This window comes from Neoarius graeffei, chromosome 10 (assembly GCF_027579695.1).
Source record: "Neoarius graeffei isolate fNeoGra1 chromosome 10, fNeoGra1.pri, whole genome shotgun sequence".
Taxonomy (NCBI): Eukaryota; Metazoa; Chordata; class Actinopteri; order Siluriformes; family Ariidae; genus Neoarius; species Neoarius graeffei.
Window position 1 is genome coordinate 21197555 of NC_083578.1, and position 111501 is coordinate 21309055.

Genomic DNA, 111501 nt, shown 5'->3' on the forward strand with positions numbered 1-111501 from the left:
TGACCATCACACCCATTTGTGGTTCTTCCCCAAAATGTTGCCACAATTGTATAGGAGGTCAAGGCTTTTTTATTGTCATTTCAACCACATACAGTTGGTACAGTACACAGTTAAAATGAAACAACATTTCTCCAGGACCGTGGTGCTACATTAAACGTCACAGAACTACAAATCTACATATAACACCATAAAGTGCAAGAGTGCAGCGAGTGCAAGCATTGCAGACAATAAACTACACAAACAACATAAAGTGCAGACAACAAGAACAGTGCAAAATGACAACTAGCACAAACAGTCCAGTGCCAACTACTTTTAATATGCGTGAAGTTGAGTGTGCGTATGAGGTAGTATATGTCAAAAAGAAATAAATTGATGTAAACATTGTGTGTGTGATAGGCATTGTAAAAAGTGATAGTGCATTATTGTTCACTGTGCCAAGACTGCAGTGGGAGTGGTGTGTTCAGCAGTCTGGATGGAACTGATACGTCACTTTAACGACCAGGACAGGGACCAAGACAGACTGACAATTTAATGCGCAGGAATATAAATCCTATATTTTATCATTTATTTAATCCTATATAAAATTATGGAACATATAATTTTTGAAATGAGTGCTAGCAAATAGTGCTAGTGAATCATACTGTTTTGATTAGAAAAATCTGTAGTTTTAATATATCATTTTAATATTCCTTAAGAAATGGTTTAAGTCGTACCTCTCTAATCAAAGAGTAACTGTCCTTGGCGTGACATCTTCTGAGAAAATCATAACCTCTGGAATCCCTCAGGGCTTGATTCTTGGACTAATTCTGTTTTTGTTGTATGTAAACGATTTACCTGACATTGCAAGTAACTCGAAGTGCACCGCATTTGCTGATGATACCATGGTCTTCGGATGTATCAATTCCATCATGTCACTTTATACTGTAGCATTTCAATTTCCCCTCACTGAAACCAAAGGGGGTGCTCCGGTTTCCCCCACAGTCCAAAGACATGCAGGTTAGGTTAACTGGTGACTCTAAATTGACCGTAGGTGTGAATGTGAGTGTGAATGGTTGTCTGTGTCTATGTGTCAGCCCTGTGATGACCTGGCGACTTGTCCAGGGTGTACCCCGCCTTTCGCCCGTAGTCAGCTGGGATAGGCTCCAGCTTGCCTGCGACCCTGTAGAAGGATAAAGCGGCTAGAGATAATGAGATGAGATGAGATGAGATGAAACCAAAGGGCCCAAACAAGTTCCAGCATGACAATGCCCCTGTGCACAAAGCAAGCTCCAAGAAGACATGGTTTTCCCAGATTGGAGTGAAAGAATTTGAATGGCCTGCACAGAACCCTGACCTCAACCCCACTGAACACCTTTGGGTTAAACTGGAACGTCAACTTCATCCCAGACCTCCTCACTCAACATCAGTGTCTGATTTCAGAAATGCTCTTGTGGCTGAGTGAGCAAATCCCCACAGCCACACTCCAAAATCTATTGGAAAGCCTTCGCAGGAGAATGGAGGTTATTATAACAGAAAAGGGACTAATTCTGGAATGGGATATTCAGAAAGCACATCCGGACAGGCGTCCACAAACTTTCAGTTGGTCATGTGACTCCATTATTTCAATAGAGTGCATGTATGCAGTTTGAAATTGACTGACAGACTCTGTCAGCATGTTACCAATGATTGAAATAAGACACTTAAAATTCAGTGTATTATACTGTCAACCAGAAAAACCAATCCTGTTGAAGCATCTTATCACTTGAACGGTAAGGTCTTAGAAAACACACCAGCAGAAAAATATCTTGGTGTCTTGATAAGCAGCAATCTGACATGGGCCAAACATGTATTAGACTGTTGCGCTAAGGCTAACAGATTACTTGGCTTTGCACAAGAGAATTAAAAAGTCATCGTGTACGTCAGACCATCTACCTAATTATAGTACGTCCTGCTTTTGGATACACCACACAGATTTGGTGTCCTCAGTCAACTGAGTTGAACATATTCAGAGACGTGGAATGAAATTTATCCTCAAGCTTCCCTTCATCTGCTAAGAAAACCTATAAGGACAGGCTGATTGCTGCTGAAATTGCTTCTATTACCTATTGGCACAAGTATTTGGACCTGGTCTTTTTCTTCAAGGCTGTAAATGGACTTGCTATTTTATCTGACAAAGTTTTAGCAACAATTAATGTACCTGTTAGAGTAACCAGATCAAGCAACACTGATATAAAAAAATTATCGACCTCATAGATACTGACTTTTCAACGATCTTTTTTCATCAGAACAATTAGAATATGGAATGTGTTTCCTGTAAATCTGAAACAGTCTGTCTTATCTCACTTTAAACCAGTATAAGAGCTTGCTCCATGAATATTACACCACTGCTTTACTGATTAATTATGATGGGGACAATCCCCGTACATGGAAAATTATTTGCTTCAAATGTAATAATAGCCGTAGTCTGGCAAATGCAGTCAGCTGCTGCAGTTAATGCAAAACTCTGTGCTACTTTGCTTATGTTTGATATTATTTTGTATTTGTTGTTCGTTTTATTTTGGGCCCACAGTAATCACACAGTAATCGCACAGTAATCACACAGTAATCACACAGTAATCACATGTTATGCTGTTGTGGAGTACCTGCCTATGATTTTTGATGGGCAAAGTTAAAGAAAGTAAAAATAAAAACTAAAATAAATGCCACAGTAATTATTATTATTATTATTATTATTATTATTATTATTATTATAGAGTACTACTACTGCAATAAGCAATTATAAAGAGGACAAAAATAAGCACTTCACCAGTCATCTTAAATGAAATGTTTAGAGGTTCAGTCTGAACACTGAAATTTAAATAATTCAGTGTATTTTTAAAATTATTATTTTAAAAAAGTTATTTACAATTACCGTAATACCATGTTACTCCACGACAAATTGAAGTTCAGCCACTTTCCGGTTTGGACAAGACTTGTCTTTTTTGTTTTAAATAACACTTTATTGAAAAAGTACAAAACCAATATGGCAACATCATCATGTCTTCGTCCTATTAATTATAGGGAAGAACAGAGAAATTATCAAAGGGAACAATCTGATAAAAATCTAGTGTAAACAACTTATAATACAAAATTGAAAATAAATTATCTAGGAAATGCTGTAGTTAAAGACGTCCATGGATAGAAAAAAAAGGAAAAACAAGTAAACAAGCAAGAAAACTAATAAAAAAAAAACATACATAGGCGGGGAAACAGTTTTATCTCAGTTATCTAATTCAGTGGGAAAATGTTTTAAAATATCACACAGTCTTTCTGCTTTTGCTCCTTTTACAGATTTTAAGGATCTTAAGTGTAATTTAAATTCATTCAAGAAAGAAACAAATTTGGGGGATGATTTTTAGGATTCTGTTCTTGTGTATAAAAGACATAGATTTACATTACTAGAGAGTTCATCGTTTTTGTTTTGCAAGATCATACCAAACGTTATATTGTCTGTCGAAAGTGAATCTGGAAATGATGAGACTTTTTGCTTTATCCATTTGTGAATGTCAAGCTAAAATTACACGACATGACAAAAATACATGGTCTGTAGTTTCAATATCATTTTCACAAAATGAGCATAAATTATCATCAATGTAAAAACATAGTCCAAGTAATTCTTTAGAAGGATAAATGTCATTCAGAATTTTAAAGTGTGTTTCCTTTGTTTGGGGGGGGGGGGGGGGGGAGGGTATCGGGAATGTTAGATACATACAATAGTTCTTAGTCTATCGGTTGAATTTTTATCAAACTTTATGTAAGATATCATTTTTGTTCTGTCCTCCAGTGAATAGTTTCTCAGTTAGACAGTTTCTAATAAATACTTATTACATTACTTGTCCAAGATTAAAATTCCCTGACTTGATAGAGGGGCCATTTATGGCTGTATATGTTGATGTACTATTATATTTTTCATTAGAAACACAAATTCTTGGGATTTCGCTTTATGTAATTTAACAAAGTCTAATTTGGAAGTGTTGAAACTGTATTTAGTGCAGAATTGTTCATACTCTAATAAATTCAGACGTGGACAATAACAAAGTACATTTACTTGAGTATTGTACTTAAGTACACTTTTTGAGTATCTGTACTTTACTTTTTGGGGGGGAACTTATGACTTTAACTTCACTACATTTGAAAGACAAATATCATACTTTTCACTCCACTACATTTCTCTCAAGATCCTCTACTCGTTACTATGAAGAAGCTTTGAAAGTGGATATTTTTTTTCTTTTCTTTTCTAAAACATGATTGTTTTTTTCACAGGTGACACTGAGACAGTCTATCAGTAATCACTAGGGTCACGTCACGTCCATAGACTATAAAATCAAGTTCAATGATTTCTCAGCAGCATTATTTGAACATGATCAGTTGATGGCAGAACGGAAAGAGGCGGTTCTTCTGGAGAACGCACGCACCCATGGCTCATGAACCCATGTTTCAGTTTTCTGAAAGGAATAAAGATTCATTTTATTCAACAAACGAACCACATTACAGCCTATAAAAACTCACCATCTGACCTGCGGAAGCATATTGAGGGATGTAAATGTTTTATCCCAAGAGAAAGCTTGCACCGAAGTTGTCTGTGCTTTTAGAGCTAGTGATAACGTTACAATAGCTGTGCAGTCTGGTTAGTCAAATGACTTTCTATGGATTTGCCTGCCAAGTTGCCGCAGCCTTGTCCACGGCTAATGTTAACACATAGCTAGTTAACTTGGACACTGTTAGTTAGCATGTAAAAACAGAGTTACGCTAACATGAATAACGTTAACTTATCTGAAGTCCTTTCAGAAATATGCTTTAGCATAATCTTGCCAAAGACCGTGAGTTGGCCTAGTGTTTAGCATGTCCGCTTCTCGATCGCGAGTTCTACTTACGGTTGGGTTATACCAAAGACCATCATAAAAGTGGTACCTACTGCCGTCTGACAAGACACGCTGCAATACAGATGCAAATGGGGAGTCAAACTCTCATTGTTACCAGAGGATTAGCCTTCCACTGTAACCCTAGCTATGTAATAGGCGAAAGGCCAAGGGCTACAGAAACGGAGATCGGCGCCACCCTATGCGCCACATAGCGTGGGAAGGACTTTGACTGATTTGATAATCTTGCCAAATAAACAATGTAGAAATCTTTCTTTTCTAGTAGCATTAGCTACCCGATATGATTTTGAGTTTGAAAAGAGTTTGCTAGCATGTCAGGTGGAGCGTCACTGACTGGCTAGTTTAACGTTAAACCACCATGATGGCACAGCATGCGTTCATTTTGTGAATTCACATTTCTGTCTTTGGTAACAGCATTAGGTTTTGTACGCGTTGTGGCAATAATACAACAATGCGTTGACAGAAAATGTACTTTTAATACTTAAGTATTTTTAAAAGCAAGTACTTCAGTACTTTAACTTAAGTAAAAAAATTGACTGGACAACTTTCACTTGTAACATTTGACCAGTGGGATCTGTACTTTGACTTAAGTAATGAAGTTGGGTACTTTGTCCACCTCTGCACCCCCCCCCCCCCCACCCAGAGAGGAGTTGTACAGTCTGATGGCGTGAGGGACAAAGGAGTTTTTGAGCCTGTTCATCCTGCACTTGGGAATGAGCATTCTGTCACTGAACAGGCTCCTCTGGCTGCTGATGACGGTGTGCAGAGGGTGACTAGCATCGTCCATGATGTTCAGTAGTTTGTCCATAGTCCTCTTCTCTGCCACCGTCACCAGAGAGTCCAGCTTCATGCCAACCACAGAGCCGGCCTCCCTGATCAGTTTGTCCAGCCTGGATGTGTCCTTCTTGGATGTGTTCCTCCCCAGCACACCACGGTGTAAAACAGGACACTGGCAACCACAAACTGATAGAACATCCACAGGAGTTTCCTGCAGATGTTAAAGGACCGCAGCCTCCTCAGGAAGTACAGCCTGCTCTGGACCTTCCTGTACAGGTGGTTGGTGTTGCAAGTCCAGTCCAGCTTGCTGTCCAGCCACAGCCCGAGGTACTTGTAGGAATCCACAGCCTCCACCTCGACTCCCTCGATCAGTACTGGTCGTGACCTCGGTCTGGACCTCCCAAAGTCAATGACCAGCTCCTTGGTCTTCGAGGTGTTGAGCTGCAGATGATTCCTATTGCACCAAATGGCAAAGTCCCTCACCAGGCTCCTATACTCCTCCTCTCTGTCGTCCCTGATACACCCCACTAATGGCTGTGTCATCGGTGAACTTCTGAATGTGACACATCCCCAAGTTGTAGCAGAAGTCCACGGTGTGCAGGGTGAAGAGAAGAGGGGCCAGCAACCACTGTCCATACTGTATATACAGAAGCCCTAAACTGATAGATAGATAGATAGATAGATAGATAGATAGATAGATAGATAGATAGATAGATAGATAGATAGATAGATAGATAGATGCAAAAGTTTGGGTACCCTTCCTGAAAATGTCTGTTACTGTGAATAGTTAAGTGAGCAGAAGATGAACTGATCACCAAAAGGCATAAAGGTAAAGATGACACATTTCTTTTCAGCGTTTTCTGCAATATTTGTGTATTATTTTTGTTTTGTACAATTGGAGAGTGACAAAAGAAAAGGAACAACATGCGAAAGTTTGGGCACCCCAATACATTTGAGTTCTCAGGTAACTTTTACCAAGGTTCCAGACCTTAATTGGCTTATTGAGCTGTGGCTTGTTCAAATTCTCCGTTAGGAAAGGTCAGATGATGCAGATTCCAAAGCTGTATAAATTCTCTGGCTCCTCAAACTTGTCCCTAAAATCAACAGCCATGGGCTCCTCTAAGCAACTCTCTCGCATTCTGAATAATAAAATAATTGATGCTCACAAAGCAGGAGAAGGCTACAAGAATGGAGCAAAGTGTTTTCAGGTAGCCGTTTCCTCAGATCAAAATGTTATTAAGAAATGGCAGTTAACAGAAACAGTGGAGATCAAGGTGAGGCCTGGAAGATGAAGAAAACTTTCTAAAAGAACTGCTTGTTGGATTGCTAGAAAGACAAATAAAAACCCCTGTTTGACTGCAAAAGACCTTGAGAAAGATTTAGCAGACCCTGGAGTGGTGGTGCACTGTTCTACTATGCAGCGACACCTGAACAAATATGACCTTCATGGAAGAGTCATCAGAAGAAAACCTTTCCTGCATCCTAGCCACAAAATTCAGCGTCTGAAGTTTGCAAATGAACATCTAAATAAGCCTGATGCATTTTGGAAACAAGTCCTGTGGACTGATGAAATCAAAATAGAACTTTTTGGCCACAATGTGCAAAGGTATGTTTGGAGAAAAAAGGGTGCCAAATTCCAGGAAAAGAACACTTCTCCAACTCTGAAGCATGGGTGTGGATCGATCATGCTTTGGGGTTGTGTTGCAGCCAGTGGCACAGGTCACATTTCATTGGTCGAGGGAAGCATGGATTCGAATAAATACCAGCAAACTCTGGAAGCAAACATCACACCATCTGTAAAAAAATTGAAGTTAAAAAGAGGATGGGTCCTACAATAAGACGATGATCCAAAACACACCTCAAAATCTACAATGGAATACCTCAAGAGGCACAAGCTGAAGGTTTTGCCCTGGCCCTCACAGTCCCCTGACCTAAACATCATTGAAAATCTGTGGATAGATCTCAAAAGAGCAGTGCATGCAAGACAGCCCAGGAAACTTGTAGAACTGGAAGCCTTTTGCCAGGACGAATGTGTGAAAATCCCCCAGGTAAGAACTGAAAGATTATTAGCTGGCTACAAAAAGTGTTTACAAGCTGTGATACTTGCCAAAGGAGGTGTTAAGGCCAATTTATGCTGACAACCCAGTCCTCGCAGATGGCGTCTGCGTAGCCCCCCCCCCTTCACAGACGCTCTGCGTGCACCTCCCAAAAATTATGACCACCGCAGAAGCCTCGCAGATAGTGTCGCAGACAAGAGGGCTCTGATTGGTCCACTCTACATCCGCTGTACATGCACTTCCGCTTCCCTACTTTCCCGGTTTGTTTTGTTTTCACGACTGCCATTTTTAAAAACACGAGTGAAGATGGAGCAGCACGAAGAGCGGTTGATCGAGGAAGTGAGGAAGTACGGACATCTATACGACTCCAGTTCTAGTCATTATAAGTAACCGGAGGATAAACACTCCACTAACCACACCCACCAACTACTCCTAGCGACTTCGCGCCCCCTTGCGTTGTGGCGGTGAATAACATCACGCACGCCTATTACTCCCCGCTCAACGATAAATTACAACTGTCTGTGAAAAGCTATCTGCGAAAGCCTTGTCGCAAGAGCATGCAGAGGCCCTTACTAGGTACTAACCATGCAGGGTGCCCAAACTTTTGCTTCGGGCCCTTTTCCTTTTTTGTCATTTAGAAAATGTAAAATATCTCATTATCTCTAGCCACTTTATCCTGTTCTGCAGTGTCCCCCCGTGGACTGTGGGGGGGAAACCGGAGCACCCGGAGGAATCCCACATGGACACCATGCAAACTCCACACAGAAAGGCCTTCGTCGGCCATGGGGCTCGAACCCGGACCTTCTTGCTGTGAGGCGACAGCGCTAACCACTACACCACCACCAGTGTAATGGTGTTGCCAAGCCAAGGTGTAATGAGGTCACCAAGTCGCCAGGTCATCACAGGGCTGACACATACTGTAGACACAGACAACCATTCACACCTACGGTCAATTTAGAGTCACCAGTTAACCTAACCTGCATGTCTTTGGACTGTGGGGGAAACCGGAGCACCCGGAGGAAACCCATGCGGACATGTGGAGAACATGCAAACTCCGCACAGAAAGGCCCTCGCCGGCCACAGGGCTCGAACCCGGACCTTCTTGCTGTGAGGCGACAGTGCTAACCACTACACCACCACCAATGTAAAAGATGAAAATTAAAAAAATTTTTTTTTGCTTAAAATATTCAGGGAATGAGTCATTTCATGGGGCGGCATGGTGGTGTAGTGGTTAGCGCTGTCGCCTCACAGCAAGAAGGTCCTGGGTTCGAGCCCCGGGGCCGGCGAGGGCCTTTCTGTGCGGAGTTTGTATGTTCTCCCTGTGTCCGCGTGGGTTTCCTCCGGGTGCTCCGGTTTCCCCCACAGTCCAAAGACATGCAGGTTAGGTTAACTGGTGACTCTAAATTGAGCGTAGGTGTGAATGTGAGTGTGAATGGTTGTCTGTGTCTATGTGTCAGCCCTGTGATGACCTGGCGACTTGTCCAGGGTGTACCCCGCCTTTCACCCGTAGTCAGCTGGGATAGGCTCCAGCTTGCCTGCGACCCTGTAGAACAGGATAAAGCGGCTAGAGATAATGAGATGAGTCATTTCAACTTGCTTAACTGTTCACAGTAACAGGAATTTCGACCAGGGGTGCACAAACTTTTGCATACCACTGTAGATAGATCTCGAATGTAAGTCTGAAGGAACTGAGGTCAGAGGTCACGTGACTGTGTTGTTAATTCCTAGTGCACACTGCCCTCCACAGTCCTGAGCTACAGTGCGCCAGCATCCAAACACGGAAGTCATTTTTATTTTGATATTATTTTTTTTAAATATTAATAAAAAATAAAACCGACTTGAGAGATCTTTTTTACATCATCTCTGCGCTATTTTAATCCACCAAACAGGAAGTGTGATTTCGCGAACCGGTCCGCCCGGAAGTGAGGATGGCCCTGGATGTCCGTTCCTGTTTTCGTGAGCGCCTGTGCTTTGTGTTGTTCACAGGCTATGGAGACTGAAATTATCCGGAAAATCGCTTAAAGAACCAGCAGGTCACAGATGAGAGAGACTTTTTAAAGGGTATCTCTGTAAGTATCTCACTGAAGAATGGCTGACAGACAGACCGACATCCAAGCAATCATTTCACATTTTCTTTTTAATTAGGGCCGAGCAGATCTTAATGTAGCTAACGTCCTGTACACCAGTCATTCATAAATTCACAAGCAGATCATTCGGTCAATCTGTTAAGAAAAAAAAAAGATTTTAGATCCGTGATCTTGGTTGAAACTTGATTAGCTCTGTTTAACAATAGCACCCTGGTTTATTTACAGCCTAACCTTACCGAGCTAGATAGCTGACATTAGCTAGCTTGTTTAAATGGATATTGTGACTAGACTAGACTAGTCAGGTGAATGTCACGATTACAGATAAATAGTGATTATATATTTATTATACCAACATGTTATAGACGGCAGGACTAGCATTTTTTTTCTTTGTGTTTGTATTCACAACTTAACTTGCCATGTTATAGCAAGTTTGCTATCGATAGCATCTTAATGCTAGTTCTAGTAACCTCTGTTTAACTAGTGTGTTTTACATTTGCCTTTTTTTCTCTAACAACGGTTTTAAGAAAAAAAATAATTCATTAAAAAAAAAAAACCTCAACACACATTAGTGCTTTTGTAGACAGTTACACCCTTTCGCCACTTTGTTTAGTTAGCTTACCCGGCTAGCCAGTGTTGCTTGCCTAGTCATTGCCTGTATAGCTAGCTAACATTATCTAGTTTCCCAGCATTTAAATGTGATTTAGCAAAACTACTACTTGTCAAACATGAGTGGTTTTACTAGCTGTTATTGAACATGCTCGACAGATAATGGTAGGATTATATTATATTACGTTATTATATATTATAATGTATTGAATGTAGGTTGGACAGCTAAGCTTTAACTAACCTTATGGTACAGTATATAGCTAGTTTAACCCAAATAATAGCTTGTCCATATTATGTACTTTTTCTGTAGGTTATTTAATTAACCGTACACATTAGTTCTGAATAGTTAGATATTACTTGGTATACTGTTTACCTAAATTACATAAATGAATAATTAAATGTATTTTTTTCGCAGTCCAAATCCTGCACTCTGATTGGCTGGTTAGGGACCTCTGGTGACTCGCTTGTTCACAACAACAACAAACATAGTAGCATTTTTTTGTCTATATATATATATATATATTAGTGCTGTCAAGCGATTAAAATATTTAATCGCGATTAATGTCGCGACAGTCATAGTTAACTCGCGATTAATCGCAATTTAATCGCACATTTTTGTCACATAAAAAACCATTGTAATTCTCTTATCAGCATGAAAAAAATGAATGGGCTTGCTTTGTACCAATGTTTTTGTTTTTTTTTATTGCAAAGCATAACACGTCTTGACACAGCTACTGCAAAGTGAAACCTAAGCCGAACACCGGAGCGGGGCTAGCAAGAGAACCATAAGTGAAATGATCTACTGTTTGAGTTAGTCTCTAATCAGAGAGACAGGTTACACAGTGACTGTAGGCTTGACATGTTTGATTATAATATAAAGTCCACTATTATATTAAGTTTAAGTTGTTCGTTGATAAATATTGCATTGAATCTGATCTTTACTGTTTCAGCTCACTTAACACATTTTGTACTTTTACACTTTCTGCCTGTTGATGCGTCGCGCTGTCCAATCAGAGGCAGCCAAATTTGCATATTACAGGAAGGATTTCTGGGATAGCATTGAGTTTACAGTTCAGAGGGATCTGGCTTCTTTAGACGCTGTCTTCTTAAAACTGAATAAATATTTAAAAAGAGCCAAATGAGCCAGTCTTTTGAACGGCTCTTTTCAAAGAACAGATCACAAAGATGCGGATCCCATCAAAGAGCCATAAATCCCATCTCTACTAGCGCGCCCTGCCCGCGCTGGTTCTTGGGGGGGGCGTGACATTACAGTCTAGCTGCTATCGTTTTTCTAAGCAAAGTCTCTGTTCCAAGTTCCTGGCAGTTTCAAAAGCTTATGAAAAACCTACATCATGTCACAGAGCGTTAATCTCGCGATAAAAAAATTATCGCCATTAAAATTGAGTCAAGTTAACGCGTTAATAACGCGACATTTTTGACAGCACTAATATATATATATATATATATATATATATATATATATATATATATATATATATATATATATATAATTATTTTATATATATATATATATATATATATATATATATATATATATATATATATAAAAAATAATTATATATATATATATATATATATATATATATATATATATATAAAAAATAATTTTATAAGATTATCAAAAATCTTTGCCAGCATTTCTCAGGAGAATAGCATTAATTTTATAGCATGGATAGCGATAACGACAGTGTTCACAGCGATAGCGAGTTTTACTACCCTGAGGAAGAAGAAATAAAAGAAAGCATTTCAGGAGAAAGCTAAAAACCTCTAACTTGCTAACGCCGAGCAAAAACATGACTGAATCCTGAAAGACTCAATTTTGTTTAAAATAGGGACTACATAGACGGCAAAATGTAGGGTTTTTTTTTTTTTTTCCTGCCATGGAAGTGCACTTGTATACCGATTAGGAAGCAATTTGCATTACAACCGTGAATGAGGATTCAAAATGGCAGCTCGGCTCGGTTTTCCCTTTCGGCCGCTCTCGTTTTCTGTTAGAATTTGGTAAAGAAAAAAATAAATATATTATTTATCAGCTTAAGGTTGGTCCGTATAGTGAAATACTGTGACCTCGGCCTTGAATACTGACCTCGGCCCAGAGGGCCTCGCTCAGTACTTTCAAGACCTCGGTCACGGTATTTCACCATACGGACCTCCCAGCTGGTAAATAACATATGTATTACTATGAAAGTTAGCCTGGCAAGCCAGACTAAATGTGAATATTTAGTCTGGTCTCGATCCGTAGACATTTCCGAAGCAGGTAGGAGGAACAAACCGCTGTCTTTCAAACTGTCTCTGTGCGTATAGGCCAACGCTCTGACCAATCAGCGCAACAGTGACTGTGACGTAGTCAGAGCGACAGAAAGCAGTGGGGGAGACCTTGAAATAAATAATTTTTCAAAATGTGTATTAATTAATAAACAGGTTCTAGATATTAAGAAGTTTGGAGATAATGACCACAAGTTTGGAGTCTGTACCACATACACTTTTTTTTTTTTTTTTTTTCCAAGTGTTTTTCACGGGTTTGCTTAAACTGTTTCTGAGAGTTTTTATTTAGTGGTGTTTGGTGAAATAATTTCCCTTAAATTTAAAATAACGGGAAAATAAGAAACAATCAAAAAGTAATGTTTCAAAGCTGTTTATTAATTCTTCATACTGCACAAACTAGCCCCATCCTTTTGGCTACGAGCGGAGCCAGCTGGTAGATCAGACTTTTGCCATAGCCGGTCGGCAAAACAGCGAAAACGTCCTTCTTGAAAAGGAATGAGCGGAGAGCCTCTTCCTGCTCATGTTTCAACGAAAACTCCAAGTCTAATTCTTCTAAAACTGATTCCAAAGCGGAGTCAAACGCGCGCTGTTCACTAGCCGTAGCCATCTTTCCTGTTGTGCTTTCTCCAGCATCGCGCAGCTTTGTCGTCACTCCTGCAAAAACCCGCCCAAAGAATTCAAACGAAAACCTTGCGTTGTGATTGGCGGGCACGATTTGATGCCCGGGGTGTTTGTTTATATGGTGCGAGGCTAGACCCACTCGCTAGGCAAAAAATATTTTTGGCCGCTAGGCGGCTGGGTCTAGTTTACTAGGCTATATGAAAGTAGCAGGTGTGTAATTTGCTGTTCGAGCAATTAAACCAGTCTGACTAGCTTGCTAAATGTAACTGCTGAGGTAAAATAACATTAATGGTTCATTTCAAGTAACAGCATCCTTTCAGGCTAAAATACATATATTATGTATGGAATACTGCTTATAAATAAAATTGTTTTTCTGATACCATGTCCATACAGTAAATATAGCATCTGTTATCAATAATACTCGCCTCATCTCTTGCAAGCATCACCAAGCTGTGAGCAGCATCAGGGCTTGGTGTATTTTGGTTATCAGTTTTGTTTGCTCTGTTTTTTTTGTTCAAAATACAGTGCTGTAAACTATATCTATTTTCAAAATTAGTAAGAAAGCAAGCACTTGTTTCATGAATTGTCTTCGAAGCATTATTTAGTGCTAGTGAGCACATTTTGTTTCACAAGTGTAGTGTAAAGACACTAAAATAAAATTTCAAAAATGAAAGTGAATAGCAGAAGTTTGACCAATTATACTTTTAACTTTGTTTTCACAGAGCTGATTTATTCCCACATGGGACTTTTGTAACTGCAAACCGAGCAGATCGCTCGAAAGAGTCCAACATTGCCTTCTCGAGTTTTTGTTGAATGGCTTGGTGTAAATATCTGCCAGAAAAACTTACAAAACCATTCAGAAGGACCAAACCAAAGCTGTGATCATCAAAAGGTACATTTTCTTAAAATAAACACCACTTACTTGATATCGAATCGGTAGCCTTGGCGAACCACAAGGTGAATTTTTAATTTCTCTTTTTATCTGCCGGTTATCTTCTGATACTACGAGGTTTCTCTTATTTCGTTTCCGGTTCTGATTGGTTCTGAAGTTTATCAAGAAGTCAAACGGGTAATCGAATTTGATCAGGTTATGAAATTTCGCTATTGTTGCACTCATTCTTCCAGCACGACAGAGATGGATAAAGTACCCGACTTCATTACTTAAGTCAAAGTACAGATCCCACTGGTCAAATGTTACTTCGATACAAGTGAAAGTTGTCCAGTCAAATTTTTACTTAAGTTAAAGTACTTGCTTTTAAAAATGCTTACGTATTAAAAGTACATTTTCTGTCAGTGCATTGTTGTATTATTGCCACAACGCTTACAAAACCTAATGCCTCTGAAGCAACTGACTGGATTTACAAAACGAATGCATGCTGTGCCATCATATTGGTTTAACGTTAAGCTAGCTAGTCAGTGAAGCTCCACCTGACATGCTAGCAAACACTTTTTTCAAACTCAAAATCGTATTGTGTAGCTAATGCTACTAGAAAAGAAAGATTTCTACATTCTATTTATTTGGCAAGATTATGCTAAAACATATTTCTGAAAGGACTTCAGATAAGTTGACGTTATTCATGTTAGCGTAACTCTGTCTTTACATGCTAACTAACAGTGTCCAAGTTAACTAGCTATGTGTTAACGTTAGCCGTAGACAAGGCTGCGGCAACTTGGCGGGCAAATCCATAGAAAGTCATTTGACTAACCAGACTGCATAGCTATTGTAGCGTTATCGCTAGCTCTAAAAGCACTTTGTTGCAAGCTTTCTCTTGGAATAAAACGTTTACATCCCTCAATATGCTTCCGCAGGTTGGACGGTGGGTTTTTATAGGCTGTGATGTGGTTAGTTTTTGGCAAACATTTTAAAATGAAATGAATCTTTAATCCTTTCAGAAAACTGAAACACGGGTTTTCGGTATGGCCATGGATGCGTTCAGTCCCCAGAAGAACCGCCTCCTTCCATTCTGCCATCAACTGATCTTGTTCAAATAATGCTACTGGGAAATCATTGAACTTGATTTTATCCAGTCTATGGATGTGACGCGACGTACGTGATTACTGATCGGCTGTCTCAGGATCACCTGGGGAAAAAAACAATCATGTTTTAGAAAAGAAAAAAACCCTCCACTTTCAAAGCTGCTTTATGGTAACGAGTAACGAGGACCTTGATAGAAATGTAGTGGAGTGAAAAGTACGATATTTGTCTTTCAAATGTAGTGAAGTTAAAGTCATAAGTTTCCAAAACAAATAATAAAGTACTGATACTCAAAAAGGTGTACTTAAGTACAGTACTCAAGTAAATGTACTTCGTTACTGTCCACTTCTGCAACACGATGGCATAGTGGCTTTGCCACTTGTTCTTGTGTACCTTTTGATAATGCGAGATCAGTTGTTCGTATCGTGAGATCACAAGTCGCTGTTCTGGTGATTGCAATGCGCATGCGCAGTGCGCTATTGTTACACTCCTTCTTATATTCTTACAACACAGTGACATAGTGGCTGAGGCAGTAGCCACAGAAATGAAGTCACATAATATATCATGATGGTGAGACGTGTGTCATAATTGTGAGGTGCTATGTCATAATTATAACTCATTACATCATACTAATAACATACTGTTTCATAAAATTAGATTTTCTCATTATGAGAGAGTACTTTTTAACTGAGTGGGAGGGCCAGATGGGAAAATATTTGGCTCGAGGTCATGCTCGGTCCGTACAAATGACCAAGAGCCAAATATTTTCCCGCCCAGCCCGACCTAACTCAGTCAATGAGCATTTTATCATATGACCTTTTTCATTGCCATACACAGTGGAAAACTTCAGGATTTCCCTGTCTTTTTAAAAATCTTTGTTTTTCAGGATGTTTACCTTACTGTTGTTGTTGTCAAAGTAGCATTGAATACTTTGCGAAAAGGAAGACAAAGTGTCAGGTTCGTAGTCTAAATTTCCTTTACTCTTCGCTTGTAAAAAGAAACTCCATAGCAAGCTGTCCAGCTCCTTCGAGAGGATGACTTGTGTCTCTTTCCTCCTTAAAGGAGAACTGAAGGCAAGTTTTTTTTTTTATGATCAAAATTCTATTTATCTCATTTTATAAAATGTAGGAATGCATTTTTGATAGCTATTTTGTTGCCGCTATAGCAAGTTATGAGTGTTTGAAATATGCTCTGTAATATATCAGTCCATATGTCAAAGCCATGGCCGTAAACAAGATTCGTTGAGACCTGTGCGAGACATCATAGGACGGAAGTAAAACGTACAGCGGAAATCAAAGTGACCAACATCTGCCGACGCTGTCAAAAGACACGCGCGCCCTCTTTCGAATGCTGACGTAATCAAGCCAGAAGTTTTCTGTGTCCGAAATCGCTCCCTACTCACTATAGATAGTTTTCACTGACGTCACGGCATTCCGGGGAACGCCCTCCAGCCGCCATCTTGTGGGTCAAACATCGCCATAACCGGCTACGTTATCTCGGAGGAATTTATGAAGTTATATAGTCAGTTTTCTAAAATAAAGATCAATGTCGGCAAAATCAAGCAAACAGAAGTATATAGATACATTAGACGACATCTCACGACAACGGTATGCAGCCAAACTGGCCTTGATTGGGGGAATTGACCCCTACGAAGTGGACAAAGATGCATTTTCAAGTGACTATGCAGGGCTGCCAAAGCCTGAAACTGACTTCATCAAACTTTAAAGGCTGTCTGATATATACAACTTTATATATTCACAGCGCGCCTTTTGGCAGATGCCGCCTTTTTCACGGCTGAATCGCGCAGATCCGATTTTTTTTTGGGGGGGGGGCGTTGGAGTATCTGATTATAATTTCAAAGTAAATTCTGTATTAAAATTACTAAATAAGCAAATCCGTTACAGTCCATGAAACAGGAAGTATAAGGATGAGGAAAAAACAGTTTAAATCGGAAAGCTGCGCACATATGCGCAGTCCTGCACACCGCTCGGGCTGCACAAATGTGCGCAGCTTTCCGATTTAAACTATTTTTTTCTCATCCTTATACTTCCTGTTTCATGGACTGTAACGGATTTGCTTATTTAGTAATTTTAATACAGAATTTACTTTGAAATTATAATCAGACACTCCAACGCCCCCCCCCCCCCCCCCAAAAAAAATCGGATCTGTGCAATTCAGCCGTGAAAAAGGCGGCATCCGCCAAAAGGCGCGCTGTAGACCTAAAATGTTTTTCAAAAATGACCCTTGCGTGAGTGAAGTGACAAGTTTCAAATAGAAACGTGACAAACAAGCGATATTAAGTGTACATTACAATGTAAACGTACACTCAGCGGTTCCAGTTAGGCATTCTCCAGAGACTGTTCACATGATGTTTTGGTTTCCAGAAACAAACTTAAACACAATTGATTGTTTATTTAAACAACTTACCACTTCTAAAATGATCGGAGCAGACTTTGCTGTGTTTGGAAGGCTGATAATCCTTGTGGTTGATTCTCGCAAACCATAGATTTCTCCTTTGTATGCTGAGTTTGTTTGCTCGCCTTCGTGCTCCTGTACAGTGGGAATTTCATAAAAGCTCTGCTTGACGTCATCATCTGACCTATTACGACAGCCGTGAATACAACAGGTGTGCACTATTGCCAGCTTTAAATAGCCTGTTTGGGTTCTTTTGAAGACTTTGTACTCGTGCGTTACAATGTGTGCTCAGGAATATATAATATGCCAATACGAGTCACGATATAAGGTTAATAAAACCAAAAAGGTAACTGAATAACATGTTAATTAAGAAATAAAGCAAGTTTAAAAATGACTTCAGTTTCCCCTTTAACTTCAGTAAGAAATCTTTTGAAAATGTTCATATTGTATTTAGTAGTTGTTTTTTGTTTTGTTTTTTTTTTAACCGTGTTTTTTCTTTTTATTGTCCTTGTATAAACAAGTGAATTTCTTCACTTGAAAGTACCTCTTTTTTCATTTTCTTTGACAATTTAAACTTGTTCAATTAGGTCTATATCTGATAAATCGTCTGGATCATAAAATTCGCTTTCGCTGTACTCAGTTGTGTCGCTCATTTTTCAAAGTAACAATTCAGAGCAAAATGAAAACGGCGGAAGCGAGGGAAACGGGTCCAGGGCTGCATACGGCTTTTTTAGGACCAGATTCAAAAATCTGTAGGTATCTGCCCAGTCACGTGACTTTTCCCAATGGTTTTATTAAGAGCACATGTGGGGGTCCATACGGGTCGTATGATAAGTCATTATTATGAGAACCTAAGTCCTAATTGAGCTACTGAATCTTAAGTCATTATTAGCTACTCATTAACTGAGTGCGAGGTCTTTACTGGAAAATATCAGACCGAGGTCTTGACAGTACGGACCGAGCCGTAGGCAAGACCTCGGTCTGATATTTTCCCGTAAAGACCGCGCAAGCGAGGTCAATAAGGAGTTTATTATATGGCTTTTTTTTTTTTTATTTCTAAGATTAAAATAGACTGCCATTCTAATAAGGCCTGGCGCTGTTTTCAGTCATGTCATATTTGTCTTTAATTAAGTTGTAATTAAATAATATTGGCTGGCATTGAGTGGTATATCAGGTATATTCCATTCAGCTAGCATGATGTTGAACGAGTCGAAGACATACTGTCAAACCAAATGAATGAAACCTGCTAGAAGGGAATAGAACGTGTTTTTGTTCCATCAGAAAAGTGTCCTGTATGTATAATGAGAGTCATAATTGCGTTAGTAAGTCATTACGAGATGGGATTTCATTATTATGAGATCCTAAGTCATTATTATGAGGTTGAAAATAATTTTGAAACCTTGTTGGTTTTTTCTGTGGTGGTGGAAACAGGCTTCCATAATTGTGTATGGTTTTGTTGTCGTTGCTCGTATCCTGATTTGTAACTGTAGCCTGGACGCAACACACACAGGTAGTTTTGTTTCAGTCACCACGTGAAGCTCAGTTGTGAAAATCAGGGTCAACCTTAACGTTTCAAATGATTCCGTTGTTTGTAAAACAATGGCATTTGATGTAATCATTTACAACGTGTTCGTTCCTGAACGTTCCCCGTGTGTGTGATGTATTTAAGTGGATGCCTTGACTGATCAGGTTGTTTTCGAGTAACTGCGCCTTCAGTGCTATTTCACAGAGCTGTGGTCCTTAAAGCAGATACGCAGAACCTTTTATTTTTAAATTTCTGAGTGGATAGTATCTCCACCCATGACTCTTGTATGCTGCATAAATGGGAATTTAAAAAAATATTTTTGAGAGTTAAAATCGACCGCAAAGTTTGCATTCGAGCTGCCCCGCTGAGCCAGCCAGCCCTGAGTGCGTGATGTCACAGCGGTAACCGGTTTTAAGGCAGCTATAGACCAAAGCCATATAAATAAAAATTTATGGTGAAAGTAAGAAATACTGTTACCGACTTGCTCAACTAAGACTGATTTGACTTCATTGATTGTGGGTTGACTCTCATTAAAACAGGATAGGCGTTATAACTTAGGCAGCATACATGTACATGCATGCATTTTCACTGATAAAACACAAAAGGCTAATGAAAATAATCAGATGAACTGAGACAATCACATTCTGAAGCAAATTAAATCTTGTACCACTAACTTAAACACACAATACAAGTTACATGTATTAATCTAAATGCAAGTAAACGACAAGTGGTGGCGTTTTTGTTGTGACGTAACCAAATGAGTCAGAGCTTACACGTCTGTGTTCTCGCTTCTTGAAGGCCGATCTTGTGGCTGATTTGTTTTGAAACACTCTGACTTTCAGGTCTTCATTCATTCACTTCTTCTTCCATGTAAGGGCAAGATACTGCTTCTGAGGCGAGCATATCCAGCGGAGAAATCAGACGGTTGTGTCCACTCATTCTCCATTTTCTCCATACTGAGTGCTCCGCCATTACTGCTCGGCTCAGGCAATTACTAAAACCCAGGACGGGACATCACCGGTTTTTAGCAACAACCACAGTGAGGTCACTGCCTGAGCGATAATGTGTCCTGTCCCATCCTGGGTTTTAGCAACAACCCTCAGCTCACACTCTGGGAGAACTGGTGCAACTGAACTTTCCTTTTCTTGTAGTTTTATTTAATTGTTGGTACTGCACCCTCTTTCAGTACGGGCTTATAGCCAACGCTCCTCAACAGATCAGAGGTCTCATACGAGTCTTCAGTAAAATGGGCAGAGCAGAAGAGAGACCACTTCATAGGCGCCCAATGTGCCCGTGAACTTCTCGCAAAACGCGTCCAAATCTTTGCAGTTTGAACATTCTTGCGCCATGAATGCAACGTAAATCCACCTTCTGTCGTGTTGCTGCACCAGCCAACAACACATCTACATGGCATGGTGATAAATTAGCTCAAAATGGAAGCTTGAAGTTGCAGTTAGCTCTGTGTTTTAGTATAGCGGAAATGGCGATGAGACCAATAGCCTTCCTGCGGTGACTTCACAGATGTCAAGGTCATTTACTCAGACCGCAACCTGTATGAATCATTTTAATCGTAAAAATTACTAGATTAGATTTATTGTTAACGCTTAACTATTCCTGTGCCATTCTTGAGGTCTCAAGGCATTTATAAACAAAACGTGAGGCCATGGCTCTGCGTATATGCTTTCAGTCCAGTCCACATATTTTCAATAGGGTTGGGGTCAGGCCTTGTTTTGAGCTTAATGTTAGCCTGCTTTAACCATTCCACAACCAGATTTGATGTGTGTTTGGAGTCATTGTTCTGTCAGTTGTCTCGAAGTTTCTGAAGGCTTGTGGTTATGCTGAAGATTTCTGAGGTAGACCACCTCCTTTATGATTCCATCCACTTTGTGCAATGCACTGGCTGCAAAACAGCCCCAGTGCATGATGCTACCACCACCGTGCTTAACAGTTAGTATAACGTTCCTCTTTACTTCTGGTCATTGTGGCCAAGCAACTCCATATTTTTCTCATCTGACCATAAAACTTTCTTCCAGAAGGCTTTTTCTTTGCCCATGTTGTCAAAGTTTGTGGCTGCAAACTTTAGTCGAGCTTGAAGGTGTCGATTTTGGAGCAGGGGCTTCTTTCTTGGATGGCAGCCTCTTAATCAATCGCAATATACACTACCGTTCAAAAGTTTGGGGTCACTTTGAAATGTCCTTATTTTTGAAAGAAAAGCACTGTTCTTTTCAATGAAGATCACTTTAAACTAATCAGAAATACACTCTATACATTGCTAATGTGCTAAATGACTATTCTAGCTGCAAATGTGTGGTTTTTGGTGCAATATCTCCATAAGTGTATAGAGGCCCATTTCCAGCAACTATCACTCCAGTGTTCTAATGGTGCAATGTGTTTGCTCATTGCCTCAGAAGGCTAATGGATGATAGAAAACCCTTGTACAATCATGTTAGCACAGCTGAAAACAGTTTAGCTCTTTAGAGAAGCTATAAAACTGACCTTCCTTTGAGCAGATTTAGGTGGGGTTTACATTCGACCGTATCAGCGGATCATCAGATTAACGTTTTTAAAACGATTAGTGTGCACACAGCAACACCAATACACGATTCGCGTGCACACAGCAACGCCAATACACGGATACGCTCGGCTCCGCAGGCATCCTGCGCTCCAAATCACTCCGCCCTGAACAGCGAGTGCCCTCTGGAGGGTGCGCACTCCGGCCCTGCGCAGCTCAGAGCGCGCGAGTGAAGCGCACGAGCAGTGATTCGGGACTGAGCCGCTGTGTGTGTGATCCCAGCGCATATCACTTACCACTTGCAAGTGGAAGGATGGCAAGCCTAAAGACAATCATAACTACACAATGGGCAGTATTTGCATCAGTATTTGCAGTATTTTCATACTTTTATACTCTTTAATGAAAGGTGATACAAGGCGGAAGTCCGCGCCGTTTTTCAGCAGTTGCGTCACATGACCAACGCCAGCGAATCAGGAAGGTGGATGTCACAGTGACGTTGTCCAATGACGACGCCAGCTAGAGCTCAGCACAGCGTATCCGCGTATCTCAATGTTTACACAGCACCGGACCAGACACGATCTAGATTGAATACGTGGACCCTGGCGGATTCCTGTTTCCCGGCGTTTCCAGGCGGTTTAATGTAAACGGACAGTGCATCCGCGAAGAAAACAAGACAGATACGGTCTAATGTAAACTTGGCCTGAGTTTCTGGAGCATCACATCTGTGGGGTCGATTAAATGCTCAAAATGGCCAGAAAAATGTCTTGACTATATTTTATATTCATTTTACAACTTATGGCGGTAAATAAAAGTGTGATTTTCATGGAAAACACAAAATTGTCTGGGTGACCCCAAACTTTTGAACGGTAGCGTAAAACTCACTTGACTGTAGATAGTGTTACAGAAGCTTCCAGTTCATGGCAGGCCTGTGCCTTGGTGGTTCCTGGATTGTTCCTGACCATCCAAACTAGTTTCCTCTCAGATGAGGGTGATGGGTCTTATTCCAGCAAAGTGGCTCCGCTTCCCAATAGCTTGTACTTGCATGCAGTTGTTTGAACTCGTGATCTTACAAACCGCACTTGTTTAGAAATGGCTACAAAAGACATTCCTGACTTGTGTAAATCTATGACCATCTTGGACTGAGCTGTCCAGATCACTGTCGTTTTGCATCATCTGTTCATTAGACATACATGTATGTGTAAACGATCATGGTTTCAGACTGGTAACAGTACATCCCGAGTTAATTATTTAGGTTTTCATAGTTGAAAAAGCAACTGACTGACTGGTTATTTGAAATGACCGATTGTCTCAATATCAGTAACAAGGTTAACGTGAATCTAAGAGCTTTTTGAATAAAATTATGAAGTGTAACCCGTTTCAAATGCACATCTGGATGAGTGGAAATTTCAGGAATGAAAAGGCTCGAACAAATTAATGATGGCACACATTTGTTCTTAAAGTTAAATCTGAGCTGATTTATAATGGGGGGAGTCCTTTAATCGCCTGGAACGGGGTCCTGGTTGCAACTGGTGGTCATGGTGTTTTCTAGGAGAAACAGCTTCTTTCCCATAACATTCAAGCATTCTAGTTCTAAGAAAAAAATAACCTTTCACAAGCACTAGATTAAAAAAGGTAGATTAATGTAGCCAAATGAAGGGCTGCACAGTATATAATTTGTTAATCATATTTAAATAATATTGGTTGGCGTTGAGTGGTATATCAGATATATTCCATTCAGCTAGCATGATATTGAACACATCTTGAATGGAATATATCTGAGATGTAGCGAAAAAAAGCCAGCCAATGTTATTCTTATTATACATACACATTCCTTTTGGGTGTTCAATGTGTCTTTCTCTTTCAAAATTCTCTCAAAGTCTTCCCTATTTAATGAAGCAAACCTGGTGGCCATGTTTGTTTGTTTATAAACTGTCACAGTCACTCACTAGTGCAGACGTTTTACATCTCCGACGTGTCTCTTTTCCAGTTTTTCGATGTCCGTTGATATGTTTTTCTCTTGTAAATGTGCATGAAGAATATATAATGAAGTTTTGGTAGCCTTTCAGGTGTTCAGCATGTCTTTAGTTTCAGGTTATTTATTTAATGTTTAATTCGAGCACTGAATTAGATCCATCTTCTCGCACGCTCCCCCCCCCCCCGGCCGACAAAGAAATGATTGTGCGCATGCGCAGCAGAGAAGTTTTGTCATTGGATCTTCGCATGAGCTCCGATGTGTGACGTCGTGTTGTCTTGACAACGCGCAATATTATAACAATATTGCACGCTCATTCTAATACATGGAGGATAAGCGATATGATAACAACCATTGCATGCCATCACTAAACCCACTAGAAGGGAATAGAATACATGTTTTTATTCCATTGAAAAAATGTCCTGTACATGTAATATTACAATATATTGCCTTTGAAGTATTCCTATAGCAGCCTGCGATATACAGATGCATCCTGACTTATATTTGTGTAAAACATTGTGCTGTGCACAAGCTGCCAAACTGTGTGGTGTTAAAAAGCTACAGCGCTGCTGTGTTCTCAAATCTGACTGGTCAGGTGGTGTTGATTAATATTCTATAACAGCAGCCCTGACAGTAGAGTGCCAGCTACAATACAACTCGCATGTTTCTACTCACCTGCTCATTCTCATTCTGGATTTGTGGAGACAGTCTCCAGTGTCGGAGGTTTGTAAACGTCAGTAAGGGAAAGTGTTGAGAACAGAGCGCTTTGCAGTTTCTCAGGAACGTGACAAACTGTTCTTGCAGGAGTTATAATCGCTATAACGTAACTGAGACCGAGAGATCGCTTTCTTTGTGAATATTCCTGATATTAAAAAGACCGACAGATGGGTAATATGGCATGTTGTTCATTTAGTCAATAAAAATTGCAATCACTGGCAAATTGCTGTGGATTCTTCTTGAAAGGATTCTTCAGGTGACATATACAGCGACTGTATACCCTTGTGTATTATTTATGGCAGTGTTTAAGTGGTAGCCTGGCAAGCCAGACTAAATGTGAATATTTAGTCTGGTCTCGATCCGTAGACATTTCTGAAGGGTGGGGGTGGAACAAACCGCTGTCTTTCAAACTGTCTCTGTGCGTATAGGCCAACGCTCTGACCAATCAGCGCAACAGTGACTGTGACGTAGTCAGAGTGACAGAAAGCAGTGGGGGAGGCCTTGAAATAAATAATTTTTCAAAATGCGTATTAATTAATAAACAGGTTCTAGATATTAAGAAGTTTGGAGATAATGACCACAAGTTTGGAGTCTGTACCACATACACTCATTTTTTTCAAGTGTTTTTCAAGGGTTTGCTTAAACTGTTTTTGAGAGTTTTTATTTAGTGGTGTTTGGTGAAATAATTTCCCTTAAATTTAAAATAACGGGAAAATAAGAAACAATCAAAAAGTAATGTTTCAAAGCTGTTTATTCATTCTTCGTACTGCACAAACTAGCCCCATCCTTTTGGCTACGAGCGGAGCCAGCTGGTAGATCAGACTTTTGCCATAGCCGGTCGGCAAAACAGCGAAAACGTCCTTCTTGAAAAGGAATGAGCGGAGAGCCTCTTCCTGCTCATGTTTCAACGAAAACTCCAAGTCTAATTCTTCTAAAACTGATTCCAAAGCAGAGTCAAATGCGCGCTGTTCACTAGCCGTAGCCATCTTTGCTGTTGCGCTTTCTCCAGCGTCGCGCAGCTTTGTCGTCACTCCTGCAAAAGCCCGCTCAAACAATCCAAACAAAAACCTTGCGTTGTGATTGGCGGGCACGATTTGATGCCCGGGGTGTTTTTGTTTATATGGTGCGAGGCTAGACCCACTCGCTAGGCAAAAATATTTTTGGCCGCTAGGCGGGTGGGTCTAGTTTACTAGGCTATTTAAGTGGTTAAAACTCTATTTTATTGTAGCATATTGTTCTGCACGTTGTTCTCATTGGTCCCTTACCTCTCTGCAGGTTGCCAGATCTTGAGGAGGCTTGTGTGCCGGTTAATGTATAGAGTAAAAAGGGTGAAACTTGAAGACCAAAACGAAGGAAGTTGGAAAAGGTATTATTTATTTATTTATTTATTTTAAGTTACAGGAATTTTTAAACTGTCATTTTTGGAAACTTGAATCAATCGTTTTTTTTTTTTGTTTTTTTTTTTTCCCCCCCCTTCTTGGGTTCAGTTTTGCAGCTGTCAAGATGACTGCAGTAGACGACCTTTCAGACAACACAGAAGTGGTAGAGATGGAAGATGTACCCTCACAGTTTTTTGTGGAAAAGCACTCGTGGGATGGCCTGCGCGAAATCATTCATGGAAGTCGGAAATACTCTGGAATGATCATTAACAAGGCGCCCCACGACTTCCAGTTTGTACAGAAAAACGACGAGCTGAGCCCTCATTCTCATCGGCTGTACTACCTTGGTAATATTTGTCTCAAAATTGGGGGGGATGCTAAAGGTATCTGTCATTAATGTCAGCTTGCAGAGAGAGTTAGCATTATTCAAATCGCAGCATGCTAACAGGCCCTGTCGGAGTTATTATTCAGTGATGACTGGGGTCCTTAACATTTATTGCCTGGTTAAAAATCTTTTTTTTTTTTTTTTTTTTTTTTTTTTAAATATATTAATGCTGTAAAAATGTGAACTAATATCACTGACTGTCTAATATCATTCGACTCTTTTGGTTTAGGTATGCCCTATGGGAGCAGGGAAAACTCATTACTGTACTCTGAAATTCCAAAGAAGATCAGAAAAGAAGCCCTTCTGGTTTTATCCTGGAAACAGATGTTAGATCATTTTCAGGTAATTTACTTCCTTAAAGCTGCTCGAATCGACTTTTAAACAACACTTTGGCCTAATTGGATGTACTCGCTGAACTACTAAGATGTACAGTGTCTTGCAAAAGTATTCATCCCCCTTGGTGTTTGTCCTGTTTTGTCACATTACAAGCTGGAATTAAAATGGATTTTTTGGAGGGTTAGCACTATTTGATTTACACAACATGACTACCACTTTAAAGGTGCATTTTTATTTTTTTATTGTGACGCAAACAATTTAAAATGAAAAAACAGAAATCCGGAGTGTGCATAGGTATTCACCCCCTTTCGTATGAAACCCCTAAATAAGAGCTGGTCCAACCAATTCACTTCATAAGTCACATAATTAGTTGATTAAGATTCACCTGTGTGCAATCAAAGTGTCACATGATCTGTCACATGATGTCTGTATAAATCAACCTGTTCTGGAAGGACCCTGACTCTGCAACATGACTAAGCAAGCAACATGAAAACCAAGGAGCCTCCAAACAGGTCAGAGACAAAGCTGTGGAGAAGTATAGATCAGGGTTGGGTTATAAAAAAAATATCCCAAACTTTGAATATTCTACAGAGCACCATTAAATCCTTTATAGCAAAATGGAAAGAACATGGCACCACTGCAAACCTGACAAGAGAAGGCCAACCACCAAAACTCACAGACCGGGCAAGGAGGGCATTAATCAGAGATGCAACAAAGACACCAAAGATAACACTGAAGGAGCTGCAGATCCACAGCGGAGATGGGAGTATCTGTCCATGGGACCACTTTAAACCATACACGCCACAGAGCGGGGCTTTATGGAAGAGTGGCCAGAAAAAAGCCATTGCTTAAAGAAAAAAATAAGAAAACATGTTTGGAGTTTGCCCAAAAGCATGTAGCAGACTCCCCAAACACATGGAAGAAGATTCTCTGGTCAAATGAGACTCAAGTTGATCTTTTTGGCTATCATGGGAAATACCATGTGTGGCGCAAGCCCAACACCCTGAGAACACTGTTCATACAGTGAAGCATGGTGGTGGCAGCATCATGCTGTGAGGATGTTTTTCATCTGCAGGGACAGGAAAGCTGCTCAGGACTGAAGGAAAGATGGATGGCAATTAATACAGGGCAATTCTGGAGGAAAACCTGTTTGAGAGCAATTCCAGCGTTATGGATGTGACACTTGAACTCAAAATGGCAACAAATGACCCAGTGCATGTTTTATTGTCTCCCAGTATTTAAACAGGTGTTGCATATTTTAAGGCTGTACCATACTGGAGAAGTGATAGAACAAGAACAATTCCCATAGTACATCTAGGGCATGCCAGAAAACGCCAATAAAAGATGCGTTATGGATGTGACAGAAAAAGTATCACTTTTCTTGGGTTACTGTACATTTTTATCAAACTCTGTGAAATTGTAAACCTAATGTCGAAATGGAGATATCCATTTGATAGAGGGGTCCAAGGTGAATATTAAAAAATCTTTGTTTAAAATGTTTTGTATTTCATGCAGAGTTTCGGAAGGAAAAGTCAGCGTTATGGATGTGACGAAATTCTGTTATGGATGTGACGCGTCTGAAATAGACATGGCGTATGTTTAGAAAATCAGCAATTTAACCACCATAACCCTTTGAAAAACTCTCTAAATATCAGCTAAAACTATCAAAGTTCTTAAATAATATTTAGGATGGCTATTGTTTTGCTGTTTTGTGGATTTTAGCATACATTTCTGTGGCTTGTGGCAATAATATAGAATTGTACATGATCAAAGTTGATTTTAGCTTGGGGTTTACATTATAAGAAAGAAAGACTGACAGTGACATATTAGGTTGGTTACAAATTGGTTCAACTTATTCACATCTGTAAAATACAGGCCGAGGTGATATCTCTGAGTGGTTTTGATGTATTACATGTTGCTTTATTTTTGCATGGTGAGGTTGACATTTACATGGAATTGCCCTTGAGTCAGCCAGAGGTTTAAGCCAGTATCTCACTGGGCTGCGACAGCCTGCGACTAGTTGCAGACACAACAATTGCGATAAAATATGCGAATTAGTGACAATTTTCACTTGGAATCACACTGAATTGATATTCGCATATTTTACCACAATTGTTGTCTCCAACTAGTCGCAGGCTGTCGCAGCCCAGTGACATACTGGCTCGCACTTCCTGCCTCACAGAAACTGATTTGAGAAGGGTTCGTGACGGCTTTGTGACACCAACGACACATTTGCGGCTATTTTGAGAGAAATTTTGTCGCACAAATTTTTTGAACGTGCGACTCATGCGAGGAAATTGAGAAGCCCCGCGAATGTTTCTAGATACTTTTGAAACACGCTCGTGAATGACGTTTGCAATTTGTCGCAAGCTGTCGCAGCCCAGTGAGATACTACCCTTATGTTCCAGCAGGGCAATGATCCTAAAAATACTGCTAAAGCTACAATGGAGTGGTTTAAAGGGAAACATTTCAAATGTCTTGGAATGGCCTTGTCAAAGCCCAGATCTCAGTGCAATCGAGAATCTGTGGCATAACTTGAAGATTGCTGTACACCAACACAACCCATCTAACTTGAAGGAGTTGGAGCAGTTTTGCTTTGAGGAATGGGCAAAAATCCCAGTGGCTAGATGTGCTAAGCTAATAGAGACATACCTCAAGAGACTTGCAGCTGTAATTGCGGCAAAAGGTGGCTCTATGAAGTATTGACTTTGGGGTTGTGAATACCTATGTACACTCGATTTCTGTTTTTTCATATTATTGTTTGTGTCACAATAAAAAAAAAAATGTGCACCTTTAAAGTGGTAGGCATGTTGTGTCAATCAAATGGTGCTAACCCTCCAAAAATCCATTTTAATTCCAGCTTGTAATGCAACAAAACAGGACGAACACCAAGGGGATGAATACTTTTGCAAGGCACTGTATGTGCAAGCAGTGCTAAGGGTCTTTGGCTGGCAGGCAGGCTGTTTAAAGACACCTGGATATTGATATCATCGCAGATTTCTCATCTCATCTCATCTCATCTCATTATCTCTAGCTGCTTTATCCTGTTCTACAGGGTCGCAGGCAAGCTGGAGCCTATCCCAGCTGACTACGGGCGAAAGGCGGGGTACACCCTGGACAAGTCGCCAGGTCATCACAGGGCTGACACATAGACACAGACAACCATTCACACTCGCATTCACACCTACGGTCAATTTAGAGTCACCAGTTAACCTAACCTGCATGTCTTTGGACTGTGGGGGAAACCGGAGCACCCGGAGGAAACCCACGCGGACACGGGGAGAACATGCAAACTCCACACGGAAAGGCCCTCGCCGGCCATGGGGCTCGAACCCGGACCTTCTTGCTGTGAGGCGACAGCGCTAACCACTACACCACCGTGCCGCCTCATCGCAAATTTTTATGGCATAATTTCATCAATTTAATCTTAACCAAAATGACTGCCCTTTCACACGGACAGGCGTAGACTACAGCATGCATATGGTCTTTAAAATTCAATCTGTGTTCAGCAGTAACAGTATGACGTGTGAACTGTTATACATCATTTATTATTAGAAGTGTAGCAGCATAGAATGAGTTATGACTGCGCTATAATGAGAGAATCACTGTTATTCATGTCACCGGTCAGTGGATTTAGTCTTATGACTGATCGGTGTAGTTTCTGTACAAAGTGTTAAATTAGGTTTTACAAAACACTCGGTTTTAAAACTTGTATACTTGTCTATATAAGCTTGCGCGCTCTACTTTTTGGATCGTCGCTGTAATCTGTGAATTTCCCTCCAGCAGTGAATATCTGCCTTTGCCATTCTGTGCTATTTTCTTCAGGCAACCCCTCAACATGGCGTGTACTCTCGGGAGGAGGAGCTCCTTCGTGAGCGGAAGCGTCTCGGCGTGTTTGGCATCACGTCCTACGACTACCACGCGCAAAGCGGCCTTTTCCTCTTCCAAGCTAGTAATAGCCTTTTCTATTGTCACGATGGTCGACATAATGGCTTCATTGTGAGTCAGCCTGATTTTCTTCTCTCCTATTTCGCAACACAATTAAAAAAAAAAAATCCTATAAACCATGTTAGGGTTGGTTTTGTTTTTTTTTTTCCCCCCCTACCATCTTAAAAATTGTGTCTTGTTCAGCAGGCAGCACCCATGAAGCCTGTCGAGATTAAGACCCAATGCTCAGGGATTCGCATGGACCCCAAGATCTGTCCCGGCGACCCCAGTTTCATCGCGTTCATCAACAACAACGACCTCTGGGTGACTAATATTGAAACCGGAGAGGAACGAAGGCTGAGCTTTTGTCATAAAGGCGAGTTGGATTTTGTGCACCTTTTATAGAATCCGGTAAAAGCGACAGGTCTGAGCACCATGTCCATGAATTTCCTAACGGAAAGAGGTTTCGTGTTGTTTGAACTGAGCGCGCTCGTCTTCCTAGTTTATCCATAAGCTCTTCATGGTTTACATATCCATATAATAATAAAATACGTTCTCAAGAATTGCTCTGATGTTATTTCTTGCGTAGGCTTGAATAATGTAAAGGACGACCCAAAGTCAGCCGGCGTCGCCACCTTTGTGATTCAGGAGGAGTTTGATCGTTTTACTGGTTACTGGTGGTGTCCAGCCGTGTCTGAAGGTTTGCTCGATAATTCACTTTCACGAAAGTGCAGGCATGCTTTGTTTTTTCTTCAACAGGCAATTTTTTTAAACAGTGTGAATTAACTGTGTTTATTGACCGTAAAGGCTTTCAGGAAGACAAGTTGGTGTTCTTTCTTTCTCTCTCTGTACTCTGTTTAGATGCAGATGGGGGGAAGACTGTGCAGCTGCTATATGAGGAGGTGGATGAGTCTGAGGTAGAGATCATTCACGTACCTTCCCCGGCACTGGAGGAACGCAAAGCAGATGTGTATCGATACCCCCGCACTGGTAATTCTATCTTTCGTACACCAAACATGAGGGAGGAGTACAGACTGTTTCACATTAATCTAATGAACAACACTGATTGCATTACATTTAATGACGTTTAGCAGACGCTCTTATCCAGAGTGACCACAGCAGCCTGGGGAGCCGCTGGAGGTTAGGTGCCTTGCTCAAGGGCACTTCATCCATTCCTGCTGGTCCAGGGAATCGAACCAGCGACCTTTTGGTCTCAAATCTGCTTCTCTAACCATTAGGTCATGTATTGTGAAGCTATGACCTAATGGCACCTAATGTTAGGTGCAGTTTCTAATAATTTGGACAGTGCCACATTTATTTTCCACACGTAAATTTAAAAGAGAACTTGTCTGAGGTTTGATTGGCAAGCATCCACTTTGTAGCCGGTTCACATCCTACCAGATTTTTTATTTATTTATTTTTCCCCTCAGGGAGAAAAAAGTGCGCAATGATAAAATATTTCTCTAAATACCTGAGATGTGAGCCGAGGAACATCGTGCCCAAGCAGTAGATAACTCGAACAGCAACGGAATGTGCTGTACTCATAGCAGGTCTTTGAGCGCTAGTTTTATGATGATGTGTTTTTGATTATTCCAGGGACTCAGTTTTCCAGCACACTTTGCAAAATTTTAAGTCTACAGCGCTACTTGGGGATGAGGATTGGCACATTACGGCAGTTTTTTGTTTTGTTTTTTAATCAGTTTCTCTAATCCTTCTCTAAGTCTTTGTTTTCTAATCACTCATGCACCTGCATTTACTGCCCTGTTTGTACTGACTTGAATGTGTCGTATAATGGGGCACTGATTTCATGTTCTGTTCGAATTTTAGGGAGTAAAAACCCTCAAATCAGTTTGAAACTGGTCGAGATTCGAACTGATGCGAATGGCGAGGTAAGTGTCAAGTGCCCTTATTTGTTCCATAGGGTCTCGTTTATCCACACCTGGTTTGATGCTCTTTGACATGCTTCATATCCCATGGGTTTCCCCAAAGCATTTTAGCGTATCGGGCCTGATATGCTTGCTCTGCCTGCCGATACGCTTAGTCGCTTTAGTTAAAATCCGATACGCTTAGATTTATACCGATACGTTAAAATTTCCTACCCACAAGTAACTAGATACATAGGAGAGCAAATAACAGATCCATTTACATATTGATTGATATTTGTGTTAAACAAGCGGCCTTTTTTCCCAATGTTTGTGTTGATTCTGTCAAAGTAATATGTCCGCGTGGTCTGATGTAAACAAACTGTAATCTGTTGGCTACGTCAAGATCACGTGTTCAAACCGTCCAATAAAAATATCGAAAGAAACCGTCAAACATCCCGGAAGTTTCCGATTCATTATAAGCGATCTCATTGGCTGCCGATGTTGTCTCGCACCAGACGGACAAAGCGGAGTGATTTTAATAAGCTAGGAGAAGACTCGCTGGACAATCTGATCCACATCAGCATGGATGACCGCGAGATGGACTATGAGAGGGCTGCCCAACATTGGGCCAAGCAAAAGCCAAGGAGAATTAATCTGCTTTAAAGGAGCAGAAAACTTAATTAGTTTGGGTTTGCAGAAAGATTATGTACTTATAAACACTCTCTCACGAAGTGAAGTTGTCCAAATGTGTCAAATATAGCATAATTTCAAATAATAAGCATTTTTGGCAGTGTGATGTCACTGGGATCCATTTAAAGGGCCCATGGCATGGTGGTTTGTTGATGCTTTAAACGGGCTTGTGGAGGTTTCCGGATGTTATATCCGCAGCCTTTCTCGAAATGAACCCTCGGCACGTAAATATAGCCTCCTGGGAGAAAGCCCCATTTCAGCGCTTTTCCCAGTGCGTCGTTTTGCTAATGAGAAGCAGGAGGCGGGGAAGGGTAGAGGGTGGGGGCGGGTCTTATCATTAATATTCATGACATGTAAACGTGTTACCTCTGATTGGCTAACAGCACTGTGATGCTACCTCCAGTGGGTGAGAACAAGCGGATGTGGGTGTCTTACTATGGCGAGAAAGAAGGAACAAACCGCGAAGGGAAAAATACCGCACACTGACGTCATTAAGGTGCGACGCGAGGAAATAAAATAAATTCAACAAATGTTTGGGTTTTTACTGAACAAACAAATAAAATGAACGAGTGACTTAAAAAAAAGAATGTGGGTGTCTTTTGTAAAAACTGTTTTGATTGGCTATTATAACAGAGCATGCTGCATGCTTTTTGGTTTTGTAGCGCAGAGTACCTGGCTAACTGCAGGAAGCGGTTAGCTGCACAGCTAATGTAGCCATTGCAAGGCTAACGTGGCACTGATTTTAAAACACGGCAAAACGACTTAACAGTTATACACTTACTTGTTCGGTGTTTGTGGCTGATGCGGCAGGGATGCTTGGTACGGACCCAGGCTTCAGTGACAGTTGATGTGCAAAACCTGCCCTGTACTGTCCCAAGTTGTGGAAACATTCCTCAGGAAAATGCTTCCGACAAACATACACCGTCTTAGGTAGACTCGACGGCGTATTATTGAAGTAAATAAAATTAAGCCACTGCGTCTTCAGGGGCTCTCCCGTCGGCAGTAAAAACAGACTCCTTTCTGTGTTGTCACATCCATGTACAGCGCAATTTCCATGTTTGGTGGCAACTTTTGAGCTGGGCGGGGCAATCCATACAGTGGGTGGGAATCCAGAGTTGGGGGCGTGGGGATCATCTCCCTTGCTGACGTCGGCAAGGGAAGAGTTTATCAACGCGCTGTTTTGACGCACCATTCTCAAATGTTGGGCATAGTTTGGTTTACACATTATGAAATTTCTAGCCATTGGGGTGACCTTAAGAAGGTCAGAGGAACTCATTTTAACGTTAAAAAACCTCAGAAAGTGAAAATTTCATGCCATGGGACCTTTAACAAAAGGCGGCTCCGGATTATTCTGTTAAAGGCTCACAGTGACATCACACTGCCAAATCTGCTTATCGTTGTTATTCAAACTTATGCTACATTTGACACTTATTAACACAATCTCTTCATGAAATGTTTTTATAAATACATAATCTTTCTGCAAACTTAAATGTATGCATTAAGTTTTCTTTTCCTTTAAATATGTTTTAATCTGAATCTAGTCCATTTAATAAAGTGCCAAAATTTAAACTTTATAATATGCAGTTGCCTTACTTTTCTTTTCAGTGCATCTTAGTTATACATATATTATGGTAATTGCATCAGAAACCTAAATCATTACAGTTATAGTAATACAGCAACTTATTTTAAGGTGGCAGTTCTTAGGTTCAGATCCCTTTGTGATCAACAGGAGGTCATGATGATCGATTCTCTTCATTGGATTGCATAAGCTGGAGCAAACCGCTGTTCATATTTTCATGCACATTTTTGTTACAACACTACTTCGATCATAGATAATTAAGTGCAAGGGATCCCCGTAGATTTTCAAATCTATCGTATACCTCAGTAATCTATAACAAAACAGTTTAACTTGCATGTTGAACTTTAAGGTGAAATTTCAAATGTGTATACATTAATACTCTTTAGGTCAGAAATCATTGAAACACTGTTAAACTCTATCCTATAATCATGGATCTAAAACCTCTCGGAGACCCTGAAAATGCACCGGAGAGCATCTATTTTCAAAAAATTTTCCGGGGGGGCATGCCCCCGCACCCCCCTAGTTTCGCTTCGCCCCGTTGGCGCTCAATTGTCCTGTGTTTTATCATGCCAGAATTTAGGGCTTTAATTTTTTTCTGGGGAAAACACTGATATCCTCAACAGCAAACTACTATGAACAGGATACTGGGCGATTTAAAGGGAAGTTATTACCATGTATGGTAATTTAGGGGCGTGTGACAGTGCACGAGTGCAGCAAATTATAATGCGTAGGATTCATCATTTGTCCATCGTGTGTGTGTGTGCATGCGCATGCACGTGCAATAAATTTCCTTATCTGTACTGGCTGCTCTTTCACAAATTTAGAACATCATCTGTGTTCACTTTGACAAATGAAATCCCTGGTATTTGGATGAAGAAGCAGTTTGAAGAGAATTAAAACTGGATTAAACTGTCTTACATTTGTCCCGTTTTGTTTTTCTGTTCTTAGATTGTGAGCACACAAAACAAGGAGCTTGTTCTGCCTTTCAATACTCTCTTTCCTGGCGCCGAGTACATTGCGCGGGCCGGCTGGACAAGAGATGGCAAATAGTACGTTGCCAACACATTTTTCCACATACTAAAATTATCACATGGCCAGTATGGCGTTCTGTCGATTCTCTGTTTTGACATGTGAACTGAATAGTGGTTTGTGTCACGGCAGCGCGTGGGCAGTGTTGCTGGATCGCAGTCAGCAGAAGCTGCAGCTGGTTTTACTGCCTCCTGCTCTGTTTCTGTCTGTGAGCCCAGAGGAGCCACAGTGGGAAGAGCATGTAGCAGCCATGCCTGAAGGAGTACAGCCCTATATCGTTTACGAGGAGGTGACGGATATCTGGATCAATGTAAGCACAGTTGTGTTTTTATACGGTTTCTCAAAGTGTGTCGTTTGACGTGTGTTACTCACGGAGCTCTATGTAAAATCTGGAGAGCTCGGAGCCGATTCCCCATGAGTGAAGCCATCTGGCTGCCATATTACCACTCCCATCGTGTGTATTTGGCTTATGTGTTAAACTGTGGTATCTGATCAAATTTGCCCCAAGATAAGTATCTCCTAACTTTTATTTTCTCCCCCCATTACCTCCTCTTATTTTCTCAACTTTACCCACATTCCTTACATATCTTTATAGCGCTCCCCTTCACTCCTTATTGTTTTTTTTTCCTTTTCCAGTTCAGTCTCTGATCTTTTTTTTTAACTACTGTAATTACCGTATTTTCCGGACTATACGTCGCTCCGGAGTTTAAGTCGCATCAGCCAAAAAATGCATTATGAAGACGAAAAAACCATATACGTCGCACCGGACTACAAGTCGCACTTTTTTGAAGGGTTATTCTATCCATAGAATCTGCGATTCTATCTGATAAGCGGCGCGTGGTTCCTGCGCAACTGCATTGTTTATTTAATAAACAAACAGCTGAGCAGTAATAACGCGCCCTTTGCCCTGTAAGTAGCCTAGTCTGATTATTTTAAATATCTACTACTATCTTTAATACTATCACTATCATTATTACTAATAGCCTATATTATTCAGGGATGTGATTTGGGGCTGGTGAAATTATCTGAAAATTTTAGCCGGGGGTCTGGGGGCTACAGGCCCCCAGCTGGTCCAGGGCAGCGCCCTGGTGGGGGGACAAGGGGGGCAAAGCCCCCCGAAGCTCCTGGGTTCTGGGGTTTTCTGACTTAAAAATTGTACTAAAATGGCAAGCAAACGCACAAGAAAAAACTTGTCATGATTAACAAATTCAAGCCAATTGAATGGTCAACATGCAACTCTGAGCCCCTATAGTAAATTCAATGATTCTTAACTGACAAAAAGCCAAAACACGAAACCTAAAAATGTCATTCTAAATTAAATCATCTGCATTAGAATAAATAGAAAATTGTATAAGGAAAAACAAAATTTATACTTTCAATTACTGTAGAAGTTGAACATACCTAAATGTGCCTTTTCAAACACACATGATGCAACATAAGAATTCATCCACAAGTCTTCAGGAACTCTCAAAGAAAAAAGATGCTAGCATCCATGTCCAGTTCCAGCAGATCAGTCACTTTTTTTCTGCAGTTTCTACTCTAGCAATGTCGACTTCATATACATAACTCTATAGTGTTCACTCACCAAAGGATAATCATAACTCCACAGTGTTCACTCACTTAAGGATATTCAGAACTCCAGTGTTCACTCACTTAAGGATATTCAAAACTTATTGCGGTGTTCACTCACTTAAGGATAATCATAACTCCAGTGTTCAGAACGAAATCGCTGAACAAATGTCTCACAGTCTTATGTCCAACGTCTGTAGCAACCTCTTTCTCCAACCATTCCCAGCGGAACTTGTTTTTCACTATTCTGTCGATTTCTTTAACTCGATTTGCATCTTTACGCTCGATCACGGAGGCTGCCATCTTTCAACTCTTTGTTTGAAGCGAGCTTGTGTACAGCTATCTAACGAGCGCGTTCATTGGTTGTTACAGAGTGATGGGCCAATCACGTACCTCGTTTGAAACGAGGTACGTGATTGGCCTATCGCTCTGTAACAGATTGGGCGGTTGCCAGATTGGGCGATTTCCCACCTAATTGGGCGGTTTTAAGTGCATTTCGGCGAGTTTTGAACATATTTTGGGCTGGAAAACGTCAGCAGTATCTGGCAACACTGCTCGTTTCATCTCAATGACGGAAAAAAAATTTTTTTTTCAAGTTTTGAGATGAAAAAAGCGGAATTCCGCGAATTCGTGGAAAAAATCACATCCCTGATTATTATTATAACTAATATTAGTAGCCTATTACTGATGCATTCATCAGTTTGCTTTTAGAATATTTTTACCGGTAGGGCTTATTATCGCCCCATGGCTCTTTCATCTTTGTTATTAAAGCTGTAGTCATCATCGAGGAGTGTCATTCTTCATTTTTGTCGAATTTTATTTCATCAAATCAGAGGTCAAGTAGGCTATAGGTATATCATCTCCAAAGACAGGTACGGTAGTAAAAACAACAGTCTAGTGAAAAAAAACCAAAATGCTCAGAGAAAAAAACAGGCAGAAAGTGCGCCTGCCAGTTAACGTCATATCAGATAAAAACATTAAACGTTATTCAGGCCATTAACACCATAACATCAGAGACGAAGAATAAAGTTCATCTTGGAAGGAGAGTTATTTTTAAAAATGCAAAACAAAATTATTTATAATAGCCCAGAGAAAAACTGGCTGAATATGTACCGTAACATCAAGTTATTCATTAGCCTATAGGTCTAAAATCAGGGCTTAATTTGAGCCGGAACATGACGGAACAAGATCCGGAACCTCCGTCGTCGGATCCGGCAGCTATTTTCATTTCATTCGGTGTTCCGGCAGCTATTTAAATGGATCAGATCACCTCCGTGACCATCACAAAGGGAAAAAAATCAAACAAATTAAATAAGTAAATAAAAATTTGTTTAGTGTTCGGTTTTGATTTTAATATCATCTGTTGTTGATTTCTCTCCTATGACATCCACAAAATCTATGCAAAAGGGGAAGAGGGAGGGACATGGGGTGTATAATTCTGCTCAATAGAACACCGGGTTTTTTGTAGCCGTTAGCTTGCGCTGTGGAAAAAATGGCAAAAAAACAAGAAAGCTTACTAAAATTTTTAAAATGAATTCTCCAACTTGTTTTGTAAACCCTTTATTTCTTAACTATTACTTGAATTGATTGCACTTATGTTTGCTGGCACTGCTTTTAATGAGCAGGAGAAAAACAGGGAGGGCTTGGAAAATGACCGCAGGTCGGAATCGAACCCGGGTCCCCGGATTTATGGTATGGCGCCTTACCAACCTGAGCCACGAAGTCCTGCTGGCACTGCTTTTAAATCCCCTACTTAAGTCCTTAAAATGAGCCATTTAACTCATGTCTTGTGTGATCTGATTTCCAATGGTGAAATAAACTGGTTGTGATATGAGTACAGTCTGTTATTTTAGAAGATAAATTTAATATATAATTTAATATATAGCCTAATAAAAAATATTTTATAACATAATATCATGACACATTACTGTCTGTAACTGTTCGTCACTAAAGCGTTTTCTAAGATCATAATATCTGATATTATTATTAGGATGCAGTGCTGCAGCACTGCAACTATTGTTCTTCTACGTGTTTCTTCTTATTATTTTTCTTATATTTTTTCTTATTATTCCTACGCAAATTTCAATTTTGAATAACTCAATAACCGTACGTTGCACACAGACAAACAAAATATATCAAAACGTGTGGTTCGATCGGACTCGCTATGCTATTACTTTTTTCTACAGAATACGATTTTTTCGCGACTACGTCGCGAAAAAATCGCCCCAAAAAACCCCATTCATTTCTATGGAATTAATTGAAAAAAAAGCACTTTTTCAAACATCCGCTGCTCTGGCATGCTTTCACCTAGAGACGTGATTCAAACTCTAAAACGCATTCAACTTTTCTGCTAGGTTCTACACTTTCGGATCAGTCCCGGCTCAAACGCCATGTGGGTTCCGGGAGAAAATCCGGCTTTTGAATGGGTGTCTATTGCGTTACACACCAGTGAAGGTCGTTAACTTAGAGTGTAGACAGCTTGAAAAAAAAGCTCAAACTTTCTCGCTTAAACTGTGTTTTCAGCCACAAATTTCACTCTACAGACATGATTTTCTCAAAAGTAATAGGAAAACTTGTCCTGATTCACACAATGCGTCTACCTAAACGATAGGATTTACGGTTTTTGAATGAGAAGCCTCAAACTGAGAAGAGGGCAGACGAGAGGCTTCATTCACACCCATTATAAACAGGACAGAAAAGTCACTCAATTTTAAATCGCTCTAGTGTCCTTATTTTTAACACTACAGACAAAAAAATACATCATTATATTCAGGAGACCCTTCTAGCGCTCACTGTGAAAGAATTTTGTGAATTTCTTTTTTTTGTGGAAAAAAAAAAAACGGCCTCGGTCGGCATGACACTTCACCTTAGCCGCCCACTTTATTAGGAACACTTCTGTTCGTACATACAAACTACAAACACTCTTCTTAGAGTTTATTTTATTTTTAAAAGGGACAGTGCACAAATTAAACATTATCCTTGTGGTAAGGACAGATGTCTGTCCCAGGTTATAGCAGTACATGCTAATTTCCGCCTGTAGTCACGTTGTTTATGCTCTTGAATAGCTCTTCATGACGGCTGCTGTCTCAAGCACACACACAATCATTGCATTGAAACATCATTGCGGGTCACACATTCACGGCCAGCAAACATGCGTGACCGAATTGCTTCGCGCACTGCATCCTCTCACAATTTCCCCCGGGGAATTGTCCGGTCTAGTTATTATTATTATTTACACAATAAGCGCGTGTGCGTAAAGTTATAGTAAACCACCCCCCGCCTTTTTTTTTTTTTTTTGAGTCACCGGACCCACCCACCTCCTGCGTTCCGGGACCTCCCACTTCACAAATTAAGCACTGGCTAAAATCATTACATAACTTTATTTAAATAACTATAGGCCTATCATTAATAATAAAACACAGGTCAATCAAGTTTATCAAGCTGACGATTTCACTCCAAATCAGCAAATCCATTGAATTCCTCATCCTCGGTGTCGCTTCTGAACAACTCTGCCAACTCCACCGGCAGACGAAGCGCCGTTTCCTCTTCTTCTGCGTGGCTGTCGTCAGACTCGGCATCAGCTCCAGTTATTCCGCGGTGAAAAAAAAAAAACATATATACGTCGCACCGGAGTATAAGTCGCATGGCCAGCCGAACCATGAAAAAAAGTGCGACTTATAGTCCGAAAAATATGGTATTTTTACGGAGATTTTCAGTTTTTTTCTTATACAGTGTACCTTTTCATATATTTCTTTTTCATAAATAAATACTCGCAGGCGGAATGTCCGTCCACAACCTCTGACCTGCTGATTTGTACAGTTCACTGCTGAACATGTAGGCATTTTTCTTCTAATTTTTCTCATCACCTACGTAACTTGTCCAATTTTGCATAGCTTCCAGTCATCTAAACGACTGTTCCGCTCCGCGATGGGAGTGGTAAGATGGCGGGCAGCTGGCTTCACTCTGACGAGCCTATGATTTTATATCGAGCTCAGTGGTGTTACTGCACAACAGAGCTCAGCAGAGGTTTAAAGTTGTTCCTGGATGTGCTGGTAGCTTGATCATGATGTCCATTACTGATAAAGCAAGCCAGCACAGGCCTAAGAGATGGCACTTTTATATGACTTAAAACCACAGAACTAAGATTTCGCTCTAAAATAAGACAATCATTCAAACTGGTATTGGAATGAGCATTTCGGCTTTTTTCTTTTAAATTGTATTACTTACTTTGAGCAGTCATAACCAGCGTTCACCCAAGATTCACGCTTACTTCAAATGAAAATCTCAACTGGACCAACTGTCCTGCTCATCCCAAGACTCTTATTCACAACATCCTTTCAAGACACGTCGTACTTTTTGGTTTTACAGGATACAGTTATAGAAGAGTAATGATTTCTAATCCCGTGATCCAGCGTCCTCAAACGCCTTTCTCTCATGGTTTCTTGTTTATGACATCCCTAGGGGAATTGTTCAATAGTAAGCGAATATACCATGCACTGAGAGGCTCCAGTTGAAATTATGGATTCGCCAAGGTGACTGACATTTTGTGACGAGCGCAGCCTCGAAGAGAACAGTACTACGCCAGTCACCGAAGAGAATCCATAATTTCAACCAGAGCCTTTCAGTGCAGGGGATTTTTGATTTCTATCCCTCATCAAAAAATTACAAACTAAAAAGTGTTAAGATTTAACACCAGGCACGATCATGATGCGTAGATCTACAGACACAGAAATGCTCGTGGAGCCACGGCCGTGACTCGAGTCGGTTACTCAACCGTTATTTGTGCTATTTGAAAAAGAGATCAAGCAGTACATTTAAAAAAAAAAATTAATTACTGACTCTTAAAATCAGAAAGCTGTTAAAGCAATTGATTCGCGTGCTTATTAGCTCATCCAGCCGACAGGCGATGAGATTATGCCATCATGTGTTGTCCGGGGTCGTCCATATTTCACGAAAATCGCTGCTTCTCTCTCACCGATTTTTTTTTTTTTTTTTTTTTTTTGATTCTTTCTGGCATGAAGGTAGGGGAACCTAGGGTGTATATAATGGGGATGTTAACCGATGACCATTTGACCGGTGGTTGACCGAATCAGCGTCAACCGGTTAATTTTTTTTTTTTGGTTGTCGGTTAAAAAAAAAAATCAATCATTTTGAAGCTGCCGATTTTGGAGCAGAGGACTTGGAATTCTGTGTTTGTAAACGCTTGGGGCATGCCATGCAGTGTAAGGACGACAGCTGACGAATCAGAAACACCCATTCAGTCATGTCCCGCCCCAGTTGAACACAGCTGCCACTTGGCGAAAGAAAAAAAGTGTAGACACAGGCTTGTTAGCTCACAAATTACTATTCTTTTTTTTTTTTTTTTTTTTAATTATTATGAGAAGGCACATCGAGTTTAGTCCTGCCTTGGCCAGTGCATTCTGAAAGTATGTTTCGGTCTGTAGCCAACAATGCATGTTATTGCAGATCATATCTCTCCACACAAACTAAGACTACGTTCAGACTGCACCCTGAAACGACCCATATCCAATTTTTTTGCCCATATGCGACCTGTATCCGATTTTGTTATTGACAATCTGAACGACACAGATCCGATTTTTTTCACATGCGACCCAGGCGGCTTGGATATGTGGTCCTAATTCCGATGCATATCCGATATTTTCACATGCGACTGCAGTCTGACCGGACAGGTCACATTCATGCGACCTACACGTCATCAACAAGAGACAAATGTCACTATTCTGCGTTGACTAATCCCGCCTCTTTGGTGGAAAACAACAACATTTGTACAGTTTTCAGAATTTAAATAGACTTTTATAGAATTGATCAAGCTAATGGTGGATTTGGTAGGGACCTGGATGTTGATCTGTTAGTGTGATTAAATAAAACAGTTTCTATAACTGATTTATAACTTAAACCATCCTGTATTACAAGATTATAAGATTGTTCTGGAAATTTCCAGTAATTTGACACCTTCGGTCTCATTAGTCTGCTGCCCACATTAATCAGATTATTGTGTGAGTTCCGCCGCCGCCACAAAAACCACATCGCCAGGTCTCGCCTCATCTCCATCGCAAACTGCACTGGTGTTTATGCACCTTGAGCCAGCGCTGAGAGAAGTTGCAGAATTCAGCTGGCTATAAACAATCTAAATAAATATTTATAAAAATGTAGAAAAAGTTTATTAATATGACGAAATAAATATGTGCAAATTATTAAGCCTGAATTAAGAGTTTGGTAATACAGCGGCCGTATCCCAAATGACTGCCTACTGAAGCTCGAGTGCACTATATAGAGTTTAAAAATCCATTACTTCCTAGTAACATGTAGTGCACTTATATAGAAATTAGAGAGACATTTAGGAGTCAACCCTCGTTACCAGGCTACACGTTTTCATTTCAGTTCAGAAACAAAAACACACACGAGACCTCACACTTTAACACTAACCAGATAATTAAACAAACAAACAAAAAAATCATTAAACTTGAAGAGTGCGCTTTTTTGTTTGTTTTTTGTTTACGTATTACGTAGATGTGCTTATTACGTGTCAATTTGCGCATGCGGGACACTTTTGGGTCGTTTTCCGTTCCTATTGGAGATCGCATACAAGTCTCTGGTAATGTGAACAGCCTAACACAAAAATCGGATTTCACAACAAATCGGATATGGGTCATTTCAGGTTGCAGTCTGAACGTAGTGTAAAGGCGCAGATGCCGACTTTTTCACGGCTGAATCGTGCAGATCCGATTGCTTTCCTTTGAGCATACAGAATTTACTCTGATGAAATTATTCAGACACTCCAACGCCCCCCCTAAAAAAAAAAAAAATCGGATCTTTGCACGATTCAGTCGTGAAAAAGGCGGCATCCACTAAAAGGCACGCTGTTTGCATCCCTGTTTAAACTCATAGGTTAACCGACTTTAACCGGCTAATGAGGCTCGGTGGTCGGTCAAGGGTTTTTTTTTTTTTTTTTTTTTTTAGTTTTCGCCATACCTAGTATATAACTTCTACCCAGATTTGCTTAATTACAATTATTCATGAAGTTATGGACTAATCAATCCTTAATGAGCAGTTCAACAAAAATCGCTTCTTCTCAGTCAATTTTTGGATTCTTTCTGGTAAATAGGTCGGTATTCCTAGGGTGTATATGGATGAAAATCTGCTAATGGGTAATATGTAACAAATCATGTCAAAATTCATATTCTTTTATTGAAAAATTAAACTACATCATATTAAACTTTTATTATTTTATTAAACATTAACAATTGAAAAGATAGTAATCACACTGGATTTTCAAAAAAATCATCTGCGAAGTTATCAAATCTACACTTATGCATGTTATTTTTTGACGGAAAAAAATGAAGTATTTTTAGTTTTTTTTTTTCTCCTTATTTTACAAAACTCCATGCATATAAGAATGAAATAATCAGGTTTTTAAAATACTTAATGGAAAATATCAAAGATCTTTCCAGAAAATGAGAATATAATTATTGAAGAAACAGGTGAAAAGATTCACGACCAAGAGCCAAGGTGATAACTTTTCTGTTATCACTTATGAACCGACATAACACAAGAATTCATTGTGAAGAAATCCTCATAACATAACAGTAGTAACTTACTATTAACATTAAGGATTGGAAACAGGACTCTGTGGAACAATACAATATTAAAACACATGTGGGTTAGTATACTTATGCATGTTACTTTTGACGGACATAAATTACCAAAGATGAATTCATTGAAATGTACTCTAATTGCACTATAAGATCTGACTAGGGAAAGGGGAATATGAATATTTAAGTAACAGGAGAAATCTAAGACTAAAATTATATAGTAAAATTCATAAATGAAGACTACAACATGAGTATTGCACACAGCCGGAACTGTCTGATAGTAATATGCATGCACCATAAAGTAATAAATGAGACTTAAAATTTGGATTACAGCCAGGAAACACATTTCTGGGCCATCAATCTCTTCCTTTTTCCAACAAGTCCACTTAAAGCTCTCTGACTCCAGAAGGAGACCTGTCTGACCTGTCTGACATGGTGACAAGTACACCCAAAACAAGTTTTATTTATCTTCGATTGGGGGACGTCAAAATATAATGTGCATAAGAAATGTCCGTCAGATTGTAACGTGCGACTTCCTGCTTCCGTCAGGGACCAGCACATTCCACACGATCATTCACCCTCCCGGCAAATTCTTTCAGTTGCACTGGCGTCAATTTTTGTTTACATCCATTATGAAGTATTTCAGCCAGTTCCCCGATCGCTACGGTTCATTTTTAGTGAGTGAAGAACAAATCTATACTTACGTGCGTTACGTATTATGCACGTTAGCTTTCTTGACAGACTGCAAACACACGCTGCTCAGGCGGCCAGTTTCTCCATCTTCTCGGAAAGCGATGATGTCATCAAAACTTGTGGTAGTGTGGATTTCCTGGAGGTTTGTGTATCATGCGGTGCTATGCCGGTCGGAGATATACGATACAGTCTTGTGTACGTTATTTTCTGACAGACAGCGATCCTTTGATTTTACCATCAATGTATTTTGAAAACAGGCAGATTCCAAGGCGAGAATTAATTATAAATCAATTGGTGCTTTTATATTAAAGTGATTGATTACATATATTGTTCTATATTAATGTTTTTAGTTGGAATATTCTTATTCACAAGTTGATGTTGACTTCTGACGGACACAGTAACGTGCATAAGGGTCTTTTTTTTAAATGATTTTTTCATGTTTAGAAAATGTGCAGGCCCATTGTATGTGGTTTTTTAAACACTTCAGTAAACCTGTTTTATGGAGTGTAGTTGATTTAATTCCGACAATAAGTTGTATAGCAATCAAACCTTGTCGCAGTTGGTTAGTCAGAACTGTTACGGTCAGGTGTCTAAAATTCACCAACTTCAAAAAAATTAATTCATGATTTTATTGGGAAAATGTAGCTTGTGATATCTGAAGTTGTCAACATTATTTCTTAGAGCAATATTTTATTTAAACCAAAAAATATCCAATTTATGTTTAAAATAGTGGATGGAGATGATTTTTTATACATGTCTCACCATTATTACCCATTAGCAAATTTTGACTCGTATAGCTTCTATATATAGCTTGCAACATTTATTGCACAAGGTGGCCCACTTTAGATCGCTCCTTCTGGACTAGATGGGGCCGGAGTGAGTTACATCATCATTGACGGTCTCGTTTTAATGTGTACGGCTGAAAATTGTTTCAGTTGTGTTAATGATTTCTATTTGTCTGTCTTTATTGAAGGGGGGAAAAAAGACTTGAGTTGGCCGTACAGTTTGCAATTGTGACGTCAGTTCATGGTATATCCAGGATATACCGTGGCTGACTCGTATCATAGTGGTTTTTTTTGTTTGTTTGTTTTACATCATGAGATACGGTATTTAATCAATGGTGGAACTTTTTTGTCACATGAGCCATCCTTGGCCAATCCCTGCATGGGAATTTTTTTGATGAGGGATATAAAATGGAATATTCACTTCAAGTGAATATTCCATGGTGTGGGTCACGGGGGGCCATTCACACCCAGCCCCCAGTGACCCACACCAACAGGATGACTCAACGACACCTTAGGATTGCTTTTCATCCATGAGAGGATAAATACCTGATCCTCCCTATTGGGGCCTCTGCATGCTCTTGCGACAAGGCTTTCGCAGATAGCTTTTCGCAGACAGTTGTAATTTATCGTTGAGCGGGGAGTAATAGGCGTGCGCGATGTTATTCACTGCCACAACGCAAGGGGGCGCGAAGTCGCGAAATCGCTAGGAGTAGTTGGTGGGTGTGGTTAGTGGAGTGTTTATCCTCTGGTTACTTATAATGACTAGAACTGGAGTCGTATAGATGTACGTACTTCCTCACTTCCTCGATCAACCGCTCTTCGTGCTGCTCCATCTTCGCTCGTGTTTTTAAAAATGCCGGTCGTGAAAACAAACCAAACCGGGAAAGTAGGGAAGTGGAAGTGTGTGTACAGCGGATGTAGAGTGGACCAATCAGAGCCCTCTTGTCTGCGACACTGTCTGCGAGGCTTCTGCGGTGGTCACAATTTTTGGGAGGTGCGCGCAGAGTGTCTGCGAAGGTGGGGGGGCTACGCAGACACTGTCTACGATGCTATCTGCGAGGACTGCGTTGTCAGCATAAATTGGCCTTTAGTCAGACAGAACTGAAGAAGCCTTTCGGATGAGAGGTGAAACGTCTTCAGGAATCTTCAAGCAAGTCCAGTTGCTCTCTTACCACCTACAGTTTACTATGACCTGGAGGACTGAGAATCTTCAGACATTCACTTCAAGTATTTCAGTCCAGCCTGGTTAAGGAATGATGCGACTGATGTGTCTGTCAGTAAGGTGTTATCAGGGTTTGTATTGTTGACTTGAATGGTAAAGAAGTCGGCTGACTCCCATCTTTCTAAGACGATGTTCTGAAAGCGGCAGCCGTTGAATATAGAAGTCACGGAAGATGTTTCGGAAAAAGAAAACGCAGGGAACCCTGCTTTGATGCTACACTGCTGGAGTTGCTCTGGATGTAAAATCTGTCACACCTGGAAATACCACTTTTTTTTTTTCTTTTTTTTTTTTTAAACAGGTCCACGATATATTCTATCCTTTCATTCAAACCAGTAATGAGGAGCTCACCTTCCTGTGGGTGAACGAGTCAAAAACAGGCTTCTGCCATTTGTACAGAGTAACGAGCCTTCTCCAGCCCGGGTGCCACCAGTGGAGTAGAGACTACAGTCCTTCTGAAGGTAAACTTCACAACCACACGGTCTGCTTACATTAGCACGCTTCAAATTAATGTTATGGGTGGCTTTTTTTTTTTTTAACCAGCAATTTAAACACAATTACATTTTTTTATTCCTGTAGATGATTTTAAATGTCAAATAAAAGAAGAGGTGACCGTAACCAGTGGAGACTGGGAGGTGCTAGCTAGACACGGTTCAAAGGTCAGTTACATGGCTTTAAATGCTAGAGCGGTATTTGAACAGCTACTTGATGTATTGCTTCTCGTACTTTTGCTTGTGCTCCTGTTTTCATTTAGATCTGGGTAAATGAAGAGACAAAGTTGGTGTACTTCCAAGGCACTAAAGACACGCCGCTGGAACATCATTTATACGTCACAAGCTACGAATCTCCAGGAGATATTGTCCGACTGACCAAGCCAGGCTTCTCACACAGCTGTTCTGTCAGCCAGGTACGTTTAACTATAGCCTGGCTAATGCGACTTCAAAGCTCTCCGAGCTATTGGTCTGGCCAAGATATTAAGCCCAACCGTTTCCCAGAGCCTGTGGTTGACCCGCCTCCCTGAAATGCCTCAGTTTGCTACTGGTCGAAGCCAGAAAAGGCTGTGACGAAGCTTAAACCAATCACATCACTCTTTCCTCTGACGTATGTGACGCGACGGGGCTAACTGGTAGATTAAACTCTTATCGAAGCCGGTCGGGAGCAAGGCGAAAACGTCCTTCCTTTCAATAAATACCTCCAGGGCTGCTCTTTGCTCCGTTTTCAATGAGAACTTCCCGTTGAATGCTTTCAATACAGCATCTATGCGTAATAGATGCGGAAGCGTGAATGAAGCGCTTCCGGCATAGATTCTGTAAACAATCTATGGCTTCCGGTCGCAGTTCTACTACGTCAGTGCCTTGAACACGCCTCTACCCAGGGCCGTTGGAGATGCTCAAAGTTGATTGGTTCCCGATTTTTCGGGAGCTTGGAAGAGCTGTAGATAGCTTGCCTGGCCAGACTAAGCTCGCAACATGCCCTCGTGTTGCGTCACGCTTAGGATGGGCGGGCCCAGGCTAGTTTAACTAGAGCCAACGCATCCAGCAGCCCTGAGCAACAAATGAATTGTGCAGTAACATGCCAGGTTTTAAACCAATAAGACCACAGCATATTATTGTGGATATTATTAATTAACTCATCTGGCTATAAGGCTGGTGAGCTGTTGCCATGGCGTGGCGTCCATCGTCCACAATTCGGTTAAATTGTATCTCCTTCGTCAATTCTCCACGGATTTCCATTCCCATTGTTTTGTTTGAAAGAACTCATCACTCCGCACAAAACTTGGTTGTTGTTTTGTCAAATTTTTTTTTTTTTGCTAACAAGTTCATAATTAGGCCAAATCAGCTCATTTTCCAACCTCCTCTCTCGTTTCTCATCCGATTCCAGTTCTGATCGAAGTTGTGAGTAGATCTTCCCTTGAGGAACAAAACTTGGGTGGGTTGTTTGTGGATTTTCCCACTGTAAACAATTTGTTTACAACTTTTGTTTACTTTCAGTTAAATCATATCTCCTCCCTCCCTCCCTACCTCAGTTCTCAATGGATTTTAGTTCTGATTGTTTTATTTGAAAGAACTAGTCCTTCTGTACAAAACTTGGTCATTGTATTGTCAAACCTCGTGTCTGAAATCGCTCCCTACTCACTATATAGTGCGGACGCCATTTGGTAGTGCTGTCCGAAACCTTAGTGAGGATTATTACACCCTATGTAGTGCACTCAAAGTATCCCACAATGCATCACGAAAAGTAGTGTACAACCGATGGTCCCTAACCAAAGCAATGTATCCCATCATGCATTGGGGTCGCGCTGAAAGAAATCAAATTAAAAATCTGAAATTTGATTGAATAAAAGGCAGCAGCAAAGAAGAAAGTACGCAGCCTTGATTTAAAAAGAACTGAAAGATGCAGGTACTTTGTATTGATTAATGTGGGAAATACGCTCAGTATAATATGGATTTATCACAAAAATACATATGTTATTTACCAGCTGGGAGGGCCGTATGGTGAAATACCGTGACCGAGGTCTTGAGAGTACTGAGCGAGGCCCTCTGAGCCGAGGTCAGTATTCAAGGCCGAGGTCACAGTATTTCACCATACGGACCGACCTTAAGCTGGTAAATAATATATTTATTTTTTTCTTTACCAAATTCTAACAGAAAACGAGAGCGCCCGAAAGGGAAAACCGAGGCAATCCGCCATTTTGAATCCTCATTCACGGCTGTAATGCAAATTGCTTCCTCCTCAGTATACAAGTGCACTTCCATGGCAGGAAAAAAACTACATTTTGCCGCCTATGTAGTCCCCTATTTATACAAATAGGAGTCATTCAGGATTCAGCCATGTTTTTGCTCGGCGTTAGCAAGTTAGAGGTTTTTAGCTTTCTCCTGAAATGTTTTCTTTTATTTCTTCTTCCTCAGGGTAGTAAAACTCGCTTTCGCTGTGAACACTGTCGTTATCGCTATCCATGCTGTAAAATTAATGCTATTCTCCTGAGAAATGCTGGCAAACATTTATAAGATTTTTGATCATCTTATAAATAAATCTTGTAAAAAAAAATAAATGTTCACAAAAAATTCTACTATGTTAGTTGTTGTGAACGAGCGAGTCTCCAGAGGTCCATAACCGGGGTCCGTACCATAGGATACGGACCCGCTCGCCAGCCAATCAGAGCGCAGGATTTGATGGAAACCGCACCGCGAAAAAAATAAATGCATGTATTTATTATTTTGAAAACCCAACAGCCGACTGTTCTGGCATGTTTTAATTATGCGACAGTCATGACGTAAATACCAGCATGACAGATTAGTGTCCGAAAGTGTTTTTGGTTTTTTTTTCATTCAACCAATGAGCTCACTATATAGTCCTCTATATAGTAATTCCCTATGTAGGGAGTGATGAACAAGTGAGTGATTTCGGACACAGGGAAATTTTTGCTAACGAACTGCTAATTGGGTCACCTTAACGAGTTTTTGGACTTGTCACAAGAATTGTATCGCCTCTTGCAGTTCTCACCCGATTTCTGTTCTGATCCATGTTTTGGGTAGAGCTTCCCTCGGGGAATAAAACTTGGTCATTTGTTTGTTGATTTTCCTGCTGTAAACAATTTGTTTGCCACTTTGTTGACAACTTTTTGTTTATTTTTAGTTAAATCGTGTCCCCTCAGTTCTCAATGGATTTCAGTTCTGATTTGTTTTATTTGAAAGAACTAGACCTTCTGCACAAAACCTGGTCATTGTATTGTCAATGTTTTTACGAACAAATTGGTAATTAGGTCAACTTGACACATTTTCTTGAGTAGAGTTGTATCTCCGCTCTCATTTCTCAGGCACATTCAGTTCTGATCGATGTTTGTTTGTTTTGGGTCGACTTCAATTGAGGAACAAAATGTAGTCCTTTGCTTATTTTTCCAGTTGTAAACAGTTTGTCGTGGAGGTTGGTCCTCTCTCACATCGTCACATTTCAGTTCTGTTTGTTTTGATGCCAGGCCAGATGAGTTACTACATCCTTGACGTTCTGGTTTATCTCGGACACTGGATATGGTTTTTTTGTTTGTTTGTTTTTAAAGGTCCCATGGCATGGTGGTTTGTTGATGCTTTTAAATGGGCTTGTGGAGGTTTCCGGATGTTATATGCCTTTCTCGAAGTGAACCCTCGGCACGTAAATATAGCCTCCTGGGAGAAAGCCCCATTTCAGCGCTTTTCCCAGTGCGTCGTTTTGCTAATGAGAAGCAGGAGGCGGGGAAGGATAGAGGGTGGGGGCGGGTCTTATCATTAATATTCATGACATGTAAACGTGTTACCTCTGATTGGCTAACAGCACTGTGCCGCTACCTCCAGTGGGTCAGAACAAGCGGATGTGGGTGTCTTACTATGGCGAGAGAGAAGGAACAAACCGCGAAGGGAAAAATACCGCGCGCTGACGTCATTAAGGTGCGACGCGAGGAAATAAAATAAATTCAACAACTGTTTGGGTTTTTACTGAACAAACAAACAAATAAAATGAACGAGTGACTTAAAAAAAAGAATGTGGGTGTCTTTTGTAAAAACTGTTTTGATTGGCTATTATAACAGAGCATGCTGCATGCTTTTTGGTTTTGTAGCGCAGAGTACCTGGAAGCCGGTGGTGTAGTGGTTAGCGCTGTCGCCTCACAGCAAGAAGGTCCTGGGTTTGAGCCCCGTGGCCGGCGAGGGCCTTTCTGTGCAGAGTTTGCATGTTCTCCCCGTGTCCGCGTGGGTTTCCTCCGGGTGCTCCGGTTTCCCCCACAGTCCAAAGACATGCAGGTTAGGTTAACTGGTGACTCTAAATTGACCGTAGGTGTGAATGTGAGTGTGAATGGTTGTCTGTGTCTATGTGTCAGCCCTGTGATGACCTGGCGACTTGTCCAGGGTGTACCCCGCCTTTCGCCCGTAGTCAGCTGGGATAGGCTCCAGCTTGCCTGTGACCCTGTAGAAGGATAAAGCGGCTACAGATAATGAGATGAGATGAGTGCCTGGAAGCGGTTAGCTGCACAGCTAATGTAGCCATTGCAAGGCTAACGTGGCACTGATTTTAAAACACGGCAAAACGACCTAACAGTTATACACTTACTTGTTCGGTGTTTGTGGCTGATGCGGCAGGGATGCTTGGTACGGACCCAGGCTTCAGTAACAGTTGATGTGCAAAACCTGCCCTGTACTGTCCCAAGTTGTGGAAACATTCCTCAGGAAAATGCTTCCGACAAACATACACCATCTTAGGTAGACTCGACGGCGTATTATTGGAGTAAATAAAATTAAGCCACTGCGTCTTCAGGGGCTCTCCCGTCGGCAGTAAAAACAGACTCCTTTCTGTGTTGTCACATCCATGTACAGCGCAATTTCCATGTTTGGTGGCAACTTTTGAGCTGGGCGGGGCAATCCATACAGTGGGTGGGAATCCAGAGGGGGGGGCGTGGGGATCATCTCCCTTGCTGACGTAGTAAAGGGAAGAGTTTATCAACGCGCCGTTTTGACGCGCCATTCTCAAATGTTGGGCATAGTTTGGTTTACACATTATGAAATTTCTAGCCACTGGGGTGACTTAAGAAGGTCAGAGGAACTCATTTTAACGTTAAAAAACCTCAAAGTGAAAATTTCATGCCATGGGACCTTTAATATAAACAGCAGACATGCCACCCTTTATGCATTTTGTGTCAAATTTAACATCCAACTATGTAGCGGTGTGTTTTCACTCAACAATACACCTCTTCGGACTCAAGACCACATGATCTGAAAAGGGTAAACACGTCTATGTGGCTGCAGAATATTCGCTAAGGACAATCTTGAAACCATACTTTCACTGCCTGTTAGCTCAAAATCATAGTTTGTGGTTTTTGTTCATTAAACTGGTTTGGAGCTTTGGCTACAGTGTCAGTAACCGGTTCACAGGATCAACATTTGCATTGGCTCAAACCATTGAGTTTGTTTTGGCATGGTAAATTGGGGGGGGTGAAGCAACACAAAATAATACAAACTTCAGTTTGTTTTTGAATTCATGCTGTTTAACTTTAGCACAGATTCGCGTTCAAGTATTACGAAGCTCAGACTGTGATCTAATGACTGATGAAACGTCGTCAGGTTTAATCCAGAAGTCCATTCGCTTTCACTTGTGAGACATTTGGAAGCTAGATGGCTAAAAGTCTGTTGTAGATATGAAAATGTCTCTGTATAATCATGCTTTACCATCTCCATGTTTTTTCTTGCAGAACTTCGACATGTTCATCAGCCATTATAGTAACGTGAGCACTCCTCCGTGTGTGCATGTCTACAAGCTGGTTGGTTCAGACAGCGATCCTTTACACAAAGAGCCGGAGTTTTGGGCCAGCATGATGGAGGCAGCAGGTATGGGAGACGGGGAAGGAAGAGGACATTTTGCACCCAGAAATTTTGCTTGTTTTGTTCGATTATTGAATTTTTTTTTTTTCCGCCCCCTTTCAGGTTGCCCAGCGGATTACGTTCCGCCCGAGATCTTTAGTTTTCCCGCAAAGTCCGGTTTTGAGCTCTACGGAATGTTGTACAAACCACACAACTTGAAGCCTGGCAAAAAACACCCTGCAATCCTGTTTGTATACGGTGGCCCTCAGGTTGGTTTGCTATTATTTAACAATTATTCGCCGAAGGTGACGTGAACATCGGTGAATAATAACGAGACGGCGTCGAGGTTATTATTCACCAATAGTCACTGAGCCAGAGTTGGATAATTGTTTTAGTATCAATACACAGCTGATGATTTTTAAAAAAATGCAGTGCACACAGGCTTGTCACTTATCTACACCGACTCACACAAACTCGATCAAATAAATCACAGTTCCACCTTAACTTTGAATAGTTTTAGCCCAAACTTCACAGCATCTTTAGTGCTTTTAGGAACAGCATTTTCTTTCATCATTTGTAATTCTTCCTCACTTATGCTGACGAAGCAATTGGCAGCCATTTTGCCGAGTCACTCGAGGTGATTATAGAGGAATAATCTGAATCCCTCGACCAATCAGCGTGCACAATTTCCTATAATCACCTGCATATTTATACTAAACCAGGGCTTTTCAAAGTGTGGGGCGCGCCTCCCCTAGGGGGCGCCAGAGTTCTTCGGGGGGGGTGCAACGTGAGGAAAAATAAACCAGAATAAGTTACTATTGCGGACGTTTATGGCCCTTTTCCACTACCCTTTTTCAGCTCACTTCAGCCCAACACGGCTCGCGTTTCGACTACCTCAGAGTGGCGCGACTGGGCTCGCTTCAGCCCTACTCAGCACCCAAAACTCGCATGGTTTTAGAGTGGGGCTGAAGCGAGCCAAACCGAGCTGAGTGAGGTTGGGGGCGTGAGCAGACACTCCCCTGTGCACTGATTGGTGAGGAGGAGTGTCCTCACATGCCCACACACGCCCCGCGAGCACGCTGGGATCTGTAAACACCGTAAACCCGGAAGAAGAAGAATTACGAGAATTTCTGAAGCCTTATGCGCCTCGCCTCATCTATACGCTCTTGCCAGTATCTGTTGGCGTTGTCGGTGACAACAAGCCACAGCACCAAGACCAGCAACACTAACGACTTCATGTCCTCCATGTTTATTGTTTACTATCCGGGTCGTGAGACTACCGCTTAAAAGCTCACTGATGTCACTGTTTGCGCCGCCTAACGACATCACGTGACGTCCACCCACTTTCGCTAACTCCACCCAATGTGTCCACCCACTTCCAGCCAGCACGGTTCAGCGCGGTTGTAGTCGAAATGCAACTCCAACAGCCCCGCTCAGCTCGACTCAACACGGCACGGCTCAGCCCGACTCAGCCGCGTTGGTAGTGGAAAAGCGGCATTAGCGAACTTCAGCTAGCCTTTGCCAGAGACAAAATGGATCGATTTTTAGTACCTAAAGCTACAGTGAGTGAGGAGACAGAGTCTGGGCCAAGCCAAAAAAAGAAGGAAGTATGACCATGATTATTTAAAGTTTGGATTTTCATGGACTGGATCTGAAGATGCTCCACTGCCACAGTGTGTTGTCTGCCAAGAGGTGCTAGCTAACGATGCTATGAGATGTTTAAAACGTGTAAAAAAAAAAAAAAAAATGTTGTTTTCAAAAAGCACAGATGTTTAAAATGTGTAAAAGAAAAAAATGTGTACAACAACCATTTTTTAAAATACGAATGGAACATTAAGTATAGCAACAACAAAAATTGTAAGGGGGCGCTGTTGTTTATTTGCTCTCTGACGGGGGGGGGCTGACTCTCCCACACTTTGAAAACCCCTGCACTAAACAATTTTAAAGGTGCAGTTTGTAATGTTTCTAATCCTGTAATAATGGTATCATTTCAAAGATGCCCAAGATAAAATGGCCATTCACCATGTAACCATAATTAAAATGGGGAAAATGTTTTGCTTTTCTCAGGTGCAGTTAGTGAACAACTCCTATAAGGGGGTGAAGTATTTGCGTCTGAACACTTTAGCATCTCTAGGTTATGCAGTGGTGGTCATTGACGGAAGAGGCTCGTGCCAGAGGGGGCTGAAGTTCGAGGGTGCTTTAAAAAACAAAATGGTATGTACGAATGCCGGTAATCCCTTAAAGGGAAATTTGAAGTCGTATGCTAATATATGTAACAATGAATGGTACAGCGGTAACAGGTTTTTTTTTTGTTTTTTTTAACTCATTATTTGTTGGAACTGTCAGCACGACGCTGAGGGAATCGAAACGCATCTGACGGCTGTCTTTCTGTCTTCAGGGCCAGGTGGAGATCGAGGACCAAGTGGAAGGTCTTCAGTACGTAGCTGACAAGTACAAATTTATAGACTTAAGTCGTGTGGCAATTCACGGCTGGTCTTACGGAGGATTCCTCTCCCTCATGGGCCTCATTCGCCGGCCTAACGTGTTCAAGGTGAGAGCCGTGTCCAGCCTCCTGCAGCCCAGGGAATGCTCCCGTTATTAAAGCCTAATATATCGGTGATGCTAGATTTGATTTAATTTGATTTGAATAGTGAGTTACCGTATTTTCTGGACTATAAGCCGCTACTTTTTTCCTAGGTTTTGAACCATGCGGCTTATACGAAGGTGCGGCTATTCTGTGGATTTTTCTTCCACCGCTAGGGGCGCTCTAACCGGAAGTAGAATCAAAAATAAGATAGACGAAAAATCAATGCAAAGAAGAATTAGCAGATCTTTAGCAGATAGAACACGCACGACAAATTACTAACTGGTAATTATTTTCAAATCCAGCGAAGATGATTAAAGTGACTTGTGGTTTCAAACACAGGAGAAATGAAGGTAAATAAATACCGGTTATTTTCTCTTGGTTCTGTTCCGTTTTAATCAGCAAAGTTGCTGCCGTGTTAAAAGGCACTGTTCGGAAAGAATCTGTTCAGGTACATACATGTACATTTACAGTACAAAATCGTTCTGTACATGCAGTAAATATCTAATTTTTCAACATAGATATCTGCGGCTTATAGCCCGGTACGGCTTATATATCTTTTTTTTTTTTTTTTTTTAAATAGAGCGGATGCGGCTTATATACAGGTGCGCTCTATAGTCCAGAAAATACGGTAAATGTTTCGCAAGTGTTATGCACGATTGTGTAACTATCATCATTCCGCCTGATTCCATTTGTCAGCCCTTTCAGGAACAACAAATTCCTGTCAGTCCAGGAACTGGGATTGTAATCAGAAGCATTTTTCATTTAGGTGGCTATAGCTGGAGCTCCAGTGACGGTGTGGATGGCGTACGACACCGGCTACACAGAGCGCTACATGGACGTGCCTGAAAACAACCAGCAGGGCTATGAAGCAGGCTCTGTGGCTCTGCATGTGGACAAGCTTCCAAATGAGTGAGTTCTCCAAATAATCACCTTTACAATGCATAACGTGCGCTTCGGTTTCTTGAGAACGCACCAACTTCCAACCGAATCTCTAAGCACCTATAGTAGAGAAGAGTATTGACACACTTCCTGTATTGAGAAAAGAAACAAGACCATCAGCGACTGCGTAGCTCATTTCGGCCCCGTCTAGTCCAGAAGGAACGATATAAAGTGGGCCTCTTTGTACAATAAATATATATAATGAGAGAGCAACATCTGGGTAGAAGTTATATGCACCCTAGGTACCCCTACCTTCATGCCAGAGAGAATCAAAATCGGTGAAGAATTGAGAGAGAAGAAGCAATTTGTGTGGAAACTGCTCGTTAGGGATTGATTGATTTACTCCATATCTTCATTATTAATTGCAGTTATCCAAATTTGAGTAAAAGCGCCAGTATATGCACCCCTTGCAGACTTGCCTTCCTGCCAAGAAGAATAAAAATCAGTGAAGAATTAAGCGAGAATAAGCAATTTTTGTGAAATGTGGACGACGACGGAGAGCACACGACGGCAGAAGGTCATCGCCGGTCGGCCGGATGAGCTAACAAGGGCAGTCGTTTCATCTAACTTAATAACACCAGAGCAATAACGTAAAAAGCAATTGCGTTCTCTTAAACTGAGGCGCGTCTATGTTTCTGTCTGGATCAGTATGATGATGAGCTGCTTGAGAATAAAATAAAACGCGAGCAAAAAGGGTTTTTTTTCTTCCTTCCTCACCCACCAATTAGTTCTCCCCATCATACGCCAATCAACCACATCTTTTCGAACTGCTGCTCATGCTGCCTCAGGTGGTGTTTACATTAGACCGTATCCGTCTCGTTTTCGTCGCGGATGCACTGTCCGTGCACGTTAAAACGCCGGGAAACGACTCCACAGGCGGAACAACTTGAATCCGCCAGGGCCCACGTATTCAACCCAGTTCGTATCTGATCCGGTGCTGTGTAAACATTGAGGAACGAGGAAACGCTGTGCTGAGCTCTAGCTGACGTCGTCATTGGACAATGTCACTGTGACATCCACCTTCCTGATTCGCTGGCGTTGGTCATGTGACGCGACTGCTGAAAAACGGCGCGGGCTACAGGAAACGACACAGCAGCAGCTCAGTCCCGAATCACTGCTCGTGCGCTTCACTCGCGCGCTCTTGTGAGCTGCGCAGGGCCGGAGTGCGCACCCTCCAGAGGGCACTCGCTGTTCAGGGCAGAGTGATTTGGAGCGCAGGAGGAAGCGCTGAGCCGCACTGAGGTTTATTTACGCATTTCAACTTATTTACCTCCTTCAGGCGCTTAAACTCAGTGAGAACATGAACATCACAGCCAGGTGTGTTTATCTGCTGGAGAAGGTGTTCGCTTGCCATCCTTCCACTTGCAAGTGGTGAGTGACTTGCGCATGCCCGATATGCACCGGGATCATGTGACGTGCCGTCTAATTAGTCATGTGATCAGCGTATCCGTGTATTGGCGTTGCTGTGTGCACGCGAATCGTTTTAAAAACGTTAATCTGATGATCCGCTGATACGGTCTAATGTAAACCCCACCTCACAGGGCTGTGTAACACACTCAAAGGGAAGTGCTGTGCACCCACTTCAACATGCATGAACTCACAGATATAAGGCCTGTGATTGGCTAGTGTCACTGTGATTGATAGGGGAGAGTGAGTCCACAAATAAATAAATAATACCTGCAGTTAATAATTTATGGAAACTTTTGATGTTTTTACTTAAGTCAACTTGTTCAACAGTTGCTCTTCAAATACAAGTGAGTTTGGAGTTTGTTGTTCTTTTCTCAATATAGGAAAACACTGAAGTTCTGGACTGTTCCTTCACCTAGTGTTTGACTGCAAAATTGCATGAATAGTCCAACCCCAATTCCAAAAAAGTTGGGACGCTGTGTAAAGTGTAAATCAAAACAGAATGCAATGATTTGCAAATCTCATAAACCCATATTTTCTTTTCACAATATAACTTAGACAACATATCAAATGTTTAAACTGAGACATATATGCTCATTTTGAATTTGATTGCAGTAACACGTCTCAAAAAGGTTGGGACGGGCAACAAAAGGCTGGAAAAGTAAATGAAACGGCTGGAGGAACATTTTGCAACCTCATTCTCATCTCATCTCATTATCTGTAGCCGCTTTATCCTGTTCTACAGGGTCGCAGGCAAGCTGGAGCCTATCCCAGCTGACTACGGGCGAAAGGCGGGGTACACCCTGGACAAGTCGCCAGGTCATCACAGGGCTGACGCATAGACACAGACAACCATTCACACTCTCAATCACACCTACGGTCAATTTAGAGTCACCAGTTAACCTAACCTGCATGTCTTTGGACTGTGGGGGAAACCGGAGCACCCGGAGGAAACCCACGGGGAGAACATGCAAACTCCGCACAGAAAGGCCCTCGCCGGCCACGGGGCTCGAACCCGGACCTTCTTGCTGTGAGGTGACAGCGCTAACCACTACACCACCGTGCCGCCCCCATTTTGCAACCAAGTAGGTTAATTGGCAACAGATCAATAAGATGATTGGGTATAAAAGGAGCATCTTGGAGAGGTGGAGTCTCTCAGAAGTAAATGGGCAGAGGTTCACCAATCTGCGAAAAGCTGCGTTTACAAATTGTGGGACTATTTCAGAATAATGTTCCTCAATGTAAAATTGCAAAGACATTGAATATCTCACCGGTGAGTGGCCTAGTGGTTAGCATGTCCGCCTCTCGATCGGGAGATCGCGAGTTCTACCTGCGGTCAAGTCATACCAAAGACCATCATAAAAACGGTACCTACTGCCGTCTGGCAAGGCACGCTGCAATACAGATGCGAGTGGGGAGTCAAACTCTCGCAGTTACCAGAGGTCTAGCCCCCCACTGTAACCCTGGCTATGTAATAGGCGAGAGGCCGAAGGCTACGGAAATGGAGATCGGTGCCGCCCTATGCGCCACATGGTGTGGGAAGGACTTTGATTGATTTGATTGAATCTCTCATCATCTACAGTACATAATATAATCAAAAGATTCCGAGAATCTGGAGAAATCTGTGTGTGCAAGGAACAAGGCTGAAAATCAATACTGGATGCCTGTGATCTTCGGGTCCTCAGGCGACGCTGCATTAAAAGCAGGCATGATTCTGTAATGGAAATCACTGCATGGGCTTAGGAACACTTCCAGAAATCATTTTGCCGTGCTATACGCAAATGCAGGTTCAAGCTTGATCCTGCATAGAAGGATCCATATGCGAACGTGATCCAGAAACGACGCCATCTTCTCTAGGCCAACACTCATTTAAATTATTATTTTTTTTTAGAAATCATGGACACCACGTCCTCCAGGCTAAAGAGGAGAGGGACCATAATCAGTGCACGGTTCAAAAGCCAGCATCTGTGATGGTTTAAGGGTGCATTAGTGGCTATGGCATGGGCAGCTTGCACATCTGGAAAGGCACAATCAATGCTGAAAGGTATATACAGGTTTTAGAGCAACGTATGCTCCCATCTAGACGACGTCTTTTTCCGGGAAGGCCTTGCATATTTCAGCAAGACGATGCTAAACCGCTTACTGCGTCTATTACAATAGCATGGCTATGTAGTAGAAGAGTATGGGTGCTGAACTGGCCTGCCTGCGGTCCAAACCTTTCACCAATTGAAAACATTTGATGCATCATGAAACGACAAAGATGACCCAGGACCGTTGAGCAGCTATAATCCTATATCAGGCAAGAATGGGACAACATTTCTCTCCCAAAACCAATAGCAATTGGTCTCCTCAGTTACCAGACGTTTACAGTGTGTTCGTAAAAGAAGAGGGAATGCTAGACAGTGGTAAACATGGCCCTGTCCCAACTTTTTTGAGACGCTATTAAAATGACTTTTCTTAAAACAGTGGTAAATTTTCTCAGTTTAAGCATTTGTCTCAGTTTAAGCATATTGTGAAAAATATACGAGTTTGATATTTGCAAATCATTGCATTCTGTTTTTATTTACATTTTACACAGCGTCCCAACTTTTTTTGGGATTGTGGATGGATGTATGATTTGAAGTTATGGTATATTACTCAGACCCTCCAGGATTTCGCGATATTGCGATTTGCAACTTGAACGCAAATTCAACCAATCCCCGTGAATTCAGGGCGGTGTTGCAATTATATCCAATCACCGCAACTTTCCCGCAGATTTGACCAATTGTTGGCGTCGTCTTGAGGTGATGTTGACAAACTACCTTCCGCCTTACTTCCAGTGTTGCCAGATTGGGCGGTTTCCTGCCCAGTTGGGGGATTTCAAGTGCATTTTGGCGGGTTTCGAACATATTTTGGGCTGGAAAACGTCAGCAGTATCTGGCAACACTGCATACTTCCGTGTTTCCGTTCAAGAGAAGCAGTATGCGTGAGTCAATGTTTATATAGGCTTAAATTATGTTACTGAAAGTGTGTTATGTTTACAGTGAAGGACTGTGTGCACTTTATTTTTTTACTCAATACAAGAAATTAACGGATGCCAACGTTTTTGCCAAAATGGTATTTTATTTTCCATTGTTTAGGCAGCTTCAGCATCATACTGTGAGATTCTGTTCAAATTTGTTTGTTTTTTTTCTTCTATGAAGCCTGAGCCATTTATTTTATTAGTTTATAATTATTGTTTAATTTAGTCTTCAGGAGAGACTGCCTGCACACAGTACTAGTATTAATAGTTTTTTTTTCTTACATGAAAGCTGAGGCATTTATATTATATTTGAAGGTAACTTCATGTTGTGCTGTGAGGTTCTCTGCACTTTAACTTTTGAACCAACAGGTGCATTTGGATAAGTAAAGCCTATTTTTCTGCACTTTTGTAGTCCTGGTAATCTTTTATATTGGTGAAGTTGTTTATAGGACCATTTCTCAGTGTGTTTTTTTTTTTAATCAATAGTTTTTCACTAATAACTTAATATTTAACATATTACTCAATTTTAATCGAGAAAATCGCAACAATTTCTCGCAACTTTCACTTCCTCCCGCAATGTAATCGCAACAAAAACCTAAAAAACACCGCAACTTTCATCGCAATTTTTTGGAAACCCCCCACAACATCAGACATTTTAGCCCGCAACAATCATAAAAAAGGCCCGCGGAATCCTGGGGGACTGAATACTAGTCTATCCAGAAACTCAAAGCCTAATTTAAAGGCCATTAGTCACTGGGAGGAAAAACAGTTTTACTCTCACACCCAGGAATTTTAACATTTATTGATTTATTTTCTTAACAGGCCAAACCGATTACTAATCTTACATGGGTTCCTTGATGAGAACGTGCACTTTTTCCACACCAACTTCCTGGTGTCCCAGCTTATCCGTGCAGGGAAGCCATATCAGTTACAGGTTTGCTCACTTCGTTTCCATTTTTATTTGTTGCATGTAATATCTTTTCGCAAACAGACGAATGATAAATCTTGTTCTGTATGTTTTTGTTCTAGGAAGTGTTTGTTTTAATTATTCAAAAATGACCATTTATCAAGCTAAAGTTTCCATTATAGCACCATGCTCTTGAATTCTTGATTTTTCTGTAACCGCAGCAGTTAGTAGTGCTTGGCCATCTCACATCAAGGTGTCGTTGATTTATTTTCCTAGAACACCACACTCCTCTAAGTGTTACCTTGACAGTTGTTTCAGACAGCATAATGTACAGATTTGTGCTTCTCGTGTTTTTTTTTTTTTTTTAAATATAAATATTGCTGAAACTTTGCGTCAGTAGCAGTGTTAAGTATGTGAAGCCTCTTGGATCAAACTTTGTTACACCGTAATTGTTGCCTTTTGCAGATCTATCCCAACGAGAGGCACAGCATCCGTTGCCCAGAGTCCGGTGAGCACTACGAGATCATGCTGCTACACTTCCTCCAGCAGCATCTCTGATGACCACTGCAGTTTCACTGGGACAGCCTCCAGTCTCTGCCTACTTCCACTCAACTAATCACTGTCCACCAGCTTTTAACAGCTGAGGGCTGAGCTCTTTGCCCTAAATTTAAATTCATCCATTTTCCTTCTGGAAACACTGTCCCAGGAACAGTTGTTTGTTTGTTTTTTTTTTTTTTTGGTTCCCCCCCCAAAAAAAAAATTGAGCATGTCAACAGTTTTAGCAGATTTGAAGACATGTGCAGGCAAGAGGTCGCAGCACCCCTTCCACGAAAGGGACCGTGTAGCTTATGAACCTCTTGAGCAACTTCTGATTTTTGCAATTTTGTGCCACGTCAAGCTAATATCTTCCCTCCTTTCCTAAAATTGAAGAAGTTGCCAAATTTTTTATTATTATTTCCTTCCTTGTGGCCTAACAGACTCCCCCTCCCCCACCCACCCCTCATACGGAGAAACCTCTTATCTCCTGGTTAACACATTGTTTTAACTTAAAGCTCTTCTGTTGTGTGACCTGGATTATGATGTGGCTCTTGCATAGAGACACCTCACACTACTACCTGCGATTCGTATTTTAAGTGTGTATTATTAAAGGAACATATTTTTTATGAATTCCAACTCTTTTTATAAAGTGGTGTGATTATGTACAAACTCATTAAATAGCAGTGTTCCAGCCATGTTTTTATCGAGGTGGCTGATTCAATTACATAAGCTGCACACACACACATGCAAAATCGGTGATCAGAGGCTTGTTTTTAACTTGCTTTATCGTCCTCGGGTTTCTGTTTTAAAATGCTCAGTGATTTGATTTGGCAGTAAATCCAACTTTCACGTCCGGAAAACTGTCATTCAGGGAATGACTCTGCTCTTTTACATGAATTTTAAATTGAAAAAGCAAAAAATGATTCCTAAGCCAATTATTTAACTCCATTGTTTAAAGTCAGACAAGGAAAAGCACTTGAGAACTGATTATTGAAGACCGAGAGATCCTTTTTTTTTTTTTTTTTTTCATCCTGAAGGAAATTGCCACAAAGCAGTCTTGTCTGGATGATAAAAGACCCCGATAAACGCTACTGCACCTACGTAAGCCCTCCTACTTGCCACCAATTGTGTTTAGACGGGCAGTTGCGTTGGGGCAGCTTGTTCTGGTGCAAGTGCCCGTGTACAATCAGCTTTGTATCTGTCTCACTAATCATATGATCATTTATGGATGTGATGACACCTGAAAATTGTTCTGGAGAAAAGGAAGAGCAAAGTTGCTGGTATGTACAGAAAACAGGAAGTCACCTGTATATAATAAACTTTAATTTTTCATGTTTTAAGGTGGCTAAGTATCCCAAGGCACGTAACAAATAGCAATAATATTTTACAGTCAAAGGTAGCAGTGATGGGTTAGGCACAAATTGAACACTAAACAAGCAATTAGGTAAAAATAATAATACACTAAGAGTACGTTATTGCAAACACATGACCTTAACTCTTACTGTCTGGTTTTAAAGTCCAGCGGTACTATACTCATAAGCAGGAGCAACAGCCTTTAGGATTGGGAAAATACCCTAAGAAGCTTTTTTTATTATTATTATTCTTTGGTACAATCTTCAACATAAATGTGCAGGTTTTTTGGTTTTTTTTAAATGCAAGTATCCTGTTTTCTCGCTAATTCACACTGCAGTGTAGTTAGACAGCACAGTAAGCTACACTTTCAAGCAAATTTTACCAACTTTTCCATTCCACATCTCCCAGGATGCATGTTTACCTCCAGGTGGCACAAACTAACCAAGAGGACCGACGATTCTCCCTGCTCACAGTGCAACCCTCAGATATTGTGGGAACTGGTTCCTGCAACGCTCACCATTCTGCTAAACAGTGTTTTGATAGTGTTGAGATAGAACTTTCTTAAATAAACCTATACAGCAACAATAAAGCTAGTTGTATACAAATGGCCACCAAGACAGCTTAAATACTGTAAGAAAGTTAACGATTTGTGGCCTGTTTTTCTTTGTAATTATTCATTTTTTTTCTTCACAGTTGTGTGTCTAAAGCATGCATCTATTACTGCAAATCTTCTGGACAAAAAGTTAAATCATACCAGGCTAGAACAGTGTTTTATAGGTTGGATTTAAATTTTTTTTTTAAGAAACTTAACCTATATGGGTAGGTTTAAACAGGAAAAAAAAAGGAAAACATGCGTTCACTTAAGTCTAAAATGATAAGAAGTTAGAGGGGGGAAAAAAGTTAATTTTTTTTTTAACACAGAGATACAGTTCAGTTGTAAAATATGATATTTGGTGTGGTCCAGCAAATTTGTACTCACCAGAAGGAAACATTGCAGCAGATCAAGTAAGTTCCCAGACAAGTCATTTTTCCATCTAGTCAGTGCGGTTTTGCTTATTAGGTTTCATTGTAAGAAAACAAAACACGGAGTTACCCAAATGAACGCGATCTGATCACCAGATTTAAAGCTACAGGCTGTTGTGCGTTCTGAATTGACAATGAACAAATCAAAGCTGACTTTGGCCTGAGTATCAATCCACTGTGTGAACCTGATGAACCCAAAAATCATTCACTGATAGTCTGAGCCAAGATATTCTTGACTTCTTAGATCAGTGACCCACGTCTTTAAAATAAGCTACAGGGGTCTTGATTGTCCTCTTTGCACGAGACTAAAAATCCACAGATGCTTTTCATCCTCAATAAAAAAATAACCCTGTGATATAATGCATTAAATGACATAACACTGTAAATGGAATATCTGGAGCAAACATGATTACATAGAAACCTGTCATGTGAACAATGTTAATTTTTCAGTAAAGGTAGTTAATGCTGCTAATAATCACTTCTCGCCAGTTTTACAGCTAGTAGCCCATCACTCAGAGGGACAGGTCTTTCTCGGACTGGATGGACTCCTTGGGTTTGCTCTGGGGGACACCTAAAACAGAAAAACAATATACATAACTAATTTAGTGCCATGCGACAAGAATAAATTTCCCAGCAGTATTTTTAGGTCTTCTTTGCATGGTAGTGTCCGAGTGTGCAGCTGTACTTCATATATTTGCATAGAGCCTTGGGTCTGGTTTGCGAAATAAATATTGGTAGCATGAAAAGTTCCAAAAGAGAAATTTTGATACGAGATGACTGATTTAAAGCAAAGTTCATCCCCATTCATTCATCGAACAGCTTATGAACCAGGCTAATATATCACACAATGGTTATCGGGCTATTTTTTTTATTTATTAAAAATATATATATATATACACACACATGCATGCACAGAGTGGCGCTTGAAAGTTTGTGAACCCTTTAGAATTTTCTATATTTCTGCATAAATATGACCTAAAACATCAGATTTTCACACCAGTCCTAAAAGTAGATAAAGAGAACCCAGTTAAACAAATGAGAAAAATATTAAACTTGGTCATTTATTTATTGAGGAAAATGATCCAATATTACATATCTGTGAGTGGCAAAAAGTACCGTATGTGAACCTTTGCTTTCAGTATCTGGTGTGACCCCCTTGTGCAGCAATAACTGCAACTAAACGTTTGCGGTAACTGTTGATCAGTCCTGCACACCGGCTTGGAGGAATTTTAGCCCATTCCTCTGTACAGAACAGCTTCAACTCTGGGATGTTGGTGGATTTCCTCACATGAACTGCTCGCTTCAGGTCCTTCCACAACATTTCGATTGGATTAAGGTCAGGACTTTGACTCGGCCATTCCAAAACATTAACTTTATTCTTCTTTAACCATTCTTTGGTAGAACGACTTGTGTGCTTAGGGTTGTTGGACATGGACAGATGTCCTGACATTTCCCTTTAGAATTCGCTGGTATAATTCAGAATTCATTGTTCCATCAATGATGGCAAGCCGTCCTGTCCCAGATGCAGCAAAACAGGCCCAAACCATGATACTACCACCACCATGTTTCACAGATGGGATAAGGTTCTTATGCTGGAATGCAGTGTTTTCCTTTCTCCAAACATAACGCTTCTCATTTAAACCAAAAAGTTCTATTTTGGTCTCATCTGTCCACAAAACATTTTTCCAATAGCCTTCTGGCTTGTCCATGTGATCGTTATCAAACTGCAGATGAGCAGCAATGTTCTTTTTGGAGAGCAGTGACTTTCTCCTTGCAACCCTGCCATGCACACCATTGTTGTTCGGTGTTCTCCTGATGGTGGACTCATGAACATTGGCTAATGTGAGAGAGGCCTTCAGTTGCTTAGAAGTTACCCTGGGGTCCTTTGTGACCTTGCCTACTATTACACGCCTTGCTCTTGGAGTGATCTTTGTTGGTTGACCACTCCTGGGGAGGGTAACAATGGTCTTGAATTTCCTCCATTTGTACACAATCTGTCTGACTGTGGATTGGTGGAGTCCAAACTCTTTAGAGATGGTTTTGTAACCTTTTCCAGCCTGATGAGCATCAACAACGCTTTTTCTGAGGTCCTCAGAAATCTCCTTTGTTCGTGCCATGATACACTTCCACAAACGTGTTGTGAAGATCAGACTTTGATAGATCCCTGTTCTTTAAATAAAACAGGGTGCCCACTCACACCTAATTGTCATCCCATTGATTGAAAACACCTGACTCTAATTTCACCTTCAAATGAACTGCTAATCCTAGAGGTTCACATACTTTTGCCACTCACAGATATGTAATATTGGATCATTTTCCTCAATAAATAAATGACCAAGTATAATATTTTTATTTCATTTGTTTAACTGGGTTCTCTTTATCTACTTTTAGGACTTGTGTGAAAATCTGATGTTGTTTTAGGTCATATTTATGCAGAAATATAGAAAATTCTAAAGGGTTCACAAACTTTCAAGTACCACTGTATGTATGTGTGTGTGTGTGTGTGTGTGTGTGTGTATATATATATATATATATATATATATATATATATATATATATATATATATAAATAACTGTTACAAGGGAAGCAGGAAGGTTTGTGGATTTTCCACTCCAATAAACATGGGTAGTTCTTCGGTAATGGAATTACATTCACAGCAAAATGTGGTAACTTTTTTTTTTTTAGTCGTAGTACTCGAGATAATGGTATTAAATAAAAATTTCACACTGTCTGGGGTATCTTTTGACCCTAAAAAACCATAGCCAATTTTTCTATGTTTAACACCAAAATGAGGAAAGAAGAAAGGTCAGTAAAAGCTGACCTTTCATTTCTTAAAATTCAAACCAAGATTTTGCGACATTGGGGTGATGATTTTTAAACATGGTTTTCAGTACACTTTGCCTTGGATTCCATACTTTAGCAATCATCACTGAGCTGATTATTTAAGCCCAAAAATTAGTGTCATACTGTAAGAAACTAAAAATTTTAATTGTTGGGGCATATGAGGAATAAAACACTTCTGGATGTGCGGTTATTATAAAAATAATAATGGCAAGACTTCACAATGGCAAGAGTAACTCCCGCTTGTATCACACCACACCACCCCGTGGTGGATTATTTTCCTGTAACTGCATGAACCAAAATGTTTTAAGGCCTCTGCATGCTCTTGCGACAAGGCTTTCGCAGATAGCTTTTCGCAGACAGTTGTAATTTATCGTTGAGCAGGGAGTAATAGGCGTGCGCGATGTTATTCACTGCCACAACGCAAGGGGGCGCGAAGTCGCGAAATCGCTAGGAGTAGTTGGTGGGTGTGGTTAGTGGAGTGTTTATCCTCCGGTTACTTATAATGACTAGAACTGGAGTCGTATAGATGTACGTACTTCCTCACTTCCTCGATCAACCGCTCTTCGTGCTGCTCCATCTTCACTCGTGTTTTTAAAAATGGCGGTTGTGAAAACAAAACAAACCGGGAAAGTAGGGAAGCGGAAGTGCGTGTACAGCGGATGTAGAGTGGACCAATCAGAGCCCTCTTGTCTGCGACGCTGTCTGCGAGGCTTCTGCAGTGGTCACAATTTTTGGGAGGTGCGCGCAGAGCGTCTGCGAAGGTGGGGGGGCTACGCAGACGCTATCTGCAACACCGTCTGCGAGGACTGCGTTGTCAGCATAAATTGGCCTTTACTCCTAACCTACTGCACCACGAACATATCCTTTACAGCCATGTTTCTCTTCTTTGGTCTATAATGAGACAGGTTAAAGTGTCCATTGCACGATTATGAAATGTGAGACATGACCAAGATTCAGTTATGTGCAGGTCTTGTAGGAGATATTTAATGTGCTACTTACATCAGACTGAGCTTTAGAGTAGTTCATGTGAGCATATAATAGCACTGCAATGTCATTGTGGGACGCCTCCAGGGCAATAGACAGGGCATTGCTGCCGTCCTAAAATAAATTTAAAAAAGGTTTTTATTCAGTAAAACTCATGCAAGCCCGATTTCAGTAAACAAACAAGCAAAACAGTCGTCGTGTCTTGTACAGCGAGTGGACAGATGGTGTGCTTACGTTGTCTACAATGGCAATGTCACAGCCAGGCTGCTCAAGCAGCAGAGAGACGATCTCGGCACGCCCGTGCTCGCTGGCACACATGAGAGCTGTGGAGCCTTCATCATCCTGGATGTTCACGCTGGCACCGCACTCAAGTAGCGCACGCACCATCTCCTGCCTTCCATGGCTCACTGCCAGCATGAGTGCCGTCTGACCAGCCTAGACAAAGCCAAGCCGCAAAGAAGCGGCACAAAAACCATGTACTTTACTCAAATAACGAGAATGTAGCTCATGCTGATGATAACCAGTGCTTATGGGTTGAGTTACAATGATCTTATTTGGATGGTGATAACAGATTTCAAACAAGTCTGAAAGAGAGACTCACCTGGCTTGCCTTGGCATTGACATTGCCCAAGCTGAATAGCTTCTTGACTACCAACAAGTCTTCCTCTTCTTTCACTGCTGACAATGCGGCCAGCATCACAGCAGTATATCCTGCCTTGTTCTGTTTATCCACATTGCACACACCTACATGACACACATCACATTTAAAAAAAAGACTTTCTACCATAATATGGAATCCGAAAAGTCTATTAACTTATAAACCTGTGTCAAGTAGGAGTCCGACGATGGTGAAGTTGGAATGGGAGACGCTGTAATGCAAAGCTGTGTTTCCGTTGCCATCGGTCATGTTGACTACGTGCCGCGCCAGAGCAGGGGAAAGCTCGGAGAAAGCCATCAGGTAGTTGGAAACTCGGGACGGCTGTGCCGTCTTAGCACTGGACACTCTGAACCATTCCAGCTGCACGGTGTGGGTGCTGGAGAGCTGCAGCAGTTACAGAACGTCTTAATATTTTGACATTTTGAAACAGGAAAACGGAATACCACTGTAGAGTAGACCTACCAGTTCTTTACTCTTTGTTGTTTTGGCACCATCATTAAGGTGGTTCTTTAAAATGAGGCAAGCCTCACGCATTTTTGAACTCAGTTCAAACCTGCAAGAAAGCATCTGGTATGTTTAAAACAAAGATAACAAGGGAAAAGCTTTCAAAGTTCACTTGTTTTATATGGATTACAGAGGAAAACGGAACAGCACAAATGGGTGCTTATCAAACGCCCCAGGCCTGAACAAGCCTGAGCAAGATAGCTTTCCTTTCTATCACACATTAGTGACAAGAACAGTATGGCACTCTAAGGGCAATATTTTTGGATCACTCTTCATGATACCATTTATAAATTGTAAAAGGTACACACAGACAGTTATTTATAACTCGGGTTGGGAACCGAAACTCTGTTCCAAATTAGAACCAAATCCAAAACACACATCCCAACATTTACAAATCCCAAGTGTTGGGAATCCATGTAATATTTTAATTTCGGTTCTGCAATAACCCTTTATTGCTGCAAACAAAGGCTATATATCTGCAAGGACATACTGTATGTATTGAAAAGTATGCAGTGTAAGAATAGAGACTCCGTCATGGTAACTCGCTCACTGTGGCTTCAATAGGATTTCAAATAGCCAAAGTCCCTACTCTTGCCATAGTACCAATGGGATTTCCAAAAAAAAAAAGTCCCTGGACGTACTCTAGCCATACCTTTCATCTCATCTCATCTCATTATCTGTAGCCGCTTCATCCTTCTAGGGTCGCAGGCAAGCTGGAGCCTATCCCAGCTGACTACGGGCGAAAGGCGGGGTACACCCTGGACAAGTCGCCAGGTCATCACAGGGCTCCATACCTTTCAATTTAATACAATAAAAGTGGTTCAGTCATCTGTATAAAATTTGTTTATAGCTATTGGGGGGGTGTCTACCTTTTAAAGGTAGACTGACTTTCAGATTTAGGTCATAAAAAGAATTTTCCCCGACACCCAATTATTTTTGTATAGTGGACCGAAAGCTACTGCCTAACAGAGTTCTGATTTTATCAGTTTTTTTTTTTAAACAGAACAATTAATGAATTTAAGGCCACATGGCCCTAAATTCTCCGCTATTATTTCTTGCTTCACCGTGACACAATCCAAGAGACTACGTCATGCATCATGTGATGGGCTTTCCCCGTTCACGCAGGGTATTGTGGGATACAAAATTTGAAACAGGAAAGGAAAATGGATGACGCGAATGAAACGTAAAAGACCGACTACAGCAATGGAAAGCGAGAAGAAAAGACGTTATGTTGTGAAGGAAAGGAAACGCAGGGCCAAACTAATAAATATCGGCGGTCAGCGAGCACCTCGGTGTGATCAGCTGTTCGTTTAGCGACAGAATGAGCAACTGTCAGCGCACGGTCAAACTAGGTAAACCTGTAGATGGCAGTAATGCCATCTACATCTGTGGATGCCAGCTGCCATAAAACCCAAGAGAAGACGATGACGCCGAAAGGTAAACTTGCCGTGTGTCTGAAATCACTCACTTGATCACTACTCCCTACTCACTATATAGGGAGTTACTATATAGAGGACTATATAGTGAGCTCATTGATAAAATTGGGGGGGAATGCTTTCAGACACTAATCTGTCGTGCTGTTATTTGCGTCATTACTGTCGCATGATTAAAACATGCCAGATCAGTCGGCTGTGGGTTTTCAAAATAAATACACGCATGTATTTTTGTGACAAATCCATATTATACTGAGCGCATTTCCCACATTAATCAATACAAAGTACTTTCTGTCTGCTGCATCTTTCAGTTCTTTTAAATCAAGGCTGAATACTTTCTTCTCTGCCGCTGCCTTTTATTCAATCAAACTTGAGGCTTTTGATTTGATTTCTTTCAGCGCAACCCCAATGCATGATGGGATATATTGCTTGGTTAGTGACCTTCGGTTGTACACTACTTCTCATGATGCATTGTGGGATACTTTGAGTGCACTATATAGGGTGTAATAATTCTCACTATACATTCAGACAGCACTACAAAATGGCATCCTCACTGTATAGTCCACTATATAGTGAGTAATTTCGGACACAGGGTTGCACACACACACACACACACACCGGACTTCCCCGTCTGCTTGGCTGTGCGAAGCAAGTGATTTCATGCACGTTATTTGCTCAGGAATCCCCTCAAATTAAATTACTTCCCAGCCACAGAATGGCCTGGGTTTTTTTTTTTTTAATTAGATATTACAGAAATAAACGTACATCACAATGACCAAATTTCAGAGGGAACTACAGTGGTTTAGAACTTTAGAATTTTCTATATTTCTGCATAAATATGACCTAAAACTTCATCAGATTTTCATACAAGTCCTAAAAGTAGATAAAGAGAACCCAGTTAAACAAATGAGACAAAAATATTATACTTGGTCATTTATTTATTGAGGAAAATCATCCAATATTACATATCTGTGAGTGGCAAAAGTATGTGAACCTGTAGGATTAGCAGTTCATTTGAAGGTGAAATTAGAGTCAGGTGTTTTCAATCGATGGGATGACAATCAGGTGCGAGTGGGCACCCTGTTTTATTTAAAGAACAGGGATCTATCAAAGTCTGATCTTCACAACACATGTTTGTGGAAGTGTATCATGGCACGAACAATGGAGATTTCTGAGGACCTCGGAAAAAGCGTTGTTGATGCTCATCAGGCTGGAAAAGGTGAAAAAACCATCTCTAAAGAGTTTGGACTCCACCAATCCACAGTCAGACAGATTGTGTACAAATGGAGGAAATTCAAGACCATTGTTACCCTCCCCAGGAGTGGCCGACCAACAAAGATCACTCCAAGAGCAAGCCGTGTAATAGTCGGCGAGGTTACAAAGGACCCCAGGGTAACTTCTAAGCAACCGAAGGCCTCTCTCACATTGGCTAATTTTAATGTTCATGAGTCCACCATCAGGAGAACACTGAACAACAATGGTGTGCATGGCAGGGTTGCAAGGAGAAAGCCACTGCTCTCCAAAAAGAACATTGCTGCTCGTCTCCAGTTTGCTAAAGATCACACGGACAAGCCAGAAGGCTATTGGAAAAATGTTTTGTGGACGGATGAGACCAAAATAGAACTTTTTGGTATAAATGAGAAGCGTTATGTTTGGAGAAAGGAAAGCACTGCATTCCAGCAACCTTATCCCATCTGTGAAACATGGTGGTGGTAGTATCGTGGTTTGGGCCTGTTTTGCTGCATCTGGGCCAGGATGGCTTGCCATCATTGATGGAACAATGAATTCTGAATTATACCAGCGAATTCTAAAGGAAAATGTCAGGACATCTGTCCATGAACTGAATCTCAAGAGAAGGTGGATCATGTAGCAAGACAACGACCCTCAGCACACAAGTCGTTCTACCAAAGAATGGTTAAAGAAGAATAAAGTCAATGTTTTGGAATGGCCAAGTCAAAGTCCTGACCTTAATCCAATCCAAATGTTGTAGAAGGACCTGAAGCGAGCAGTTCATGCGAAGAAACCCACCAACATCCCAGAGTTGAAGCTACTCTGTACGGAGGAATGGGCTAAAATTCCTCCAAGCCGGTGTGCAGGACTGATCAACAGTTACCGGAAACGTTTAGTTGCAGTTATTGCTGCACAAGGGGGTCACACCAGATACTGAAAGCAAAGGTTCACATACTTTTGCCACTCACAGATATGTAATATTGGATCATTTTCCTCAGTAAATTAATGACCAAGTATAATATTTTTGTCTCATTTGTTTAACTGGGTTCTCTTTATCTACTTTTAGGACTTGTGTGAAAATCTGATGATGTTTTAGGTCATATTTATGCAGAAATATAGAAAATTCTAAAGGGTTCACAAACTTTCAAACACCACTGTAAATTTCACCAGTTCTAAGAAATCGAAAGGCCATCTACTTGTAAGGTTAGTCAACTGTGTCTCCCAAATTTACGAGTGTGGCTTGGTTTTCCTCTTATTTGACAAAGAACTGCTGTAACTTTTGACCAGTATATTCAAAATTATGGGATTTTATTCCCCATATTGGAATTATTATTTGTGGGTGTTTTTTTTTTTTTTTTGGGGGGGGGGGGGGGGGGGGATGTCCAGGGTCGTTTGTTGTTTTTTTGTGCAATATTTAGCAGAGATATACTGAGGTGTGAACAAAAATGAATGAAAACAAAGACTTCCCAATATGTTATACAAGAGAACACCCAAACTGTGCAAAATGGGAGGGTTGGATAATTTTTCTTCATTATATGCTACATGCTTTATAATAACAACCTACTTTTCCTTTAGTACTTCAGCCTGTTTCTTAACATCTGTTACAGCTGGTATGTTTTCATCACTGTCACTGTCGTCCAAATTAATGTTCTTTTCTTCATCCGAAGTATCCTCTAGCGCTGCAGCCTCTTCCTCACTGCTATCGGAGCCCTCGCCAGCTGCACTTCCATCAGACGAGCTTCCTTCATCATCCTCCTCCTCTTCTTCTTCACTAGAAGTTGATTCATAGCTGAACCAGATCACAATTTAGATAAGTAAATTTTTAATGCATTTTCAGCATTGTGAACATCTTTATGCCGACGGTGTCAAATAGCAGACTAATGGAACATAAAAACCACTCACCCTCCATTAAGAATCCCTACAAATTTTAAGCTCTTCTTGCCACCGCTGCAAGCAGCGCTCGAGCCACTCCCATCCTTTCTCTTCATGATGGATTTCAGAGGACCTGTAGCTTTCATTGGAAACATTTAACTCATCACCCTTCTACTACAACCTTCCCAATTAACCAGTTCTCTGATGAACTGTTTGACACAAGATGCGTTGTTCATACTCACCATCAGCAGAGAGAGACTGTTCCTGATCGTCTTTGTCAGCGCTAAAAAGATCTTCCCACTGAATACCTGTGTTGACCTGAATTACAGCCATCTTTTTACTTGATGCTTCCACAAAGTCAGTTTGAATGCTTTGATCAATTTTCATTGCTGGAAAGTCTGCACTGGAAACCCCAACTCCTACAGAGGTTTTGGAACAAAGCTCAGTTTCCACTAGCACATCAACTGTCTCTGGTTTGACAAGTGTCTCTCTTTCTAACATGATCTTGGACATTCTTGCCATCTCCAGAGCCCTCAACTCCTCAAGGTCCTGATTGGCTTGGGTTAATCTTTTCTCAAGGAGACGAACTGACTCTTGCTGACACTTAATGGTCTCCTGCAGATTGTCTATTTCTTGTTCGGTCTCACTTGACAGCCCAAGTAATGATTCCATTACCCAGACTGCTACTTCATTTGTTGGAACTTTGGCCTGAACTTCTTCATCATGGACGGTCACTGGCTCAGTTTCCATGCCTCTGTGACGGACATCAACAGCAGCTTCTACAGCCACATCTTTTGCATCCTGAGCCAGCACAACTTTAAGGGGAACATCACTACCTACAGCTATGGATCTTTTCTCTACCACCAGAACAGGAGGTTTTCCTTTTTCAATGGACCTCTTCTCTTGACTCACACTGCAGGGATCTAAAGATGACGACAAGGGTGCAGGTTCAACCAGAGCAGACTTTTTTGCATTGACCAGAGCACTAAGTTCTTCTGTTTTCTTTTGAAGGGCCAGAAGCAGCCTATGCTTTTCATCACGTAGCATGGACACTTCTTTTTCAAGCGCTGGTACTCCCTTTACTTTTTCTTCCATCTCCCTGAGCTGTCTAAGGGCAAAGGCCATCTGTTCTCGTACTGTCTGAAGCTGCCCTGGAGGAAATGAAGATGTTCCAGAGTTGGAGGCTGGGGTGCTCCTCCCAGAATTCTGAGGACTAAATCTGGTCCAGCCACTAGTAGAGGGATTCTGCACAGCTGATGAAATCTGTAGTAAGTGACCATCTGTGGCCATCTGGGAAGGCATTGAAAAGCTGCTACTTGATCCATAATCTCTGACACTCTCCTTAGGAAGGTCTGAAAGAGAAGAGCCTAAACCATTTGGGTATAGACCCTGCTCCTGCTGTAGTCGACGGCTTGTTTCTAGTAACGTTCTCTCTACCCTGGGGTTACGTGGTGGTGGGGGAGGTGGCATTTTTGAACAAGATGGTAGTGTGGGACTGATCACCAAAGATGGCGAAAGCGGCTGTGACTTGCTGGCTGATGCAACATGGCTTCGAGGAACGTTTGGGGGAAGAGAGCGACCATCTTCACTGGTTGTTGATGCCAGCGATTCTGTAGAAGTCCAGCCACTGGTGCGACCCCCTACACTCTTCTGAGAAACTCGGTCACTACGTGATCCTCTCCGAGGGCTCATGTTAGCTCGGCGGAAAGTCTGACCACTTTCTATTTCTTCCACATATTTAAGGAAATCAAGGTCCAGCTGGAATCCATATGGAGTCTGTACAGAATATGATGCACCGTGATCCATTTCGTCTTGAGAGGCACAATGAAAAGGGGAACCCAGATCTGCAGGAAAATCATGTTCGATATTATTTTTGTGAGCGGAATTTATTGCCCTTTTGTTGTTTTCTATTATGAAAACTGGTGTCACTCCAAACTGCTCAACACAAGAGCAGAGCACTATTGGGCAACAAGTAAACCCTCATTTTGCCCACAGATATCTGAAACGATTACTAATAAAAATCTCATAGTTTTAGGAATTAGTTGCTAGCCTTCTCAACCTTAGCTTTACCAGCTGTGCCTTTACTCATTTTGAAACATGAAGTTGAGGACAATGAGTGGTAATGAAGGAGCGCTGCCATTTGTGTTATTAACGTGATGCTATTGACGCCCTGTTTCTCTTCAGTCAGGGATGAAAAGCCAGAACAAGGATGGGCTACTGAAACATATCAAACAGCATCTTGCTGAACTTGTGCGTGCATGTCTGATCTCTCTAAGCATGCTTGTAGTGACATACTATGACGTTAGCTTGGTAGAAAGATAATATCTCTAGCTTGTTCAACTCCATAAACAAACAGCTTTGCCACCAAATAACCGTAACAAGTATTTTGTGGGGGGGGTTTTAAATTCAGCTTATCTGGTGGAGTTATGAAACTACTGCAATTGGCAAAATTATTTAAAAAAATGTATACTGCATATGTAGGTGTGTACTGGTTAACCTATGTAGCTTGTACTACATAGCCATGGCTGATGTATAGCTATGATGGCTCTATGATTAAATGACTAATAATCTAGGCTACTCATTTGAAAGTTACAGGTTAAAATCCCAGCATTTCCAGGCTACCTGCCACTATTGGGCCATTTAGCAAGGCCATTAAGCATCTCCACTTCATAATGCCAGATCATGGACCAAGCTGGGAAACGTGAAGAAACGAATTTCACTGTACTATCCACACATGTATATGTGGAAAAGAGGTGGTCTTCCAACCAAAAATGACTCCCCATTTCCCTAATTTGTATGGTTTCAACTCCGTTATGGAGGGAGCTGTAACATTCGAGTCATGATTAGATGAAAGTGGTCACTATGCTAGGTAATAATGAAGATGGAGTTAGTTAACTTGATGGCTTTTTTTGACTACCTTTATAAGAGCAATTCCAGCGTTATGGACGTGACACTTGAACTCAAAATGGCAACAAATGACCCAGTGCATGTTTTATTGTCTCCCAGTATTTAAACAGGTGTTGCATATTTTAAGGCTGTACCATACTGGAGAAGTGATAGAACAAGAACAATTCCCATAGTACATCTCGGGCATGCCAGAAAATGCCAATAAAAGATGCGTTATGGATGTGACAGAAAAAGTATCACTTTTCTTGGGTGACTGTACATTTTTATCAAACTCTGTGAAATCGTAAACCTAATGTCGAAATGGAGATATCCATTTGATAGAGGGGTCCAAGGTGAATATTAAAAAATCTTTGTTTAAAATATTTTGTATTTCATGCAGAGTTTCGGAAGGAAAAGTCAGCGTTATGGATGTGACGAAATTCCGTTATGGATGTGACGCGTCTGAAATAGACATGGCATATGTTTAGAAAATCAGCAATTTAACCACCATAACCCTTTGAAAAACTCTCTAAATATCAGCTAAAACTATCAAAGTTCTTAAATAATATTTAGGATGGCTATTGTTTTGCTGTTTTGTGGATTTTAGCATACATTTCTGTGGCTTGTGGCAATAATATAGAATTGTACATGATCAAAGTTGATTTTAGCTTGGGGTTTACATTATAAGAAAGAAAGACTGACAGTGACATATTAGGTTGGTTACAAATTGGTTCAACTTATTCACATCTGTAAAATACAGGCCTAGGTGAGATCTCTGGGAGTGGTTTTGATGTATTACATGTTGCTTTATTTTTGCATGGTGAGGTTGACATTTACATGGAATTGCCCATAATTAGTAAATTCATAGAAAACACAAGTGGATAATCTTAGCATTTTTAACACATCTACCAGTAGGTACTGGCCACCACCGGCACCCCTTCAGCCTGTATGCAAAAAAATGTTAAATCACATACATGATGTATTCATTTACGCTTATTTTTATATTTGTGTTGTCCTTACTGGTGAAAAACGGCATTAACACTGGATGAAAGGGGAGAGACCGAAGTCTAGAGAGATAACTTCTCTACAAAGAATGCTTTTTGGACACCATGTTTTCTGGTTTCCCAGGAGAAGGGGAAAATGCATGTGGAGATATTCTTCTTCCTGTTTTTTTTTTGAGGAACCACCATATAATATCCATGCTCTGGGGGACTTTTGACCATACTATAATGCACTGCTGTGCTGGCCAATTTACATACCATCTAAAAACCATAATCTCTCTTTTTTGTTGTAACTAGTAGGACAGCTTACACTGCTGTTTTATAATAATTTTCTTAAGGTTAACAAAGCGGGGAGGGGGAACAAAACCCTTACTTAATTTGGGGCTTATGTGCACAGACTGGGTCATCTTTTGGAATGTTCTGGTGCCCCTCCAGAAGTCAATTCAGGACCTGTGAAAAGATGATAAATTATATATTACATTTAAATACCAACATCAATAAAAGTCAGATTAAAAGAACAGCAGGTCAGACTGAGGTATAAAGAAATGCTGTCAAACATCTGTAAGTAACCGATTTGATAACAGGAACACTTTGTTTAAATTGGTGCTTTGGTCTCAATTTTTATGTAAAAATTGTCATCATCTGTCTGTACAAGCATCACTGGAACCATCACAGAAGTGTGAAAGCACAGGGTGGCTGTAGTAAGAATGTAATGCTTTAGATGATCATGGAATTCTAAATCACCTCCCTGATTAACCCCTTGGCTGCCACCCATAATTAATTGTAATGTGCCGGGCATATAGGACAAAAATAGGTCAAAATTGGGATATTTTGATAATCTTTCCCTAACTTGAAAAATCACAAAAAAATACTGTTGTAGAGTAAAAATAACTTAAAAAACAGGTCTTGTCAATGAGAACCTGTCCATAAACATGAATTACTAGTACTTGAAAACACAATGTACACCAAGCGTCCATGTAACCGGGTACCATTTTATGATGATTTTTGGTATGAGCCAACCGTGAACAGAACTCACGAGCTCCCAATCAAGAGGCGGACACGCTAACCACTAGGCCAACTCACGGTAATATGCCACTGTGAAGTAAAAGTAATGTGCCATGTAAGGTACATAAAAGGCGGCATTTATGACGAGTAGCGTACGTCATAAGGCACAGCGGTAAAAGATTTCATGATGTCCGTGCCTCATCCAAGGGCATTGAAGGGGTTAATAATGACCTTCACATCATCATCATCATAATCATTTACCTGTTTTAAATAGCATCTACTCTCACAAACATCAAGTTAATAATAATCTAAAAGGTGAAACCTTTATTCAGCTCCATTTTGTATATTTTAATCATTTCTTTAATCAAGCATTGATTGAATTGATGGTAAGCAAGTTTTCTGCTGATTTTTTTTTTAAACATACTGTGTCTTGCAAAAGTATTCATCCCCCTTGGTGTTTGTCCTGTTTTGTTGCATTACAAGCTGAAATTAAAATGGACTTTTGGAGGGTTAGCACCATTTGATTTACACAACATGCCTACCACTTTAAAGGTGCAAACTGTTGTTTTATTGTGACAAAAATAATTAAGATTTGGGGGGAAAAAAAAGAAAGAAAGCTGAAGTGTGCATAGGTGTTCACCACCTTTCATATGAAACCCCTAAATAAGAGCTGGTCCAACCAATTCACTTCATAAGTCACATAATTAGTTGATTAAGACCTGCCTGTGTGCAATCAAAGTGTCACATGATCTGTCACATGATGTCTGTGTAAATCAACCTGTTCTGGAAGGACCCTGACTCTGCAACACGACTAAGCAAGCAACATGAAAACCAAGGAGCCTCCAAACAGGTCAGAGACAAAGTTGTGGAGAAGTATAGATCAGGGTTGGGTTATAAAAAAAATATATCCCAAACTTTGAATATCCCACAGAGCACCATTAAATCCATTATAGCAAAATGGAAAGAACATGGCACCACTACAAACCTGACAAGAGAAGGCCGTCCACCAAAACTCACAGACCGGGCAAGGAGGGCATTAATCAGAGATGCAACAAAGACACCAAAGATAACACTGAAGGAGCTGCAGAGCCACAGCGGAGATGGGAGTATCTGTCCATAGGACCACTTTAAGCCATACACTCCAGAGAAGAGGGCTTTATGGAAGAGTGGCCAGGAAAAAAAAAACATTGCTTAAGAAAACATGTTTGGAGTTTGCCCAACAGCATGTGGCACACTCCTCAAACACATGGAAGAAGATTCTCTGGTCAAATGAGATTAAAATTGATCTTTTGGGCAATCATGGGAAATGCCACGTGTGGCACAAACCCAACACCCTGAGGACACTGTTTGTACAGTGAAGCATGGTGGTGACAGCATCATGCTGTGGGGATGTTTTTCATCTGCAGGGACAGGAAAGCTGCTCAGGACTGAAGGAAAGATGGATAAGACTAAATACAGGGCAATTCTGGAGGAAAACCTGTTTGAGTCAGCCAGAGGTTTGAGACTGGGACGAAGGTTCACATTCCAGCAGGACAATGACCCTAAACATACACTGGAGTGGTTTAAAGGGAAATATTTAAATGTCTTGGAATGGCCGAGTCAAAGCCTAGACCTCAATCCAACTGAGAATCTGTGGCATAACTTGAAGATTGCTGTACACCAACACAACCCATCTAACTTGAAGGAGTTGGAGCAGTTTTGTCTTGAGGAATGGGCAAAAATCCCAGTGGCTAGATGTGCTAAGTTAACAGAGACATGCCCCAAGAGACTTGCAGCTGTAATTGCAGCAAAAAGTGGCTCTACAAAGTATTATTTATTTATTTATTTATTTATTTTGGGTGGGGGTGAATACCTATGCACACTCCAGATTTGTTTTTTCATGTTGTGCAAATCAAATGGTGCTAACCACCCAAAAATCCATTTTAATTCCAGCTGGTAATGCGACAAAACAGAACAAACATCAAGGGGGATGAATAGTGTTGCAAGACACTGTACTCATCTCCTGCCAGCCAACATTTCACTTCATGCATCTTAAATATTCTGAGACAAAAACAGGACATCGCAAACCAGTTTTAAATACAGGATGATATAAAACAATGCTCAGCCTTATTTAGTGAGCCAACACTTAATTTATCTCATTCATAATTGAAAAGTTCTGTCTTGTGTGTGTTTATCAGTATCACCTTTCCGCATTCCACATCTGTCTAGTAGTTGTACATGTGCCCAGAAACAGGAAAAATTGATAATCCAAACAAGGTCTCTGCTACATTGCATGTGCAACAGTGTGTGACTTTTTAAGAGTATGCATGAGAGAGGAAAACAGTGTCCCCATGGGGGGAACCCTCCTCAACTCCCTGAAATCACTCCATAAACTAACTGTGATGGTCAACTGCAATCTTGACCCTGTACCAGACCAACGTCCCATCGAGGATGCATTTTTTTCCCCTTGCTCGTAGTGTTCCTGGGATACCGTCCTGGGGTCCATGAAGACCCTGATCTGGATAAAGAGCTTACTGAAGATGAATGAATGAACATAATCCAAACCATTCTCTGTGACAGTTTTTGCACTTTTGAAGGCCCCCCCATCCTTTATCAGACAATGGAGAAGGTGAACATCAACCTTTTATTTACAGCATTGATATCCTAAAGAATTTAACTGACAATTGTTTATCCTAGTAATTCCGAAAAGGGTTCAAGACTTTGTGCAGTCAGAGAGAAGAAATAATGAACCAATCAGAAACTAGCAACAGTTCTCTCTATATTAATTTTATCACCTCCTAGCCATCCTTTGATTACAAAAGCACCCGAGAATGGCTTAGGCCACTGTTTCTCAAACGGTGGTCCACGAGTTGATGTCGTAAAATATCACGCTTTATCAGCGTTTCTGAAATCGCCTATGTGACTCCAAAAGCAAAGTTCTGAGTAGCACAGATGAGTCGTTTTCGATACTGAATAAAATCCTATGCAAATTCAAATAGTAGCCTATTATTTGAATTTGTCTGACTTAAGTAAGCCAACAGTTTACTACGTCAGTTTAGGTTACACTTTCATATCAATGTCACCTCTGAATGTGGAGGGAATGTGGAATGCGGAGAAACTACGAGTAACCAAATCAGACTTGGCATCAAAGTGTCAAAAAGATAATGGATCGGTGTCTGAAGACCGGGTCAGTCAAAAGAAAAGCACAAGAAACATCCGACACGAGCGAGGACAAAGTGCAAAGAGATGATGATGATTCTTTGTTTTCTCAAACAAAGCAGCGCAACTGGATCAATGTGGCCCCCAATATGAGATTAAAACTGTCCAGTTTGGAGCCAGACATTGCTTCACTGATGTATCAGAACAAGCAGCACCATTCTTCCCATTAAGATAAGGGCAACAATGAGTGAGTCGGCTATACTATTTGTAAAACCGTCATTTCATCAGCGTGTAATTTGTAATATACTGTTGAAGTAGGCTCATTGTTTTTTGTTCGGGATATTTAGTTGGTTAGGTGGTCTGAGATTTTTTTTTTTTAAATCGATAAAATGGTCCTTGGTCTAGCATGGCCACTTTTTACTCTGACACATCCCACAAAGTTTAGGCTTTTATGTTTTTGGTCACGATCTAATCTTATGGATCATATAGGGTTTTTTTTGCACATCTAGATTTTGGCACTGCCCTCACCCTATCCATTTAAAAAATAAATAAATAAAATCACCAAACCTTATATATGTTTATGCACTAACCAGTGTGGGCAATTTTTTTAAAGATTCGTTCATTACATCTTGTTGATTTTTCTCACCTTTTCCAAAGTTAACTTACATTTAACATACAGATATTCACTCCTTATGTTAGTACGCTTGTGGTTTTCTTTATGATTAAATTTTGTGTGTGTTTTCAAAGACCAGAGCACCAATTAACAGCACTGGAAAGAGCCGGTCATGGAACCCCCCACCCACACAGTCAGAAAAACAGAGATGTAGAGGAAGGGGGGACGCATTTCACGCAGGCAGATCTGTTTTTGGAGAGCCCTAGGCACATTCCACCACAACTTCCCTCTCACATCCTGCTAATGTGACCAGGCTTCAACTTGTAGTTTGTGCACAGAGTGTAGGTGGCTATATAAAATAAAATGAATTAAAAAAAAAAAAAACAACTAAAATAAATAAACAGAAAAATGTGAATGGGCAAACACTGGTGTCAAGCTTCAGGGGGAAAAGCAAGACTACAGTCTGAATAATCTGAATAATTCAAAAACCCCACTTCCTCGCAGAATTATGCTTTGTTACTTGAGCAGTACCAGGTTCATGACCTCCCTTGGTGCTCGAGAGCTGTAGAGCAGGTCATGCTTGACTTCGTTACCCTGTGTCAGCTTGTTTCCTGGACTATCAGCTTGCTGAACGCCCAAGCTCACCATCTTTGAGGAGACGTCCCAGTGTTTACAAAGCCTGGTGATAAGTGCCTAATTACAAGGGAGAGAGCGAGAGAGGGAGAGAGAACGAACCCCCACCCTACCATACATTCCTCTCAGCCCCCATTTAACATCACATGAGGGTGGAAGTTTCACACAAACAAACAAAACAAAAAAAAGTGTTCCACAGCTCCACCGGCTAATTTAAATTCCAGTCTACTAAAGTGACTAAACTTGGTTTAAAGGTGAACCTTAATCAGAAACCCTAATACTAGAGAGTGAGTCATTTATATAATTATGAAGTGTTAGTGCTCCAAATATTACGCTTATGAAGTAATTACTCTAGTAACCTAGTGCATCTATGCTTTCATGCATTAGCGCATTGCAGACTGGGTTGATTGTTATCAAACAGAAACCAACCATTTTAAAATCCAAGGCTGGGAATCGCCCAAGACGTCACTCTGTTACACATATCCGGCTGGAGTATTGGTTTAATGCAAGTCATGTTTTCAAAACATGACCTCATGGTCCTCCCGCCCATTTCCCCCAGAGGGGTGTTGTCAATCAGATGGTATGAGTTGGGGCATGTCTCAGACTTAACAGCTTAAGCAAGAACTGACCACAAACAAACAGAGTCAGAGTTGTAAAGTCTTAATCGGTGCACATGTACAAAGCCTAGAAACAGAAGGATGGATACTTTACGGTCCTATTCAACCGAGTCTAGCACAGCAACACATCTGCAGTTTCCTGAAGGGAAGTGGGTTTGATAAGACCCCTGGGGCGCCCCCCATTGTCTCACAGCGCTGTGACGGACAAGCAACTGATCAACGGTCCGCAAGCTGCTTCCTCAAAACCACAGAGGGATACGTAAACAAGGAAACGAAGCACACAAATCACAGTCGCATTCTGTCACACCCCAGGATCAGCTGATTTTCCAGTTTGAAACCCCACACACTCGACTGAATATAGTGGTTGATTTGAGAAATCAGAAGGTGTGGGTTAATTTGCTACAACAGCATGACTCTGGTAGTTGTTCCAAAATGATGTTTTTGTATGTAGTCTTCATATGAAGTCTCTTCTACGATTTAAAAAAAAAAATAAAAAATCTCCCTTAATTTCCTCCCCAACACAAGGACACATTGAACACCGTATAATGAACCATTATGCTCCTTCTTTGACAAAAAGTTCTGAAGTCTCCTTGTTCTGCTTTTCCCGTGCTGTCTTCCATCTATAAAAGAAGCTGGAAGCAGTACAGGGGAATTGGATAGAGGCTGGATTCAGATTTCCTTCGACAAGTCATACTTTATATCATATTCCTCGCTCAATAAAACACTTAGTGAACAAAGATAAGCCTAAAGCAAGAAATTAGATAAAACTCGACTAATTAATGGCATCATGGAGAACAATGTTCAAGCAAGCAGCGTACAGCATTCCACAGAAGCACAGGCATCAAACAGCACTCAGACGTACACAAAGTAAAAATGCACATTAAGAGCACATTACATGCCAAGATCTTCTGCAACGTTCGCCAAAACAGGACTCTCAAAGGAAGCATTACAGAATTTTGGGTGATCCGGCAGTGAGCGTGCCGTTAGATTATAAATCCAGATCATACAGTTCTTTAAACGGATGAACATACCACTGACCGAACAAAACTAACACCAACACGGAGCTGCTCACTGTCTGGAAAATGACTTTAAATAACTTCGGCAAGGTTATGGGAAAACATCTTAAAATAAAACGCACGATCGAGGCAATGCTGACGCTGCGAATTCTTCCTAGTTGGTTGATGCGAGTCTCTTTAGCATGTCACACGGCATTCCCAAACATGTTCAAATGCAATGTGCTACACACAAACTCCTGTTTTTATTGATTGACTATTGTTCTGTTCAGCACATCGGAGCTTCATCATAAGGACGCAAGGACATTACATCCAGAACAAGACCTGTGGATTAGCTTTCCTAACAAACCAAACTGGGTGGGATTATTCTAGTTTTCTGAGAAACCAGCTGTAACTTATTATGTCAGCAGATGTTATCAATCCACTATCAACAGGGATTGAATAATACATTTTTTTCTTTAAACAATGTTCACGTCATTAGTGAAAAGTACACTGAAGTATTCATCACATCACTTTAGTAAGTTAAACTTACAGCTAGTGGCAAATCCTTATTATTCTAGCCACATTCACCGGATATGAGCAATCGAACACTGATTGGCTACCCTACTACTAGGATATCAGCTCATATACTGTGAGCAGAGAAAAACAAAATGGCGGCGCATGTTGCTGAACGAACCAACCAAGGACGAAATAAAAACTACTCGAAAACAAAACCCTAAAAAATACAAAAGCAAAAAAATATGGAATAAAAGTATTTGATGGTAAGAACATATCTTTTTTTGAAATATATATATATATTTAAGAATTATTATTATTATAGCATTTTTCACAAATTGCTCCTGTCATTTCGCCGGTTTGTCTACATTCTTCATCTTTAAGCATTAAAATGTGTTGAATTTTTTTTAGACTGGTTCAAAAGCTCAAGGCAGATTCTACCATAACTGGATCCATTAATCACTTGCCCACAAAATAAGAAATTTTTCTTGTCCTTTTTTCAGTGAGGTAATATTTCCAAGATTGAAAATATGGTATTTGGTCTTCTAAAACAGCACGTCATTTAAAAATACACTGAGTATATCAATAAAAGATTTTTAAAGAATAAAGTTCTATTTCTTTGACATATCTGACAGACATAACTCCCATTTTAAAAATCACTTTCATTATCCCTGTTGCTATCGTCAGTGAATTTCTGTCAGATGACCTGACGATAGACTCAGCCATTATGGATCTTTGGTAGTTATCGTGTGGAAGCAGGCTTTATCATTTTTGGGTGTCAACAGATAGAGTTGAAATAGATTAACAGCGAAAAAACTATTTCGTTCATGAGAGAAGCCCACAGTTATTTTTAAAAAATGCTATCGTCAGTCTGTCAGTCAAACGCACCTGACGATAGCAAAATTCAAGCCCTCACCACGCACATGTTGACTGATGCAAAGAGGAAATTCTACTGCGCATGATTTTTGTGACAGCAGACATTTACTTCCGGGCAAGACTTGGAGTTCTGACAGCTAGATTTCATCAAATAAATCAAGGTAAGATTTTCAGTCAGCTATCCTGATGATAGAAATTTTTGACGATAGAAACATTGAGCATTCATATTTAAATTTTTCTGGAGGAAAACTATCGTAAGTTGAGATAAATCAGAGCCACTTGCGACCCTTTCAGCCGACAGGCCATTTCAATGTGTTATTTCCCCGCGAAAGTGACACAGTCGTGTCTATCGTCACTGTTCTGACAATTATTGTTGATATTTCAATTTTGAAAATAAATTTTATCTTTTTTATTTCAATATTTTATTTTATTATTTGGTCCTAGTGATGAGGTATTTAATATTATTACTAAATTTGTCAGATTATTAATGTAAGAAACAGTTTTGTTGCTGGGCGGCACGGTGGTGTAGTGGTTAGCGCTGTCGCCTCACAGCAAGAAGGTCCGGGTTCGAGCCCCGGGGCCGGCGAGGGCCTTTCTGTGTGGAGTTTGCATGTTCTCCCCGTGTCCGCCTGGGTTTCCTCCGGGTGCTCCGGTTTCCCCCACAGTCCAAAGACATGCAGGTTAGGTTAACTGGTGACTCTAAATTGACCGTAGGTGTGAATGTGAGTGTGAATGGTTGTCTGTGTCTATGTGTCAGCCCTGTGATGACCTGGCGACTTGTCCAGGGTGTACCCCGCCTTTCGCCCGTAGTCAGCTGGGATAGGCTCCAGCTTGCCTGCGACCCTGTAGAAGGATAAAGCGGCTACAGATAATGAGATGAGATGAGTTTTGTTGCTATTGTCATCTAGAGTGTCTGTCAGAATATGATGGTAGACGTTAGTTTGTCTGTCAGATTTTGATGATAGAAGCCGATGTGTTTCTATTGTCATTTAGCATGTCTGTCATGTCAGGCTTTTATTAATTAGTTACCAGGACTACTGTCCTAAAATTTACTGTGAATGTCCAAGACCCCAAATGCTACTAGAAAAACTTAACAGAATGATCAAAATAATCAATTCAGCAATTTAAGGAGATGGGACTTAACTGGCCTCTGTTATGGTAGAATCTGCCTCAAATAAGTTTGAAAATTACATAACTGAATCATCCAAGGAAGAATTAAATAAACGTCTAAAAGCTATTCAGTACCTCGGCACGACAGCAACACGGCATTTTCTACAAAAAAACCCACTAAAGTCAATTCGTGCAGCCATCGATAGGTTTTTAAGAACCCCACCTAAGCAGAAATGATTTTGTCAGACGTTGTGTAAAGTTTTTATTGCTCAAATTTGCAAAAAAAAAAAATTTAAATGCTCTGTTTCTCAAAATCCAGTGAATGTGGATATAATAAAACAGTTATTCCATTCAATCTCGTCATACATGGCTTATAGCCAACTCAGTGTTACGTGCCTCGTCGGCTATCAGCTCACGTACGACTCGATTTCGTGGAATAACTTAATTAGCTCATTGCTCCCTTTAGAACTGAGAGCTTAAATATGCGTTTGTTGATTCTAGGCATACCTCTTTATCCTTTCAGCACCTCATTCAGGAACTTGTGGGAGGGTTGGTACACAAGGCTCAGCACTATACGTGACTCTTTATCCACTCTGGAGGTGCACCAGCTGAGTGCTCAGGATGAAAATGTAGCTCACCTATAGTTATAAATAATTTTTTTTTTAATTTATAAATAAATCTGACCTATGCAAGTTCTAAAATTAAATACCAACACACAAAAACAAGGGACTGCAAAAGATAAAGTGTACTGAACCTTCATTTTCCTCCATTTCATAAATGGAAACAGTTGGTGCCTTTAGTTCACGTTTGGATTTTTACACGCATTTATACCATTTTTGTGTCTTCCAAAAACATTTATTTTCAGCACCTCCAACTCAGCTTCAATGAAACAAATTTTTCCCCTTTTCCATTTAATTCGTGCCTCAGATCTTGGCTCAACTGTACACATCATGGCATGTTTCATTTAAATTCCATGCGTATGAGAGTAAACTGGAGTGTGTCTCACGTATGAGACATGTTTACATCAGGGACGTGTGGGTTGGAACACGTTTCTATTCGGCTAAAACTGATTCACTCATATCACCACTCATTTTTAAAGCTAGACTGCCTTTCAGATTTTAAGTGTAGGTCATAAAAAGAATTTTCCCTGACACCCAGTTATTTTTGTTTAGTGGACCGAAAGCTACTGAATTCGAATCACAGCCTTCCAATTTTATAATTTTTTAAAAATAGGACAATTAATGAATTTAGGGCCATGTGGCCTTAAATTCTCCGCTATTTTTTCCTGCTTCACCATGACCCAATTTAAGATACTACGTCATGCATCACATGGTGGGCTTTCCCCGTTCGTGCAAGGCATTGTGGGATACAAATTTGAAACAGGAGAGGAAAATGGAGGATGCGAATGAAATGTGAAAGACCAACTACAGTAACGGAAAGCGAGAAAAGACGTTATGTTGCAAAGGAAAGAAAACGCAGGACCAAACTAATAAATATCAGCGCTCAGCAAGCACCTCGGTGTGATCAGCTGTTCATTTAGCGACAGAATGATGTAACTGTCGGCGCGCGGTCAAGATAAACCTGTAGATGGCAGTAATGCAACACTGTGGATGCCAGCTGCCGTAAAACCCAAAAGAAGAAGGTGGTAAACCTGCGCATGCGCACATGGACTTCCTCTGTCTGCATGACTGCGCAAAGCGAGCGATTTCATGTATATTATTTGCTCAGGAATCCCCTGAAATTAAATAACTTCTCAGCCACAGAATGGCTTGAGGGAACTAAATTTCACAGATTTTATGAAATCGAAAGGCCGTCTAGCTTTAAGTGTCCACTTCTAACAAACTGAAAGTGAAACAGTGGTGCGACTGTTAAAATTCTCTCATGCATATTCGAGTCATGGATTAAAACACACACACTATGTAGTATCATAGTATACCCTTGGCATGAGACAATACACTAAATCCACGATACGAGTCATATGGGCTTCATGAGGCGATATTGACAAATATTCAATTTTAATACATTTATTTTATAGTGATAAATCAAACCACTGCAATATCAATACATTGTATTATTTTATAGAGGATTTATAATATGTGGTGGAATTTCCCCCAATACGTTATTTTAAACTTTCATGAATGTCAAATGTATTTCATGGCAACATTATTAATAAGGAAAGACTGTTTGATGGTAGATTGTGCATTATATAATTAAATTACAAATTCATGTCATCACCACTCCTACTGCTGTCTGACGTCCACCTGATACGCGGAACATTTACCGATTTAATTGTACAGATGAGAAAACAATTGCAAATTTAGTTTGTATATTTCCTCATCCAGGTGGCACGGTGGTGTAGTGGTTAGCGCTGTTGCCTCACAGCAAGAAGGTCCGGGTTCAAGCCCCGTGGCCGGCAAGGGCCTTTCTGTGTGGAGTTTGCATGTTCTCCCCGTGTCCGTGTGGGTTTCCTCCGGGTGCTCCGGTTTCCCCCAAAAGACATGCAGGTTAGGTTAACTGGTGACTCTAAATTGAGCGTAGGTGTGAATGTGAGTGTGAATGGTTGTCTGTGTCTATGTGTCAGCCCTGTGATGACCTGGCGACTTGTCCAGGGTGTACCCCGCCTTTCGCCCGTAGTCAGCTGGGATAGGCTCCAGCTTGCCTGCGACCCTGTAGAACAGGATAAAGCGGCTACAGATAATGAGATGAGAGATGAGATTTCCTCATCCAACCAAAATTAGGTTCTAGGTACGCCTCTGCCAGCACACCATACTTCTGAGTTGTTTTAGATACGAGTGTGACTTACATCAAGTGCAACACACAGGCGTTGATTTCAACCCACGTTTCAGAGCACAGTCACGGCAGACACGTTAGAAACTGAAGCGCACGTCAATACAGTGGTTTATGGTAACTGCCTTCACAGAGCCATGCTATTCATTTACTGTAAATTCTCGACAGTGTGAAAACACTGAGCAGTTTTGTACTACGAGCTGTTACCTGACTGATCAACATATGTGGTCATGAGAGGAACTCACAATTCCTGCTTTTAATTTATTCATATATTTTACAAGTTAACATTGCAAATATTTAATCCGCTGAGGTCGAGAGCTTCGCCGGCGAAGCTCGGCAGGTTTAGAATGAGTAGGTCATTTATTTAAATACATATTTTTGCGAGTTTTTAAATCATACAAGCATGATAAACATATTGACAGAAACTTTATACTTTACACTTTCCTATGTGCCCACTACCAAATAATATTATAGTTTTTAAATTACCCAAATTAGATGAAACATAAAACTTGTCACTTTACTCAGTCACACTGGAGTCGGAGCGCTGAGCGCCCACTTACACATTCATAAAAGACTGTTCACATGGTAACGGCACTATAATCACTTTCACTCTTTTGGTTTCAAATGGTTTCTCTTCCACGATGGGAACACCCACCGTAAACAGGATAAAATCAGCCAGCCAAAGTTTAGACTATTTGGAGGTAAAACTTGTTGTGAGATGGCGTGCGGTTTTTATGCGCTTCAGATGATTCAGGACAGCGATTCAATTTCAGGACAGCGAATCAATTCATGATTCAGAACAGCAATTCAATTCAATCATGAGAATCACTGATGATGAGTGGTGCCTTTTTATTTTTTTAATTTCGACTCGAGCCAGCCGAATATCAACTCGAGTAAGTGTAAATATTTCTTCTATCTCTTATGAGCAGATCAGTTGATATGCATGCACTGTAGTGCATACACATAAAAACAATGACTAAGCAATTTTTCCAGAGTTAAAAGTATTTTCTTCAAAAATCGTTAATTTTGCTCTAGTTTGAATTTAGAGAGTAAAGTTTGGAGTTGGAGCAAAATTACAGAGTAATTGTGTAACAGTTGGTTGTGGCTCTGAACTGAGTAAAATAGTACAAGAGTTAATTTCAAGACACACTGAATAGAGTCAAATACCAAAATAAAAAGTCAAATACCAGATAAATGAAGATGCTGTAAAAAGCAGTTTTAGAACCTTGTTGGAACGTGTGAAAAAACATGACCTTACCCATTGCGATGAACTGTTTTGATCACATGACCTGATGGGATTAAGAGAAGGCAGTGGGAGGGGTTTTCACTCTTCTCATTGAATAGAATGGAATTTTTTACCCTTCATTGCCTCCCACAGGCAATCCTTTATACCAAAACAATAGGACATACATTTTTTTTGATGGCCAGTAATTGTGGAAATCAATGGAGCAGATTTAAGTTTTTGTCCTTGCTCCATTCCGAAGACTGAACAGAATCAACTCAAGTGACTAAAACGGTTCATCACAATGGGTAAGGTCCTGGGTTTTTTTTTCCCCACACACACACACACACACACACACATTCCAACACAGTTCTAAAACTGCTTTTTATATAACAGCTTCATTTATCTTTTTTTTTTAAAGTACAATCATGACATACATACTACCGTACATAGATATTATTGTTGCTAAACTTGTGCTGAATACAAGAAAAAAAAACATCATATGACTTGCTGCTTAGATTTATTGACAACAAAATCAGAGCGTGCCAAAATCAGAGTGACAGAAAATACCTTCAGACCCCAGGGGGTGAACTATGAAGACGGACTTTGTGTGATGCTATGGTATTTTGAAATGTTAGAGAGTTACATTCAAACAAGCCACATTTAAATAAAGGGTGTATTTGCTATTTTAGTTTTTTTCCTTGTCCTGACACTCTGCACTAGCGCAGAAATATAAACGGACAGATTTCGGCATTCATCTTCCCCTTGCTCGTTCTTTGACAACATCAAGTGACTGACTCAGTGGAACAACAGAAGTCAAGCAAACACACATGAAAATAGGCAGAAAGGAACATTTACTGAATATGGTATTCATAAGTGTGCAACACACACTTCTATTACTGAGAAAATGCTCAAACATTATAACTGCCTGATATAAAGTGTGTGTGTGGGGGGGGGGGGGGGAAATTGTAAGATGTTAAAGGCTTGGGGTCCAATTTAAAAAATAAAATAAAGTTTGAGAACTCCTTTATTAGAATATTCCAAAAGTACATTATTACTTCAGTGGACTTTTTTGTTCACTACGCTCTCTGTATATCTGATTATATTAGAATATTACATCATGAATTTTTTATTTTCTAGACACAAGGCCCTTTGTTCAGTGCCATTTTGAATTAAGAAACTTCACATTCTGATCAGCAGCACAATCCCTTTACTGCAAAGGAGCCTGGAACTGAGAAGAATAAACATCTACTTCTGGGAACAACAGTTCTAGTATTTTTGCCTTTTCTTTTTCACTTGTTCTTGTGAGTGTTGCTCTTTGTAATATTGTGCTACAAGAAACCACAGAATGCAGCCAATGACACGTCAGACGACAGACTTTAAACATGCTTTTAGACTTAATCTTCTGTGGGCACAAACCAGGCACACAGGCAATTCCAGCATTATGGCCGAGACGCTTGAACTCGCTGAATTGCAACGTGTTTTACGAATAAGTAACTATTGAAAAAAACTGAAATAAGAATGAAAATGAAAATAAGAAAATCCCCTTCAAGCCCAATTCCTGCAGATGAGATTGTACGCATGTCTCTCTTTTCAAATAATGCAGGAAGATTGGGTCACACGGTTTTTATTAAAAACGCAATCGTAGCAGTTAAATATAGACAAAGATGGAATTCTACGAAACTGACGTTTTTAACAAACTTTTCTGACTGAAGGTGGAGGTTTGAGTTGGAGAGCAGAATCTGAATAAACTTGGATTTGCTCGGTTTCCATCCGGTTTCACTAAAAAGCAGAAACTTTGCTTGATTAAATCAGCTAATATGATTGATAAAAACTGCAAACGTAGCTAGTGATGCATAGGAAAGCTTTAAAAAAAATTTTTTAAAGTCACATCTTGTTCATTTCTGTAGAAAATATCAATATCCGAGCTTTTCATAGTCTGCCTTTTCAACTTCTATGAACATCAGGCTAAAATTTTATTTTATTTCGTTAAGCCGTACAAGACGTCTCTACAACCCCATCCAGAGAATCAATGCCTTTTACTTAAACGTTGTTATTTTTAAAAGCTATATATTGAATAAATGAACCACTGTGAACCATCATGGGAATTCAAAATACACTGACTAAAGAGGATTTCTAGCAGAAAAACAGCTTAGTAAGCATAGCCTTTGCATGAAAACAGATGTAACGTGATGAGCTATTACACTGTTACGTTCCATCAGAGTTTTAAAACTGTATAGTAATATCTATTTCCCATGGAAATATTATTGTTTCCACAGCTGCAAAAATTCCAGCTAATTCACCCCTTCTGGCCATGGAAGATGTTGGGGGGGGGCAAATTCTGTCATAAACTTGATTTAACAAAAAGACCTAAAAACAGACCTCCTTTTCTGAAGAAGTGACATTTACATATCTGAAATTTTTCTAAGAAACGTCCTTTCTATAAAAGACAGACGCCCAAAATTTCACAATTGTGCTTTTCTCGTGATATGAAAAGCTGAAAATGTAACAAGTACAAGGTGTGCGATCAGTGAGCGCAGAAACTATTTCTGGAACAAGCTTGAAGTGTGTGTGCAGTAAACGATACGAGGTACTTAGCCTGCTGAGGGAGTCCGTCATTAACAGAGCTAAAGCAAAGAGGAAATACGAGGATAAATTGGCACAAGTAAGCAGAAGCACACAATGTTTCAGGGCACTGCACAGACACAAAGCAAGGTTAAATACCTACAAAAATCAATAAAAGCACTACGTCAGCACTGTTACTTTGCATAAAAGTGAACGGTGCGCCTGAGAATATCTGACCAACTTCTGTTTCTGGTCTCGGATGTCAGGTATCCGAGTCCAACACCTACTAACTGTGTTAATGACCCATTTACTTGAATCAGGTGAGTGTGTGTTTAGGTTTGCCTTCTTTCACTGTGCCGTTAGCTGCTGATGTGATTCATGAGCCTTGTTCCTCGAGGGTACATGTATGACTTGGCAGGCTATTGCAAGCTGCTCTTATTTCTTGTAAAACTGAATCGATGAACAGCTTCCCAGCTACTGCATGTGGCTCTTCTGAGTACTAGAGCAGCGGCTACAATTATCGACACCTGAATGATCTTTTGGCCTTTGCAAAAGTAGAAAAGACTTTCAATACGTAAACTGTGCAAGAATAATTATTCAAACTTCCACTGGAAAAAAAAATGAGTTGAATCCTGATTACTTAGCGCATCAGATCATGTTCCACAAGTATTGACACCCAGATCCATCCATCCATCCATCCATCCATTACCTGTAGCAGCTTATCCTGTACAGGCTTGCAGGCAAACTGGAGCCTATCCCAGCTGACTATGAGCAAAAGGCAGGATACACCCTGGACAAGTCGCCAGGTCATCACAGTCGACACCCAGATGATTATTTATTTAAAAAAAATAAAAATAAAATAATAATAATAATCTCATCTCATCATCTCTAGCCGCTTTATCCTTCTACAGGGTCGCAGGCAAGCTGGAGCCTATCCCAGCTGACTATGAGCGAAAGGCGGGGTACACCCTGGACAAGTCGCCAGGTCATCACAGTCGACACCCAGATGATTATTTATTTTAAAAATAATAAAATAAATAATAATAATAATAATAATAATAATAATAATAATTCAGTATGTGGTATTAAGTTAAAACAGTTTTTATTTAAAATTAGTACTTATATTTAGTACAAAATATCTTTTATATAAACATATCAATGTCAGGGGCGGCGCAGTGGTTAGCACCGTCGCCTCACAGCAAGAAGGTCTGGGTTCGAGCCCCGTGGCCGGCGAGGGCCTTTCTGTGTGGAGTTTGCATGTTCTCCCCGTGTCCGCGTGGGTTTCCTCCGGGTGCTCCGGTTTCCCCCACAGTCCAAAGACATGCAGGTTAGGTTAACTGGTGACTCTAAATTGACCGTAGGTGTGAATGGGAGTGTGAATGGTTGTCTGTGTCTATGTGTCAGCCCTGTGATGACCTGGCGACTTGTCCAGGGTGTACCCCGCCTTTCGCCCATAGTCAGCTGGGATAGGCTCCAGCTTGCCTGCGACCCTGTAGAACAGGATAAAGCGGCTAGAGATAATGAGAGGAGATATCAATGTCGGTGCTTATGTAAATGAAGAAGTAATTCTAATGTTTGTAAACAAATGACCTGATAATGTTTAACCTGTCTCAGAAAATCTTTTTGTTCCACTTTCTAAGTATTTTCGTAGATCACATTTTGTTAATCGTTCGTTGTTGTTTGTATTAATTTCTAGTTTTGTAGTTTACCAGTAAATGTCAACAGGGAATTGACCTTGTAACCACATGAAAATCCAGGTCAAAGGTCGCATGTCATTCCTTGAACCAAAATATAAAATGTCTCCTGATATTGTAATATGTGGTAGATGTTTACAACAAACTGCAAAAAATTAAAAAAAATTCTGAATGGAATAGAAAAATCTGAATATTTCAAGCATGTACTTTTTTATATGCTTGGAATTTAGTTCTGGTCTAATTCTATTTATTGCAATCGGATTCCAAATACTCTATAAACATTTCATTCTGTTATGAATCAGAAACAAAATTATTATAAAATCACAGCACTTTTATTTTTTTAAAGTAGAACAGGATAAAGCGGCTAGAGATAATGAGATGAGATGAGACTTCATCTACTTCAACAATGTTACACAAAGATCGATCCATAGGAGTTGTAAATGTCACTTAATTCCATAGGGTGTCGATAATGGTGGACACCGGTGAAAGTGATCACTATTATTGACACCTCACGTGATTCTCAGGCCAAGTTTACATTAGACCGTATCTGTCTCGTTTTCTTCGCGGATGCACTGTCCGTTTACATTAAAACGCCTGGAAACGGGAATCCGCCAGGGTCCACGTATTCAATCCAAATCGTGTCTGGTCCGGTGCTGTGTAAACATTGAGAATACGCGGATACGCTGTGCTGAGCTCTAGCTGGCGTCGTCATTGGACAACGTCACTGTGACATCCACCTTCCTGATTCGCTGGCGTTGGTCATGTGACGCGACTGCTGAAAAATGGCGCGGACTTCCGCCTTGTATCACCTTTCATTAAAGAGTATAAAAGTATGAAAATACTGCAAATACTGATGCAAATACTGCCCATTGTGTAGTTATGATTGTCTTTAGGCTTGCCATCCTTCCACTTGCAAGTGGTAAGTGACGCGCATGCCCGATATGCACTGAGATCGCACACACAGCGGCTCAGTCCCAAATCACTGCTCGTGCGCTATACTCGCGCGCTCTGTGAGCTGCGCAGGGCCGGAGTGCGCACCCTCCAGAGGGCACTCGCTGTTCAGGGCGGAGTGATTTGGAGCGCAGGATGCCTGCGGAGCCGAGCGTATCCGTGTATTGGCGTTGCTATGTGCACGCGAATCGTGTATTGGCGTTGCTGTGTGCACACTAATCGTTTTAAAAACATTAATCTGATGATCCGCTGATACGGTCGAATGTAAACCCCACCTCAAACGCACATTTAGATACAAAATGGCGACCGTCAAATGAAAGAGTAAGAAACAAAAGTAAGTTTCGACAAGGAGATCACGAAAAATTGGTGAATTTGATCAGTAAAAACATGTCCATGACCTTTCCACCATGTTTACCTGCGATGATGATGTCTGGGTTTTCTTCAAATTGATGATCGTGCTAAAAAAAAATTCCATTTCAGGTAACGAGCTGTGTCATCAGATGACAAGCTCAAAGGGGGAGGGGTGGGGTCTTCTGGTTGATTAATTAACCAATAATAACTGTTGTAATTGAAACTCACCTTTGTAAAATTGTTTTTTATTGGTAAATCTGAAAAGGTGTCGATAATTATGGACTGTCATTAACTGTAGCACTTCCTTCATCCATTGGGTTTGTTGAAGGGTAAACTGGTGGAATCCCATGTTGCATCAACTCCCAGACCACAGGTTCCCAACCATGGTCCTGATATACCTCCTGTCCTGCACATTTTAGTATTTTCCTTGCTCAAACACACCCACTTGGACTCAGGAAGCTGTTAATAAGCAGATTAGTTTGGCGGAGAACACTCAAATGTTGGGGTCCAGACTGTCGTCATCATCATCGACTACTCTTGAAAGTCACTTTGCTTAAAAGTATCTGCCAAGCAAATAAATGTGCAGGTGATCGAAATAAAAACAAACAAAGGCCAGGGAGTAGAGTGGCACCACAGTGGTCCAGCTCCAGCATCTCTGGTTCAATCCCGAGCTCAGATTCCTATCTGTGCACATTTTCCCCACGTGTTCGCATCCCAACATCGCAGTGGGGAGATGAATTGCATGTAGGTGCAACGTGCGTGTGCACACCCTGCAACAGACTGGTGTCCAATCCTGGGTGTATTCCTGCCGCACACGGAGTACTGACAATGCTGATCAGGAGTTTAAATCTCAGCACCGCCACAATTAGGCCCTTGAGCAAGATCTTTAACCATCAACTGCTCGTATTGTATTCAGTCCTCGACTGTCCATCCACAATTATCTGTAGCTGCTTATCCTGTCCTACAGGGTTGCAGGCAAGCTGGAGCCTATCCCAGCTGACTATGGACGAGAGGCGGGGTACACCCTGGACAAGTCGCCAGGTTATCGCAGGGCTGACACATAGACAAACAACCATTCACACCTACGGTCAATTTAGAGCCACCAATTAACCTAACCTGCATGTCTTTGGACATGTGGGTCCATCCATCCATTATCTGTAGCCGCTTATCCTGTCCTACAGGGTCGCAGGCAAACTGGAGCCTCTATCCCAGCTGACTATGGGTGAGAGGCGGGGTACATTATCCCCCCTCTTGATATTATCGCAGGGCTGACACAAACAAACAACCATTCACACTCACACCTATGGTCAATTTAGAGCCACCAATTAACCTTTGGACTGTTGGGGAAACCGGAGCACCTGGAGGAAACCCACACAGACACGCAAACTCCACACAGAAAGGCCCTTGCCGGCTGCTGGGCTCGAACCCAGGACCTTCTCACTGTGAGGCGACAGTGCTAATCACAACACCACCGTGCCGCCCCCCAGTCCTCGACTGCAAGTTGTAAATTGCTTTGTCAGGCAAATGTATGAATATGTAAGTAACCTGCTGGAATTTAGCCCTCAGGACGAGGGTTAACGTGCATATTCTGGACCAATTTCGTGGTTTTTTTATATGAAAGTATGTCCCTTTACACACTCATCCAGAAGGGTAATTTTGCACAAGGCCATCTGTCTACAGCAGAAAAAAATAAAATAACAAAACGCGTCTGGAAAAATCCCAACGAAGTCTGGAACTAGATTCGTGACACTACCCGCGGAAGCAGGCTGCGAGAGCTTTCCATGGTTTCAGTGCACAGCCTGTGTAGACCAAGCGCTCCCATTTCTCTCTCATTGTCTGGTCTTTTGGAAAACGATGAGTACTAATCCCATCAAGATTGGTGTTGCTACGATACATCTGTTAACCATTTTAATAATTACGTGATAACGTTGAAGAAATTTGCAGAAAACCACCAGGTCGTTTTCTCATAAATAAACCAGAGCTGACGTAGGATTCAGAATAAGGCGTCCCGCACGTGACGTCACGAAAATCAATGTTTGCCGGGAAATCCAAATGCCAAGTTTTTTCAGAGGCGGACCAATTCGTTTGATTTCAACTGAATATTTCTGGTATTGCGCAAGGTAAAAAAATTGCAGAGAATGCAGAATGTTACAGATATTTGACCAAAGTTTAATATAAAATAGGAGAATTACATTGATCTTGCTCCTGAATTTACCGGAGATATGCACTTTAATGAGGGCTCGGTTCTTGAGTTCTTCCCTTCTGATGCCCCTTTTCCACCAAAGCAGTTCCAGGGCTGGTTCGGGGCCAGTGCTTAGTTTGGAACCGGGTTTTCTGTTTCCACTGACAAAGAACTGGCTCTGGGGCCAGAAAAACAGGTTCCAGGCTAGCACCAACTCTCTGCTGGGCCAGAGGAAAGAACCGCTTACGTCAGCGGGGGGGTGGAGTTGTTAAGACCAACAACAATAAGACCGCGAAAGATCGCCATTTTTAAGCGACGAGAAGCAGCAGCTGTACAAATGCGAAGTCATCCATTATTATTATTATTGTTGTTGCTGCTGCTTCTTCCGTGTTGTTTTTGCTTCGATATTCACGCCAAGGTTTATGCAAACGTAGCGATGTAACTGACGTATATAGCGACATAATGACGTATACAACGATGTAACTGACGTATACAGCGACATAATGACATGTCTTCCGTTAGCACGGCGAGCTATGGAAAAGCAAACTGGTTCTCAGCTGGCTCGCAAGTTGAACGAGTTGTGAACCAGCACTGGCTTCGAACCAGCCCTGGAACTGATTTGGTGGAAAAGGGGTAAGAGTGAACCAAGAAGAAGAAACCAGAAATAGGTTCACAGGACGCGAGGCATGTACACGCTCGCTGTTTAGGAGACAATTTCAGTTTTCCTCATTTCCAGTCAACATCTTAACCTTATTAATGTGGACACTTGCCCTCTTTGTTTTCAGAAATAATGCAACACATTGTTCCTTTACAGTAACTTTGCGTGCCAAGTGCACAGGTTTCTAACAGCTTATCAGAGGTCAGTGGGCATTGTCTAATCCTGAAGAATGTGTGTGTTTTCCCGTTTGCCACCATATTAGAGAACACTCTTGAGCTGGATAAAGCAGTAAACTATGGAAGTACACTACCGTTCAAAAGTTTGGGGTCACTTTGAAATGTCCTTATTTTTGAAAGAAAAGCACTGTTCTTTTCAATGAAGATCACTTTAAACTAATCAGAAATACACTCTATACATTGCTAATGTGGTAAATGACTATTCTAGCTGCAAATGTCTGGTTTTTGGTGCAATATCTCCATAGGTGTATAGAGGCCCATTTCCAGCAACTCTCACTCCAGTGTTCTAATATGTTTCTATGTTTACCTGCAAGTGTGTGTCTGTACATGTCTGTATGTGTATTGATGTTTATCAGTGTGTGTCTGTATATGTTGGTATGTGTATTGTTCATCTATTTATTCTCTATGTAAGCAGCACTGTCGCAACAATGAAGTCCAAGACGAATTTCCCTTTGGGGACAATAAAGTGCATCTTATCTTTTATATATATGAGTGATTCCATGCTTATGGGAAATGGGGACATGAACTTATTCACCTAAAACCATTTCTTTTTTTACCATCAGGTCACAAAACATGTAATCTTTAATGAATGATATGTTAAAAGATAACTTTAATTTTCTGAGATGTAATAAAAACATTTATATGCCAAAGTCAAGCCTATGAGTTCCAAAATGATGTCTGTTACATTACTTCTGTTACGATTGTCCATCTCGTGTCTGTTACAAATTAATTACAATCTAGCTATATACCATGTTAATCTTATTGAAAGAATGTGTATGTTTATTCTACTACACATGTTTATTAATTATATTTGCTAAAACATCACCTTCCTATGTTTCAAAAAGTAATTCTACATTGTTAAAATTGAGAATATATATGTCCACAACACTTCTGTTACGTTCTGACTTTGGCATATAAATATGTTTTTATTACATCTCAGAAAATTAAAGTTATCTTTTAACATCTCATCTCATTCATCTCATTATCTCTAGCCGCTTTATCCTTCTACAGGGTCGCAGGCAAGCTGGAGCTTATCCCAGCTGACTACGGGCGAAAGGCGGGGTACACCCTGGACAAGTCGCCAGGTCATCACAGGGCTGACACATAGACACAGACAACCATTCACACTCACATTCACACCTACGGTCAATTTAGAGTCACCAGTTAACCTAACCTGCATGTCTTTGGACTGTGGGGGAAACCGGAGCACCCGGAGGAAACCCACACGGACACGGGGAGAACATGCAAACTCCACACAGAAAGGCCCTCGCCGGCCACGGGGCTCGAACCCAGGATCTTCTTGCTGTGAGGCGACAGCGCTAACCACTACACCACCGTGCCGCCCATCTTTTAACATATCATTCATTAAAGATTACATGTTTTGTGACCTGATGGTAAAAAAAAAAGAAGAAATGGTTTTAGGTGAATTTTTAAAAATAAGTTCATGTCCCCATTTCAGTACCCATAAGCATGGAATCACTCATATACATTACCGTTCAAAAGTTTGGGGTCACTTTGAAATGTCCTTATTTTTGAAAGAAAAGCACTGTTCTTTTCAATGAAGATCACTTTAAACTAATCAGAAATACATTCTATACATTGCTAATGGGGCAGCACGGTGGTGTAGTGGTTAGCGCTGTCGCCTCACAGCAAGAAGGTCCGGGTTCGAGCCCCGTGGCCGGCGAGGGCCTTTCTGTGCGGATTTTGCATGTTGTCCGCGTGGGTTTCCTCTGGGTGCTCCGGTTTCCCCAACAGTCCAAAGACATGCAGGTTAGGTTAACTGGTGACTCTAAATTGACCGTAGGTGTGAATGATTGTCTGTGTCTATGTGTCAGCCCTGTGATGACCTGGCGACTTGTCCAGGGTGTACCCCGCCTTTCGCCCGTAGTCAGCTGGGATAGGCTCCAGCTTGCCTGCGACCCTGTAGAACAGGATAAAGCGGCTAGAGATAATGAGATGAGATGAGATGAGATGAGACATTGCTAATGTGGTAAATGACTATTCTAGCTGCAAATGTGTGGTTTTTGGTGCAATATCTCCATAGGTGTATAGAGGCCCATTTCTAGCAACTCTCACTCCAGTGTTCTAATGGTACAATGTGTTTGCTCATTGCCTCAGAAGGCTAATGGAGGATTAGAAAACCCTTGTACAATCATGTTAGCACAGCTGAAAACAGTTGAGCTCTTTAGAGAAGCTATAAAACTGACCTTCCTTTGAGCAGATTGAGTTTGTGGAGCATCACATTTGTGGGGTCGATTAAATGCTCAAAATGGCCAGAAAAATGTCTTGACTATATTTTCTATTAATTTTACAACTTATGGTGGGAAATAAAAGTGTGACTTTTCATGGAAAACACAAAATTGTCTGGGTGACCCCAAACTTTTGAACGGTAGTGTGTGTGTGTGTGTGTGTGTGTGTAATGACAGTGTGTGTGTGTGTGTGTGTGTGTGTAATGACAGTGTGTGTGTGTGTGTGTAATGGCTCACTGACTTTCACTAACTGAATTAAAACACAATGTCACGAGGGCGGGTCTCGTGTCTCGCGCACTAATATCACAATGTCTCGAGACATCCTTGTTCACTCACAACACTACACTAGTGAACTAATTCACTTTTTTCCCTTCAGCTGGTCACAAATACACTAAAAACACACTATAGTAACTCAGCTATGTTAAATGTTCCGGTTTTGTTTAAAAAGAAGGGAAAAAACATTAAATTAAGTGTTTGTTCGACTCCACAACAGAGTTTCTGTTTAATTAAACTGATTTATTTTTGGAGTTTTTTCAGTACTAAGAAACTTGACAAGCTTCCCTTTAGGTAACGAGCTGACGGGACATTTAGTGCCCAGTTAGCTGAGAACCCAACCCTAAAGTTTAGGATAAATGTTTTATTTCTTTAAAAAAAAACTTATTTATTAGCATGAATAATAATAAAAAAGAATTCTCCTCAGAATAACACGTAGGCGAAACATGCTCTCGCGCTTGGAAATGTTCCTCAAGTTAGCAACAAGCTAGCACTTTTTCATCACAATCTGCGTTAAATGAATAAAATAAAATAAAATAAGTCTTACCTACAGTATGAGTCGTGTCTCTTCTTAAAAAGCAATATGTTTTTAGCCTTTTCCAGGCGGACAAGTAGCGTTTGTGTTGATTATAGGCTTGTGATAGACGGAGTGAAGATCCAATCCTGCAGCAGGGACTGTAACGGTGCGTCCCACAGCATTCAGACAGGGCTGTGACGATATATCGAGTCCAGCCGCATCTCCCATAACCCGGTATAGAACCGTACCGTCACGTATTTTAACATATTTCCTTATATATATGCCTTCCGGGTTTTTATATGCTGTTCTGACAAGTGGTGCTTGAAAGTTTGTGAACCCTTTAGAATTTTCTATATATTTCTGCATAAATATGACCGAAAACATCATCAGATTTTCACACAAGTCCTAAAAGTAGATAAACCCAGTTAAAACAAACGAGACAAAAATATTATACCCGGTCATTTATTTATTGAGGAAAATGATCCAATATTACATATCTGTGAGTGGCAAAAGTATATGAACCTTTGCTTTCAGTATCTGATGTGACCCCCTTGTGCAGCAATAACTGCAACTAAACGTTTCCGGTAACTGTTGATCAGTCCTGCACACCGGCTTGGAGGAATTTTAGCCCATTCCTCCATACAGAACAGCTTCAACTCTGGGATGTTGGTGGGTTTCCTCACATGAACTGCTCGCTTCAGGTCCTTCCACAACATTGCAATTGGATTAAGTTCAGGACTTTGACTTGGCCATTCCAAAACATTAACTTTATTCTTATTTAACCATTCTTTGGTAGAACGACTTGTGTGCTCAGGGTCGTTGTCTTGCTGAATGATCCACCTTCTCTTGAGATTCAGTTCATGGACAGATGTCCTGACATTTTCATTTAGAATTCACTGGTATAATTCAGAATTCATTGTTCCATCGGCAAGCTGTCCTGGCCCAGATGCAGCAAAACAGGCCCAAACCATGATACTACCACCACCACCAAGTTTCACAGATGGGATAAGGTTATTATGCTGGAATGCAGTGTTTTCCTTTCTCCAAACATAATGTTTCTCATTTAAACCAAAAAGTTCTATTTTGGTCTCATCCATCCACAAAACTTTTTTCCAATAGCCTTCTGGATTGTCCATGTGATCTTTAGCAAACTGCAGACAAGCATCAATGTTCTTTTTGGAGAGCAGTGGCTTTTTCCTTGCAACTCTGCCATGCACACCATTGTTGTTCAGTGTTCTCCTGATGGTGGACTCATGAACATTAACATTAGCCAATGTGAGAGAGGCCTTCAGTTGCTTAGAAGTTACCCTGGGGTCCTTTGTGACCTCGCCGACTATTACACGGCTTGCTCTTGGAGTGATCTGTGTTGGTTGACCACTCCTGGGGAGGGTAACAATGGTCTTGAATTTCCTCCATTTCTACATAGTCTGTCTGACTGTGGATTGGTGGAGTCCAAACTCTTTAGAGATGGTTTTGTAACCTTTTCCAGCCTGATGAGCATCAACAACGCTTTTTCTGAGGTCCTCAGAAATCTCCTTTGTTCGTGCCATGATACACTTCCACAAACATGTGTTGTGAAGATCAGACTTTGATAGATCCCTGTTCTTTAAATAAAACAGGGTGCCCACTCACACCTGATTGTCATCCCACTGATTGAAAACACCTGACTCTAATTTCACCTTCAAATTAACTGCTAACCCTAGAGGTTCACATACTTTTGCCACTCACAGATATGTAATATTGGATCATTTTCCTCAATAAATAAATGACCAAGTATAATATTTTTGTCTCATTTCTTTATCTACTTTTAGGACTTGTGTGAAAATCTGATGATGTTGTCATATTTATGCAGAAATATAGAAAATTCTAAAGGGTTCACAAACTTTCAAGCACCACTGTATAACAAGTGTTCTGTCCTGCAATACCATTTTGTGACATTTATTTACATAATGTATAATCTTACCTTTTTTGTTCCAGTTTCACAGAGACATCCGTCACGTCCACCATTTTATTAATCGGTACTTACATTAGTTATCTCACCTTTATAGATGAACCCGTCCCGTCACGTATGATAAATAAAGTTAGAAGAAAAACAAAATATATTGTTTAGTTGTTTTATTGTCAAAACATATAACTTAACTACTATTTATTCATCTATTTTGCAATTTCTTTCCTCTTCCCCTACGTCTACCTCTACCTTTTCGTTTCTTCAGCTGACATTGTATACATTTCAAGTTCTTATCTTTTTTGATCTGTGCTTCTGTTTTATGGCCCACAGGAATTAGTATCAGGTTGGGATTGAACATCTACAAATTTCAAAACTAGTGACATTGATGACACTGGTCTTGCAAACCGAGCCACACTTCTTAGCCATGTTAACCTCTGATAGTTGCCTCCTCCACTGTCTAACGTATCAACATGTGGGTTTCACATCAACATCATGACAGTTAAAAGTGGAGACAACTATCCAGTGAGAACCCATCCCAACAGGATGGTGCTCGTTCCACCACACAAGATTTCTTTATGACGTCACGCCGAGGTATATTCCGTAATTGGAGTTACGGGCTTTTAGATCAATTTCGATTGAAAATATCGTGAATATAACATTAATACAATGTGACGGGATATAATAATACTGGATAATCAAAGAATACATGACAGTGATATGTGTGAGTACAAGATGTTAAGTATGAAACCCCTGAATATTTAGAAAACCTAACGTTATTGTAATGTACCGTCCCGTTCCGGTTCATACTTTCTGTACCGGGTTATGGGAGACACCAGTCCAGCTGATATATCAACGATACCTCTTGTACCAATACTTCGATATCAATGTTTTAATAGAGTTTCAAATCTTAAAAAGTACTGCACTGAATTAAAAAAAACACCATTACCAAGAAACAAACATGCATAGGCTACTGCAGAGATGTCCACAAGTGCTGGCGACCGGCGGTTTTCTCTACCTACACAGACGGTCTGCGTCAGCTACTCGATCCCAGTAAAAAAAAAAAAAACTTCCTTTCAATGTTCAAGCAATTTATATTGTCGCCACTGCCCATAATTTGCTGCAAATCCATCCATCCATTATCAGTAACTGCTTATCCTGTGCAGGGTCGCAGGCAAGCTGGAGCCTATCCCAGCTGACTATGGGTAAGAGGCAGGGTACACCCTGGACAAGTCACCAGATCATCACAGGGCTGACACACAGAGACAAACAACCATTCACACCTACAGTCAATTTAGAGACACCAATTAGCCTAACCTGCATGTCTTTGGACTGTGGGGGAAACCGGAGCACCCGGAGGAAACCCACACAGACATGGGAAGAACATGCAAACTCCACACAGAAAGGCCCCTGTCAACCACTGGGCTCGAACCCAGAACCATCTTGCTGTGAGGTGACAGTGCTAACCACTACACCACCGTGCTGCCTGCTGCAAGTCCAATTATTTCAAGTCAAGTCAAGTTTATTTGTACAGCGCTTTTAACAAAAGACATTGTCGCAAAGCAGCTTTACAGAAAATTAAAGACTTTAAACATGAGCTAATTTTATCCCAAATGTATCCCCTAATTTATTTCACCATGAAATTGTCTTTGTTTCGGGTACTAGCATGACTGGAAGCAAGGCCATATTTGTTGATCGACGCTAGCGCTCTGATTGGCTAACCCAGACCACATGACCATGCCGTAGCGTATGTAGTTATGTTACAGAGCCAGGCAGCGTACTACAGAGGGGAACTGAGAAAGTCAACACATACATCTGGAGGGAAATTTCATACATATTTGGCAAGTATTTTACAGGGAAATGGTTAGTAATTTATATAGCTGAGAATGCACCAGAAGGCATGTACAGTGGTGCTTGAAAGTTTGTGAACCCTTTAGAATTTTCTATATTTCTGCATAAATATGACCTAAAACATCAACAGATTTTCACACAAGTCCTAAAAGTAAATAAAGAGAACCAAGTTAAACAAATGAGACAAAAATATTATACTTGGCCACTTATTTACTGAGGAAAATGATCCAATATTACATATCTGTGAGTGGCAAAAGTAAGTGAACCTCTAGGATTAGCAGTTAATTTGAAGGTGAAATTAGAGTCAGGTGTTTTCAATCAATGGGATGACAATCAGGTGTGAGTGGGCACCCTGCTTTATTTAAAGAACAGGGATCTATCAAAGTCAGATCTTCACAGCACATGTTTGTGGAAGTGTATCATGGCACGAACAAAGGAGATTTCTGAGGACCTCAGAAAAAGCATTGTTGATGCTCATCAGGCTGGAAAAGGTGAAAAAACCATCTCTAAAGAGTTTGGACTCCACCAATCCACAGTCAGACAGATTGTGTATAAATGGAGGAAATTCAAGACCATTGTTACCCTCCCCAGGAGTGGTTGACCAACAAAGATCACTCCAAGAGCAAGGCATCTAATAGTCGCCGAGTTCATAAAGGACCACAGGGTAACTTCTAAGCAACTGGAGGCCTCTCTCACCTTGGCTAATGTTAATGTTCATGAGTCCACCATCAGGAGAACACTGAACAACAATGGTGTGCATGGCAGGGTTGCAAGGAGAAAGCCACTGCTCTCCAAAAAGAACATTGCTGCTCGTCTGCAGTTTGCTAAAGATCACGTGAACAATCCAGAAGGCTATTGGAAAAATGTTTTGTGGATGGATGAGACGAAAATAGAATATTTGGTTTAAATGAGAAGTGTTATGTTTGGAGAAAGGAAAACACTGCATTCCAGCATAAGAACCTTATCCCATCTGTGAAACATGGTGGTGGTAGTATCACGGTTTGGACTTGTTTTGCTGCATCTGGTCCAGGACGGCTTGCCATCGTTGATGGAACAATGAATTCTGAATTATACCAGCAAATTCTCATGGAAAATGTCAGGACATCTGTCCATGAACTGAATCTCAAAAAAGGTGGTTCATGCAGCAAGACAACAACCCTAAGCACACAAGTCGTTCTACCAAAGAATGGTGAAAGAAGAATAAACTTAATGTTTTGGAATGGCCAAGTCAAAGCCCTGATCTTAATCCATTCGAAATGTTGTGGAAGGACCTGAAGCGAGCAGTTCATGTGAGGAAACCCACCAAGATCCCAGAGTTGAAGCTGTTCTGTATGGAGGAATGGGCTAAAATTGCTCCAAGCTGGTGTGCAGGACTGATCAACAGTTACCGCAAACGTTTAGTTGCAGTTATTGCTGCACAAGGGGCTCACACCAGATACTGAAAGCAAAGGTTCACATACTTTTGCCACTCACAGATATGCAATATTGGATCATTTTCTTCAATAAATAAATGACCAAGTACAATATTTTTTGTCTCATTTGTTTAACTGGGTTCTCTTTATCTACTTTTAGGACTCGTGTGAAAATCTGATGATGTTTTAGGTCATATTTATGCAGAAATATAGAAAATTCTAAAGGGTTCACAAACTTTCAAGCACCACTGTAAATATCAACATTTTTTTTTGGGGGGGGGGCATGCCCCCAGACCACCCTAGCAATACCGCTGCCTACTACTTTTTTTTAGCTGGTTACTTCAGATTTTCTGGAGAACGCTGTTACTGACATGATTTTTGTTTACACTGAATGTACAACCCCGATTCCAAAAAAGTTGGGACAAAGTACAAATTGTAAATAAAAATGGAATGCAATGATGTGGAAGTTTCAAAATTCCATATTTTATTCAGAATAGAACATAGATGACATATCAAATGTTTAAACTGAGAAAATGTATCATTTAAAGAGAAAAATTAGGTGATTTTAAATTTCATGACAACAACACATCTCAAAAAAGTTGGGACAAGGCCATGTTTACCACTGTGAGACATCCCCTTTTCTCTTTACAACAGTCTGTAAACGTCTGGGGACTGAGGAGACAAGTTGCTCAAGTTTAGGGATAGGAATGTTAACCCATTCTTGTCTAATGTAGGATTCTAGTTGCTCAACTGTCTTAGGTCTTTTTTGTTGTATCTTCCGTTTTATGATGCGCCAAATGTTTTCTATGGGTGAAAGATCTGGACTGCAGGCTGGCCAGTTCAGTACCCGGACCCTTCTTCTACGCAGCCATGATGCTGTAATTGATGCAGTATGTGGTTTGGCATTGTCATGTTGGAAAATGCAAGGTCTTCCCTGAAAGAGACGTCGTCTGGATGGGAGCATATGTTGCTCTAGAACCTGGATATACCTTTCAGCATTGACGGTGTCTTTCCAGATGTGTAAGCTGCCCATGCCACACGCACTAATGCAACCCCATACCATCAGAGATGCAGGCTTCTGAACTGAGCGCTGATAACAACTTGGGTCGTCCTTCGCCTCTTTAGTCCGAATGACACGGCGTCCCTGATTTCCATAAAGAACTTCAAATTTTGATTCGTCTGACCACAGAACAGTTTTCCACTTTGCCACAGTCCATTTTAAATGAGCCTTGGCCCAGAGAAGATGTCTGTGCTTCTGGATCATGTTTAGATATGGCTTCTTCTTTGAACTATAGAGTTTTAGCTGGCAACGGCGGATGGCACGGTGAATTGTGTTCACAGATAATGTTCTCTGGAAATATTCCTGAGCCCATTTTGTGATTTCCAATACAGAAGCATGTGTGTATGTGATGCAGTGCCGTCTAAGGGCCCGAAGATCACGGGCACCCAGTATGGTTTTCTGGCCTTGACCTTTACGCACAGAGATTCTTCCAGATTCTCTGAATCTTTTGATGATATTATGCACTGTAGATGATGATATGTTCAAACTCTTTGCAATTTTACACTGTCGAACTCCTTTCTGATATCGCTCCACTATTTGTCGGCGCAGAATTAGGGGGATTGGTGATCCTCTTCCCATCTTTACTTCTGAGAGCTGCTACCACTCCAAGATGCTCTTTTTATACCCAGTCATGTTAATGACCAATTGCCAATTGACCTAATGAGTTGCAATTTGGTCCTCCAGCTGTTCCTTTTTTGTACCTTTAACTTTTCCAGCCTCTTATTGCCCCTGTCCCAACTTTTTTGAGATGTGTTGTTGTCATGAAATTTCAAATGAGCCAATATTTGGCATGAAATTTCAAAATGTCTCACTTTCGACATTTGATATGTTGTCTATGTTCTATTGTGAATCCAATATCAGTTTTTGAGATTTCTAAATTATTACATTCCATTTTTATTTACAATTTGTACTTTGTCCCAACTTTTTTGGAATCGGGGCTGTAGTAGTTAGGTCTATCCGCTTGTTAAAGCAAACCTTCCGATAATATTGTTTCTGGGTCCAATCCTCTGCTGCATTAGATGTCCGCTCTCGTCTGAATCC

The 111501-nt window shown here is 40.8% G+C and overlaps 2 protein-coding genes across 8 annotated transcripts; one reads left to right on the plus strand and one right to left on the minus strand.

Annotated features, from left to right (window-relative positions):
- Positions 1-9537: 9537 nt before the first annotated feature.
- dpp9 (dipeptidyl-peptidase 9) lies at positions 9538-63848 on the plus strand. Of its 3 annotated transcripts, XM_060931511.1 has the most exons (22): positions 9538-9801; positions 14055-14224; positions 25724-25814; positions 25936-26174; positions 26442-26554; positions 30374-30547; positions 30680-30851; positions 31065-31175; positions 31337-31465; positions 32303-32364; positions 35558-35658; positions 35771-35948; positions 47819-47978; positions 48097-48176; positions 48272-48424; positions 53732-53867; positions 53964-54109; positions 55908-56054; positions 56239-56391; positions 57194-57336; positions 62597-62708; positions 63147-63848. In XM_060931511.1, exons 3-22 carry the CDS (start codon positions 25759-25761, stop codon positions 63237-63239), a joined length of 2658 nt encoding a protein of 885 aa, XP_060787494.1. In that variant the 5' UTR covers positions 9538-9801; positions 14055-14224; positions 25724-25758; the 3' UTR covers positions 63240-63848. The 3 variants fall into 3 exon arrangements, with proteins under 3 accessions (XP_060787494.1, XP_060787493.1, XP_060787495.1); XM_060931510.1 differs by lacking the exon at positions 14055-14224; XM_060931512.1 differs by lacking the exon at positions 14055-14224 and having other exon boundaries at positions 9541-9801; positions 30683-30851.
- Positions 63849-64524: 676 nt separating this feature from the next.
- kank3 (KN motif and ankyrin repeat domains 3) lies at positions 64525-104367 on the minus strand. Of its 5 annotated transcripts, XM_060931514.1 has the most exons (12): positions 104223-104366; positions 89015-89145; positions 79381-79457; positions 75363-76964; positions 75151-75259; positions 74813-75037; positions 70544-70634; positions 70246-70465; positions 70025-70167; positions 69658-69858; positions 69439-69537; positions 64525-66165 (listed from the first exon to the last, which is right to left on the minus strand). In XM_060931514.1, the coding sequence occupies exons 3-12, from the start codon at positions 79412-79414 to the stop codon at positions 66103-66105; spliced, it is 2787 nt and encodes a 928-aa protein (XP_060787497.1). In that variant the 5' UTR covers positions 79415-79457; positions 89015-89145; positions 104223-104366; the 3' UTR covers positions 64525-66102. The 5 variants fall into 5 exon arrangements, with proteins under 5 accessions (XP_060787497.1, XP_060787500.1, XP_060787499.1 ...); XM_060931517.1 differs by lacking the exon at positions 89015-89145 and having other exon boundaries at positions 75151-75253; positions 104223-104367; XM_060931516.1 differs by lacking the exon at positions 89015-89145 and having other exon boundaries at positions 104227-104366.
- Positions 104368-111501: the final 7134 nt, after the last annotated feature.

What these genes read in the sequence shown, in the direction of transcription:
- dpp9 (XM_060931511.1), top strand. Translation starts at nt 25,759, where the DNA reads ATGTATAGAGTAAAAAGGGTGAAACTTGAAGACCAAAACGAAGGAAGT. An exon ending in GCTGAGCTTTTGTCATAAAG is followed by an intron (nt 30,852 to 31,064) that starts GCGAGTTGGATT and finishes TTTCTTGCGTAG; the next exon opens with GCTTGAATAATGTAAAGGAC. An exon ending in GAACTGATGCGAATGGCGAG is followed by an intron (nt 32,365 to 35,557) that starts GTAAGTGTCAAG and finishes TTCTGTTCTTAG; the next exon opens with ATTGTGAGCACACAAAACAA.
- kank3 (XM_060931516.1), bottom strand. Translation starts at nt 79,414, where the DNA reads ATGACCCAGTCTGTGCACATAAGCCCCAAATTAA. An exon ending in ACAGTCTCTCTCTGCTGATG is followed by an intron (nt 75,260 to 75,362) that starts GTGAGTATGAAC and finishes TTCCAATGAAAG; the next exon opens with CTACAGGTCCTCTGAAATCC. An exon ending in CGGACTCCTACTTGACACAG is followed by an intron (nt 70,168 to 70,245) that starts GTTTATAAGTTA and finishes TGTGTCATGTAG; the next exon opens with GTGTGTGCAATGTGGATAAA.